Here is a 142,187-nt window from a genome sequence, read left to right on the forward strand (position 1 = left end):
TACATGGGCGGTTTTTTGCATTTAATATAGGAGCATAACTTATGGTGAAATACTGTGTGTATGTCATCTTTTTCACTTAAAACTTTAAAAAGCTCTTGAAATTTTAGTGAAAAAAATCTCCTTCTTTCTTTAATTTAGGATTTTGAGGCTAAACAACCAGAGGCTGTGGTGTCCTTATCTCTCTACATATACCCTAGATTTGTATTTACCTATCTGAGAGGAGCATTCTAAAGTAGCCAAATGGATCAGGTAATCAGCATGGAGATGATAACTCCTATTAGAGAAAATAATAATTATTTATCTGATTTAACAAATTACACACAGATATTTGCAGTTATTTCAGAAGAGAGGATGACAGGATGAAAGGGAAGTTCAAGCAACACGTTTATCTTAGTTCCTATTCTTCTTTTGAAATTTATCCAGTAGGGATGACGGGCCTTAGTGTTCAACCCTCTGGTCTGTATCTGCATGTCCTGCCTTTATTTAATAAATTTTGGGGTCGGTTTAGAGGGATTCAGCCCGCAGCTCCAGGGAGATTGTCCGGAAGACAGGGCCGATCCCAGCCGGGCGCGCGGCCGGCAGGGGCGGGGCCGGGCGGAGGGCGGGAAGGGCCGCACGTGCCGGGGAGGGCGGCGGCGCGGGGCCGCGTGCCGGGGCCTGCCATCCTCCGCCGCCATCCGCCGCCATGCCGCGGAAACTCACCGAGGAGCGGAGCCGGCACTGGTTCACCATCGGCGGCGCCGTCACGGCCGTCGAGCTGCTGGGCGAGGAGGCGCAGGCCGGCCGCCCTGGCGCTTCCCCCCGGCACCCCGCACAGGACCCGCTGATGGCTGCGGGGTGAGTGCGGGGCGCTGGGCCGCTGCCCTTGATGGCCTCCCTGTCTCCTCTCCGCTGTGTGCCCGTGGCCCTGAGTGTGCTGGGCGTTCCCCAGAGTCTGGGCAGCCTCCTCTGGCTCCCCTCTTCTGCTGGGCCCGGTTGTTGTGTTCCATCCTAACATCCCCGGTAGCGATTGTGGCTGATGCGTTTTTTGTGCGTTTAATACTTAATGTTATTTTTTGATTTGCAGCTTAGGTCTATTGTCTCTGTCACTAGATGTGTTGCATGGAGGGTTTGCTTTCTCTGAAGTTCATTCGCAGTGGTGAGCAGCTGTATCTAATCCTGTTGAAAACTGTATAACTGTACTAGGAAAGACTCAGTTTATTCTGGTTCAGGTGCATTAACTTAAAATTTTATCAGTGGCAAGTGATAAATGAGATTCACAAGTTCATTGCTGTTGTGACCTAACAAGCATTTAAGTTACCAGAGTAAAGCATGTCAGAGGTATATTGGCATATTGTTTCTTGTGCATTATTCTCAGATAGCAGAGTTTACAGGCAATCAGAAGTGTATGTGTGTTTGCATAGCAGCCAGGTACATTTGATTTTCACTGGAGTCTAGATACTGAAATCCAAAGAATACTTTCTCCTGGATGCTGCCTAGACTGTGGCAGTGCTTACTAATCTTGGTATTTAGACAAGGTGTGGTAGTGTATCCATGGTTGCCATGAAAAAGTGTTTTGTGTGCACTCCATGTAGTACTTTCTAAGATGAGCTGGGCATACACTCCAGAGCGAGTGTTTTCCCTGTGTGATGCACAGCAATAGAGATTGCTGTATTTCAGGAAGGTGTATTTCTCTTAAAAGGTGTACATCTGAGAGGTTGGCATCTGAGAAAGAAAGAACTTTTTGAGTAACATCTTGCTATTAGGTAGTCTGATATTTCAGCAGAGACTGTTCAGGCTGTCAGTGTTTCTGTCTTTGCTTCAGGTGGAGGACAAAACTGGCACCTCAAAATATCTATTTCTTTTTATCTTTCAGTGTAAAGGTGCTGCCATTACCAAGCTCTGAATCACTGACCAAGAGCTGCTGGGCTTTGTGCAAGTAGTTAAAATTTTCCAGAAGAGACCAGACAAAATTTTACAGTTCCTTTAAGTTATTTCTGTGAATGTGATGCCTCAACCCCGTATGAACAAGATGTTTATTTAGGTGATAGTAAAATTTTCTGTAGTATTTATGAAGTGTTTGATGAGAGATTCTTGAACCCAGCTGAGTACTAAGCCACGAGATCTATTTTGTGCATCTATTTTTGAACATACACTGGAGGAATGAGAGATTCATCAAGCCTTATGTGACTAGGCAGAGGCAAATTTTATTTTTGGTTGGACAGAAAGCTCTTTAACCAGATAACCTAATTGTGAGTTTGACACAATTATGTGTTGTGTTTGCTTCCTTTACCGATGATGTCTCATTTTCCAAGGTTTTTAAGATTCTTTTGCTTCCTGAACTACCTCTGGAATAGCAGTATTAGTAATTGATGTTGTTGGGGAAAGGTTGTAGAAATAGAAACTGCATAAAATGTGGTTGGAATTTCTGTCCTTAAACAGTTCATTGATTAACTTTTTAATTCTTCTTATTATAATTTAATTGAAAGAGAATAAATTTAGACCCTTAAGTTCTTTCTTGTTATCAACACAATTGTGTTCACATTAAGACAGTTAAAGGCTTAAGTTTATAAAAGGTGGTTATTCTCTCTTTTATTTCCTGCATTTCATAGGTGCACCTTTCACCAAGTTAGCATCTTTTCCAAGGTGACTTATTGGCTTATTGCATGCTGTTTGCTTTGCTTGATACTTGTGCAGGTGGGACTTATTGCTGTCCTTGGGAATTACTGCCACTCACCTTTCTGTGGCCAGAGTGGTTTGTGTTGGCTGTCTGCCTGTTGCAGAAATATCTGCTGGCTCAGGGAAGGGACAATGTAGTTTTAGAACACCTCATGCAAATTGTGTAGGGCATAAATAAAAAATACTTAAAGAAGCAGTTGCATAGTTCTTGGACAGTGATCTCCCACAGGGTACGGGGAATGGCCTTCCAGCTATCTTACTCCTGTCTGAGGTAGCTGAATTACAAGGGTAAGCAGAATACTAGAAAATGGCTTGTCTCAGCTGGTGAGCTGAATAACAGATTTTCTTGGCAGCATATTGCTGTAAACACAACAGGATTTCTTCAAAATATGTTTAACATTTTTAGTTTGGCTTTTTATTCTTACACCATTGTTTTTTTCTATTCTTTTCTCTGCTTTTTAACTAGAGACAGTATATAGTAATTTAGTCAGGAGGAAGTGCTTCCATATTACTGGCCTTCCATTTTCCATAAACAAAAATTTGGGAGCTGCATTTTTAGATTTTTTTAAAATTTTTTTTCAGATAGAAAGCTGTGAAGATACCTTTGAAGTGTTCAAATGTGCAAGATTCCCACAATGGCAATTCATGCAAGTTTATGTCTTAAAATGGTATCTGAAACCAGCATTATGGATATTAATTCTCCATGTTCTATGGATAGTAATATTAATCCTGCTAAGGCCTTTTAAGTACTCAGTACCTGTTACCCTCCTTCTGTAGGGAAGGTACTTGGCATTTAATACTTGAAAGAGTTCTATCACTGTGGAAAAACCTTTTTTTGAATCCCTTGCTGCCCTCACACAGGGATGAGATTAGAACTGCAGGAGAAGAATCTCCAACTCCTTGTGCTGCATCAGTAGGGCAGAGTAAGTTTAGAACAGTGATTTTGTTATTAATCCACAAACTGATAACTGATGAGAGCAAAAAGTTTATAGCAGCTCTGAGTGTAGATATAAGAAGTTTGTCCTTGTTAAACTTTGTGTCCTTAGTTTATAGGAGGTGGAAGGGCTAATTACTTTTGGTATCGAGCTGCAGCTTTTATTATTTTAAACCTGTTAGAAATTTTTTGCTCTAGTCCTCCAATGCTTTGTCCTTTAGGTGGATGTAGGAGTTCTCATTTTTTTTATCTTCTGTGTATCTTATGTTTTACTTTTCTACATGAAATGTTCTCTATATCATAAGATTTTCAATGGTTTTGAAAAATAATTTTTGAAAATATTTAAAAGTGTTTAGTTAACGATTGTGCCTTTTGTTAATCCAATTTATGATGTATTATTAGTATTTTTTTTCTGGAATGGGGGATATAGCTAAGGAGCATAAGATGCCTTGAAGTTGTGTTACAGTGAAACACAAGTGAATGAAAATGAAATCTAAATGTCTTCTTTGGTATGTTTAATACCAAAGGAAGCAGTTTTGTTTATGAAGTAGTGTATTCTGTGTATTGAGCCATGTGAGTCTTGCCCATTTTTTCTGATCTGGCAGACAGATCAAAAGGAAACACGGAGAAGAAGATGTTATATAAAGCATGTAAAAACTTGTTACAGTGATGGGAGCAGGAAATATAGCCAGCTGAGTTCTGGCATATGTTTTCATTGATTTTCTGCTCTAATTGCCTGCTACGTATGTGATTAATCTTGTAAAACGTTGTGAACCCGCAGTGATAGATCATGGCGTCTGAGATTGTATTAAATTTGGTTACGTGTAAATTTAAAATGAATACACCTTTTGTGTTGGAAATGATCTGTTGACTCCTTGGCTATTCTAGAGAAGTACCACCTGATTTGATCAAAATGTTAAAGGCTTAATGCAGAATTTGGGTTTCAGAATAGCTTTCAGTACGTCAAATGAAAAATGGGTATTTAAAATTAACTAATTAAGTAATTTTAAAAAATAATAGAGAGCTAGTTGTTAAATGCTGTTCAACATCCTGTGGTTTTGTTTAGCTGTCTGCCTTTGCATGCTTCAGCATGTGCAGAGTATAGTTTAGAAAAAAATACAGAAATAGTGCATGCAGCATAAATTCTGTCAGTGTTTTCATGCAATTTATTCTTGAAGTTAAGAATAAGCGCCAAAAAGTATTTACCGGTTTATTTAACTGATGTTCTATTAAACTGTTTCTTTTACACAGTATAAAGTTCCCATAGAGCCTAAAAGCTATGTGACAAACACTCTGTGGATTGATCCTCTTTCAAAATACACAAAGCAATCTTTTTTTGTTGTTTAAATACTTCTAGCTCTATATGGCTAAAAATTAAAAGGATTTAGTGTTTTTTTCAGAAACATCTAAGTTTTTGATTAAAAGATGGCTTCAAACACAAAAGCTCTAAGAAACTATAAAGGTAAAAGATGAGTTGATACTTAAGTTACTGCATACTAACTATCACAAAGCTTTTTAATTTCTAAACTTGGAATAGAAAGGGGAGTCACATTTCTTACTCCTTTGTGTCTGGATGGCAATTACAAGAAAGGAATGTGGACAGCTACATAACTTTTTAAAAGCAACACAAACCAACTTAACTTGATGGGTAGTAATAGGGTAGATTCCAGATTCTGTGGGAGAAGGTGGGAAACATGCCTTGTGTGTTTTTGTCGACATAACTTGAAACCGTGGGGATTTCATCTTTGTCCGACTTGTTGGAGCTGTCACCACGCGGACTAAAGTGTTCAGAGCAATTTGTATTCCATGCATCTACCAGCTGCTCTGCTTGGTTTTCTCTCTCAGTGGTGGTAAGAAAATCTTTCAAAACTTGCTTGAATATGTAGACTATTTCCCAGGGTAAAACATCATTTTCTGCCAAAACTTCCCGAAATCTAGAAAAAAAACCAAATGTTGGAATCTAATCATCGTCACTGAAAACTTTTCTCTTTCCTCTCTGGTCATTTGGGGGTGGAGGAGGAGGAAATGACATGAGTTCTGGTATCATTTTTTCCTTGCTGCCACATTTCCCCACTCACCTCCCCCAGATGATTGTAAGAGGAAAAGAGCTCTCACAATGCACTGGATGTGCTCCAGCTATTGTGGATTGAAAGCAGTTGTGATTGAGTAGGCTTCTTTTTAATTTTTTTTTTTCTTTGGCCCATCTGGGTAACTTGATTTAAACTGACTTTTGCCCTTAGGTGTATTCTGGGCTTTAAAAGGCAAATGGACTTGGTCTGTACTTAAAATGCAGGCATAGGAGAATTTTTCTTCATAAAATGTGTGGAGGGTTGTTTTTTTTGTTGTTTTTTTTTTTTTTTTAAATTTACAAAATTTTCACATTTTTAGGAGCTTTCTGATTTTGTAGGCAGTAAGGCTGGATTTCTGCATAATAGTGCATTGCTGTAGTCCTGTAATTTGATGTTTAGCTATTGGGTTGCTATTTAATAAATAGTAGGGATAAGTAACAGGAAAAATGGAAAATATCGAAAGGCTGTATGAGATTTCCTTTGTTTGGATTAGACCAGGAAAATCCTGATATAAAACTTCCTTCAAGTGCCGCATATTAAAGTGAAGATGTAATTTCTAACATAACTGTAAAAATGCACTCCAGTTGCTGGTCATTGCTGCCTCTGAAGAGCAGAGCCAGATACAAGCTTTGATTAGGTATAGAAACGTCTTACTTGTGATAGAGAACTCAGAGTCAGGGAAATACGAAACAATTACCTGCTGAGAACAGTTCCTGTTTGGCAAGGCTGGATTTGTGAGCACAGAACTTCAAGCTGCCGTTGCTCAGTAGCTGGAATTGTTGCTTGAGGGTTTTGGTAGTTCTTGAGCCAGTTGTAATCCATGCCAGTTTTCTGGACTTTTTGTTCATTTTCAATCTCTTGCACTAATCTTTCACGCTCTTTCAGGTGCCATTTCAACTCCCTCAATAGAGTTTTTGTAACTACTTCTGATCCAGGACATCTTGTGGATTTGTAGGAATCAGTTTTTGACCATTTCATCCAGCCAAAAAGTGGCATTTTTAACCTGGGGAGAGGAAAAAAAAGAATTTTGCTTGTGTCTGTGTAGCTGATCAGTTATTTTTTTACCTGTCAACTTCCTTCTTAGGAACTGAATGTTTTTAAGGAAACTTTATTAATGATCCTAGAATAGTTTGCTGTACAAAATCACCAGGCCATAATGAACTATGACAAGCCTTGCATCTTATAATATTTCCTGTCTCTTTTCTGAGTGAACATATTTGATGAAATTTACAGTATTTGAAAGTACAAGTCTGTCATCCTAGAAATATTTCATATTTTATCTGTACCTTATCTGTAATATACATGATTAAAAAAAAAAGGGAAGAGACCCCTAAACCCCATCACACAAGCTGACAAAAAGCCCCTCTAATCCCACAAAAAAACCCAACTAAATAAGAACACTCTCTCCTACAAAACACAAACCCCAAACCTCCAAAACTTGAACTTACACATATATTTAAAAATGAAATTAATTAATTAGTAGTTAAGTACTAGAACTCTGCTCGATCTGGTTTTACAACTTATGTATCAATTTTTATTTTAAATATTTTAATTATTGTTCACATAATCTGGAAACAGAAATGTAGTAGAATAGACTTCTGAATTGCAGTTAGTAACAAATCATGCACAAACAAGCATGCAAATTGCAATAAAATAACATAACTTACCTTTTCAGTTGTCTGTGAACAATGTTGTTTCAGGTGAGTTTGCTTGAAGGTCTCTTATTCTAGCATATCCCGTTTGCAGGTTGTTAGTACTGCTGGAAGAAAACAAGGTTTTTTTTCTCTTTTTCCTATTTTCTTTTTTTTTTCATTTACTCAAACTGTGCCCAGAAAAAATTACTTTCTGTACTGAATATGACAGTTTAAGTTTTTCTGCTTTTAAGGTTCTTTTTCATCCTCTGTACTGGAGAGAAGCAGTAATCCATTTAATCTAACATGGTCTCTCAAATACTTTCTACCAAGTCCATTAAGATCTCCTACCTTTGAATTGAGTTTTGCCGATGGCAGCAATTTGAAAAAAGATGGTAACAATTTCAAATGCTTGTTGCTAAATCCATCCAAATGTATTGTTGGTAGTGAGATGAATAATGATAGTCTGAAGCAACTACAGACGTGCTTGTAGCTAAAGTTAAAGCTGTCGTATGATGTGATGCTTGGCTGTGCATAGCTGTAGGTCACAGTTTAGAGCTGTATTTTTATGCCCATGGAGTGCTAAAAATAACTATGTTGCTTTTATCATCAAACTAAACTTTCAGGCCATTGAGATGCTGGAAGACTTATCTCCCATTAGAGGGGGATCAGGCTGTTCTGCTGTCATTTTTAAACAGCTAAGAATAGTTTTTCTCTAGTAAAGATCATCTAAAGCTTTTGTTAAGTGAGTGTTGACAGAAAAGAGGTATTTGACAGTTGCTCAGGATTTTGTCGCTACATTAAATGCTTCTTCCAGATGAATTTCGTCAATCTCATGGTTCTATACTTTTTCATTACTGTGCATAGCTGTTAGCATTTTTAATTAACGTTTCAAATGTATTTAAAGAAGCCAGGCTGTAACACCTACAGTGTGCCATGAAAGACACGTTAATCTAATTAAAGGAATAGAATGATAAGAAGATGCAAATTGAGGTCAAACTGATCTAAAAAGCCCGGAATTGTAAGTCTTACCATAGACATTGCTTCTCTCTCAACTGGCTGTCAGCTGCCTGCTCCCTGTTTCCTGGATGAATATTTTGAGCATGTCCATTTTTAAGGTTCATTCTCGGGGATGGCACTGTGCACACTAAAGGTCGCTGAAGGAGCCATTTTCCGTTCCAGTTATCCGGTCTCTTCCTATTAATCTAAGCAGTAGCCGCGGTCTAAGAAACGCCGCCTTTCTTCTTGCCCTTGTTTTAATGACTGTCTTTGGCCCTCTTAAGTAGTTTTCATTCCTGCTTCTCTCCTTCCACTGGTGTGTTGAACAGTTGGGAGAACAAAGGTTCTCTAAATTTGTTCTAGATGTCATGCAACATAAAGGATGACGTGTATGGCTGTTATTAAAGCTGATACTACTTATACATTGGAAAAATTCAAATGTCAGTATTAATCCTCTTCAGCTGGGAGGTTTTCACATTGCATTGTATGTGGTACTATGAAAAAGGAAGGGAGCTAGGTTTATGATGACAGAACTGTCCTGACAGATTTTCAGATGAAATTAAAATGCTCCTTGCCACCTCCTTTACAGCACAGTTAACATGTCACCACTTTTTTCCACTGTATCAATCTGCAAGTAAACTGCTGTACAGTGTAAAGCCATTATAGCGTCTTTGCAGATTAGAGATGTATACTGGAAGGTGTGCAAAGTAATTAAATGAGAAACCTACAACTTCTGTTTTTCAGTCTAATCTTTGGTTGCATCATTGAAGATTCAAGGCAGGATCCTGAGGATCATGTTTATCTTTCCATTGGTAGGAGAGCATTGAAGCTGAAAATTTGTATTGCTTCTACTTTTGTATGCAGTTCAGCTGTGTGAAGAGGTAGATGACTGTTTGTGTGGGGCTGGCACTGGGAACTGGACCTGAAAGGTAGAGCAGTAGTTCATGCAATTTCTTGCCCATGGTTGATTCTGGAAACTTTGTTAAGAGCCAAATTCTACCCAGCTATCTCTAAATGTATTCATGGTCAACTTTGTGCATCCCCAGTCAGAACAGCAAGCACTCTGGTGTGTGGCAGAACAGCTCCTGTAGTAAAGCCCTGGGTTTATTCTGTTATTCTCTTCTACCCTGACTGTAAATTATACGCAGTTCTATTTGCTTCTTGATTTTTCAAGGTGTATTTAGGGAGTCTGTTATTAGTTCTTATTTGTCTGAGGTGAAAGGATTGTTAGTGTGGGGTTAGTATGTGTCATGTTAAAAGAATTCCTCCTAAGGTAACGTTTGCACCCACGGTCATCAGTGTGTTCTGGGTATCGTTTGTACTGAAGAGCTGCAACCAAACCCAGCATTCTTGGAAGAACCCTCATTTTTGGAGTGGTTTTGTTCTGTGGGTGACTTAGTGTGGAGGAGTGGAAGTATGGTTCATGGCTCTAACTATAAACCTGAAAATACCTGGTCCTCTAAATATAATCTGTTTGGGTACTCTAAGTCTCATCTCTTTTGTCTCCTCCTGATTGACATCAAAAATGTGAGGGGGAACTTGACAGTTAAAATGTATCTTAGAAGTATTGCTTTTAAATTTATTTTAAGAAGAAGGTGGTACTGAAAAGCAGTTGGTTCAAAACCAGCTCAATGTGAGCATCCAGACATGATAATGTCTGTGAGAATGGTTGGAGGAGAAGCTTCTTATTCTTTTCTTTGGAAATTTTATGGTATCTGTACCATCTGAGATGCTGTTGACTCTAGTAGTTGAAAAGGACAAGGAGTACAGCTCTCTTTATGAATGAGACTCAGTGTGTCACTGAGAAATTATTACCCTGATTCTTACTTGACCAAAAGTGCTGATGGCAGATCATAAGCATTGCTACCTAGCTGACATTTCAACACGTTGCTGTAGTGTTGCATGTTCCAAAATTCTTTCTCAGTATTTCTTGATAATAATGTACTGTGATTTGCTGCCATAGATTTTGTGTGAAGGACTGGTGATTGTTGTGGGCTAAGCCCAGTAGACACCTAAGCACCACACAGGCCCTTGCTTACCTGCTATTCCCCCTCAGTGGAAAAGGGAATGAGGAATGGAATAGAGAAAGAAAAAAAAAAACAAACCAAACAACAAACTTAGGTTCAAGTATTAAAAAGGGGAACAAGAGAGAAAGAAAACAATAAAAAGCTGCACATAACCTCTCATGGGCAGACCAATGCCCAGCCAAGTTCTGAACAACAGATGGCAAACTGAACTGAAACCCCTCTCTTCTCCCTCTTTGTTGCTGAGCATGATGCTAAATGTCATCTCTCTGGTCTGTGTTGCCTTCCTGCCTATGCCCCCTCCCAAACCCTTGTGCTCCACCAGCCTTGTTTATGGGGCGTAGGGGAGGATGTAGTGTGAGAAACAGAAAGGTTCTGGATGCTGTGCAGATGCTGTTCAGGAGTATCTGAAATATTTATTTTCAGAAATACTGATTTGGTCACAATTATAAAACAGTATCATAGCACTGCTATGAAGAAAATAACCCTATCCCAGTGAGGTCCAGAACAGTTACAAAGAAAGGTTAACAGTGCTCCCATCATCTGAGCAGAGAGAGATTTAATAAAATAATTTATCCACTGCTAGCAGGTTGGGTTTCCTTTCATTTATAAGTGCAGTGCCACTCTTTGGGTTTAATCAACTTCGTAGTGTATTTTTATTTTGATTTGACAGAGCAGCTCACTCTGGCTCCTTTTGGGAAGTAGACAGATGGTGAGTCTACCTCTTCTGATAACTTCAGACAGCATTTGGCTACTGCTTTTGGTTTTTTAACAATTATGAGCAAAATCAGACATGAGCCTATACAAGAGGCATCTTGGTAAGACTCCTTGTTTGGTCTTTTGCTGTGGCAGTAAAAAACAGAAGAATTTTCTTTTAGCAGCATTAACTGACAGAAGTTTATGTAAGCTATCATTGCAACCTGGTTTTGAGATGAATAAAAACAGGACATGTTTGAAGCTTATTTCTTCCGCTTGGACTGTCTGTAGTGTTCATGTCTCTGGTGTTGATGACACTTCACTAATAGGCAGGGGAGTTACAGGCATCAATTTAAAATTGAGGCAATCCTGCTTTTAATACTAATCTTCATGAGCATTGTTCTAAATTCAGAGCAGTGTCTTGCATTTTATTTTTCTCAGATTTATTTAATCTGGATTCTGACAAATTTGTAACCAAATGCAGGATGAGAAGCTCATCAGCAGCTCATCTCCTAGAAGGGTCCGGTCCTTCGAAGCCCAGCAATTCATCCCACTGACATAAAATCCCAGAGCACAAGACAGTAAAATGGAGGATTTGGGCTGTTTTATCCTAGCATTTGTGTTGTTATGTTTCTTGGATTTTAACTGCAGCTGAGGTGCAGAGCTATTAATTTGACATACATGAAATATCTCTGAATTGTTGAGTTTCCATAGTCTATACAAATCTAAATAATAGCATTTGAGTTTTTCACGATTTCACGAAGTTGTTGTAGTGCTTTCCCTACCTCTTTCCCCCACTCCCCAGCTAGTTAAGGTTTTAAATTAATTACACCTGAGGAACAGCACTGCAAGCCTTTTAAAATGCTTAAATAGTAAGACTTTATCACTAAATCTAGCAAATTACATTTTAGGACAGCTCTCTTACTATTAAAAAAGCATGCACCTAACTGATTCTTAGATTCTTGAAATAATATGTAGTGACTTTGTGAAATCTGTATTTTAGTTCTTAATATGTTACATATACTCTGAATTCTATTAATAGTCTGTTTTTGCAGCTGAAACATGGCTTTTGAATGCCAGTACATGATTTCATCCAAGTTAGTTCATTCTGCAGGTAGGACTAATCATTTGTATAGAAAGACAGCTTCCAGTTAAAAGGAAAGTCATTTTTAGTATGTCCTTCACTAAACCCAGTGGAAGGTTATTTACTGTCATGGCAAATGTTCAGTTATGTAAAGTGTCACATTACTTTAGTTTCAGAAGAGAAGCCTTGCAACAGTCCACTGTATGTATCTTACTAAAATTGTACAGCAAAATACTGCTCTGCATGTTATGAGGCTAAGTGTTTTTTTCAAGTGATTTCCCCCTCCCCAAAGATCTGTAAATAGGTGAATAGTTTGTGTGCGTGACAGAAGCCATGACTTGGGGCAGTCCTTCTCTTGTGATCTGTGAAATGGGTGACACTAGTTTTATGTTCAACTTCTAGTCCCATGTGCACAGGATTTTTTGTGTTAAATGAGGCAGAACATAGATAAGCAGAAAGTACATCTATAAGAATTTTTAAAAACAGAGTCCCAGGAGACTTGGATGTTTCAGTTTTGTCTCTAAGATAGACATGTTATAGAAGTTATATGGTCTTGAATAGAAGCTTCTACCCCAAAATTAAGTAATTATTAGAATTTTTTTTCAAGTTGGATAAGCAGGCATCTTAATTCTTGGAATTTTATTGCATGGTTGCATATTTCTTTATACAGTCAGGTATGCTGCATAAGCAATTTTAAAATTGTTTTCAGGGAATAAGACTGCACGTATCTGTTAGTTTTGGTTATTATGCTTTGGTTATTATTTCAAATGCTCAAATATAAATATTTATGCAGTGTGCTCTGTTATGATGCCTTGTTGACTTATTAGAGGTCATTCTATAGCTTGAAGAAAAGAAAGACCTTTCTCTAGCTCAGTTTGTTTAAAGGAAGGCACCCTCAGTGTATTTGAAAGCATTTACAATTGAATGTGTCAACAATTTTTGGTGTTGAACTGTTTCTCTTCTAGTAATTCTAGTAATTCTCCTAAAGTGTTTGTTTAAAAATACCTTGTTCCAATCAATTGCTCAAAATTAGTTTGACTGGGCAAATGTACCAAGACCACTCACATTTCAGAAAAATATTATAGTAGTTAAACCACATCATATGGAAGGAAGAAAGAATCCTGTTACATCATAAAACAGTGTTAATTCTTTTCTGAGAAGAGGCATGTACCTCATTGCCTTGATGGAGAGAGTCCTGCTGGCCACTGCTTGTCAGGCTTGAAGTCCTGTCTGCTACTTCTCTGAGTGTTTCTGAAAACGTTAGGTCTTGGAATGTACACACCTACATGGGTAGATCTGAGGATGTAGCAAGAGTTATTTTTTGAAGTCACTGACTGATTGTGTTCTCAGCACTTTGTGTGCCTTTTTCCACTTTGGTTGAACAGAATATCACATATTTGCAGGTTCAGCCATAGAAATTTGGCTGATTTTGAGGATTAAATATGCCCTTGATATGAATAAGATCAAATTCATCTACTTTTTAAAATGAAGAGCAAGGAAGAAAACAGAATATTTAAAATCTCCTACATTTCCTTTAGTTGGTGACTTCAAATTTCAGTGATCATGTTAGTCAAAAAAATGCTTTTTACTGCCTCTTAATTTGGTAGAGTTTTGACTGTTTGGGATGTGCAGTTGAAAAGGCTGGAATCTCAAAAGCCTGAGGAGTGTATACTGTAATGTGGCAGATGTACCAAAGGCGGGTTTTGCCTGTCAGGAGGAATAGAAATGGGGAGGAAGTAACTGGTGTATGGGACAGACAGGTGATTCATAAGTGGAACCCAGAAAAGTCCCTTCATTTGTGTTGCTGTTTTTTAGCCTGGAATGGATTTGAATTTCCAAATCTTGTTATTCTTTTGCTGTCAGCAAATTTGTTGAAAATCATTAGATTTCTTGTTTATCCAGGTATATAGGGTGGTACTTCCCACTGATGTCATATTAATGATTACTTAGAAGGATTGTATCATTCTGGTGATTTAGAAGAGCTCCAGAGGGCTTTATAATATTTTTTTTTCCATTTTGCTTAAAACCTCCATTATTTTGTAAGCTTTTAATTTTATTAATGCTGAAAAGTATATCATTAAAACATCAGTAAATGATATAGTAAAGCTTATTTGTTCATTTCATATTCCCATATGTAATTTTCCAGTTGCATATGATTTTCCTGAGGACTGGAGCCTGATTTGATATGTCAAGTGTGCAATGTTTATTCCTAATGACTGGCTATTAAATATTTTGTTTATTCATTGTGTAGCCTGAGGTTCATTTACTGCATGCTGTTATCTGGAGACAGAAAACATAATTCTTGAAATAAAATATTCAGATGTCCAAACAGACAAAAAATTCTTTTCTCACAAATGACTGAGGTCATGCTGTCCTCATTTTCCTCAAACTGTGCAGGCTAAGGTTGAAAGCACATATATATATCTATATCTCTCTATCTATCTATTTGTCTATATGTATATTTATATATGTACATGCACACTTCTGGGAGCCTGTTTTGAAATGCTTAAGACTCTTAAAATTCCAAGATGTATAATTAGTTAATAAGTTTATTTGTTTATTTATTTAGTTATTACTGTTCCTTATCTGGTCCTTAACTGATTTCAGCTACTGCTTAAATACTGATGTATCTGCAGGGTCTTAATTGCAAGCAAGGAGCACAGTCCCACCTTTCCCAACCTTAGCCCCTCAGTGGGATTTTCCTGTTTGTGATTTGCTTGCTGTTGCTCTGAGCTCTGACAGTCAAGCAATACCTTCTCCTTTGTGACAGCACTGACTGCTTGCCCTGGATGGCTTTTCTCCTCATGGAGAAATATCTATGTCCAGTGTACTCTGTGAGGCTGCAGGTTTATGGAAGTGAAAAAAATAAGTGGTTATATCAGTAAAAAATCTGTATAGGATGTGCATACAATGCTACCCAAGTGACATTGTGCAGCCAAGCTTCATTATTTTCAGCTACTGAATGCTTGATTTTGTTACCATCATTGAATTTTTGGGTTTTGTTTGTGTTTAATATGCACTCAGTGGAATAATCACATTGCAAGCAGTCAGGCATCCTGTGTATGAATTTTTCTACATATTTTCTCAGATTCAGGCTTTTTGAGGAGTGTTTTGGAAGGGTTTGAGTGATGGATGTTGGATGTAGGCAGCTGTTGCTCATGTAGCCATTGTGCAGATGCGTGTGATCCTGCTGAACTTTGCATTAAGAAATACTTGAGGTCTGGGGGAAATTGCTGTAGCTCTACACCTGAATTATTGGTAAAACTGGATCAGAAGCTATTTCCTAGTTTGTTTGCAGCAGTAGATGCTAAATACTTTGTATTCTGTTCTGAGCTGGACTGAGTGAATTGTCTGTAGTAGAGCCAAGCTGGCACAGAGTTTGCCTTGGCACAGAAGGTGAGCGCTCTGTGGCACCAAAATCTTGGGACTTTCCCTCTGTTGAGGGCTGTGTGATGTAGTGCCACGTTAAAAATCTCACATAGTGTCACTGTTTTTGGAGTCAGCGTTTCCTATTTTTTTGGGCAAGAAATAAGCACTTTCACAGCACTATCCTTTCATAAAACATAGAAACAGATTTTTCTCTGCCCTAGTGAATTGCTGCATAGGTAAGGCTTGCACAGGGCCCAGGGTTGAAGTTAATATGCAAAACTGCAGTTTTGACCTCTAGTTGTGTTTTGTTTAAAAAAAATCACTTTTGATTTTTTCAAAACTCTTCTATGTTTAAGTTCACCTTTGATTTAATAACCATACAATCATGCTACTTTATTTTCTGGTGAATTTCATGTGATTTTCTTAATATTGTTTATGTAGAAGTAACTTTTTAAAATCTCATTTCATTACGTTTATATCATAATTAACATTTCTTGTATGCAATAGATTTCCACAAAATTCAGTGATCAGATGATCGTGTTAATTTTTTTCCCTGACCACCATCATTTTTTGGCTTACAAGTCAGAATTTTTCTCAAAAGGAACGAGAAGATTGTTTCCTGCTGTCTACTCCCCTGTCTCCAAGGAATCATGCAAGAATTACATACATTTTCCTAATTGCATGTGTTAAGAATTGAAGAAAGAGAGCTATTTCATCTTTGTTTAGAAGAAATTGTAGTCTTTCATTAGAAGAGAAATTCCTAGGTATTGAAGCTTTAAAGGATGATATTTTGGGAGCTCAATCTTCTTGGGTCCGAACAAAAATATGTAATGTGGCGTTTTCCTCAGGCTAACTAAATGCATAGACTAATTTTTTTCCTGAAGTTCATTGAAATAGTTCCTGCATGACATGGGGAGCTTCCTGTATAATGCTGTTATTTCCAGAGATTTCAAAGGCTTGGATTAGGAAGCATTTATTGATTTATCATTTTTTTTCCTCTTCAGACTGCGTATCTCAGAGAACACTGGAAATGAATATGCTAAAAAGTACAGACAAGCAGAGGAACAAGGGCTGAATGTAGCTGGGAATTATCAGCTTGTATATAAACCAGGTAAAAAAAGAAATAAAATTATTTAGTTCCTATTACAAACTCAGATATACCTGTCCTTTTTCTCCTGTTGTCTTCACATTACCTCCCTCTCTAAACTGAATGTGCTTATTTATTTATTGTTGTATGTCCATTAGTTTGTTATATATAAAGCATGGTATTAAAAAGTAAACTCGTTTTCTGGAAACCACAATGTATAATGCTGTTGCATAGATACATCTGTGCATCAACATAGAAATGTGATTAAAACAAATCTGCAAGGAAAAGATACAACTCATTAGATTCATTCTTTTGTTCTGTTTTCCCATTTTCTGTTCATATTTCTCTGTGTACTCGATTGTTGCTTTGAGTTGCCTTTAGAGAGAAATTCGATTGCACTTCTTTTCTAGGAGCTGTGGTAAAAGCTCTGTGAGGCTGTCTCACTTGTCAGGGCAGCTCAGCTTCAAACTCTTACTGTGCCTCTTAATTTCCAGATTTGTTAATGTAGCTGATTTCCTGAGAAAAGGACATTTATGTTTCATCTGTTCCATGTGTCATTCTCTTAATACTTTCTGTGTACCTTTGCTGGCATACTAAAATGTGACAAATGCAGAAATTTTCTAGAAATTACTGTCTTCAGGGCATCTGCAAATTCTCTGGCCTCTGGAACTCAGGCTGATGAAGCCACTAGTGAGATTTGTCATCAGATGAGACACAGTAGGGACACTTGGCCAGTTCACCATGTGCATTGCACCTTGTTCTGTCCTAACGACAAAATATTGTCTCTTGTTCCCTTGACATTACATAAAATTTGTGTGAGAGGGAGGTGGAAATGGTGGGAATGGGGGAATAAGGAGACTGGAAGGAGCTTCCAGCATTGTCATTCAGGAATGACTTTTCCCTAATTCTTCATGTGCTTTACTAGCAAAAGAGAGACAGCAATAAGTTGAGTAAGATTAAGTTCTCTAGATGTTTATTTAATAATACAGTAGTATTGATTAATGCAAGGAAATGCCATAGCTCATTTAGTGTCTTTTACCTATTAAATCAGAATCTTGTGTAAAGTAAACTTTAGCAGCACTAGTGGCCTGCATGATTTTGAATGGAACTGATGCTAGCAGCCCTCCTGTAAAAGAAACAGGATTATAACTTAGGTTTTTTTAGGAAATATTTCTGTGTAGTCATCCTGGTACTTTATTTTATAAATACCTGCTTTCTTTTGGTCTACTCTAAAATATTTGTCCTTGAAATTTTACCTTCTAATACTCTCACCTTCCAGTTGTAACTTACTTAAACAGCATCTAGTAATCAAACAACCATAAAAAAATTACTGAAGTATTGACATATTACATAATTTCTTCTTATTAATCCGTTAGATATTTTCCTCAGTTCCTTTTCCCCCCTTCCCCCTGTTCTGTTCTTTGTCTGTCTCATTGTCTGGACTCTGAGTTGCTTCAGGAGCTGTTCTGTGCAGTGTTGATGCCTGCCTGCTCCCATCAGTGCTCTGCTCCCAGCAGTGTGTGATCCAGTGGCAGACTCCAAGCACTGGATAGTGACAGGACTGGAACATTCCTACGGCATTCTGAGCCTTAGCTGCCAAATCCCACCTAGATGTAGAATAACATAAAAGCTTCAGAAAATCCTGGTTGTTACTGCTCTTAACTTTGATTTACAGGCAGACTCAGGAATACTGTGTTAGGCTAGTGGAATAAAAAAGCTCAGTAAGTGAACATAAGAATTGTACTGTTAATTTTATAGCTTATAAATGTTGTTTTACGTTTGAGACTGCTTTTCTCTAGTGTAGTATACTCATCATTCAAATTTCAACAGCTTCAAGATGTATTTGTAACTTTCAGCTATATTGATCTGAAAGTGTATGTTTTCCTCAAGACCATGTGAATTGTCATATATATTCAAGGATTTATCTACATCAGGACCTATGAGTTGAGCTGTGTTGAATACTAATGTAGTCAAGAAATAACCATCACAACATGGAAATGAGAAATGGATTTTTTCTGGAGGTTCTGAAATCTTACCCCTTTTGTAGCTTCTTTCTCTCAGAGTTGCTGTTCTAACTATAGGCAATATTTTCTGTGCAAATTGATAGGCTGTTTTAAATTTTGCAGTCACTAAAACTGCTTGTGTTTGTGCTGCTTGTGTCTTATTATTTGATGAAATTCTATTGAGTTTAAATCTTGTGCTTTCCTATTTCTTCAAAAGAGCCTATGGGTTTATTCTGAGAGGACAGACAGAAATGCCTGATCTGCTTCTGTGTTGGGGAAACAGATCATCAGGGAGCTGCATTTAGAGTTCTGGCTTCTGCAGAGCATGGTAGAAATGATACTGCTGTGCAGAGGAAGTTAAAATGATGAAATAGAAGTGGAAGAAAATTCTTTGCCATAACTATTATCCAAAATAAGTAGGGCATTAGCAGTTCTTCCCTGTCCCACCAGGCTTGTTTCACATTCATCTAACTGGTACTTCCAAGTATGCTTTGTTTTAAGCATCTCATTTTAATTGTTTAGTGGCAGATAGCAAGATACAGCTGTACAGTCTCTACTCCCAGAACTGGTCAATATAAAAATCTAATCTTATGTTAAAGGATCTCTTCAAATTTAATTCAGTAAACAGGTGCCAGAGGGAGTACATCTGCTGTATGGGCTGTAATAAGTGACATACTGGCTCTTTCCATGGGCACAGGACTATTGTAGTCATTGACATCTCTGTGGGACTTTGATAATAATTGAAAGGGAAATGAGCAAGCAAATTGATCTTTCCCCTGAGTTTTTGGTTTCTTTTTTTCACTGACTCTGAATAGAGAAATTAATAATATTTATTCTGGACTGGCATTAATGCTTCTTATACACTGAAATACTTTGCTTGTCCTAAACCAGCATGGGGGCAGTTGTCTGCTTTCTCAATTTACTATTTTCAGGTTGGAAGCATCCTGCATTCTGTGTCAGAATCCAGGGTGCAGGTTAGAGCACGATGCCTTACAAAGATGTGCACTAGTTGGGTTACACTGTCCCGGTCCTAATAATGTTTTTCAGAAAGTATAAGCAATTGAAAAAGCAAAAGTTTGTGTCTTCTTTGCTGATAAATCTGTAGACCTGTAGCAGATATGTCTGTATTGGCAGGAATGACCAGCTTTTCTGAAGACCAGTTCTCATTGGGGGATTTATTACATATTAGATATGAAAAATAAAAAAGAAAAGCCCCAAGGAAACCCAAACATTTAAAGGTAATTACACTGTGTGGTATGGAGTCCACAGTTGAATGGTTATTTAAATCAGTGGAATAATCTTTCATTGGGGGGTGTACATTTAAATGCTTTCTTCTGCAGCAGGTCTTCATGGTTCAGAACAACTTTTGTGTTTAAAAACAAATGTGAAAGTTTTAACGTCTTTGAAGATAATTTTTCAAGTTCCCCATCTCAATTTAGTTTTGTTTTTTTACTAAAGATCATAATAGATTTCAGATGGACTTTGTCCTCAGTTTGTTAGTTTGGGGCATTTACACTGCTGGTTGGGTCATGTCAGTGTTCATCTCGAGTTGCCATTTTGCTGAGGCCCAAAACTCTTCTGTCTCTGCAGACAGAAGTGTCACAGCTGTCCTGGTATTAGTTCCCCAAGCAAGCTCAGTAACGTTTCTTTCAGTTTAACCACAGAAGACATGTCTTGAAGAGAAAAAACCCAAACCATACAGTCTTTAGTACTTGCAGCATCTGCTAAATGATTGTATGGCTGTCAGTTCTTAAATTCTGTGTGGTTGTGGCTAATCTTAGATCACCATTTACTTCTGATACAATTTTTTTCTGGACTCCTGTGCTTAGGAGAAAGTAAGATGTTGCTGTCCTAGAAATGTTATATAAAAAGCAGTTAAAAAAAAGGTGATACATACAAAGTTAATTAAATTGTTTATCAGCAGGTATATGAATATTGATGGCTGTTTCTTTGCTTCTGGTTTGTTCCTTTGTGTTTTTTAAATAAAGTTCTTAATTGAATTTTAGGCTAATGGTTTCTTACTAATACACTGGGGTTTGTACTGAATTAGTGTTATTATATGAATCTTACCTTTTGAATTTTTGGTGCCTTCTTCCTTATTTATAAGCACTATTAAAAATGACTTTTTTCTTTCACATTTTGACTTTTCAAAATTGCAGTTGTTTCTTTGAAAACCTGATAGAGGTGGGAAGGTTATGTTGCTTCATCAGGAATCTGCTGATACTGGGATCTGTTCCCTAGCAGCTTGAGGTTTCTTCCAGCATTGGTCAAATCACACACAGCTATGGATGTCTCAGTTGTGACATGTTTGTGCCAGAGGGAAGCCAGTCAGCCAGTGCAGTGTTGCTGTGGCAGAATGCTATATATATGAATTTTTTCTGGGGAATATATTTAGAAAGTTGACCAAAAGTATTTTAAAAAGGACAGTTAATATATTTGAAGGTGCTGTCAAGTCTGGTTTTGTTTGGGTTTAGGTGCTGCTAAGCAGATCTTTGTTCAGTGACCACCTTTCACTGTTGTGTTACAGAATCCAGATAAAAGAATTTTTCATGTTGCAGAATGGGGCCTTAGGGAACTCTGTTTTTTAGTGCTTTATTGAACTGTAATAGGGAGCTGTCCAGCTTTGGGGCTTTTTTTAGTGTTAGAAAAACTTCATTTGTATTCCTTGACACTTTCAGACAATTGGGGGGTGTGGAACACACTGAGGTATGGGGGAGCTAAGATGCCATTCTGTCTGCTTCTGTTTCACTGCTGTTTGAGATTGTTACAGCTTTGCCAAAGAAAGGCAGCTGTAACTGCAGTCAAGTATTTTGGCTATAGCCTTTATTTTAAAGTAATTATTGCCTTTGCAAAAAAATAGAATATAGAATAATAGAATTGTTTCACTACTTTATTTCTTAAAGAAATAATGATATAAAAAGAAGTATAGGGTTATTAGTATTAGGTTACTGTATATGAGTAACCCATAACACCTGGTGAAACCAATTTGAAAGGGAAAGCATTTCCATTTTTTATTTTGTTATGCCGTGGGTATTTTAGCTAAATTGTTTAATTGTAACTTGCAGAATTGTTGTTTACCATGGTCTTATCCAGGTTTTTCCCTTCTGCACCTGCAGACCTGTTCTTTTGTTTTCATGGTCAAACTGACTGCAGACCTCTAAGCAGAAACTTAGGCTGGCACTGAAATATTTTTGTCAAGTTACCCAGTGCTAATGGGGACTAACTTCTGCCGAGAGACTGCAGAGTATAGTATTACATTGAAAAGTCATTCATGATGCTTAGCAGATTTTAATGGCCAGGTGGTAGAAATATAATGGTCTTCCTGTCAAATTATGGGTTATTTTGTACTGTGGATCCAGTAGACTTTAAGAGAAACAACACATGTACATGAATAAGGCATATTTTTTTCAGTATTGTAAAAAATTCTTGAGTATACAGGTAGAATTGCAGTTGTAATGCAAACTGCAAAAATCCAGTTTTTTAAATTAAGAGAATAGCATGGAGAGTTGTATATATCTTTTCCACTGATGGTGGTTTACACATACAAGAAGTGTTTTTTTGGAGTTGCTTCCAGTAAAACAGTAGTTGCATAAACATAGAAAATCTCTTCAATCTGCTAATACTAAAAAATACTAATTCTATTAATACTTAAAAGTACATTATTCAACTTTTAGAGAAGTTGGGTTTCCAGATCCTGTTGTCATAACCTCCTGCTGGTGTTTCTCTTTCTCTATTGAAATAAGTGACTCTTGGTTATTTTTGTGTCTAGATTCTTCATTGTCTCAGAGTGAATCAAGTGAATCAACTTCTATACCAATATGGCAGTGTAAAAATTTGGATATGCCTACAGCCAAACACAGGGAAAAGGTAATGGCAGAGTACTTTTCTCGTGTGAAATAAAGCTGAAAATAATGTTTTGTTGTGGCTTTGGGGTGATTTTTTTGTTTGTTTGTTTCTGTTATTGTTGGTTTTTAAAAGGAAACTTCCTTTCCTTCTTGAAACACTGTACAAAATTTTTGTGTTTTTTACAAAACTGTTGCATACAATCTCTTAAGAGGAAAAACGCTGGTGTTACACTTTCTGTTTTTAGGTGTTCATGTAAAATACGTACATGAATGTGTGCCCATGTTCTTTTCTGTGATCTTCTGATGTGCTTTAGGACACTAGTTATCTCCAGATGCCTACAAGGTGATAGAAAAGATGGCACTGTGTTTTATAGAGGTTTGCTTTGTGGCTTGGAAGCTGTCGATATTTCAAATCTGTTGGAAACCTGCTTTGAATTGTTTTGTAGACTTACAAGTTTTCTTGAAAAATTGTTTCAGATAGTATCTCTGATACAAAACAACTCAGTTGTGATTGTAGAAGGAGCGACTGGCAGTGGAAAGAGCACACAGATTCCACAATATATTTTGGATTATTGCATGAGCCACTCTATGCCCTGCAACATTGCTGTTACCCAGCCTAGGAAAATCAGTGCCAGCAGCCTTGCCAGGTGGATTAGCAAGGAGAGATCGTGGACACTAGGTGAATTTGTAGGATACCAGGTATGAGAAAACTTCAAATTATATTTTAAAACATTAAAAGTACTGCATGTTCTTTCTTTATTACTTTTAAGCATATCTAGCGTACTGAAGAAATGTTAAGAGAATCTGCATTTAAAGTGGAATTGGTATTTTTTTATCTGTCTCCTGCTAAATGTTTGTAATTAAATCAACTTGTAAAATCCTGGTGGCACTCCAATAGAAAATATTTGTCTGTATCAGACATGTCTGCATTATTAATCACTGAAATTGTTGCAGAAGATCTATGTTCTGTCATTTTTCCTTTAAGCTCCTTAAGTAATATACTTTATCTGTTTGATTTTACTGCATTTGCTTGTCAGCTCTGTCAAAACTTCAATGCATTTATGACCGGATTCTTTTGTGAACAATCTCTTGCTCCTTTTTAACATGTAAAAAACCTTAAACTAGCTTTTCCTCTTAAATCTATCTCCTCCTTTTGCTTTGTTGAACTCAGCTTCGAGCTCAGTTCTGTCCCTCCATTTATAAACTTGATGGCCACATTCCTCTTTTGACACAGGTCCTGGTGCTTTGATCAGCTCCTTGTCAGTACCACACTAAGCTGCTGTGATGGTGATTGCACTGTTGGTTAGGCCACAGCTCTCTCTGCATGAGCTGCTCTGGTTCTTCAGGCCAGTGGGTTCACACTGGTGTTGACATTGGGAGGGATGTTCTGGACTCCTTTGCTGGGAGGAATATTTGCTGTGTTGTTCTTCCTGTCTGCTTCATTCTATTTCTTGTTGTTTCTTTCTTTCTTCCACTTAGGGTAATACGTATGTATATGTTTGCTAGAATGCATTTAGAGGTTTCTGTTTCTTCATGGGTCTGCAGGTTCAGTTTACTTCCTAGTATGCTATGTTGTGGTGCCATATATGTGTGTTAGGTGTTCTTTGTTACCCTTAAATCTGATTTTGTACCATTTTCAGGTGTGATGGGGTTTGATTTTTAACTGAGAGTGACAGAGTTGTTCATAGCATGGGCTCTGATGTGTCTTCTGCGTCATCTGTTATCCCGTATCTGCTTTCTTCTGTGCCACATCATAAACACGACAGCAATAATCAAAACACAGTGTTGTCAACATTATTCTCATCCTAAATCCCAAAAACACAGCACTGTACCAGCTACTAAGAAGAAATTAAAATCTATTCCAGCCAAAGCCGAGAGTTATGTTGTTTGTGTTTCAGAGTAGTTTATATGTAAATCCTTTGTTATGATTTTTGATACCTTGAATTAATTAGTCATAAAATTGCTAAATTGATTCTTTAGGCTAGTGAGTCTCAAAGACTTGAAATGATATTGTGCTTCCAGACTGTCTTCAGGACAGTGTATGTGCTATGCTTGTTTCACCAGCACTTTTGTGAGCTGAGCAGAAATAGAGGGAAATGGTGGAGTGCAGATATGTCTGCTCTAGCCTGATCCCTTAGCTGCACATGAAAAGATGACCGCAGCTTTGCCTGCCTAGATAGGTTACACCTGAGATAACTAAAGTTACACAAGTATGTTAGAAATCAAAAATATGTTTCATATAGGGCTGTAGAACTTTATCTCAGGAGTAAGTTGCCTGGTCTTGGTGGTAACTTAAACTCTTTCCTTTTCCTGTCCTGTAAGCAAACTACATTTTGGCAAAATATTTTCTTGCTCTTCATATCAGTGGAAAGGCTGGTATATGTATGTACCTTTAGAAGTCTAAAGAATTCTCAGTCTAAAGTCCCCAGCAAGGAATTTTGTTACTTCATAAAACTTCAGAGTTTATTTTTTTTTCAATTTCTTCCTAAGAAAAGACAGTTAATTGATTCTGGTGAGAACACTTCTGTATGGAGACTTGTGCAAGTTTGCATAAATAATTTTGATGGATTTACACTGTGTTTGCTTTTGGAGTTCTTTCACATGCATGCTTCTGTAACTACAATAAATATGTTTCCAGCTAGTATGTATTTTTCTTATTGTTGTTAGTTAAGTTTAGAGAATGTTTCAACAAAGGAGACGAGGTTGCTGTATATGACAACTGGAGTTCTTCTTCAGAAGATAATTTATGCCAAGAGCCTAACTCAGTTCACACACATTTTCATTGATGAGGTAAGTTTCTGGAAGTAAGTTTAATTTTCATATTAATAAAGCCTTTTGTCTCTTACCATGCAAGAAATGAGAAATGCAGACATCTACTTTTAAAGATGTTTTATATAAGTTGTGTAAGGTATGACTTGCTGAAATAGGCTTGTCAGCATTCCTTTGAGCAACAAGTTTAGAACTGAAGGTGTGGGGAGCGTTTTTGTTAATTTTTAATATAGGTGCCTTGAAATGTTTTTTGAAATCCATCTCGTGGAATTCAATAACCTGTCCAGCTAGGCCTGTCAGGGGGAGGCAGCTACTTTCCATTTACTTGGATATTAGAGTCTTTATTCTTCAGGGGTGTCCTGAAAAATACCTCTGTGAAACTTCTGTCTCCTGGTTGTGGGTACAGTTTCACTCATATGGATTCCTTATTTTTGCATGCCTAGGCTCAAAAGGTGTGTGCTCTCTTCTATGAAAATGTGCTGTTATTCCAAGTTACAAAAATAAACCATTAAATTGAGTAGGAAAGTAAGAGATTGTCAAAAGAAGGGGATGAATGAATGAAAATTAAATTGTGGATAATGTCTTCCAGGTGCATGAGCGTACTGAAGAAATTGATTTCTTGCTCTTGGTAACCCGTAAACTGCTGTGGACAAATTCACAGTCTGTAAAGGTGGGTTCAAGCTGAATTCTGCTATATTTGCTTGCAAGGGAATTTTTGCATGTCTTTTACTAAGAAGGCCCTATTTTAAAGAATTTACCACAACTTACTATGTTTTTTCGTTCTACTAAAATATTATTTAGTTTGCCACTCCTCATTAGTAAGCAAGCTGAGGGGCATTCTTTTCCTGACTGCTGTGATGTGTTCTGAGAGACTTCCTTTTTTTTTTCCTCTCATGTTAAAATGCATTAGTTTCTAAAGCCTGCTTAAGGCTAAAAAATGCACGATGGATATTTGACTAGAATTACATCTTGGGTATTGAGGGCAGTGCTTATCCTTGGTTAAAATGGTAGCATTAACTCCTGGAAATACTGAGCGTTTTTGTTTAAGTGGGACCACATATTTGAAGAAATAGCAAAAGACCAGAAATGCTGTACTGTTGTTCCTGGGTAGAACTGGTAGTAAAATGTGGCTGAGGTTTTTCTCTGCATGTTAGGCAATACTGCTTTGTACTAAAGCAGAGTTCATATTTAGCATGATGTGTTTAGTCTTTGGGGTCTCAAAGTAATTAACTATTGAAATGTTAGAAATTAAATACAAGTGATGGCATTAGGCTAACTCAGTGTCTTTCTGTGCAGCTGTTTGGGACTGCAGATACTTTGTGAGATGGCATGTCTCTTAAGTGCTTCAAGCTATTAGTTGAATGTGAATTTTTCAAATTCAAAATAGAATCTAGGTTGGCTGTTTTTGTTGCCACTGGAAGGGAATATGTGTTCTTATGTGCAGTCTATCACATTGATTCAAACTTGGTATTTAGGTCTTCCAAACATGCTGTCACTGAACATGTCCTTTTATTTGGCATAAGACATGGCTGTGCACTTCACATCTTTCACTTTTTATCCCTTTTCATGCTGATTTAGATTTTAGAGAAAACTCTGTCTTTAAATTCAGAGACAGTAATGTGAAACTATAGAGCCTTTTTTGGCACTTGGCTCTGCCTACTGAGAAGAGCAATAATTTGATCAAACTGAGTTTTTGAGAAGTTTGCCCTTTTATTCTGATTATTGAGTTGGTTTCAATGGCAGGAATCCCTACAGGCCCTGTCATCTTTTCTGTTAGAAAACATTTTTCTGTTAGAGGTTCCTGACAAATTTTTCATTTTCCTCTGTAGTTCCGTTTTAGTCTCTTGAAATTGTCACTGAAAAATTTTATTCCCTTTATATCATTCTCTGCAGTTGTTTCTGCAGATGACAGTTTTTTAATATTGTACAAACCTGAGAGAGGCCTATATTTGAGAGAGTGGAGGGATGTCCCTTTGAATTTTTTTAATGTTGAAGAAGGGAAAACTCTTGATCTCATTTGCTGAGTGGAATGGGCCATTCAGCTTGAATGTACTAAGCCCATTGTCTCCTGCTTCATCCCTTTTCAGCTCCTTCTGAAAAACTGAGGAAGGGAGCTCTGATGTGGCAAATTCATTTATAAAATGTGAAATATTCTCCCTGGATTCATGAAACAGAAGGGTGCAAGGATCCCTATTTAAGAGAGGAAACAAAACATTTTTAACTCAGGGTGGTATGAAATGTTTGTTTCCTGTTTTGGAAGTTGCAGACCTCAGAAGTAGTAAGTAATTTAACACTGCATGAACTAACAGGAGTTAGTTGAGTGATTCTGATGAGGACAAGGTCTACCTGCTGAACTATCTAACTTAAATTATGTTGGATTTTCTGGCAGATGGCTGCTGCAGATGATTATTTTTAGATCGTAGAGCAGAAGCTGGATTGTTAAAAGAAAACCTTAGACTAAGAGGGGCTCTATTGGGTCAAACCAAACAGTGCAGTTTCCATAGTGACTGGGAACAGTTCTTGGTATCACCTAGTGGGTCTTTGGACATATCTGTGTTGGACAAGTGGTTTTGGACTGCTTGATCTTGAACTGTCTTCTTTGATTACCCCCTGTTCTGATGTGTTCATCTGCCAGACACAGTTTTTGCTTTAGGAGCACATCAAATCCTTGATTCAGTTTTGTGACTCTTCAGGCACTCTGTTAAGAATCTGTCACTCCTTTCCACTTTGGAAGGATTCCATGGAGATTAGAGTCCAGATTGTCTTGGAGGGCTAGTTTAATATTCATTGCCTGTAACTGCAGATTTAGATTGGATTTTGTTTCCACAGCCTTCAGAGAAGGTTGCATTTAGCCTATTGCCCTGGCATAGGTGAGTCACTGTCTGAGCCATGAGGCAATCCATGCTGTAGTACAGATTTCATATATTTGCAGAATTATGTCCTTTCAGATTTCTCCTTTCAGGATCATGTTGGAAAACCTCCTGGTTTAGCCTGCTCTCTCTGAGTCTTCTTTGTGCCTTTATATGTGCTTTGGAGCTGAGCACAGTGCTACAATGCCCACTTCTTTAGTTTTTACTTCCTGACGTTTTGCAAGGGGGGTGCTTTTGTGTTTTACAGCACTTCTGGTTTGGGTGGTGAGATCTTTATCAAGTGTACTGTATGGGTTTGGTTGAATTTTCACCATGATGTCTGCCCTAGGCATTCTAGCCTGAGCCTTACAGGTGCTTGCCTCTCTCCACATGCTGGTTATGGTATCTTAAGCATTTAGTTTGATTTTCTTAAATGTACTTAGGTTATATACCTCTAGTAACCAGAATTAGGTAATTTAACATGAAGAGGAAATGGGGAGTCCCATGTAGCAGGACAATTTGTGTTAAAATTAATGCTTTACATTTTCTGTACTTTTTTTTTTAACAGATAATATTGATGTCTGCTTCCATCAACTCTAAAGAATTAGCTGATTACTTTGCACTTCCAGTTCATAATGGTTTGAATCCAGTCTGTGTATTTAAGGTGGAAGGCAGACCTTTTGCAATTGAAGAATATTATCTTGATGATTTGAAGGACATTTTTGATTTCCAGGTATTGTAAATATAATTTCATTTCTTTGGGCATAATAAGAAATAAGAATTGTCAATTGAAAACTGTAATAAAATGACATGAAGCTACTTTTATATTGCAAATCTAGGTAAGAATTAATAGATGATGATAGAACAGGAGTCTTCTTATGAGCATCCTAGTTTCCTTCATGAAACAGAAATGTTACAATAGTATGAGGAATTTTGTTAGTTGCATTCAAAATGAACAGTGTAAAATGTGTATGAATATGAAAATCAGGGAATATTTCCTGGGTTAGTTTATGTTGTTGTGTATCAAAGGCAGAGAGTGCTATGAAATTAAAACAAGCATTTTTTATTAGAACTTTGTTGTTATCAAGTTGGCTTCCCTTATCAGCTGAGGCTTTCCTATTTTCCTATTTTTCTTTCCTTTTTTTTTTTTTTTTTTCCTCCTCTCCCAGTGGTGGCAGAGATGTTTTGAAGTAGTTTTTAACCTATTTCTGTTGTAGCCATGTAGGCCACCATGGCAAATGTGTAATTATGAATAATGAAAACATGTTAGAATAACTGATGCCTCTCAGATCCCTGGTGGGCTGTGCTGGAGAGGTGCTTCTCTGATGCCTAAAGAGGGGAGGGTGGGTGCTGGCTTAAGATTTGTTTGCTTTATCAATCTAGCTTTATAAGCTGCACAGAATATATTTTGTATATTTTGTTTTTAGCACTCCTGACATTATAACAAGTATCTCTGTAGACATCAGATAATGAAGAAATTAATGTAAATATGAGTTAATCTGTTTTCTGTGGTTTTATAATAGGAGTTTGTTTTACATTTGAAAAACAGCTGTGCAGGAATTCACTTGAGTGAACTCTTTCAGTATTATGGTTCAAGGCAAAATAAACAGGTTAAAGCAGAGTACAACAAATGCACTCAGGCCTGTATTATGATACCCAGTCTAAAGATAACTGGGACGTGGGTGTAATTACTGGTCAGCTTTGATAATTCAAAACACTATTAAAGTGTTATTACAATGAAGGAGATGGGGAATGCACTTAAAAAGTAGCAGTGGAGGAACACACGGTTATTATTTAGCTTTCATCCATCAGTTCTGCAGAAAATAAAATAGCAAAATAAAATAGGAAGCCCAGAAGAAAATAATTGCTTATGCTGTACACAGCTTAGGCATTGGTTTCCCTCAATACAGGCAAGGTAAAATAAAAGGCTGTCAACAGTTGAAGTTTTAATGCAAACAAAAAAATAAACTCAGTGCTTGTAGCAGTTGGCCCATCAGTATTTATACATTAGTATGGCAGTTTAGACAGATAATAGGGAGGAGATTATGTAACACTTGAGGCTTTATAAAAGATTTTTGATGATGGCAACATGAAGATAGCCAGGAAATTGAGTAAGAAGTTTACTGCAGTCAAGTTGGATTTGTCATAGCTGCCCTTGGAGATAAATGTTGACTTGCACACCTTTCATCTCAGAGATCAACAACAAAGGAACTGCTTTTAGTGCTTAGCCCTTTTCATACTTTATTTTTTCTGTGTTTTTTATTTAATGTTTTCATCTGATTCTTTATCTTGTGTTGTCCTATCTATAGCCATTCTGCTTTTCAGCAGGATGGGGAGAGTTTGTTTGTCCAAGATGCTCCTTGTGACTTAGGGCAACTATAGAAGCACGTAAGTGCTCTTGATTTTTTTTTTTTTTTTTTGTATCTGTATTTGAAAAGGATGAAGTTGAATTCTAAAGGACTGATTCTTGGTCTTGATCTTCTTCCTTATGGTGCTGTGTGAAGATTTTCTCTGACTACTAGTAACAATTAAAAAATTAAAATGTGGAAGGTCTAAGATGATTTGTGTAATATCCTAATAAAATGAAAGTGGAATATTAGTATTAAGACAGTTAATGAGTTAATGCTGCCATATGGAGACTAAGGCACATCTTTCATCATGCTGAAATCTAAATGAGATAACTGCCTGAGGTACAGGCTTCAAGCTTTAATTCTTGATGTTTAATTTTCACCTATAAAAGCCTGTAAAATTTACATAAAGGAACACAGCAGTTAAAAGAAAATGCAGACGTTGCTCTTTAGATAAACAGAATTTTTCTGTGTTTACTTTTGATTTTAATATTAATAACTGTAAAACTACATTGCATAAATCTTCAATCATTTTTTAAAGTATCTCAATCAAAATCAGTTTAGTCCTTTGTAATTGTCTCTTAGCCATGAAATGTGAATCTTCGTCCCTTCTCAAAAAATCTGAAAATAATTGGATGCTACTATATAAATGTAGAATTCTTTTATGAATCCTGTAGAGCTCTTGGCTTTAATACATCACTCATTTCTGCATGTTTTAAAATGTTTTAAAACTGTGCTTGAAAATAAAATTTTTAGGGGTAGTTTTCACTTGAATAATTTGTCAGTTTATTGATGCTGTTGTGATTTGGAAGATGAATAAAAATGCCAGTCATTTTTTTTCTGTGTGTGTTTGCAGTAAACCCTCTGCTGTGACTAGACAGACACCTAGCTGAATCAAAGATAAAGCTTTCTATTTGAATTACTTCATTTGTAGGAAAGAATAAAAATAAGAGAGAAACATTTATCGGTGTATCACTGGCTTACCTTTGCCCAGATACTGGGTCATTTATAGGTGTACTGTTTAATTTGTGAGCATAGGCTTATAAAAAGTAGTTTATTTATCTTTTGGCATAATGGGCTTGGTAAACACATTGTTCTGGATGTATAGCAGAATTGTGATTTTTGTCATACCAGCAACCTCTAAACCCCAAGGAAACACAGCTTTCATGAAAAATGCATGAAGGCTCTATCTATTGGCAGTTTTAAAGCTAGTTGTGTAAATGCATGCCTTTTGTTCTGGATAGTGTTAGAGATATGAAATGCAAATTTAAGAAATGAAGCAAAGTGCAAAAATGCAACCCATTTTTGGCTTGTAAAAGTAAAAACTTGTGTGTGGAACTAAAGTCAGAGTCCTGAAGGTAGTGACCTGCTGTCAAAAACTGTTCTGATGAGATTGTATTATATCAGTCAGGTCTGACTGGGGCTTGGATTTGCTGTTTGTCACATTTCTATCTTTTATTAAGTGTGATGTGGAAGCCTTGTCCTGTTAAAGAATACTAAAGGTCCAATCAGTAGCAAAATTGAAAAGACAAATTTGACAGTTATTTAAGCAGAGATAGTATCAAACAAAAACTCTTATATTTGAGCTGCCCAGAAGAGAAAACTTGCTTAAATTTTCCACATATATTGGGGCAAAAATCACTTTGAAGAAAATAGTCAAGTGTTTTTAAGGTTTCTCATGGGCTAGTCAAGCTGAGGACTGAGGTTGCAGTAGCAAATGCTGACCTAAATCAGTGTTTCCAGATTGGAGCTGTGCTTTTGTGATTGTTGTGAGCTCCTTTACAATGGGAAACTGGTAGAAAAATTAATAATTTCATTTTAATAGCTTTGATAGTTGTTTGTGATTTGAGCTCTCTGAAATAGTTGGTTCAGTAAAGAGTTTACACTAGAGTGAGGAGAAACTCTGAGAATGAAAGGTGAGCAGTGATCAAAAGACATTTTCCCTACAAGAGAAAAATGTGTAATACTGTACAGCCTTTTCATAGCACCTCTAATTCATTAAGCATAAAACTGAAAAGTGATTAAGTTACTGTTTTTGCTCTGAAGACTTGATGGTTTGTGTTCTTAGATACTGAAGCCTTGAATTTGTACAGAATGCTGGAAAACAGGGTAGACAGAATCATTGTGGTTCTGTTGAGTACAACTGAACAGTAATTTTTGACAAAAACCACAAGGAGAAAGAGGTACATGGTTTGTGTGCAGGCAGGTGGAGAGATCTGTGTAGTAGCAGCTATGAGAAGCACTATGCCTACCTTGCACAAATTTCTTCCTTGTCATCCTGTTCCCACGGGTTCTGATCAGTCCCATGTGCTTGACACTTTGGGATAAGGAGCATGTCCTGCAAATGAATGGAAGATGGCCTGGTGATTAAATAGGTAATTATCAGAAGTATTTCTTCAGCATTAAAACTGTAGGGTGCTTGAAGAAAAATGTTTATTTAGAAGGTAATGACTGCATCAGGTGAAGTTGCTTCCTATGTACTGGATCAGTTTTAATTGCAAGCACTTGACAAATTGAAATACATACATGAACTACAGTTTTTTAGTTTTTTATACTGTGTTAACCTCATTACCTTCTTCTGCAACCAGCTCCATCCTCAGAGCTTTGGGCAACCAGCGATAGAACGGAAAATGTATGAAGTAGCAGTGTCTCTGATTCAGTCATTTGATGAGTTCGAAAAGAGGGACAATAGGTAAGATACAGCTCCAAATCTGGAATCAGTGTGTCTTGGGGAAATGAGAAGCTAATTAAGCAACAACAGCAATCCATAGTTATTAGTGGAAACTTAATTTTTGCTTGCATCTCTGCCTTTATTTTACATATTTGTTTGATTTGTACCCAATGTTCCTTAAGTGCACTTCATGCCCTGAAGCATGAGTGGCTATTCAAGGTAGCCATGTCATATGGAAAATAAATTCTTTGCTGTAGACCAGAGCTGAGGAATATTTGTATAAAGAATGAAACCAGAGCTACTGTTTTTATGTTGTAACCTAAAGCAAAAAAAAAAGTAATTATTTCCTGGAAAAAAGGATGAAAACTAGGCATTAATTTTTGCTGGCTTTTTAATGCCTTAATGTCATGTGAAATAAGTAAACACTGGATTTTGCTGCTCTGTGTTTTGTAAATTGATGTTTAGTATCTGAGAATGTAATAAAGTTGCTTCTACAACTTTTGTCTGACACTGAGTGTGTATTAAGTAATCTAATTCAGATTATTTTCATTGTAGAATGAGAATGTTTCTGTCCTGTCACAATTTTGAAGGAAAAAACTAAACATAAAACTCTTGTTCCAGTGTTTATGTATTAGGTTTTTCAGAAAGTGTAGTTGCAAATAATGGTTGAAATTTCATTTCTTCAGGAAGCTTAAATAATGCATGTTAGAAAAAGTGTGCACTTCTGCTTCTTCTTCCAGAATAAAATAATTTGGGGTAATGAAGTAGACTGAGACTGTAAAACTAATGAAGTTGTGTTTTCTTGTTAGGGAGAGAAAGAGCTTGAGTGATACATTGGAACGTGGCAGCGTGCTTGTGTTTTTACCAGGTGAGTATATGTCTTAATAGCTTTCTTTTTTGTTATTTGTCATCTAATGAATTTTCTTCTGGCACTTCTTCCAGGGATTTATTAAACACATACTTAAATGAGGTTCACTTATCTTTTTGGGTGTTTTTTCTTGGAAACTTGTTTAATTGTGGCAATAATTGGAAAAGCTGTGAGTCAGAAATGAATATGCTATGTATTTTGAAAATAATAAAATTAATTCTTTAGTGAATCTACAGAAATGCAGTTGCTCAGTTTTTTAGTGCCATTATTAATTACTGATTCTTCTAGAGATGTTTCCTTTTCTGCATATAGTGTGGTCTCCATTTAGATTGTTGTAAAAGCTCAAATTCACATTTTTCTTTCCACATACATTGGTTGGTGTAGTTGGCATGCTCAAAAGCACACGTGATGACATAGTGATTATTGATCAGAAATCTGTCTATACATGTAGTCTTCTGTGAAGAGTAAAACCTAAGTTCTCTTGCACAGAAATTACTGTAGGTTTTTGTTTTGACTGCCATTCTTATTTGAACTCGTCAGCTTGATTTTGGAGGCAGTATAACTGCAGAGTAGTTTTCCTGCACATCATAAATCTGTTACCAGGTGCTTTCAAGTATTGTTTTACTTGATCAGCTGATTATTCGTTAGTTGAAAACTTTAAAAGATCTGGTTATGTTCAAGTGGAGAGTCACCTTGAAGTCCAGAGCAGGTGTTCCTTGGACACAGTGAAGTCTGTGGACTTCTGACTCTGTAAAATGTTTATGAATGTCATCTCCCTGCTGTGTTGAGCTTAGGAGCATTGCAGAGCTAAGGCTGGAAGCACAGCACACAGCTCAAAGATACACTGCACTTTCAGAGAAGCTTTCCTTGGAGAGTATCCCCAACTAGCTAAAAGGCATTAGAGCTGCCTTTCTTGGAATAACCTTCACTATAAAATTAATGGGTAGAAGGACTTACTTCATTGTGTCAGTGTAAGCCCCATTCCACTTCGTGATTAATTTTAGTTAGGGAGACCATCTCTGTTGCCTTTGACCTCTGATGTTGGTGTGTGTTTGGTGTGTTTTCAGACCTCCTCAGCCCCTCTGAGGCTTCATTTAAGTCTGAAATTACTCCTTAGTACTTTGAAATCCTAAGTCTTAATCTTTCACTTTGAGGGTTTTGTTTTTTCTCATTTGTTTATTGAAATACATTTGGTAAATTTGTGGAAGCCTGTGTGGTAATGCTTTCTGAATGAGCTGGTACACTCAGGTTTGTGTTCTATTTGTTCAGTCTTTGACCTTGTCTGGTTTTCAGCTGGACACTCAAGACTGATCCTGAATGCAGGATTAGCAAACACCCCTTGAAATTTTCCTCCCAAGTGTTTTTATATAGAAGTGGAGAAAAGGGGAGGCGAGCCCTCAATTTACAAGACGGCAGCTGAGACAGAGCTTTGGGTTATTTTTATACATTTAACATCCACATTTAGGATGCTGATTTGAGATGCAGATTTTGAGTGCTAACAATTACATAGCATTTTGAACATTAAAAAGAACACTCCCACTGACTTGTCAAATTGAGTATGCAGCAGCAGCCAGAAAGAGCAGTGCTGTGCTGAGGATGCTGTTAAGTGATTTTTGCCCACTGTCTTTGTGGAATTCAGTGATGGGACAGAATCTGATTCCAAAAGGAGCTGCAGCTGTCTCAAGTCAGATGCCATGTTTTCACTTGTAATTGCCTGTCTTGTTCACTGCTTAATTTTTTTGATAATGCTACCAAATCTGATTCTTTATAGGTGAGTATTCTTCAGTACTTAACTCTCCTTTGGTTCCAGAACTTGTATCAGCTGTTACCTACAGAGAGACAAAGTGCCATGTTAAACTGTAATTTCTTTAACATAGATGCATGAATATGTTCCAAGTGATCTAATTTTATCTCTTCTACTTATGTTGATCTCATTTTTTGTCTGTTTCATATTTTCTTTTGCACTTCTCCTTTCTCCTTTGCCCTGCTCTCCTTACTGTCCTTGTATGTTTGCCAAACAGGTTGTTATTCATTCTGAGACCTTTGTCTCCTGGAGGAATCCTTGTGTTCTGTAGGTGTCATGGTCAATCAGCTCCTGTCATTTCCAAAACTGGTCAGCAGATACTGCCTGCTGTGTCTAGTCAGTAATTACTAGACTGATTAATAATTACTGTGAACAGTGATGATGCAGAGTCTGCTCGGCCAAACATGAATCAAAATTATTTTAATTGTTTTTAATTGTGAAAATAACCTCCAGAGAAGTCCAGTGTTGGACACATTTTTGAAAATGGGGCTTTTGGAATTGAAGTCTCAATAAGAAGTAGACTAAGCTTCTTAGAAAGGTTTATATCTATGGAGGTATTCAGGAAGATAGAAAAAAATCCCATAGTCCTAAGATTTCCCCTGGCAGATGTGAAATGCATGTCCCAGAAAATGGGCACTAGAATGGCCAAAGGTGAGATAGCTAAGACAGAAATAGCTATTTTTTTTCCTCTTGGCCCTGCACTTTGAAATAACTTCTGTTGGCTAGAATGCCTAATTTTAGCCTAAACCAGACAGATATTCAGCATGTGGTGAGTGTTGTCAGTTGTAAGAAACTGAAGCAAGAGTTAATAATGGGATATTGTCAAATGGCCTTTATATCTTTATTAAGTGTAAAATGAATGCCAAATGGTTCTTTAAAAATTGACTCACTGGTTTTCAGAGTCTTATTACTACATTTGCTGTTTAATTCTTTTACCATTTTATTATATGGTGAAAAAGAAGTAATAATGACTGGCAGTTAATAATTGAAATAGATGTTTTCAATTTGTTCCTGATGACTAAAATAAACTCATAATTACTGTTTCTCCAGGTTTAGGTGAGATAAGATACATGCACTCATGCCTCTCAGATAAATATCAAAGGTAAGTTGGACCACATTTGTTTCAGTTTGGTTGAACTTGAATACGAGTCTTTCAGCTGTATAAGTTTTAAGTGCATAAAAGTGCAGGGTTTAGCACAGAAGTGTCATCAACTTCAGTATTCTTGCATCAGTAAATATTTCACTACTATATTTTCTTTAGGTGGCAAGTGTACCCACTTCATGCATGTGCAACATTGGAGGAACAAAGTAAAGTATTTTCAGCTACAGTTCCTGGCTACAGAAAAGTAAATATTTTTAAATTCTGACTTTTCTTAAAGCACGTGAAACCTCTTACTAGAGTAGTAATAGCAAAGAATGATGTATTTAGGTAATATTAGCTGTTCGAATTCAAACCATTTTATGAGGACAAAGCACTTTAATTTTGCAATTTGTGAACTCATGGCTTTTCTTACCAAGCTGTTGTTCTAACTGGGGTTTAGCCCTCAAGAGAAGTGCATTAACCTTAAAGAAGTGATCCTTAAACTATTGCCTGCTGCAGTTTTAATCCTTCAGAATGGTTTCTGCATGTTGATTCTTGCACCTGCACGGGAGGGGAGTGCTGCTGGTGGCAGTGAATAGCAAAGTAGTTCCCCAGTATGGGAGACTCTGACCCACTTTATACCCCCACATTTTCACTGCTGCCTTGGTTTTCTTCATCTGCTATTACTAAGAGAGTATTGGTGCTAATATTGTGATGTTTCCTTATGGCTAAGGCACAAGGAAATAATTCCATTCTTCCTCTATACTGTCCTAATCCTATACTAATTTTTTATGCTTTTTTGAGCTCAGAACAAGAAAGTACCAGAGGTTTTGTATTGTCCTTGTATGGTATTGCTTTTTTTTTAATGCAGGACAGAAATGCTGTGTTGCCATTATGTTTATATTTCTTCATAGCAAGTTGGATTTTTCATGTAGAAGCATTAATGCAAGTAATTTTTTGTTTATGCATTCATTGCTCATTTTTTGCTTTGAAACTCAGGTTATTCTAGCTACCAACGTAGCTGAGAGCTCTGTAACAGTTCCTGATGTTAAGTATGGTAAGTTGTCTAAGTCTTGTAATTCTGTATACACTGTGTTTGTAACATTTTCTATACTTGTGATAAGTTTGGTCTCCAGGATATGTCGCTGTTCAAAGCACTGCTGTTGAAGTGTTAAATTCTTTCTTTCACAAGAGAGAAATCTGAGTATATGAACAAATAGAGCTACTGAGTGGGAGGTTGGCTCAAATCTTCACTAAGGAGTAATTTTAAATGCAGTAACAAGCAGAGCCAGACCTCATGTCACAAGTTAACATTTTTAATCACATTCTGACTATATTTTTAAATAATTGCATCAGTTTAAGCAAATATTGATATGGAGTTTCTAAATGCAGAAATGATTGCCTTTCAATGGTTATCATTGACAACGATTTATTATACTTATGGTAAAATATGTTAGCAGTTTGATTAGTATTCAGAATATCCTGAGTCTGGTTGTTTATAAATCTGATGTTCTTTTTACTGCTATTCAAGTTATTGAGACTTTTCTGATAATGGATATTATTCTTCTGTATTTCTTTCCACTGCCATGAGGAATTTTTTTTTTCTTACTTGCAGTGATAGATTTCTGCTTAACTAAAATTTTGTATTGTGATAAGGAAACTAATTACGAAAGTCTGAGGCTTTGCTGGGCATCTAAAACAAACTGTAATCAAAGAAGAGGTAAGATGACAGTAGGTAATGCAAAGGAATTTTAGAAGCTGACCTTCATGAACCATTTCTTGTTGTTTTTTGTTGTATTAATAGTAAAAAGAACATATTATTTTGGCCATTAATACTCGATAAGTCTTTATCATGTCAGGTAAAAATGGGATTAAAACAACTATGTGTGAATTTTTTTTTTATTTTTTTTTTACTCAATTGTATTTGTAGAGGAGTTTTTTGTAACCTGTTGAAAAATATTAAAATTCACTGACCATGGATTTTTTTTGTTATTTAATAGCAATTCTTTGTGTCACAGGCTGTTTTTAAAAAGGAGAGATAAGTACTGCTAGTTATTTATGAGCTGCTTGTACATTTCAGCAGTAAAAGAAACCTTCATGTGGGTATGTCACTATTAATGGGTTGAGATATCCATAGCAGTGTTTCTAGTTTACACCAATGTTCATAGCACAAGGATGGATAAGATTTTGTCTTGGCTCTTCTAATAAGACAGTCTCTTAAATATCAAAATCTTTTTAGTTTCAGTCAAAAATAGTACTAAATAAATCAATAGCAGTGATGTCTTTAGATCTAAAAATACTGTAATTTTTTAGTATTATGAGGTCTTCACAATTACAGCTGGGTGCCAGGTGCCCACCAAAGCTACTCTATCACTCCCCTCTCCTCAACTGGATGGGAAGAAAAATGGTGACAGAAGGCTCAGGGTTTGACATGAAGACAGGAAAATCTCTTAGCAATTACCATCACAGGCAAAACAGACTCAGCTTGGGGAAATTAGTTTAATGTTATTACCAAACAAATTAGTATTAGGTATGAGAAATAAAGCCAGATCTTACACAGTTTCCTCCACTTTTTCCCAGGCTTGCACTCACTTCCAGTTTCTCTACCTTCTCCTCCCTAGTGGTACACAGGCATGGAAAATGGGGATTGTGGTCAGTTTATGACAAATTGTCTCTGCTGCTGCTGCTTCTTCACACTCTTGCACTGTCAGATATGGGGGAAGTTTCCAGCAGCTTCTCACAGAAGCCACCACAGTATACAGATTCATTTCCATTTGGTTCAGGGTCAGTGTGGGTCACAACAACAATGTACAACCAGTAGAAGTAGCATTTTGTGTAGAAGGCTTAGACTTGTGCATGTGACTTTAAAATGTGGTCTGATTCCCTAGTGGAGTATCCCACACATAGGAGTACCCTTGAGTTGTTTGAAGTGAGTGGTGCTAGAATTTGTGAAGATAGACTTCTGAATCATTGTGTTTTCTGTAAATAGTATATCATAAAGATGTTTTGCTGTTTATCATTGTATCTTAAAAGTTGTTTATATTGAAGATTACTTTCTAACTGTAGAGTCAAATTGGAAATGCCTGTTCAACTGAGAAAAATGGCTGTTGTTTTGAGGGCAGTTATGTGAAAGAGGTATTTGAGTGAAGTACTTACATAATTCTTCTGTTAGTTACCGCTCCTATGAAAGCAAAATGTTTTTATCCTACCCTTATATGCCCACTGGGCCTGTCTCCTGCAAGAGAGCAGAACACTGCTCAGCCTGCAGCATCAGCTGTCATGTGCTGCTCAGCTGCCCAGAGGGTTTGTAGATGGATGGGTTTGGAAAACACTTGTGCACTTACAAATTGGTGATTTGTTCTTTTATGTCAAGGTCGTGCTGGACGTGTTTCCAAAGGCTATTGTTACAGGCTCATATGCAAGGACTTCTGGACAGACTGTATTCCAGAGAAGTTAGAACCTGAGATGCTGGTGAGGCTTTTGGGTTTAGGATTAGGTTTTCTTTAATGCATGTGGTCATAGCAGAGAAGCTTTGCTTTACTTTCTCTGAAGACAACTGCAATAGTTACTAATAAGTAATAGCAATGACTAGAATTCAATGTGATGGCTAATTGACAAAGATCATTCCAGATGGTTTCCTTATAGAAGGAGATACATTATAGCAGTAAAATAGATGTGGATTAGAAATAAGCAATCTACTCAAAAGAAAAAACCCTAGTTGTATGCAATTAATTTCAGATTCTGCTAAATTGTAAACTTACTTTTTTATATGAAACAGTTTGTCATGCTTCCCATGAGGGGAGAGTAACAATAATCTTGTCTTCCCTTCAGCATTGTCCTTTGGGATCTACAGTCTTAAAATTAAAGAAGCTTGATATAGGGGAACCAAGAGCCTTGCTGGCAACAGCTCTTTCTCCACCTAGTGTAGATGACATTGAACGTACAATAGTTCAGCTGAAAGAGGTAGGCTTCCTTCTAATGTTGTCAAAGTCAAGGTAATGTGAATGTACTGCACAAGTGGTTTTCTTTGTATTTAAGGGAGTAGTAGTCTTAATTGGAGCCTCAGATATGAACTGTGTCTAGAGTCCTTCACACCTTGGTCTGTTGAGTTACCATCCTTTTGATCATAATTTCTGTAGTTATATCTTTAAAACAAGATTGTAATTTCATAAGGGAGTAGTGATACTCTTTGAGGACTAGCATCTATGGTGAGAAAGAACAGAGAAATAGACAAAAAATTAACTTCATAAGTGACATCGTTAGTGAGTAAGTAATAAATCACTCTTACACCATATGATTTATAGAGGTCAGACTGAAGATATGTTTCTCACTTGTACAAGGGGGATAGTGATTTTGATTGTGAGTTATAAAGTTGATAAGGGAGAATCTTCATTGCATTAAATTTTTTTGTTTTCCAGAGTGCATAAGAAATAATATTCCTATCACTTGTAGCTTGCTTTTATGTGTAGTACATGTAGTAGCTTTAGTTTCAAAAGTACTAGGCTTTAAGACTTGTCTTAGGTTTATTTAGTTAGCTTTTACAAGCGAATACATTTTAATTTCTCTAGCTTGGAGCACTTACAACCTGTCTGCAAACAGAAGAAAATCTGCATGATGGGGAGCTGACTTTCTTAGGAATGGTATTGACAGAGCTGCCAGTGGACCTGCATCTTGGAAAATTGATAGTCCTTGGGCATGTCTTTGGTTGCTTAGAGGAATGCCTTATTATAGGTAACTGAAAGAACATGAGAACATTTCTCTGAAGTCAGATGATTTGCAGGTTTTAATTTTGATTTGTTTTTGTTGCAGCTGCAGCACTGTCTTTGCGGAATTTTTTTGCAGTACCTTTCAAAAAGCATGTTGATGCATACAGGTAGTACCCCAGATGTTTTAAACTTCTTAACTGCATTTAAGAGCAGAGGGCAAAGTTCATCACTCAATATAATTTTCTGTCTGATGAGTCTAATTTTCTGTTAAAATGCCAAGCAGTGCCAAAAGATTTTCCAGGTAGCTGAACTTGAATTTATTTGATACTTGAATTTATTTGAGAACATAAATCACAGAGTTAACTCACTGTCTTCTGAGCACAAGGCCTGATTGTTCAGCTTTGCCTTTCTCATAAGGCAATGTCTATTAAAATGCTTCTTTAAATAGCAAGGACAATTACTTGCTATTATTCTGCTCATACCGTGCATTTACCTCAGCGAGGAGCTGTGAATAAGAACAAGTAATTACAATAAGTGTATTGATCATGTTTATTAAAGACAGGAGGGGTCTTACTGAGCTGTGCAATACATGCAATATTTGAAAAAAAATTTGTTGCTAATAGTTTTTGTTTGTATTGGCAGGAAAAAAATGGTTTTTGCTGGGAATAGTAGAAGTGACTGTATTGCTATTCTGAATGCATTTAGGGTAAGTGTTTTGTTCCAGTTTAGATTGCTGATAGACCAGCATGGAGACTCTCACCTTTGTAGGATCACTGCAGCATTTTTACTCAGCAGTTCTTAAAAACTTCACATTACTGATAGCTGTATGTTTTTTGCAGTCTTTGTCCAACTGTGTAAAGTTCCAATTGTCTCTAATAGCCAAAAATAAAGTGCCAGAGATGTGGTGATGTTTGTAGATAATTTTTAGCCAAGGACAATTTGGACTGGTAAATTCTAGTATACAGTGAGATTGATGACCTTTCTCCAAACTTCTTAGCTTTGGCTTTGGGATGGTTTTTGTGCAAATGCTGTTTTTTGGTACTCCTGCCTTTTTGGTGGCTCAGTACCATGGACAAGGGTCAGTTCCTCCGGGTAGAGGCAGAGCTGGTGCTGCACAGCAAAGGCTTCTGATAGAGGAACTTGCTATTCAAATTCCAACATTTTATATTATGCATGCTTTGGTGTGTTCTGTAATCTTCTGGAGGGTCCAAAATCTTCAGCTGCTGATTTAATTTATTCAGTTTTTTTCGAACATGTTGCCCTTCAGTCAAAATTGACTTGTTTTTTTCTACTCTGCTGTTAAGAATTTTATTTTACATGGGCATGTATTACACATCTGTCCACCAATCCTGAGGCTCAAAAATAGTATTTTCTGAGTTCCCCTTACACTGTTACATATTTGCCTTGTGTCACCTGATAATTATCACCTGTTCCATCTGAAGATGCTGTTTCCATAAACCAGTATGTTGTCTTGGAGAATAAGCACAAACATTCAGACAGGGCTTCTAGTGAAGTATCTCTGTGTGTGAATGGTGCGAAAACTTTATTTTGAGTGGCTGAGTATCAGAAAAGAACAGGAAAGTTTGTTTCCAAACTCCTTGGTTCAGATTAAATTCTGCAGGCATCTGTCATAGGCTGCCTAATAATTAAGTTATTTTCATTAATATGCTGGGTATCCTGTTTTCTAGGAGGCATTTGCATCAGAACTTGCCTGAATCAGTCAGTTCACTGCTTTTGTCCGAAAGCAAGGAGAAAACAGTTTTGAAAGTAATCTACTTTATTACAGCATCAAATTAAAGCATCCAAATTGTTCTCATAATTTGTGGATGTTTGCATGTGCTTTAACACTCTATCCATTTCCTCTCATAAAGCCAGGTGGACAGCCTGTTGTTAGAAAATCAGCTTCAGTGTTTCTATGAAGAAAAAAGTTTATAGTTTTAGATGTCTCATTAATATTTATTATTATTTATTATAATTATTTATTATTATGATGATGTAATAATTATTACAAAAGCACTACATTTTGTGTCTGAATACTACACTATTTTTTTCTTAGGCATGGCAGGCCTTCAAAGAAAAAGGGAAGCTGAGAAGTCCCATGGTTAGTTTGACTTTCTTTTTTCTTTTCTATTCAAGGTTGATGACTTAAGTGCTGGAATATTTTATTTTCGTAGTATATATGAAAAGTAAGGATTTTTTGCTAACAATGTTTATTTATAATAATTATGACTTTTCGTACATAAATAGGCTAAGCTTTGAGAGAAAATGAGCATTTGAATCCAGTGCAGAGTTATTTGAACACAATCCCTTAAGTTAGTCCCTTTCACAGATGAATCAGCAGTGGCCAGAGGGTTTGAAATCCAACCTAAAAAGGGAAATTGAGCTGTAGTTGAAAGAAATAATTTTATTGTGTTTAAGTATCTCTATTTGTTAAACACAGATTTCTACCCCCTGAGAAAACCCTGAAAGATGTAAGATGTTTATGTGCATTAGTCACAAAAACCAGTAGCATGCCTCCAGTCCTTCTGTGTGTACAAGATAAAACCTTTTTTATTTCCAGTTCTTTTAGAGTATAGTATCTTTTATGATAACCAATGCATAACAGACACTGAGTTATAAGTAGCCAGGATGGCCAGAATCTGTCTGATAAAGATGTGCAGTCAGAGAAAGAAGTTTTGAGTTTTTGTAAGGGTTCCCACATTGCCAAGAAGTACGGTGGCATCCTGGCTTGTTTCAGCAGTAATGTGGCCAGCAGGATCAGGGCAGTGATTTTTTTCCCCCTGTACTTGGCACTGGTGAGGCCACACCTTGAGTCCTGTGTAGAAAATACTGGAAGGCATTGAGGGGCTGGAGCATGTCCAGAAAAGGGCAGTGGAGCTGGTGAAGGGTCTGGAGCACAAGCCTCCAGGGAGAGGAGCTGTTGAGGGAACTGAGAAATTTTAGTCTGGAGAAAAGGGGGCTCAGGGGAGACTTCATTGCTCTACAACTGCCTGAAAAGAGCTTATGTTGAGTTGGGGGTTGGCCCCGTCTGCCAAGTGATGGAAACAGAGAAAATGGCCTCAAGTTGCACCAGGGGAGGTTTAGATTGGAATTATGAAAAATTTCTTCACTGAAAACATTGCAGCTGACTGCCTGGAGGAGTGGTGGAGTCGTTGTCCATGGGTTTCTTCAAATGGTGTGTGGGTGTGGCACTTGGGGACATGGTTTAGTTCTGGACCCAGCAGTATTGAGTTAATGGTTGGACTTGAGGATCTTGGAGGTCTTTTCAAAGCTTTACATTCCTGTAATTCCCTAGGTGTGGATCTTAAAGTAGGTTTTTTTAGTAGCAACACAGAGCAGTTGTGGGTTGATAACGGAAAGTTTAGATGACCCACAGCTGCATTGATAACCAAAGTATAGTTTTAGTCAGATACATAACTACATACATACAAACAAATGTCTTACATTTTCATACATGTCATAATACTTTGAATGAATGCAAAGCTGTGAAACGTGATTAAATTCTTCTGTAGCTATATGTAACTATTGTGTCCACACAGAAGAATGTGAGATACAGTTTACTAGCAGTAGAAGACAAAAGTTCTAACTTTCTTTTTCAGGAAGAGCTTGAGTGGGGTCGATCTAATTGCGTTCATATAAAAAAGATCAAAGAGGTAAGATGAAATAGGTAGTAGTTTTTATAAGCAGAAGGACTTAACTTTCTTCATTCTCTGTAAATATAAAGATCTTGGGTAAACCTGCTGTGTTATGTATCTATCAATATATATAGATGTATTTTTTTAAATTAAGTATGAATTTAGGTGAAAGGAATTTTCCTTTTGTTACGATAAACTGGTTAAATTATTAGCTGTTTACCATATTTTTAATCTTTTTAAGAAACCTGCAGTATTATTAGCTAATTTTATAGGTTACATCACTGGTTTTGATGTGACTGCTGTCTGTTGTTAAATAACTTCTGTCTTCTGGTTGGGGAGAATAAGCAAATACAGTTACATAGTGAGGCCTGCACTTGAGAATTTGTGGGGCTTTGTCGCTAACATTACTGCGGCAATTAGTGAAAAGTCAGTATCACATTGGGCTTCAAGCTTAATTTGATATATTGAGGGGAAAATAAGTAAGATTCCTGCATAATTGATTAGCAGAATGGTCTTGGCCATCATTTCACCAGCTCATACCTTTGGCATGAGCAATATGTTCAAAAAGCACAGGAAATAAAAGTAGAATTTGATAGTGAGAAACCATCTGGATAAGAAATGACAATAGTTTTATGACTTGGATATGTGATAACAGCAACAAAAATAAACAAAAGCAAATTTTGTAAAACAAGGCAATGGAATGATGAGTCTCACGTGGCAGCTTCTCTTGGCTCAGTTTCAGGTAGTGCTGGAAGAGGTTGTGCATGACATATAAGGAGTTTAAAATGGTCACCTTCACTAACAATTAGTAATATTTGGAAGCTTTTATATGCTGCACCTAAACGTCCTAATTTTGTAACCCCTTGTGTGGAAGTTAGTTTGCAGAACTGAGTAAGTTGAGGGGGTTCCTTTCTGGCAATGGTTGTCGTGGTAGTGTGCTAAAACTGCCAGCAGCAGAAAGGAAAGGGGAATGTAGCTACAAAAAGTTGTGTGGACAGTGCTTTGAACATTTGTTCCAGAATCATCTGGGAGAGAGAAGGCATTGATTGTGTGGTTGGAGGACCAGTGGTGGCCTGTGGGAGCTTCTTGGAAATGCTGAAGATGGAAAGCTTAAGTACGTTCTGCTGGAGGGCATAAGTTTGATCTCTCTCACAGTAATCAGAGCTGTCTGCTAAACTGAGGGTGCAGCATGATCACTGCTGTAGTTGGGTGCATATATATATGATAGACTTTGTGACTACAGAGTTGTTCTTTATAAGGATTTTGGGAAAACTGCTTGAGTAACAGTACTGAAATTATTTTCCAACATAGAGACGCTGAGCAATATATTGGTGAAGTGAATACCAGTCACCTGAAAAGGGAAAGGAATTTGACCAAGTATTTCAGACTTCAGCTAACAGATTTTATTTCAATTTGTGGCTGTGTTTGATACATTTTAATGTAACTTAGAGATCAAATTTCAGGTGGCAGAGTTATTTCACAACTTGAAAAGGAGAGTCAGGGCATTTAACATGCATGTTAAAGCTCAGCCATCTGCTGTGGACCAGGAATATGTGTGCAAACAACGCTTCATCTTGCAGGTAATGCTTTATTGTCATAGAGATGCTATTTACAAAAATTGCAGCTGAATTTTCGTATCAATTTTCATAATTTTCAGTTCATAATGTTGAAGAACTGGTATTACACTTGTTTACCAAAATTCTCCGTGGATGTTGCAATTGTGGGTAGAAAAAAAGCAGGGTTTTTTGGCAGTGTATTGGCAATGTAGAAGGATGACTAATGTTAGTTAATTGAAAATTATGTTATCCCTTATTTGAGGTGTTTTATTTTATGGCTTGGTTAGTTAGTGGAGAAGAGGTGCAGGGAATTTTATGCTTTCTGCTATTTTAACTTTGTCTAATTTCCCATTAAATTACTTGTCTTACTTGGACTTATTAGCAGTGATTTTATTATCATTTCAGTGGCAGTTGGTTTAACTGTGTTATCTGTGAGCTTCTTGGAGCTGAATTGTTGAACATTTTAAGATACAGCCTGAAAACTGAACAATTTACCTGCAGCTATTTTGTGTGAATTTATTTAAATGCAGGCTCTTGAAATCAGAACTAATAGTTGCAGTTCTCAACCAATAGAATAGAGCAGGTCTGCTTACCAAAGCATTAAGATGTTGTAGAATTGTTCCAGAAATTGAACTCTTTTCACAAAAATATGTTTTTGAGAATTCGTGTTTATTCTCCTGTTCTGGTAATTCCTGAACAGAAACAAGAAAAAATATTAATATGAAGATCTCTTGGTGTCTCTTTATGTTGCCAGTATATTTCATTTCAAGAAACTGAATATAATCTGCTTTCTGTTTCACAAAACATTTTCTTGATTTCAGGTGGTAATAGCTGGTGCTTTCTATCCGAACTACTGTACTTTTGGAAAATGTAATGAAGAAACTGCCATGAAAGACCTTGCTGGCAAGGATCCAAAAACCACTGTAATGGTATGTTAAGAAGGTTAATAACTTAATTAGGAATCAAGTAACAAAAATAAGAAGTGTTTGGGTGGTATTTTCAAGTTCTGTTCTGACTTGGGCAAGGAGCGAAGTAATTACCTACTGTGATCCTTACCTGGTGAAGTCTGTCCTACCTTCCTTTCTTTCAGTACAATAAATATTGTGTAGGTGGGCAATTTTAGAAGAATTCCTGAGATCTGCCTCTTTGCATTTGATTGCTAGTCTTGCACAGGCAAACAACTTTCATCAAACTAAAAAAATATGTGGAAAAGTAGAACAGGACTATCAAGGGTACTTTTGCTGAGTACTTAAGTAGTGTTGCAACTTCAGTGGTACTTTTTTTGTAATCTCCTGCTTGTTAGTGCATGGCATGCTTGCTTGTTGCTTTAAGATTACTCAGGTGTTGTGCTGGGGTTTTTTTATCTTCTAAAATTGCTTTTCAGCTGATTGCATGTGTGCAAATTTAAAATGGCTGTGTTGATTTTGCAAAATGGTGCAGTCTTAACTAAGAAAATGCTGTGTGTCTGAACTAGGTGTAACACTGTACAAAAGCCATGATCTGTGCTTAAAGAAACCAAATCTACCAAAGATATTCTCAAAGAATAGACTTTACTGTCACAAGAAAAAAAAATAGATAACAAGGAGTGTCAGATTGGTAGATTTAAAGAGCTACTTACTTTTGATGTGTTTAATCTTGATCTGCTCATATATCAAGTACTTGTTATCTTGGAAGAAGTAGCTACTGTGTCTTCATCAGTGTAAATTATCATCTTGGGCACAAGTGCTGTAAGTTCCTCAAGCTTTCACTTGGAGAGATTTTACAGCCATATGCTGCTCCTAATGGTGTGCTAAAGATAAAAAAGACAAATAAACCTCCCACTGGTCTGGTCTCTATAAATTATCTTCCCTTGAGTCAGTTTCTGCAGTCTAACCTACACCATGGTTTTGACCAGCAACCGATCTTAGTGCTGTAACTTCAAGGCATAGGAACATTGTGAAAAAATAATCTGGCTTTTCTTGTGTAAAGTTGTAAGAGCCAATGAAAAGAATAGATACTTACATAGGCTTTGAAAAATAGTTCAAGGTCTCAAAGTTTGAACTTGTTAATTAGACTTCCATATTAAATCAAGATCTCCTATGAGGCATTATTAAGAAAAAGTTAGTGAAATCGACACATGACTATAGTTGCATATGAATAGTTGTGAAAGCTTATACTGGAGTTACACCTCTGCACAGGGAAGACCAGGAGATTGCTCTTTGTCATCCCTAAGAGATGTGTATCCATGTGTCAGAGCTTTCCAGTTGTGCAAGCTGTCCAGCCATAGCTTGGTAATTCAATATGTGATAGTTCTGTCAGGATATTCAGGAGCTGTAGGTCCTTCAGTTTCCCAGACTGTGCAAACTGTACAGGATATAGTTCCCAATTGTGGAAAAAGAATTATAGCATTCCAGTGTTCTGTTACTAGCAAAATTGAGACACTAGACAGCTTTTTGGAATGAATATCAGATTAATATATATAATTGAAAAAATAATTTGCTTCATTTATAGTTTATCTACTGGTTTGAAGTAGTAGGGCATTATTAGGAGCAAGGCAGTGCTTTTCATTGTCCTTTGAGATTCTTGAATGTACTATAGTATTTGGCACCTTTGGAATTTTTCGGAATTCAGATTGTACACAGTTATTGCAGCTCAGGTGAAGGAGAAAGCTACCTATTTAGGTGAATTTGAAAGTGCATTAAAGCAATTGAATGTATCCAGATTGAAAGTATTTTTCTTAACAGCTGAAGAACATGCCTCCCTATGGATACATATACCATAAACAGTTGCAGTCACTGCTTAGACAGTGTGGGCAGGTAAAATCTATTTCCTACAATGGATCAAGGTGAGTGTAAAATTAAGTATCCTGCCTTATATCCTCAGTTACAAGTCCAGTAATCAGTTTCTTTTTCAGTGGTATACTGACAAATTTAATTGATTTCTTCTCTCTTGGGTATCAGTAACTTACTTTTAATCTATTGGTTAGAGTTAGAAAGGTGGTTTCAAAGTCTGATGTAGATTGGTTGGGATAACATTAGATGAGCTAGCTGAGGTAGAGCCTTCTGGTTTGTCTCTTCTGTTCTCTAACAGTGGGCCTTAATTGCAACTCATGTGTCTGTATTTATTTCTTTCTGTTATGCTGAATTTAGCTCGTTTGTACAGTCTGATGGCTTTTTTCAGCTGATAATCTTACTAATTTCAGCCTAAGACTTCCCAAAGTTGAATTCATGTAACCCTTCTTACTCTTTTCCAACCTTTAATGCCTTCCTTATTGACATATATTTTCACATCCTGTTTGCATAAAATTTGGCATGTGCTGGTGACAATGTTATAAAGTTTTCTTACTGCCATCATGATAATTAAAGTTTTAAGGTACATAAAAGCAGAAGGCAGAGCCCGTGAGGAGCCTACCTTTTACTGTTTGCTGGCCTGCTAAGATAAAGACAGGGAGAAAAAAAAATACTTTCTTTTTCATTTGTTTTGGTTTTTTTTATTTGGTTTTTTTTTTAAACAGGGCTTTTGTGGAGTTCTCCCGTAATCCAAAGGAGATCTTTAAAGTTCTTCCTGAAGTGTACCTGGCAGTCAAGATGTCACAGCTGAAGATTCCTTTTGAGCTGTCTGTTCATTATCCACAGGATATCAGGAGACAAGTGCAAGGTGCAGCAGCTGCAGGTTTGGAATTTCTAAGGTAATTGTATTGCATATGTAAAATGTGCTTCTTGCCAGTAAAATGAGGTTTTCTGGATTCTGTGGGAATTTCCTTGGAAGTGTCACCAAGGAAAAAACATTAGGTTGAAAAAACAGATGTGAACTTTGTCTAAGCAGAATGTTCAGGGCTAGAAATAGCAGGGTTGTTTTAAATATTTCTTTATAGTTAAAGGTATTTTTTTGTTCAAGAGAATTCCAAGTATACAGTCATCTTCACCCCAAGGTTCTATTTTATTTTCCTTTAGCTATGAAAATATGGATGTACTGTACACAGTTATTTCTGTGCATGGTAGAGACAGTGTGGAGACTGTGATAACCAAAATAAATGAGGAGTAGCATTTGGGGACAAAAAAGAAAGAGAGACAGAGATTAACAAAAGAAACAATGCAGAAATGTAAGGACATGAAGTGTAACAACATAATAGGAAAGAATTCTGAGAAATGCAATGTACTGAATCTCTTTGGTCCACACCTGCTTTTGCTCGGAAAACCTGGCATGTTTGTTTCAGTGTTATTGTATGCTGTGATTGTGAGCTTCAGATCTTACAAGTAACCTGATAAAATGGCATTCTGCCTAGCTCCTGATTGGTCTGCAGCCATTTCAATAATTTAAAATAAGAAATCTAGAATAGGAAAGCAGGAATGAGCTGAGAAGATTAAAGTACAGGTGAGTATTTTACTTTCAGTGGATGGTACTTAGCTTTTAATAAATTATTTTAGCACCTTCACTCTGCCCAAGACTGCACTTAAAATCTTCATGAAAATTGGTTCTTGAGGAACTCAAGTCTCCTAAGCTAAAAGACTTAAAGTACTTACCTTTTGTCAAATAAAAAGAATATATATATACACATTAAAATTTCTCTATAAAAATTTGCTGAATTTATGTTTGTATTTTTGTATACTTCATTTTTAAAAAATAAGCTTAGAAGAAAATGCCATAATGAAAAGCCTCACTATTTAACCTTATTTTTTTCAATATTTAATTTGTGATGGCAGAGTTGGTCCTGGTGTGTATCTTTCTGCGTTTGGTTATTTTGCAGTTGGAACAGTTACTCTGTAGTAATTTGGTTCTGTGTGGTCATTCTCTTTTCTAATCAAACTAATGTATTTCTAAATAAAAGTCATTAAGTACCTAAATGTGCCCTAGGGATACCTTGGGAAGTAGATGAAAGCAAAAAAATTCATCCTCTTGAGTTTCCCCTTGTGAGTGAAGTACTTAGCATCTCCATTATGTTTTAGAGTAAATGTAGACTGTCAGAAGCAGACAGTGGAGCCAGTGGAAATCTCATTTGGTGATTTACAGATGTCAAAGATGATCCCAAGTCGTTTTCTGTCCATCAGGGTAACAGAGGTAGGAATATTCTGTCTCTGAACTAGGTTTTGTCTAATAATTAGTACCTAGATAGCTTAGCAGAGATTAATATCTGACAAGCTTATGTTAAAAAATTGGGTATTGCTAATGTTTTTAGTGCAGAGGTGTCTAAGAAGTGTGGGGAATATTATTAAGCTTATTTTTAGTAGTTCCTTGTTAAACAGTACTCACATGTTTCCACTTGACAAAATTTGTGGGATTTGCTGGAAGTAGACATAAATGTAAAGAGGATTAATGGAAGAGGTAAAATGTTTGCGTAAACTATAAAAATGAAGATCAGGTATTTGGGCCATTTACCTGTTTATTAACTGCCAGTCTTCTTCAGAAAATGTACATATGAGAAATGAGATGAATTAATGGTAGTATATGCTCATTCAGAAAAAATATTTCATGCATTAGGGAAAAATTCTGTGTATATACAGATATTTCTGAAATCTGAAGCTGAGATTTTTAAATCTTGCACTAGCTATCATCTTCATTAGTTGAGTAATAGCAATATAAATGCTGCTGAAATAGAAATAATAAAAACTTTCAAACCACTGAGCTAGGGGAAATAAGATAAGGTATTAAAACAGCTCTTGTTAGTAGTGGCATAATTTGTAAGTGGAGAAAATAACATTTTCCTTCTTTTAGTTAGCCAAATCTCTTGGATGAAAAATGTTAATGAATTTGATCAGACCCCTTGCAATCACTTTGCTGTCTGGGCTACTTCTGTTCTAATATGTGAGCTTTAAAGATTGTAAATAAAGATTGTTTTTTATCACAAGCATTCAGTATTAAGTCTGAAATGGTTATATGAGTTTAGACATTTTAAAAGATTACTTACTTTATTTAATTGGCTTTAAATAGGTGTTCTCACCAGTTTCCTAAAGTATGATTCATCATAACAGTGACAATGCTGATGTGCTGGCACACGTAGCTGACTGGTATGCTGTCACTATTAAAAAAAGATGCACCCAAATCTGTGCACCTGTCTAGTCAGCTGTCTGCCTTCTATCTTCTGTCTGTTCATGTGGTTTAGGAAAATGGAAGCAGTCTTTTCCTAAATTCCTGTATTTTATTAATGCTTATATTAAAATCTGTTTGGCTGAAAAGTGTGTTGCAGTAGCACAGAAAATAAACATTTAAAAAAAAATACTGAATTATGAGACAGAAATGCTTCAATACATTGGTGCATTGTGTGTGAGGAGTAGGAGTGTTTTCATGTATTTTGCTCACATGTGATTTGTATTTGATGCAGAAGAATAATATGAAATATGTTATTGTCTAATTTTTATACTTGCAGATAGTAGAAGTTGGACACTTCTGGGGTTATAGGATAGATGAAAAAAATAAAGCTGTACTCCAGGCTCTGAGTGCTGAAATTGACTATCAGAACCTGATGGATTTAGCAGTGCCTCCACGTGTAGATGTGCTTTGTCTGGCACCATTCACTTATCTGGGAAAGAGAGGATACTACAGAGCTCATGTTCTGTATATTCATGGGGATAGTGCTGAGGTAATGTGCTATGTCATATTGAATTGCTAACATGTAATTGGGTTAACAATCTTGGAGCTTTGCTGCCTATTTTTTTTTGTTTATTTTTTCTACAAATCACTCCAGCCAGAATAGATTAATTTGTTTCTTTTCCAGAGCACAGAAATTTTTAGTATTAAATTGAGAAGCTCTTGCAGAATGAAGTAAAATAAAGAGTAAAACCTCCAGTGAATCTGAAAATGTGGCTTTTTTTTTGGAACGGTGTTTATGCTGCTGAGTTCTATATCATCAACAAATTCATGACTATTTTGGCTTTGTTTTGAGATGAGTAATGGAAATTAGTGCCACAGTTCAAGTTTGGTATTGATTTTTCAGGCCAATATTTTCAGCAGTTTTAGGGTGGATTTTAAATTTTTTTTTGAGACTGGCCTTTGAATTTCTTTTATTTCTTAACCTGTCTGCATGTCACCACTATAGAGTTAAAATTGGATATTGTCATGAAAAACGACTGAGTAGTAGTGCTAATCTCATCGCTTCTCATTTGAATTTATTAACTCTCACTGAATACATGTTCATGTTTGCTTAGCTGAAAGCAGTTGTTGGTAATACTGCTCACTGAAGAAGTAAGGTTACACAGACCTGAGAGTGGGGAGAGAATTTAGTCTTTCAGAGAAACTTGCCTTTTCTAGATTTAGTGGATTATTTGCATTACAAGCGGATATTTAGGTCTAGGGATCAAATAATAGATGTGATAAAATCTGATGTATTCTTTTTGGCATGACTTTATTTTTATGCTTTCTAGACTTTGAATTTGCTTCCACGTGACTTGATAAGATTTGTGTTGTACTGTAATTTTTAAACTCAAGTTGTGACTTTTCTTGCCACTAAAGGTAGCGCTTTTAATGATGTGGAATCTTTGCAGATACTCTTGATTCTTTTGCCAGGTTTTTTTTGTGGATTATGGCAATAGATCAGAAGTGCCTTTAAATAAATTAAAGGAGATTCCAAGCTGTCTTCAAGGGCTTCCTTTCCAGGTAGGGATGATGCTGTTGGCTGCATCTTACTAGATACTTTTGTGTCTGGCTGGCAAACAGGAGTGAACTCCAAGTCAGGATAATACTTAAATAATAAGTATTTTGCTGATGGAAGTGCCTTCAAATAACCTCCACTAATAGGAAAATGTTTTCCAGAGGTGTGTGTATTCACAGAGCAGAAATTCTTGTGTGTAATTGAACTATGTTGTATTTAATTGTAGAGAAATTCTAGTTTTGTAAAGTTCTGTTTTTTTCATGCTGCTTTACTGTTCTCTGTACTCCTGGCTTTCCTAGGATCTTTTCAGACAGAATTCTCTTGATGATTAAATACAAGTATTATAGATTCAGTGATCTTTTGAGGGATTTTGTAGCCAGCTTTTCAGGAAAATAATAATCTTGAGCTGTATTTCTAAATAAAGTAACTACTTTAGTTGTAATTCAGTTTTTCAGTGCTCACTCAGATATTTTTAAACTAATAGCAACAGTTGTGTCATACTAATTGTATTCTCTGAAGCATTTAATGATGAAAATAAGAAATGAACCAGCAGAAATAATATTTGATCTTGACAGGGCTAATTTTGTTTGGTTTTTTTTATAGTAATTGATGTAAAAAATAATTTTGGCAAGAAGCATCCATTTTTATATTTTCTACACATACTAAATGGAAATGTATTTCTGCCTCAGGCCTGATCTTTTAGTGACCAGTTTTAATGATTAGCTAGAAAAAACCCAGGGTTTCTGCTGTAAATTCATTTGAAGACATTATTACAGATAGTGATTTTGGTAATTGCTCTTGCCTGCCAGGGACAGAAGAGTTGTAGTGATCTTGCCAAGTTTTCTGTTACCTAAGTTGAAAACAGTTGTAGACTGTGAAGTTTTTTCCAAAGGAGACATCTCTGTGCTCCTAAGATTTCATTGTGAATAGTGAATTACTACCAAATTATCCTTTAAGCACTGTTTGCTCTGATTCCTTAGCAACTCTGTACTATATTGAAGTGATATGAGCTGTCATGTGTTGGCAGTGATGGAGTAGGAATTGTGCCAGTAGCTTTGCAGCAGCCCTAGGAGTTAACATAAGCCACCACAATAATTATGAAAGAATTCATAGTTACTAATTCAGACAGTTTGTTGAGAAAGTGAAATATTTCCTCGCTGATTGTCTGGTTGGGCCAAGCTGTTTCCTTTGTTTCTGCTCTAGGCTTTGGAGTTCAAGATCTGCAGGATGTGTCCCTCTGCCCGGTCGCTGGTGTGCGGGGAGCGCTGGAGCTGCAGCGCCAGCCAGAGATTTGCCTCTCTGGTCAGCGGCTGCACTCTGCTGGTGGAGGTTTATTCCCTTGTGCACGGGGTGCTGCACGTGGATGTGTTCCGTCACTCGGGCTGCGGAGGCCTGGTGAGCATTCGGGACGTGCTCGTCGAGGAGTGTCACGCTGAGCTCGCACAGGAGTCCTACAAATCACGGGTATGTACTGACTAAGCTGCTGCTGCTTTTCCTACTCTGATTTACTTCAGCTCTGGCTGTCCTGAGAAGCTGAGCTGCAGCTTGACTAGTGGCAAGGTTAATACTTGAATAGGGCCGTGTATTTTTATGTGTGTGCATAACACATATCGAGCTGTAGGCTGAAAGCATTGCTGATTTGCAATCCCTTCTGGAGGAGGTGTTTCCCAGGAAATTATTTCCTTAATTGAACTGCTCCTTAAAACTCTGAAAAACTGTTAATTGCTTCATGGCTTTAACTCTTCTATATTGATGTTTTATATAAGGCCATTTATATGAAAGGCCATTGAGACATTGTTTTTTGTCTTTGTATGCAAGTATTTCTTTGTGTAGGACTTTCTTTGTATAGTTTCTGAAGGAATAATGGTTCAAGGCTTCTAACACTTAAATTATTGTGTAGCAAAGCCATGATTTGCTCAAGGAATGCTTTTTGGACCAAGCAAAGGAAGAAGAGCAAATGCCCATCGTATCTGCAGGAGAGGAAAAAAAACATCTCATTGAAAGATTATTGAACTCTTTTTCTGAAAAGAAATCTGATGCGCCAACCCATAAGGTAACTTGAGTGGTGGTTTTGGCCTGTCAGCACCACGTGACCCTGCTTCTCACGTTGTTAGTATGGAGATGAGGACTGAAACTACCACAGATAACAAAGCTCTATCTGATGTATTTAGTAGGGCATTCTATTTCCTGTTGGTAGAAAGCCATTGTGTGACCAGTGGTTCAGACTGGTCTGCTGCCAGTTCTGAACAGTTTTGAAGTACAGCCTGAGAGCTAAGTGATCCTGCTCTTCTAATACGTCTAAGGCAGCACTTTGAACTCATGCAGAACAGAGATAAAATTGAACAGCTAAATGCAATGTTTCCATACATGGTAATCTTCATTATATAAGCCACAGCAAAAAAACAACTTTACAACCCTATCAGTTTTTCAGAAAATCTAAACATAGTTTTTACTATACATAGTGTTTCATTCTTCATCAGCTAGTGATAGGTAAGCAGCTGGGATAGGTGAAGCAGTGAATGCTCCAGTAACTGATGGTAATGATGCTTTTCCTCTGCCAGTGCCAAACTCAGAAGTGTGTTTTGAGGTAGCTAGTCACTACTGAGTTCGAATATAAAACAGGAGAATGTGTGTTCTGTTCTGCATTGTGATTACAAGTTAGGCCTCATCTACATTCTGATTATTTTCCCATTTCAGACCTGACAAAATTTCAGGCTTTCAAGCACCTAATCATGCCCCATTGCTCTACAGGAGTAATCCTGTTTAACTTCCTACTTCATAAAGAGATATTTTCAAGATTAAAGACCACATCATGTAAATAAAATTACCTGATTTTCTTCAGTGATTTATGAAGTCTGAATTTGTGTTTTTTAAGCCAGAGGAAAGTCATAAATCTGGAGCACCTGTGAAAATGTATAATTTTAGTTAAGGTGCCTCAACAAGCGAAGTTTACCTTAGATGAGTGAAATGAAAGTGCCATCTTACCAATTTAGCAACTCAGTGTTGTTCAGTACATGCTGAAATGTGTTTGGCTTTAATTTATAAAGCATTTAGATTTGAAGAGAATCCAGGTGCTGGCCAACTACAAAGTCTTTTGTCTCTCTCCTTGTTTTTTGAAGGTAACAGTTTTTGGTCCATATAGTCCTTATCAGCTAAAATGCTATGGTCTGACCAAAATATCCCAATTCAGGTATGAGAAGACTTTATTGTGAAGTATAGTCATGTTTTTATCTGTTGTTTTTGATAAATAGGCAGAAACCACCTAGTTACTCTTACAGATTTTTTCTGAATTTTTATTGATTGAAAAGACTGAAGGAGTCAAGCCTGAATTGCATTAATACACACACTATTATATTTAAAATCTTGGAGTAGTTTTAAGGTGCATTATTGTTCTTACAGAGAGATTATTTGATAACTGTTATTTAGATCTGCTAACAGTAAGCAGCTATTTTGAATTTGTGTTGTGAATTTAAAATGGTTTTTTATTTACATGTTTTTATGAGTTTTAGAGTTTTTTATTGTTGAAAATATTTCTTCCCCAGGAACATTCTCATAAATAAGGACAGCATAAATTCCACTGTTGTCAGTATTGGTGCAGAAGATCCCTTTCAGCAGCTCCTGGTTGCCACTAATATATCAGTAACTGCAGCTGGTAATGCCTAATAAAAATGTTTGGATGGTTTTTCTACACTTCTGGTTTTATATGAGTAGTTCTGTTATGTCACTGTAGTTCTGTGTAACATCTTTTTGAGGTTTCATTTTCATTCAATGCTCCTTAGAGTTATTTGAAATTTTTTTTTTTTTGGTGCCAGGGTCTGTGATTTTAGGGGAAACATCTTTGATGCCTCCTATTCATGGCCTGCTTGCACTTCTCAGTATGCTGTTTGCTCCTGCAATAGAACTCAGGTATTTATGCATTTTAAAGTGGTGGTTCTTTTATTATTTTCTTTGGGATCCTCACAAATTTTCGACATTATTTATTTGATTTTTTTTATATTTTTGATATTTTGATATATTTATATTTTTATATTATTTTATATTATTTGATGAATTTTTATTTATTTGCTTTCAGCATTTTATATATTCTTTTCCTGGTATTTTTGATGAGTTTTAGTATAGCATGTAAGTAAAATAACTGGTTCATATACTTATGAATTGGTTCTGCAGAATCTTCTTTCATGATACGGCATTACAACTCCTGACAGTTGTGCTGGAAGCCTGAGAAGGTGGAATGTAAACTGGGAATGTTAAATCTACATGAGAGGAGGAACTTTTGTAATTTTTTGTAAAAGCTGAGCTCCAGCAGTAGCATTGCTGTTGTGTTTTCTTGAATTTCTGGTATTTGTAGACTGTCGTTTTAAAATAATGAAGCTTGCTTTCCTTTATTATGCTTATATAGGATTTTTTTTTGGTAAGTTGTATGAGAATATGTTTTTATAACCAGAACTTCAGTTTTGTTTCCTCACTGTATATTTTAAAAACCAGTATGACTGAGTGTGAATGCCTCTCAGTTGTTTTAGCTTCTTTCAAACACATGCCTTGCTTTTCATGGCTTAGAAAAATTCATTTAAATCTGTCTTCATAAGAGGTTAGTTTCTTAATCTCTTGGTGAGACTGTTTTCTTTCTTTTTCATGTAGAGTTGATAAAAGTGGGAAGTATTTTACTGGCGTTCTGTGTGGTTTGGGTTCAAATCAGACATCTGGGGCTCCACTGCTTCCAGCAAATGATATGGAGGTGACATTTGATGTGCATTTTGGACTGGAAGACATAACAGAGGTAAAACTTGTGTAAGAATTTTCACTACAGTAGGAATTCAGTAGAAGTCAGTGCATCTGAGCTTGTTAACTCTTAGTGTTAATAGAAAAGCTTGTTTGGATTGTGGAGCTTAGGGTTTTTGTAGTTTTGGTTTTTTGTTGGATTTTTCTTTGGTTTTGTTTGTTTGAGTTTTTTAATGTATTCCTTTTTTATAATCATGGATTTTTATCAGGAGAAGCAGTTACCCCCTCCCTACACTTGGAACAAATAAATTACTATAGAATGTTGCACACTTGTCAAAATATAATCATCAATTTTACACTAAGCAGAAGTCAATATTTACTAGTTTTGTTCTCAGGATGGCTTTACTGACAAGCAGAACACTGCTACTTTGCAGGCTTCGGTTTGATTTTACAGCTCTGATAAGTCATCTGTATTGAGCTACATCTCAGAGCATATCAGCCAAACAAGCAATAAAGCCCCTGCATTCCTCACCACTGCCTTTTGCAGCTCAGAGAGTGAGGTCTGGCAGAGGGAAGCATGTACATAACCTGTGCAGTGCAGGACAGTGACTGTGTTTGACATGTGCCTGGGACAGTGAAGGATTGCCCTGGTTAGGTCTGTGTGGAAGCAGGTGCTTGGGGTGGTCCCTGGAGGCTTTCCAAGGACACAGTGACATGCTGGTGCATGTATCTGTGAGCTGGTTTTTTCTGATTAGCACTGACTTGGTGTGGTGGCTGTGTTCATGATGCCTTAGCCAGAATGGTAACTCCAAACTGCTGTACATTTGAAAAATTATGGACAGAGAGAGAAAATGCTTAAAACTTTCACAGAAGGAATTCTGCATTGGAACAAGTCTGGGAAAGTGGTAGCCTGTAGGTATTATGGCATATCTGAATAACCTTAAAAACTGTGGTACCAGGTGTCTGAAATATTAACATCACTGACCACCAGAGGTGCAACTGCAGGAAGAAGCATTTCTGAAGCTTCAGGTGTTTTTTACTTATGGAAACACTATTCCAGTTGAAGTTCAGTGATGTGGATGCTTTGACCACCTTCTTGTCAGTGTGATATGATACAGACCTTGTGCTGGTTTAAAGTGCTTTATATCTGTCACTGGTGTTTTACAGATAAACAGTCTGAGGACAGCCATGAATAAGCTGCTCTGTGAGCAAGCAGTGTATTCTGGACAAGAGCAAGTGGCAAAGCTGCAGGAGACTATTCGTCAGAAGCTTCTATGGTAATAATTTTGTAGAAATAAGATCTTCTGTTCCACAGTCTCAGCAAAAAGAGAGTGATTGCTTGAAGCATAGCTCAGATTAGGCTTTGGAAAAATAATACATGCTGTCATTTAATGATGCATTTAATTTACTTTGTGTATTTATACTTAACAACCTTAGACTTCTTGTGGAAGCACTGGTTCTTCAGGGAAGCCAAATCACTTAGGAGTCATAAAACCTAGACTGTAAAACCTGTTCTACAGGATATCAGCTCTTATTTATCCTTGTTTGTTGCAGCCAGGACAAATCTAGTGGAGTCCAGTTCAGAAAGATTTAGAATTCTTCTTTCCTGTACATTAAATTTGAATCATGTGTGCTGCCTTTCTTCCCTCAGCACACCTTTGCAGGATAGGTGTTGACCAAATTAATTGGAAGTCCCAGGCAAATTTAGGAAGTAAGGCCACCTTCTTTTTTTCCCAGCAAGCCTCCCTTCTTGTAAGTGAAGCAGTGGTTCTGAAAAGCCCATTGTGATTCAGTGCAGCCAGCCTGAAGAATTTTTCAGCTTGTAGTTTGGGAGGAGTGCAGAAACAGTTCCTGTGTGTCCCTGCTGAGCATAATGTGAAAAATCTTCCCTTGTTTGTACACTCAGCATGAATTTTAGTGCTGTCTGTATCATCAGGAGAATTTTCTCATCCTGATCTGACTCTGTACTAAACTACCTTAAAAAGAGCTCTGGTCCAGAGTCCATAACAAAACTTTTACCAGCCTCATCTCTAAGAAACTGGACCCTTTTTTTTTGCCAGTAGAGCTTTGCTGAAGTAACTGCGTGTTGTCAGAGTTAGGCAGTTCATCGTGCTGATAAAGATCAGAACCCTGCTCTTACCCAGGGCTATCAGGATGATTATCAGAGCAGCTGTTGATGCTGATTTTTCAGGTCTTCCTTGGTTTTGAAATTACCTGCTCTCTTACCTGTGGGGAAAAAACCTATTAAATTGCCTTATGTTAAAAGCAAGCACCCTCACTTTCTATTTCCAAAACTCCAAATAAAATTTGGCTGCATTCCATAGTAAATTAGGAAGTCAGCCTTACCTTTTGAAGCATTAGAAATGAAATTAAAAGAGCACAAGCAATGAAGAAGTCAAGGAACAAGGATAGGCAGAAAGAGGCGAAGCCACAACCCCTGTCTGGAGGTGACTGTGACAGTAACAACTCATGCTGGGACATCAACACTTACATGCTAAATTGAAGGCACTGAAATGTCACTGCTATTCGTTCAGACATGTGAATACTTGCTACAGTTTGGGCACCTATTTTGGGCAGATTGTTCAGACATCTCCAGCCAGCTGGGAGGCGAAGGGTCAGACCTTGGCACAGGTCCTGGGCATTGATGTGTTCCCAGCTCAGTCAGCGCCGGCTGCCTGACTCGGTCACTCTCATCAGCCCCAGGCTTTTTGTCTTCAGAATTTTATGCCTTTCTGTGGGAGCCTTTTCTCTCCTGGAATTTTTTTTACATTTACTAGTTGTCTTCCTATATGATCCTATAGATATTTTTATTTAAACTTTTATTTTATATTATTTTTGTATGTTTTTATTTGGAGGAATAAACTGATTATTGTAATGATTTCTTTTTTTCCCTTGTGTAAAATCTTTCTTGGTTTTGAATATTGTTTTCCAATGGTACTTTCTGTGTTTTGGAAAAAACTGTTTGTTAATTCAAGTACATAGGTAAAAATTTAGCCTGAACAGTCTTTCATAACTGTTTTCCATTTTTCAAAAGCTAATTGTATTTACAACATGTCACCACTACTTAAGACTAAAATCAGTTTTTGAAAAACACATCTAGACAGAATTAATTAATGTCTACTACTGTTGTACTTAGCACAGCTTGAGGAAATAACTGGAGCAGACAGACAATCTATAGTAATTGAGTTGTCATGCAAAACAAAATACCCTAAAAATAGCTGTATTATACATTCTAGTGAGTAAGCATACATAAAATATAAGGAATAAATTACAGTTGCAAATTCTAGTGCTTTGTAAAAAAAGAATCTCATTATTTTGTTTAGAAGAAAATGCATTCTGATGATACATCCCTGTGAAATTTGTATTTTGACTTACTCCAGTGTATGGGCAAAGTCAGAGAAGTGAACAAATCAGACTAGATTAAGAGGAAAATTTAAGATTCCTTTCAGCACAGACACCTCGTAAATACCTGGTTGTATCTCATAAAAAAATCCTTTGTCTTTTTAATTAACCAAATACAAGTGTATTTCTTAAGGCTGTATTTATATAATTTCAGTTTAATCTGTAAATCAAAGCCTCGGGACATCATTGATCCTACCTGGTATGGGAATCCATATGCATGGAATCAGGTAAGGGTATAAATTTAAAAGTTTTTCTGGTTTTTTTTGGGTTTTGCTTGTTTGTTTTTGTTGGGTTGAGTTGGGTTTTTTGAGAAGTTTGAGTACTCCAGTACTTCAGTTAGTTAGGAGGGTTGAAAGGGAGAACTTCTGTGGTTATTGAATTTGAAAATACCAAAAGCACTGTAGGGTTAAACTTAAAGCATAAGAACTTTTATTTATGCAATCAGTTATGCCTGTTGATACCCTGTTTTTGTAGAGTCTGTTTAGTTGTTGGATGACTTGTTTTTTAATTTTGTGTATGTAAGTATTTAGTGTTGTCAAACAGAACTCTCCATGGTTTTCAGGTGAGAGAGATTGTAAAGTCAACTTCACATTTGTTGGAAGTTAAAATTTTCTATTCTTTCTGTTAAGTAGCTGCAGCTACATTTTCCTGAATGCAGTGCATTTTAATTTTGTTTTGGTTGCTGTGGTTTGAGGTGGCTTTTCCTTTCTAGGCAGCTAGAAATATGGCTTGTTTTAGAACAAATGTGGTGGGGTCAGTCAGGAGGGCAGTTTTCTCAAGACCCAGGATGATTTCATAAAAAGGACTCTTCTAGCTTCCTACTCTTTCTGTAAGGGCCTTTGCAAGCTACTGCATTTCCTGAAGAACAAGTAGAGTTTCTTAATTAAAAAGGGAGTGAGGAATTAGTGCAGGAGTAAAAGTGCTACACACACCCTCCCTGTTCTCCCACTCTGCAGTCCATAAAGGAGGAGTCTGGGTCACCCTTGAAAAGAGGGACAACAGAACACTAAGGGCACTAATTTCTAAAAGGCTTTTTTTTAGAGTGTGTTACTGCCTTAAGCCAAGGTGTTTCTATTTTCATATTTCAAATTCAGTTACCCTTGGATTTAGGAAGATAATATACTCAATTTTGCTGGTGTTTATCTTTTATAACAAGCTAATGTGTAGGCCTTGGATCAGGATTTTCCCCACTGCATCTGAAGAATCCCAGGACATCTTAGATCACAAAATACTGCCTGTAATCCTTTGGAATTGATTATGGAATAGTGTTCTGAAATCATGGCAAACCATGAGATAAAGCATTTTGTAGCCCTGGCTCTTTCGTTGCAGTGTGTGGCATGGAACTGAAATTCCTGTATTATTTAAAACTCAGAACTCTTCAAAACTTTTTGTTAGCTGTCTTATATAGGAAAACATTAGGAATGCATTCTGACTTTCATCTTGCTTCTTTTGTTTAGGTGGATTCTCAGCGTATTATTGATGAGTCTGAAGAGCAGCATGAAAGAGGAAATTTTGTTTTTCAGCCCCACAAGCTTGTTTTGTTGAATGATTAAGTAGTTCTAGAAGTCTTTCAGAGGATGAGGTATTACTAGTCTAAAAATTGCTTCTGTCTTGTATGCATGTTTAGCAAGACTGTTCCTTAAGATGAGTACAAGTGTACTGAAATACAGTTTGGAAAATGTTCTTATGTTTATGAAAAAGCTGAGGTTTGCTGGCCTAGAGGAGACAAGTTCAGTCATTAAAGAAACTGATGCAATTTTAATTTTTTAATAATACTTCTAAATAGGTTTATCACAAGGTACATGAAAGATGAAGCAGATCTAGGCTTAGTTGATCATTTTCTGTCTAAAAACTCTTAAATTAAGGGGCATGACTTTTTTATTGTCTGTAATTGCAGGTTGCATTTTCCTGTTTTCTTTTGTATTAGTTCTTAAAAAAAATACGCAGCAAAGGGAGTTGCGGTTTTCCTTTACCGAGGAATAGAAGTCAGAAGAAACTGATGCTCTGAATTATATATCTTCATGTACTTAGTACAATTTTTTCATTACTTTTTTTTGTACAGCAGAACATAACATGATTATTTTCCTGTATGGCAGAAGAATGCTTTTGAATTACTGATTCATGTCACTTGGTTTCATCCTTTCAACTTATTTTTACCTGGGAGATCTTTAGCCCTAAAAATGAGGTCAGTGGTTTCAGAATAAAATGCAGAAATTAAATAAAATGTTTTTGTCTCTTCCTTTGTGTAGTCATGCTTAATAAAAGCTAAATGTAGTTGTTAAAGGTATGTGATTGCATTCATGGAATACATCAATACAGAAACAATATATGGAAGAGTATTCATTTTCACTGTTCACTCTGATTTAATGGTCGTGTAATATCCAGTCATCCTCTGAAGGACAGAGAATCAGTGATCACCATAAAGAAGTGGCAGATTCTTGGAAAATAAGGGGATGCTTAAAATAAGAAATTATTTTAAGCTGTAATTACAGGGATGACTGTGTAACAGGCGATTTCAGTGGTTTATTAGAGCATTACTTTCTTAGACCCATTTTAGTGATCCTTGGGAATTAGAACAGTTAGTGAGAGAGTCTAACAGAAAAATTGCATCTCAAGTGGCTTAGACAAGAGTGTTTCTTAGCCAAGTGTTGTACACCAATTAAGTGTTCCTCTTAAACACCTTCAGGGGCATGTGGAACAAGCAGGATTTCAAATCTTGCTTTGTCCAATTATGATGAGAGTTTCTGCAGGAAAAGGAAACTTGGCAATGCACAAAGCCATGACAAAAATAAAGAAACTAATTCCACATGAGCAACACTTGGGTTTTTTTGTTTGTTTGGGTTTTGTTGTTTTTTTTTTTTTTTTTTTTTTTTTTGGTTTGGTTATTTTTATTGTTCAGCTCTGTTTCTCCCATGTGGGTCTGTGTGTGTGACTGTGCTGCCACCAGGTGGGGGCTGCTATGATACAGAACAGCCCTGGAGGAAACTCAGCATATTTCAAGTCAGCCTTGCCCGGGTGGTTATGTTTATTTGCAGATGAATATATACAGTGCTAACATTTTAAAAGGAGCTGTTATATTTTTTTGTTTGATTTAGGCTATTTTGACTATTGCAAAGTCACTTGAACAAGTTTAAAGTAAGTAGCTTCAGGATTTCCATCTCAAAGGATATGTCGTGGCTGTGAACCTGATCCCACTCAGCCTTGTGGTTTTGGGGGCTATTTCCATAAGAAAAAAGACCATGACTGCTTGTCAAGATTCACTTCATCTCCAGATACTCACCAATATTGAGCAGAAAGAGACGTCACTTACCATAATTTACTCTGTTTCTTCAATGAGCTTAAGGTGGAAGTATTTAAATCTATAAATTATCATATTTAAATTCCTCCAATAGTAATGATAAAGTGTACAGACAAACTGTAGTGACAGGTGCTTCTAGAATCTGAAACAATGTGCATTGACTGTTATTCATAATACCCCCCACAGCTGCAATGACACCTGATAGCAGTTTTAAATCAAAAGATTTTTTTGCCATTCCATGTAATTAATTTTGGGATTTACTGCTGTGGGTTCTCATGGAAATCAAATACATAAACAAATGGAAAAATTAATTGGAACTCCATGGAAGGCAGATCCGTCAATAACTGTTACAATTGAGGAACCTGAACTCCCTACCTTACTGAATTGCAGAACCTTAAAAGATATACTGAAAAAATGTCTATTTTTATCCTTGCCCAGGTTTTTCCTTGTGACAGGTGTATGGGTGGAGAATATTGTTTATGAATCCTTTTACAGAGAAGGTAAGAATCTTAATTGATTCTTGGTAGTGCTGCAGAGCATTTGCTTTCTTCTTTCAGAAGAATCACATTATCAGGATGGAACAGCAAAAGGGAAAAGGATGAAAACATGGGAGTTTCAGTTCCTTCCCCAAAAAGTGTGTGTGTAGGGATTAGGGTGCTTTGAATGAACCCAACTGGGTCCTGCTGAGCCTGTGGCCACTTGCACCATGGCAGCTGTGTTCTCTGCAGGGAGTGCAAGAGGGGAAATGAAGGTGAGAGTGCATGTCAGTGTGAAGTGATCCATTTCCAGAAAAAACAGGACTGTCCTTGTTCAGCTGTGTGGGATTTTAGGAGGTACAGGTGAATGTATGTAGATCCTGTAGCTTTGACCTTTCCTAGCAGTGTTGTGCTGTTGTTGGCATCTATTCTGAAAGCTTGCCCATGGATTTAACAAGAGCTTTTGTTTACAGTGCAAAGAGAGAATTGAGTTAACAGGGAAAAAAGGCCAGAGATGGCATTTGAGTAATGGAGGGATGGTGACTTCATGAGCCACAGTGAGTGCAGTCCCAACAGGTTAAATTTAATGCCAGTCTACATGGAACTGTTAGAAAAACACCCACATGAATTAGGATAAATTATGGAATCATGGTTTAAAGCAGGATACAGGTGTTGGCATAGACTGCAGGAGTACACTGCAGGATTACTCTGGCCTTGCAGAGTCATTAGAATGTTTTTCGAGGACCGGAGTAAACAGAGCAGGGTTTGTCTACTCACAGTAAGGGATAGAACTGAACAGAGAAATAAAAACCCACTATTAGTGTGTAGTTTTATGTGGAGTTTCTTTCTGGAGAAGAACCTTGAGAAAAGCAGATAAAACTCTGATGAGGTTAATAAATGAGAGACCTGAGGCAAAGACTGTATGTCTGAGATGTATATTAATCCTCCAAAGGAGTGTTGAGGGAAACGGCAAGCTCTGAGCTGATCTGGTGAATCTGTAGGAAGATAAATTGCTCTTTTCTTAGTCACTGAGCTACTTGGGTAGGTGTGTTTGTCATCCCTGTCTGATGCTCCTATATTTAACTTTCACTCAAGCTCCAGGAGTGTCTGTCTAATCTCCAGATCTATGACTTAAATGCCTCGGGGAAACAGAGGTTGCTGCTCCCTCTGCTGAGACAGCTCTTCCATCCTGCAAGACAAGGACAGGACCTTCCCAGAGATCCCCCTTCAAGAGAGAGGGGTCTCACCCCCTTTACATCGCTGCGGGTAATGGGGAAATCCTGACAGGTGTTTGTTGGCACATGGATGAGTTAGTGGATGTTTCTTGATCCCAGGGCAAGGGGCCAGAGAGTTGAGCTTGGGTGTTGGTGCTTACTGCTCATTTTGCCATCAGACTGTTGAGAGGGAAATGGGTTGAGGTGAGCTGCACACACCATGAGCCTTCCTGAGGAGTCATGTCCTTCACTCCTTCAACCCAGCAATTCCCTCCTGCACTGGGAGCCACCCTGGGGAAAGAGAGAAGTGGGGTTGCCATGTATTTCAGGGGAAGGAGGGAGGTAAAGAGTATGGTTGAAATGCTGGCATTTATTTCCTTTGTTCCAGAAAGTGCACAGGCTGCTTTTTCCTCTGAAAAACTGCAATTAAAACTTCTTCCCTCATGAGGAGATGAGTTCATGACTTTTTCACGTCACGTGTATGAAACTTGTCTTCTTTTTAGGCCAGTCAGTGATGAGTCCCAGATGCTCCACAAACACACCAGTGTGATGGTTTTCTTTCCCCCTCCTGTATTTGTTCTTTATGCCATGTGGAGAAAACCATGCAGGAGTTTTAATTATTTCACTTCTCTCATTTTGTTTTCTTCCTGAACAGAGCGTACAACACCCAGGGGTACCTTTCTCAGTGTGCTTGAAGAAGGAAGGGTACAGCTGTTGGCAGTATTTCAGCATTTACAAAGCTCTTTGTTCTCTTTTTAGGCTGTTAATAGCAAAAATGTAGAGTGCATAATCAGGCAATGACCAGCACAGAGGATGCATATGTATCTCTGGGGTATTTTCTTCATCTGTCTTTAATAAAGGCAGAAAGGCCACATTTAAAAGACAGGAAAGTAGGTAAGATTGTATTAAAATTCTTGATACAGACAGTATCTTCCACAGCACTTATTTCAAGAGATCACAGAACATAGCTGCAGGGAGTTCCTCTCTAGTTGAAGATGTTAGCTCTGTCTTGAACTGCTTTTACTTGGTCTTGACAGCAGTTGTGCAAACACCCTCCTCCTGCCCAGCTTCCAGGTAAGATGGGAATTGAACAGGCACAGTTTACATTTGATTATTTTATATGTTCTCTAAGGAATAGATATTACTTGAATTTTATATATAAAGGAGAAAGAGGTAGAAAATACACTGGGAAAAGCACGAAGTGATTGCTGCTGATGGCAGTTCCTAAAATTGCAGTAGTTTCTGAAGCTAATACATTTGTAGAGATGCTCCATAGGATGTCAGTGCTGCAGGATGAGCAATCTACCCAGGGAAGTGCAGTCTATGATAACTTGAGAGCTTCCAGAGGATATGTGAGTGCTTCTGGGAGGAATATTTCATACTTTCCAAGTGGATGCTTTCAGCTGAAGGGCAGGAACAACAGCAGAAGTCCATCTAGAGATGGATGTACAGTAACAGTGTTGTAAAGCTGTTGTAAATCATACCCCACACTGGAATCAGAATGGAGAGGACTTCTTTCTTGTATACTTCCTCTGTGCTTATGTGTGAGAAGGCATTCCCTAGTGTCATTATCTTTATTTTCATATTAAAATGCAAATTTTTTTGTCTTAATTTTACTGCTGCCAGTTTTCATGTTACTCTTTTTCAAATTATTTGCATTGAGACAGTTCTTAATTTTTTTCCTCTGTTTCTCTGCTGTAACAATATAGTCTCATGTGATTGTTTGACAGCTGTCAATCCAGTTACATTTAATTTAGATCTTCTAGAGCAGTTTCACACAGCTCCTGTATTTATTTCATGCTAAGTGTTGACCTACAGTCAACTAGAGTTGGCTCCTTTCTGATAAAAGCTTTCCCATGTTGGGATCATTTCAATAAGTAATTTTAATATAATCTGAAGTAGTTTTTGTCTGAAGTAAATGAAAAAGCTACCACAAATTTTTCTGAAACATAGGGAGATAGGAATGATTTCGGGCCACATTATCTGCTCCAGTTAAATGTCTATAGTTGCAATAAAATATTTTTAGTATATAATTTTTTCTTTACAGTCCCTCTAAACATAAGGATTATCTGTGCAATCCCACCATATCCATTACTGCTTGATGCATGTATTGTGATGTGATAGTGGAAGACTTGGCTAGAATAGCTGAGTATTTGAGGTATTGGATATGGTCTTCAGTTTCCTTGTTTTTTTTTATTTAGTGCTGGAGATTAAAAGGAGACATGTTGTATATTTTAGCTCTTTGTGGATTAGTGATTTTTGGGATTAAATTGGGATTTGAATGAAAAGGAATCTTTGGGATGGAGAGGCTGTTGGCACTTGCAAGCATTTACAGAAAAATGACCTTTGACTTATTTGATTTTCTCATAGATATTCAAAGAATGTTAGAGGCTGAGGGAAAATTGTCTAGGACTACAGTACAAAGGTGGCTGATGTGGTTTTCTACCATTTAGTGTCAGGAAAGATTGAAGCGAGGTAGGAGAGAAGTTGAAATTAGCAATTCTGCTTTTATTGCAGTTCAACTGAAGGATCTTATTCCCTTGGATATAGCAGAGAAGCCACATTTGACAATCCACGCCGCCTGTTTCAGAGAATTTCTGAGCTACAAAACACTTGAAAAATTACTTGCTAAACAAGCAAGAAGATCTTAGAGCAGCAAAGCAACTTTCTGTCTCCCTGCCCAGTCCCAGTTCTTAACAACTTGGTGTGATGGTTGTCATATTGATGTAATAATTGTTATTGAAGCTTAAGCTCAAGCAGTACATTGAGTTGTTTAGGTTGGTATTCTGGCTGAGTTTGAACAGGATACAGAATTGATGAGCTAAGAAATTCATGAACCAGCATAATGAACACGTAGGGAAAAATAAAAGGTGTGATTAAGACAGCTATGAATAGAAGAAAAGGAACACTGCCTTCCAGTCTGTTCCTTGGAAGTGATTTCCCCAGAGCAGAGAGGAAGAACATCAGGGTGTGATCACTGTGCCCAGGGGCACAGCAGCCAGGCGTTGTTGGAGTTGATGAGTGAAGCATGAGCTAAGCAGGTTGCAGAACCAAGGAGACAAGCCAGAGGCTACAGCATTTTTATTATTTGGGGGAGTGGTGGTGGATGAAGGACAATCCCAAAAAGCACCCAGGTGGGGTCGGCACAATTGGACCGGTGATGTAGGTCTCAGTAGAGAGAGAGCAGTTTCTTCTCCAAACCACCTCAGTGCAGGTGGGTTTGCTAGAGCAGCTTGGCCAACAGACTGCTAGGAAAACTCCAAGAAATATATTTCTGACCTGCTGTTCAAAATCTATTACAGGTTTCACACATCCAGAGCTTCCTCTTGTGCCAGAAATACTCCAGGTGTACTGTTTTGACAGGTTTCTGTCTCTCCACTTCCTGCTGATAAGCTGATGTGTGGGTCACAGCAATCTCATGTCCTCCCTGAGGCTGATAACAGCACGTACTTTATTAACTCAAACTCCTGGCACTTGTTCCCTTTTCCTCCTTGTGTGTCAGGATGGGTTTTATAAGTTTTGTTTTATTTCCTACAGCATTAAAAAGCATTCCAAGTTTATCTTGCCTGCAGTCTCTGTGTGGCCTGATGCTTGTGCTGCACTTCATTGCTCATTTTATTCTGCCTTCTTCCGCTGGTATTTTCCCTCTTGATGCCAAATCACTTCTCTTACTTTGCCTAAGGCCATTTTCAGCCTGCCTTTGCCAGTGCCTACAGCCCGGTGCCAGACTGTGCTCCCAAGCACCAGGTGCAGGATCTGTTGCCAGCTCACACCCCAGAGGTGAAGGAGAGGTAACTGTGGAAATTTCTCCTTGCTGAGTCACTTCACTGCTGCTCTTGGCTTGCCAGGTCTGGCGTGGCACATTTTGTGTCATGTCATCTGCAGTGGCATGTTTTGTGTCATGGGTGGTTTTTCTAGAGCTATGATTCCATGGCTGACATGGGATCATTTTTTTGGTCAAATGGTCACAAGGCCTTCCCAGTGCCTCCCCAGGCAACTCAGCCAGACTTTGAGATGCGATTCTGTTCCCAGAATGGTCATGGGGGCTGCACAGAGCCCAGCCCTCAGTTTTCTGGCAGAATTAAAAAAGGTAAGGATTAACAGTCTGAAGCATAAAGAAAAGCAGGGATGGTCAGCCTCTCTTGCAAAGTGGTCCAGCTTCTTTCTGCTACCACTTAATGTCGTATCGGGATTTGTCTCAGCATTTGCACTGGTGTTTTAGTGACTGAGTGTTTCTATGAGACTTGACACCTACGTCAGAAATGGTGGATTCACCACCTTTTAACACAGAAATACCTCCATGCTATTGCCATCTCAGTGGGCTCTTGGCTAGACAGAAAAGTTTTGGTCCCATCCACCTCTCTAAGAAAGGAGAGTTAAATTTGTGCAGCCCAGTGTTAAAGTTTAACAGCATCTGCTTCTCATCCTCATATCCCTTGTCACTGTAATCCATGATTCATGGGGCTGTAGACTGAGAACTTGTGGCACAGCATGAGCTCTGACCTTGGTATTCTCTGTCAGCAGATCAAACACAGAAGAATTTAAAAACCTTATAAGATCAAACAAGTACCTAAGTAGTTTTTTAGCTCATGGTCAAATATTGTGAATGCTGGATGTGCACCATGCCTCTCAGAAACTCTGGTTGTTACTATATTATTATTAACCACTAATTACTAAGCTAGTTTGTTGCAACTAGATGTCTGTCTTCTAGATAACAGAATTCAGTAAAAAGAGTAATCTTTTCTCTGAGATATATTATTTGACATGTAACTGCCAAAAAAAAATTACAAATTAGTCATTTAGTTAAGTATTTCAAGTAGAATATTGCTTAGGTATTTTTCCAGTCCAAAGACCCAATATCTTGATTAGATATTAACACTGCTCTCTCCTCATCACTGAGCCAGTTATGTAGTCAGAGAAGGCTGTCAGGTTGATCAAGTGATAAAACTGTGGTGAGTACTGACTGCCTGTTTGACCTTCATATGTCTGGAAATAGCTTCCAGCTCCATTTGCTCCACTACTTCCAGGGACTGAGGTGAGCTCACCAGCCTCTAGTTTTCCATCTCCTTTCTTCCCATTCTTGAAGTTAGAAGTGACATTAGCTTTCTTCCTCTCCTCAAGAACCTTCCCCTGATTGCCATGACCTTTAAAAGGTTATCAAGTGTCCTCAAATTCCATCAACCAGTTCCCTCAGCTTTTGTGAGTGCAACCCCTCAGATTCCAGGGACCTGTCAAGGTCTGGTTTATTTAAATATTCCCTTACCTGATCCTTTTTGAGTTACAGGAAGTCTTCCTTGCCCTGTATCTTATGATGATCTCAAGTGCCTGGGATTCCTAAAGGTAAATCCAGCCAGTGAAGACTGAGACAAAGAGGTGGCATTGTCAGCTTTCCTATGTCCTTTGTCACCAAGTGTCCTGCCTTGGGCTCACCTTTTCCCTAGTCATCTTATGATGATCTCAAGTGCCTGGGATTCCTAAAGGTAAATCCAGCCAGTGAAGACTGAGACAAAGAGGTGGCATTGTCAGCTTTCCTATGTCCTTTGTCACCAAGTGTCCTGCCTTGGGCTCACCTTTTCCCTAGTCACCCTTTGACTTACTATTTACATTAGAAACCTTCTTTGTTGAACCTTCATATCCCTCTGTAAATTCAATTTCAGGTGGGCCTTGCCTTTTATAACAACATACCTGCATATTCTGACAGTATCTCTAAATTCCTCCTGGGACACCTGTTCCTTCTTCCACCTCTTGAACACTTTTTATGCTTAATTCTTACCTGGAGTTCCTTGTTCGTCCATGCAGACCTGCTTCTGCCTCTGCTTGATCCCTTCCTTGTTGGAAGGGACAGTTCTTGAGATCAGAAAAGGTGATCCTCAAAAATAGGTCAAAAATATTTGGAGGTTTCTTGAGAGCTTGATTATTTTTGATGGATGATCTAGCTAGGCAGTCACCTCAGCTGTTGTGAAGCAACATAAATAAAGGTTCACCAGAGCTTCCAGAATGCCTGCAGGAAGACAATGTGTTGGACTTGATTTTCAGACAGTAGTTAGCAGTGAGAGATCTCACACACAAGTCATACACAAGTATTTTCCTTTCTCAGGAACAAACTCCACAAATCTTGGTTTTAGACAAGAGGGTCTCAGCTTTGGTTAGCAAGCTGCAGCTTTGCTGTAGTTTCTCCAAGACAATTCTGTTCACTTGGGCCATTGTCTGTGTGACTCTTTTACAGCCTTTTGTCTCACCCAGTTCTCACTCTGGGCATGTCAAGAGTTTTGCAGCAGAATGTGGTCACTAAATAAACCTGGGACACCTGACCATGGGTCAAGCAAGGCAGAGCCTGTTGGGACTGCACTCATTGTGGCTCATGAAGTCACTATCCATTCATTACTCAAATGCCATCTCTGGCCTTCCTTTCCCTGGTAACTCAATTCTCTCTTTGCACTGTAAACAAAAAGCTCTTGTTAAATCCATGGGCAAGCTTTCAGAATAGATGCCAACAACAGCACAACACTGCTAGGAAAGGTCAAAGCTTCTACAGAATCTAAGTGCACTCACCTGTACCTCCTATAATTCCATATAGCTAAACAATGACAGTCCTGTTTTCCCTGAAAATGGATCACTTCACATTGACATGCACTCTCACCTTGACTTCCCCACTTGCACTCCCTGCAGAGAGCACTTGCTATGGTGCAAGTGGCCACAGGCTCAGTAGGCCCAGTTGGGTTCATTCAAAGCAGCCTAATTCCTACATACACACTTTTTGTGGAAGTAATTGTGAAACTCCCAACTGTGTTACATCCATTTTCCTTTTGCTGTTCATCCTGACAATGTGATTCTCCTGAAAGAAGAGAGCAAGTGCTCTGCAGCACTACCAAGAATCAGTTGAGGAACCAGGGGTGACATTCCTCTCATCTTCTGTCAGCCTCTATGATACTCTGGGGGTATCAGCTGGCACAGCTCACAGATGCAGGGGTGTAGGTCACTGGTCACTTTGAAAAGAAGGAAAGACAGGCTGAAGCTCAGAAGGACTCTGGGCACTCCAGGCACCTCCTGCCTTGGAACAGTCTCCCTGTCCTGAGACCCACAGCAGATTCATTTCTGTTCCCCAGCTCCTCTTCCTGCCTCATCCAAAATGTTTTATGGGTGCTCTTAATTACAAGGCCCAAAACAGAGCTTTGAAACTTTCTTACGTGGTCTGTCTCTGCCCAGTCCTGACCTTCTTCTGCCTTTCACCTGTTTCAAGCACCAGTCCAGGAACAAAGGGATACTTTATTGCTCCTTTCTTTGTTTTTCATTATTTTCCCTGCCTTCGACACTCCTCTGTATCCAAACCTTATCTTCTGCTACCATCTATCCACTCCAGCTCCCAAATCCGCTCCCAGGCAGATGATATTCCCTCCCATCTTGATATATGTGCATGATTTATTATGCTTAAAGGAGAATTATTCTACTTACAGCAGGCAAAGAATTCTCTATGGAAGGCCTAAGCTCATTCAGCAGATATGGAGAGTCCATTGCCTTCATGAACACCAGGTAAATACATCAGAAAGGTCATGCTGACAGACTGTAGGGCTGGTATCCAGCTGCTGGAGACCTGAACAAACTGGCTGTGAAGGCAGAAGCTCTTTCCAACAAGTGCCATCAATATTCCTTCTCATTATGGGATGCTGTGAGGTACAGAATGTTAAATACCACCTTCCTCTGTTAAATGCCACTTTGCTGTTCTGGTTCTTAAACTCCCTGCTTTAAAATTGCAGCAAGCCCAGAATCATATCCCTTAAGTCATCCAAGAGCATCATTCTTCTCTGCTTGCAAGAAAACCACTTATTTTGGACGCAGCTTTGCCAGTTAAGTTTTCAGAGGTACTTTTGTTGCTTCCAAGCTTATGTTCTGAGATGCACAGCCTGGGTCTGCTGTTGAGCTATTAGAAATGCTGCAATCAGTTCTTTCCTGGAAATGAAAGTTCTGAGCTTGTTTTCTCTGCCCTCAGGTAATCTGCTGCCTGTTGCATCATTCCAGGGAGTGATGAGCATCTCCATTGTGTTTCTTTTTCTGTTGTCAATATCTCTTATTGAGGTGTTATTCATATGAATCCTGTTGTTGGTTTCTGTGGAAGTGGTACCATTTGGTCTTCTGTCCTTCACCCTTCTTTTTGTGCAGTGAGTAATTTCTGGACATCATTGTGTAATTTACTTCGGATCATTTAATCCAAAGATGCCATTCAGAATTTGGTATTCCAACGTACAAAGTGATTATCAGGTGTATGCAGTCTACAGCATACAGTTTTGATTTTTTAAAATTAAAAATATTTTTAATTGAAAAAAACAAAATAAATAAACAGTGTGTAAACTAAAAAAAAAAAAAAAAAAAAAAAAAAAAAAAAACAAAACCAAAAACCCGGAAAACCCAACTTTTTATAAAAACATTTTTAAAAGCTGATTATTCTGTGAAAGAAAGAAAGAATTTCTGACCAACTCTGGTAATCCTGCTACAATGGAACTTCAGTTTTGTTCTTTCTGGAGGGAGTCCCACAGAACCTAAAATGACCTTTCTGTTGAGTTTAAAACTCTTCATCACATTCTTTTCATGTGATCTTGATTTTTTTTTTTTACTCTGAGTAGCATAAGGAAAAGAGCACAGTGAATAAAGATGCTTTGAGATCTGTGCCAGAAATATACGAAGGAAGTGGAAAGAGTTTCTTTGATATATAACAGGAATTAGATGCAATTTTTTCATTCTTTTGAAAGAAGTATTTCCCTGCAGTAGATGCACAATGTTTGTTTGTTTACTTAGAAAATGTTGTTGTGGATGTGTTAATACTCACAGTGTACTCCAGCAGCTGGAGTTAATACACAGTTTGTTTCTGCCTTCACACCCTGCTGGGTTTTGTTCAATAGCCTACAGTACAGATAAAAAAATGTACGTAGCAGCTGTGCAAAAAGGGCTTGGGGGTCCGATGGACAATTCATGTATGCGGCAGCAAAGGGTCCTTGCAGTGATGAAAGCGAAGGCTAGGCTGCGCTAGCAGGACAATTACAGCCAGCAGACACAGGGGAGTGAATGGTTACTGCCCTCTGCTCAGCACTTGTGAGAGCACTTCTGGAATTCTGTGCCACGTTTTGGGCCACTCAGACTACGAGGGATTGACAGTTTGGTGGGAGAACATAAAATTTATTTCTGTTGGAAGTACTACGTCATAGAAACTGGAAGTATAAGAAATTGCTTGGGCTATCCCACAGTCCCTATTTTTACCTTGAAATTGAGTTACATTTCAGAGGTGCAGTGCAGGAAACAAGTTCATATGACCAGGAGCTAAAAAAATCCCCAGCATGTTCGTGCAGGAAGTATGTTCTTCCTTTGACGTGCTGAGTAACTCAGGCACTTCAGTGGCATGTTTAGCCTCAAGGTACTTGTGCAGCAGCTACTTCTCAGCTCACGCAGATCATGCCTCTCTGTTACTGTCCCCAGCCGCTGGCTCATTGCGTTTTCGCCAGTTCTTTGCTGATTTCGCTTTACAGTTAGCCAGTAATAACAAGTCTCATGACAACAGACCTAAAGATTTATGAGATTTCCTTGAAAACAACTTCAGCCTCCTCACAGCTGATGTCCTCCCCGATGCTCAGAAGAATCCGTCTGGACGGAAGCTGCGGGTGCAGATTAGGACGCTGGAATGGAGGGGCAGGGCAGCTGCCCGTGTCACGCTGCCGGTTTTGGGAGACGCTGGGCAGGCAGGAGTCGCCTCTGAGGCCAGGTAAGCAGGGGCAGTTCGCACCTTCTTCCCCTGGAGGGGAAAAGAGGACGACGCAGGTGCTGACCCTGAGCCCTGTGTCCCGTCTGCCCTCCCCGGGCCCAGAACGCGCCGCTGCTCTCGTCTTCTCCTTCAAGCATGAAGGGCTCGGAGGTCTGTCCGGGCCGGCGCTGCCCCAGCGCAAAGTGCAGGGGGCGGTGCCGGGGCTGCCCCTCACGGCGCTGCCCCTCACGGGCGGGCGGGCACGGCGGCTCTCCCCGCCCCCGGGGCAGCGGGAAGGGGCGGCCCCGCCGCCGCCCTCCCGCCCCCGTAACTCCCCGTTGTCCGGGCGGCCGGGAGGTAGCGGATCCTGCGGTCCGGGATGGAGGCGGCGGCGGCGGGACAGCCGCGCTCCCTGCTCAGAGCGCTGGCCGGGCCCCGGCCCCAGGAGCGCCCCGGCTGCTCCCCGGCCTCCTCCGCCAAGACCGAGGCGCGGGTGCTGGTCATCAACACGGGCGGCACCATCGGCATGGTGCAGGACGTCAAGGGTGAGGGGCCGGCGCGGGTGTGGGGTGGCCGCGGGGAGCGGGCCCGGCCGCGGGGCTGCGGCCGGCGCTGCCTGGGCACGGCGCGACCCCGGGCACCGGCGCGGTTCGCGGTGCGGCATCGCTGCTGCGAGAGGCTCCCCCTAATCCCCGGCTCCCGTCAGCTGGTTCAGCCGGTAGCTCAGCTGATGGGCATCCTTGTGAGCGTCACAGCAGCAGCGGCGGCTTTGGCAGAGGACAACGTGTTTCCTGCAGCGTGCGTCCTTTCTGCCTTACCTCGCGCGCTGAAAATGAAACCAACGTAATCGCACTAGTCATGCCGGCTGTTCTTAGCCCTAAATGTGCCACTGTCACCGGCCACCCAGGGAGCGTGTGCCGGGCATTCCTGCTGGGAAGGGCGTGGGCCGCTGGAGCTGGTGGCCGTGGCAGGGATTTTCCAGCGGTCACCTGGCAGGCGCAGCGGGTGCGAGGGTGGCAGCTCCAGGTGTCAGGGTGAGCCAGATCGGATGCAGTGTCAGTCACCTGCCTTGGGACAGGTTTCTGCTGCTCTGCCACCAGCTCTTGCCTTCCTTCATGAAGTCAGTGAAGAGTTCTGCCTTGCCTTACCATACCGGGGAGGAGGAGGCTTTGATGAAAAGACTAGATATACCAAACTCTCTCCCAGCAGCTGGAAAATGTTTACATCCAAAACTGAACATTGAGATGTGTCAGTTTAATGCCTGCATTTTATCTGAAGGCTTCTTAGGTACCTGCAGGTATATGCTGTGCACTTTTAGGTGTCCCTAAATATCAGCAGATAGGTGCCCAAACACACCTGACCCTCCACAGGCCCCCAGTCCAGCAGCTGGTTAGAGCTGGCACCTAAGCACCCCTCAGTCATCACTTAGTAGGCACAGATCCCAAGGGGCACTAAAAACATCAACCCGTTATTGTGTCTGGGGAAAAAATGGATTTGGGTCAGGTCTGACTTGCTGAAGGGCTGTGTGCTCGCAGGAGTTGGATTAAAGGGAAACAAGGTAACACAAGGTGTGGGAGTGAGAGGGAAACAGTCCGGTTTTGATGAGTGTCTATTTAGTTTCTTTCCTCCTTTACTTGGAAGGCAGTGAAGCATCCCAGAGCTTCTACGGTATGGCTCTGTCTAGATTCAAAAGCATGAGTACTTGTGATCTTTGCTACAGAGTTTTGTGCCAACGCCTGAAATACCTTCTCTGCTTCTTTTTGTAGGATTAAAATACTTGGGGCTTCACCTTGGAGCTTCCTAGACTTCATTTTTTAAAATATATGTCCTTTCTTCTCAGGAGACAGTGATTGCCTGAACCTTATTATTGTAGTAAAGGTGCTGTAAGGTGTTCTTTGTTTTTTATGGCTGTCATCTTTGTTTTTAATCTGTCAAAGTTGTAAAAAAAAAATGCTGTGTGCTGACTCGCCTTTCTCAGTTTGCGTTGTTTATACTAAAACAATTTCCTACTTTTATTGCCTCAGCTTTCTAAATGCCTCTTTTAAGCAAATAAATTACAATCACGTGTCTCATTCTTTTATGAATGAACTTTATAACCCTTTCTCATCGCGTGTGTTGTTTTTTTTCTCTTTTGCTTAACAAGTGTCAATCATTAAAGCATGTGCAAACAATCTAACAGTTATGATCCAATGATGCTGACTTGCTGCATCCTGGGAGGGATTTTGACCTGCTTTTCATACCCACATCTAGCTGCAGAGCAGCCAGAGTACCTTCTTTCAGAATTTTTGGCAGTCTTTAGTGTTCAGACAGAAGCTAGTGAAAGGGCATGGGAAAGGCAGCATGCTTCAAGGGAAGATACAATACATGCTAATTTCTTTTATTTATCAGTGGATGGAAAGTGCCTGTTTACAACCCTTCCTATTTTGCTTCAAGAATGGTGAAGAGAAGTAGCTCATCTGGCAGCTCCAGCACGTCTTAGAAATTCTTGTTGGAATTTCTGCACACCTACGTTACCTGTGCAGGAGTCATTTTCAGAGGATGAATAGTCTGTTTCAGTTTATGTGACTTGGATGACAACCAGACTCAGGTGCAGACTCTTCCAGTATTTATGTTTTTGCTGTCAAGCCACTCCAGTGCATTTTTCAAGTTTCTTACTCCTACCTATTTCCTCCTACATTTGTTTCTTTTGGCTTTGCAGTAGCTCATTTCAGAAAGAAACTTACTGCACTCCAGAGTGAGGTTACTGTGATACTGATCTTTCCATCAAGTTTGTGCTGGTGCCTTCAGGAAGATCTTTTCCTTGGGTGTGTGGGATAGTTCTCCTTTCTAGCTTTTACCTGTAATAAGGGAAAAAAAACTCCAACAAATCAACAAGTAGAACTAAGATAAATACCCTTAGAAAGATTACCTAACTTGGAATAGTCTACTTAGGTAGCTTAGTTATTTTTGTGTCTTTTTAGACACACTAGATTGCCAAAAGACTGGTTGCTGTAAGTCCAAACCTTTTTCTGTTTAAAATCTGTGTACTTCACTTCTGAAAGCTCCAAGCAGTGTAGCTGCTGCAATTAATATTTTTGCTCCCCGTTCTCTGCAGCAGTACAGGTTGTAGGTTATCTTGTTTGGCAGGTAGCTATAACTGAGTTATCTATAGAACCAGAGTGAAAAAGCAGAGTCCTGGACTGTAGGTGAGACAGAACCATGATTGTACTCCTTGGCCACAGGTGCCTGTTTGCTATTCTGTCTTTGTCCACCTGCTCTGTGATGCCAGGGCTGGCCAGCTAACAAGGGACAGGACAGAAGTTGATGAGAGCTATTTGGACAAGTCACACAGCCTGCCTCTTCTCTGCAGGGATGAAGTTGCTTCAAATACTTGGTCAACAAGCTTGGCTCACAAAAGCTGTTTTCCATGCATAATAAAGTAGAAGTGTTCTTAAAACTGTTGCACTTGAGTTCCCCCGTGTTTGCTTCTTGGAGCTGTAAAGCAGAAATCACTGCTAGAAGTGGATGCATGTGAGGGGCTGTCTAGGTTGTAAGTGGGTCATCTTGGATACATCTGCAGAATGCCTTAAAGAAAGGTTTACATTCAGTGCAAACAATTACAGAAAAATCCTGACAGATTTGTGATTAAGAGATGAGGACCTACTGTTTTTAGAGAAGGGATTAAAGAATGTTAATGTACATTAGCTCTCCAGTTCCTGTGGCAAATACAAAGAATAAGCAATCTAATCCATTGTCAATATTCAGGGCAAGATGAACGCTGGACAAACAGAAGAATAATCAGAAAACACCCAGGAAACGCTTGAAACTGAGCTGCATTTCTGAGCCAAAATGACTCAATGCCCAAGCACGGCAGAAGTGGCCATTTGTGACTAAGCTAGGAACATCCTTAATAGGAAAAACAGGGATTATAGCTGAATGAATGAAATATCCAAGGCTTGAAAGTGTTTTAAGTATATTTTGTAAAACAAAGTATTCTGGCAGTAATCCAAACAAATCCACTCAAATGCTGTTGCTGTCCTGTGAGGAAGTTGGCTATGAAGAGATGTCCTTAATTTAAGGCAAGCCAGGAGGGAGAGCAGGGAGTTAAGGATTTTTCCATCAGCTTGGAAAGTAAATGAAAAAAACTAGAAATACTATTGAAAATATTCTCTGTGTTTTGAACATTTGAAATAAATCTTGGTGTTTGAAGATGAACCAAAAATAATTAGAGGTGCTAGCTTGGATGAGAATCATGTTTATATAAACAGAACTAGGAAATAGGAGAGAATTCCCTGACCTCAAATTAGAAATAGCTAGAACTGAAAGAAGTAGAACAATGAGATAATAGTTTGTTTGCCATGTGAAAGGTGCCTTTCTGGCTAACAGAGAGCAACATGCAGATTCCCTTTGAAATACCCTTTGAAAAACCAGGACACCTGCAGGTCCACTAAACACTAAATGTGTTCTTAAGCTAGTGTAAATAGCAGCTGTTTTAGGGTTCCTGCCACAGACAGACCCCATCACGGGCAGGGAGAAGGAAAGCAGAGTTTGAGATGCATCCACGCTTTCAACTTTTTCTATTCAGAGCTTTATGCACCTGTTTACCTTTTGTCAGTTCAGATGTTCAGTCCTAAACCTGCTAGAGGAAAGTATATATCACAACTTCATAGTACAGAACAATGCTGGGTGCTTTTTAAGTCTTCTATTACTACTACTAAGTAGTAATAGTAGTAATAGTTAATGGCAAATGTGAAAGAGAATGGTAGCTTTCTGCTAGTTGCAAAAATTGGCTTCCTGTCTCTGCAGACAAGCTACAATGAAAAATAGGTAAAAGCATAAATGTTTGATGTGGAGGAAATTTTAAACATTATTTCTCTTAAATAAAGGATTTATGTTTCAAGTCAAGAAGAGAATAACTCCATGAGTATTTATTAGTAGTGTTCATTTCTTATGATTTTAAACTGGCAATAGTTCAATTTGGAAGGATAGGCAAACTCCTGTGCAACTTGTCTTCTTCCCTCCTTACCATGCCACTCGCTTCCTTCCATCCCTGCTCCTTATTTACTTCCTTTATTCTTTGTTTTTAAGGGCTTGCTCCTGAGGCCAATAAATTAGTAAACAGCTTGAAAACGATGCCGATGCTGCACGATGAGGCGTATGCCCGGGAAACAAAACTGAGCAACTCCCATGAATTCCCAGAGAACACCTTGGTACTCCCGTAAGTACAGAAGGGTTAGGAATCTTGTTATTTTTCAGGAAATTACGTCTCTAGACATTTGGCATGAAGAGTCTATAATGAGAATAGCAAAAATGCTTGTATTCATTTAAAAGAAAAAGGTCCACCATGTTTGATATGATAGAAAATATGTGTTTGGATAGATTTGCAATGAAGTGCCTTAGAACTGCTTGAGAAATAGCTTTTAAATTAGGCAACAAGTAATCATTCTGGGCAGTCTATTCCTGGATTTTTTTTTTTAAATATTTGCTGCTGTGCAAACATACAAATATTCTACATAAACTAAGAAAACTGTGTATACAGCTTCATGTGAATTATCTTCAACATATGTCTGAAAAAGTAGCATGTAATTAATGCATCTGTAAATAAGCCTCATGCTTTAATTCTGCAGGCCTTCTGTTTTTAAAAGCCCTAAAAGCTGATTGTTTTTTCCAAATATATGCGACATTATGATAATAAGCAATGGGCTTATAATTAATCTACATTGCTTCTTAACTGTTGGGCAATGATTAATAAGCTTATATGTTTTATTTAATAAGCTTATATGTTTTATTTAGAGGGCAGTATGCTAATTTGAAATATTCCCTAGCTGTGATGAATGACTGTACCCCTGTAAACGTGCTAACTTTGCACAAAGGATGATTTTACACACTTTAAAAATAAATGGGACCAAAGCTGATTCTCTATGCATATTCAGGAATCTTTAAGGAGAAAACCAGGAAATTCAAAGAAAATAAATGGTTTATGATTTCTTTTTTTCTACTTTGTATTGATGTCTCTCTATAAAGCTTTTTAAAGTAACCACTTAAAAGGCAGATAGCAGGAAAATTAATAAAGAAAAAATCTAATGGACACCTGGTACAGTATTATTTATATGAATATACAGTTTCTGTTAAATACAATGCTTACACGAAGAAAAATGATGTGGTGCTTGAATAACTTTTAAATACTTAAGGGATTAGAAAGGTAACAAAACTACACTAATATACTCATATGAGTCCTAAATATACTCATCCTGGTACATCCTTCCATGAAAACCAGAAAAGCTTAAAATAATCATTCATATAAAAAAACCCTGGGGTTTAAAAACTAATCTTGTCTTGTTTTTCTGGCACTGCTGAATGCTGTTTCTGGAGGTTAGTTGTGGCAATTTGCCATCCTGTCTTTTGTGCTAGCCAAGTGATATTTTAACTAGATGGTTGAGAAATATTGTGAGTTTCTGAGGGGAGAAAATTTTGTGAACTTTGTATATTGGTGTGTAACGTCAATAGAAGAGGAATGATAAGACTCTTTTTAGAGAGAGGCATCAGAAGCTGAAGATGGCTGGCTTCTGGTATCAGGATGTCATGTTTTATTTAAACAGCACATTCTCAGGAGAGCTTTCTTCTCACAGGTTTTCAGCTGACTTCTAAAGTTATTCTTAGCATGTGTAAATGTGATATTCAGCACGGCAGTTTTTCATGTGAAGTCTTTTGAGGTACAGGATGTCAGTTTAAACACATTGTTTAAGTGCTGTCTCTACTGTATGCAAGTCCTAGAGGCTTCACAGGGGGAATGAGTCTGCAGATTTTATTAGAAGTCTCAGGTGACTCAAAAAAGGGAAATACTGCACCTAACTTCAAAAAGCATAGAAAGGAAGACCATGGGACCCACTGACTTGTCAGCCTTCCCTCTGTACATTGCAAAGTCACGAAACAAATCTTTCTAGAAGCTCTGCTAAGGCACATGGACGACAGGAAGGTGATTTCAGCTAGCACAGTTTTACCTGGACTTCTGTAAAACTTTTGATGTGGTCCCTTACAACATCCTTCTCTCTAAATTGGAGAGAGATGGATTTGATGGGTGGGCTTCAGGATGAAGAATTGATTGGATGGTTACAGCCAGAAGGTGGTGGTCAATGGCTCAGTCATGGACATCAGTGACAAGTGCTCTCTCTCAGGGGTCTGTATTGGGGCCAGTGTTATTGAGTATCTCTATTAATGATATGGATGGAGGGATCGAGGGCAGCCTCAGCAAACTTGTAGGTGGCACCATGCTGAGTGGTGGTGTTGACACACCTGAAGGGTGGGATGCTATCCAGAGGGACCTGGATAAGCTCAAGAGCTGGGCCCATGTGAATCTCATGAGGTTTAACAAGACCAAGTGCTGGTGCTTTACCTGGGTCAGGACAACCCTGGCATCTGTCTGGGCTGGGGATGAACAGATTGAGAGCAGCCCTGCCCAGAAGGATGTGGGGGTGCTGCTGGGTGAGAGGCTGGACATAACCCAGCAATGTGCATTCACAGCCCAGAAACCACCTGTGTCTGCCTCCCAAATTGTATTTATTATTAAATTAAATTTAGGTATTTGTGCTTTAAACCATATCAAGTCATGAACTTCTAAACTAGGAATTTAATTTCCAGATTTAAGACATTTTTCACCTAGATTTGTGGAATGGGGAGGAAAAGTATGAAAACTATTGTTTTAAAGAAATAATCAGAAGTGATGAGATTATATTAATGCTAAGATATTTTTTTCCAATTCTCTTTCTTCACAGTCTCTCTAAGCAAAACAAGAGAATTTTTTACACAATCCTTGAGCTCTCACCACTGCTTGATTCTTCCAACATGACACCAGATGACTGGGCCAAAATTGCAAAGAAACTTGAGGTACAGTGATGTGGGATAAGAATTCATTTTTCACTTAAATGAAACCAGCAGTATATCTAGTATACTTAAAAAGGTAAAACAATTCAGTAGCCCTATGCATTTGTTTCTTTAAATGTAAAGTACCTTAATTAGTGACTTGCAAGGAAGAAGTACTGTGCTTGCAAAGTTTGCTGAGTTTTTATTTAATTTGAAAATGTTTTAAACTCCTTAAAGTTACATCATTCTTCCAAGGATGAGTCATGCCATAATTCCATACAATAAAATAAATAGAAAAATTGCAGCTGTGATTGAATAAGGTATGTAATATGTAGGTTGATGTGTCCTAAAACATTGACTTGTATCCACTGTCCAAAAACGTTGAATAAAATCCTTAGGTAACTTAGCTGAAGGTTGCTAAGTTACACATTATTTGAGTGTTCAGATAACTTAATAGTTGGCTATTGATATAGAAAATAATTTAATGTCTTTATGCCTTTCTTACTCTGGGCACACATGGACTGGACTAGCTTTGGCTTTGCAACCAGTAGAAAAAATTGCTGCTAGGGTTTGGTTTCCCATAGTGGAAAATGTTTAAAGCTCTAGAAACTTCTGCATATAAACTCATTACATCTTTCTCTAGAATAAAAAAAAAATCAGCATTTCTATGCTCCTGTCCCTTGCCTGAACTTAGCTGTGTGCTTTTAAAGAAAGCAAAACTGCAAAAGACTTCAAATGCTTCACACCAGGAATTCATACATAGCTGACAGAAATAAATAACTGTGGGGCTAGGAAGATACTTCTCTTCCACTGTGTGATAGTGGGCTTTATAGTGTAAATTCCCTTCTTCCACCATGCTGTAGCAATGCATGTGAGCAGTTCAATAATGCAGGGAATGGTGCTGCAGGTTCAGGTAACAGTCTTTTAATTTTAGGCTCTCTCATCCTGAAACCACCAAGCCTGGGAGGTTGCTTGTCCTATCAAATGCATCTTGCCCAGGCAAAGAAGAGATGGAGCTGGTGTGTACATGGAAAGTCTCTAGGATGGAGCAGCTGGGAAAAGCCCAGGGCCAAGAGAAGGCAGCAATCCCATGCTGAACAGGAGAGAATTTACCTTTTTTCCTTACTGGCATATTAGTTTTTATTACAAAAGGAGGTGGTTTCTTTTCTTGTATACAGATTCTCTGTATATCTAGTTTATGTAATCCAAATGAAGGGTTCTGAGAAGAAGACAAAAAAAAGAAATCTTTTCAACTCCCACGGTTGTGTACAGACACTGCCACTTTGTGTTCATCTTGGACATGTGCTTGCTACAGCTGTAACATGCTGATGATTTTCCACACTAAGACATTCCAAGATGTTTCTGTGGGATACCTCCTTAATTGGCAACTTGATCTTTTCCATTCTGAAGCTTAAAACAAACTACATTCTTTTGCATCTAATAAGGCTGAAATAACTTGTGAGTGTGCTGATTTAGAGAGGACAGGTGGTTGTTTCTGTGATCTTGGCCCTTCTTAAAACCTGCTTACCTTGTTGCCTTGGTGAGTAGCTGCAGCATGGTTTTTGCATCACATTGTAGTTTGGCATGCAGAAAGACCTTGCAGCAATGGCAATTGTTGTGTTGGCTCAGTTGTTAGAGATAAGCAGAAATCCCCTGAAACTTCCAGTAGGTAGCAACAGGTGGACATACAGAGTGTAGGTGAAGAAATAGCAAAAGGACAAATAGGAACCTACAAATGAGTTTGGAGGTGACCTTATTTTCAGGAGGTGCCAAGTGTGTGTACCTAGTGTAACATTAGGAGTGTAATTAAAAAGAAATCTTGTTTGAACCTCTTTTATCCTCCCATGCTGGCACTTCCTATATCTGCTTGGAGTTCTGTGTAATCCTTTCCATGTTACCCAGTTACGTCAGAGACATCAGTGTCTCTCCCTGCAGTGTTTGCTATGTCCATCATTCTTAAAGTAGCTGAACCAATTCCTTTTTCTTCCAAAAGCCAGCGGATAACTATTCTCACAGGATGAGTGGTGTGATTCATGGCTTTGCATTAAAAAACCCCCTGCCTCTTATGAGGAATTGAATGCAGGTTAAAATTTTTATAAAATTTATTTTGATATTGCATGTGCCTGACAGTGTAAGGGCCTTCTCAAAAATCAGCAGGTGAGAGTCCATTAATGAAGAAAAAGCCTCTTCCTCAGGTTCTGCTGTGGAAAGGATGGCTTTCCATCAGAAGAGGGCACTCTGACACTGGTGGTTTGCCTGTCTGCCATGGATAATGTATAATATCCCCTGTATAATGATAGCCCTGGTTTGCCTAATCTGTTCCTGTAAATGGTGTAATCCCTAAAGTAAAAGCGGCAACAAGAAATCAGACTATACGACTAATTTGCATATGTTAACATTCCTGTTTAAAGCCATTGCTAAGCTTTTCTTAATTAGGAGTCTTCTGGTTTAAAAACGCTGCATTAATATGTATACACAGAAGAATCCCTTTGACTGTTCCATAATCAGAATTACTGGCTCTCGTGCTTAGTGTCCGATTAACCCTTAATTGTATTTAAACGGGAAACAGGGTAAGTTTAGGAGGAGTTGTGTGTGCAGTACCCTATAAGGCATTGTGCTGTTGCCTGCATCAGTGAAAGTAGTGCTCTGTGTACCTCACCTGCTGGTGCCAGGACATTGCTTTAACAGTGTGAAAACTGTCTCTCCACCTCCAGGAGCACTATGAGAAGTACGATGGCTTTGTGATCCTGCACGGTACTGATACTATGGCGTACACAGCTTCAGCCCTGTCCTTCATGTGTGAGAACCTGGGCAAAACTGTTGTTCTGACAGGATCTCAGGTAATGGAATTAATTTGAAGTTGAAGCAGGAATCCTCATTTTTGGTTTTTATATGCAGAACTTGGCTGTATCCTGATTATCACTATAAACCTTAGTGCAGGCCAGGTCCCTGGCCAGGGTGAATGGTCACAGTGCTGACAGAAATGAGTGAGAAATGATGGGCTCACCAGCTGAGGATCTGCCCCATAATTTTATAATTAATGACTTCACAACTCTGTACCAAATCAGACCAGGAGTTCATTATGGCTGGGGCCAGATGCTTCAGAGAGAAACATAAGAGCTTGTCATTGGCCATTGTGCATTAATCGGTTTATATGAGAAGCATTTCTCCAGCCTCAGGTGGCCACTGGTTGTCAGCTGTCTTCTTTTCTTTCTACTAAGCCCTGAAGCTTAGTATTTTTTACATCAGTTGTTATCTCAACTTATGTTACTCACTGTTGCATTCTTTATAATTAAAAAAAAAAATAAATTAAAGCATTTGATGCACTTTTTATTATTTCTGTTCCACAAAGCATCTAATATGGTCTCTTTCCTTTCCTCTAAAGACTGCATTTATTAATTTTCATTCTCTTAGCTGGAGATCAGCCCTTTGCATATTGTCTGAGGAGGAGGGGTTGTCTTACTAGAATAGCTTGCTTGAGTGTAAAATACTGCTCTAATCACAAAGGAAAGATGAAACATCACATTGTAAAATTCCCCTCCCCAATTCATAACTTCCCTTTCACATGTGGTCTATTTGAAGTCAAAATACAAAAGTCTAGGAAGGAGTAGGCTCCCACTTGCTGTCTTGACTTGGAGCAGCCTAGTCATGATACATTAGTCAAGGTTTTGCTTTCTTTTTGGTTTTATTGCTTGGAGATCTATCTGATATATGATCCAGCAAGGGAGCATGTGATTTTCTTTTTTAATAATTGCTGAAGGAAGAATTCTCTTTTAATAAAGAGGCAGTCTGAAAAGGCATGGAAATCATCACTCAGCAGACTAAATTTCTCTTTTTAATCTTGCCCTTTTCTGTCAGTAATAACCTGCTGGCTCAGTTTTACTATGCTGTGAGGAAAGATGGTGCAAGAGAGCTGTTGTGAAGCCCATAGTGACAGTTCTGTATGTTTTGGGGGTGTTGCTTTTTTTCTCTATCATCACTTCTCCTATGCTCAGTCACTTTTAACTATGCCTACTTGCTAGTTTTTATATTTTCCTTGAACCAGTGTTAATATTCTTAATCACATGAGAAAAATCTCCATATTAGTTTTTAAGTGCTTAAATTACAAAATTCTGTTAAGCAGAGAGAGAAGTCTTGCCATCTGCTGCAGTCTAAAATAGTTTGGGTGAAGAAGGAAAACTTTTTTTGTCATAAATCATTATTACATAAATTACTCATGTATTTGTATTGCATAAGTTGGACTCCTTTTTTCTGCTGTGTAGGCTTTCCATAAGGGCCAGGGTGTAATTCCAGTCTCTGCTCTTCAGGTGCCCATTTATGAGCTGCAGAACGACGGCCGAGACAACCTTCTGGGGGCGCTGCTGATGGCTGGGCAGTTTGTGATTCCTGAGGTCTGTTTGCTGGGGAGACCATCTAAGAAGCTGCATTTCTCCCTCTAGCCAGGACACAAATACACAAATATCCAGTAGGCAGTAAGGCATTGCACTTAAGCAGGAAGATGAATGGATTCCAACTGAGGTAACAGTGCTTGCATGGTAAGGCATGTGCTGTTCTCACAGTGGTCATATTCCATTTGCCCATACACAGTCTAGAAAGACTCTCAAGTGTGAAATGTGCGCTGCAGCAGACTTGAAACTAGAGGTTCTCTTACAAATATGTGGGATCTGAAACACTTGTAAGTCTGTTTTTTAACTGAATGTTACTTTAAACTTCTCCAGTCACAATGGAACTGGTAGAAGTGTCTTCTACCTTTGTTCCTGAAGACTGAAGAGTTGAGAGTGATATACCTCCATAGTCTCAGCACCCTGCTGTTTGTGCTGTGCAGCCCAAAACTCAGAGAGAATATGGGTCAGGTTACATCTTATTTTACTTCGGCTGTACTCCCAAAGCCAGTTCTTAGACAACAGCAGCAGCTGATTCACCAAGATCTTAATAACTGATAACAGCTTTGAGGTATCTCTTTTCCTTCAAGTTGACAAACTTTAATAGACTTGAAAAGGAACATAATTATTTATGTGTGGTAGCTCTTGAAAGTTATCTTCATTTTCACCAGGCTTTTTTTAAATGTTTTGGACTCTGAATTTATACATAACTCATGAATTTATTAAAAAGTTCACACTGTTTCTTTCCTCTATCTCTGAAGTGGACTTAAGCAAATTTGATGTCTCCTAGAGTAAGCCTCATGAGAGGATTATGAAACCAGTTAGCTCTTAACTTGTTTTGTTCTTAAATTCTTAAACCAATGTGTGACAGATGTGCCAACACTTTTTGAAAGGGTTTGACTTGTAAACATCTACTAGCCTCTGAATTGCTTTAAAGATTTAGAAAACACGTTATGAAGGACCGACTACAGTATTTATCTACTGCATCTTTTAATTACTGGCTTATTCATAGACCTGTTTCTTTACTTGTCTTGCAGGTGTGCCTGTATTTTTATAATAAACTGTACAGGGGAAATAGGGTGACTAAGGTGGATGCTGGGAGTTTCAATGCCTTTTCCTCACCTAACCTGCCTCCACTTGCAAATGCTGAGGTTGATATTACAAGTAAGCAACATCATCTCTTAAGCCGTGTAATTTATGCCGCAATAGAACTGTAGCTGAAAAAACCTGTGCTTATGTAGTTGAAACGTCGTTTTTAAAGTCAAATACCTTTGAAAGTCCTGTAGCTTGACTTCATTTCATCTGCTCTGAATCTGTTTAAATATTAGTAAGGCTGAGACTTTGTGACTCAACTTCATTTATCTATTGAATGTAGATGTGAGCTAGGCTGACTTTGACTAAAGATCCAGACTAAGCAGAGGGAATGTTGCCCCTGTGTCAGGAAAAAGCTTGGTCCAAAGATAAAATGAGGGAGTTAGGACTGAAAGAACAAAGAATTTCATCTCATTAATGACCATGCTGGGCTCTGAAATCAGGGAAAAAAGTAATTGCAGAGTACTTGCAGCTTCAACAGATTCTCTGTTGCATGTCATTGTGTAAGATGTTTTACTGGATATTTAGGAGCTGCCTGAACTGCAAATACACAACAGCAGAACTAAAATATGTGAAGTCTTTTTTCTCCAAACTTACTCAGGCTCCCTGTAATTTTTCTGTACCTTTCTCTAAAGAAGGGGAAAAACTACCTGAGGATTTCAGTACCCATTTGCAAAGTCATTAAATGACTGTTCTTGGATAAATGGCACCCTTTCTTTGGAGAGGGGAGAAGAGATACTCATTTGGAATCTAGCCAATTGAGGACCTGCCAGAAAACATACTAAAGGACAATTTTAAAAACCATGCTTTTGTATAGACTAGGCATTAAAAAGGAGTAGGACTTGGTAACAGTCTCCATTATTAGAAAAAAAATGGGAACAGTACCTGAATTCTTCAGCTAAGTGCCATTAGTGGCAGTAGGAGACCTAGCCCTGTGCCATGCAATATGCCATTCTGAACAGATACTACTGCTAGAGAAAGGCACTCTGCAGTCTGGAAAAATAAACTCCTCACTTCCACCTAATGAGTGGGAGTCACTTCACAAAGTTTCAGGATCAAAGTGCTGTGTTTGCAGTAGCCAGATACAAACTGAGGAAGACTGTGAAATACTGTAGTTGTCTCTAAGACATCTCTCAGATAGAGAGTCCTCCACTTGTGCTGTGTCAAATAGGATGTCTCTGAAATCAGCAGAAATGCTGTCAGTTGGTTGTTGCAGTAAATTGGGGAGAGTCTTCTTTCTTGGGTTTTTATGAACTGCATCAAACAGAGTATGAATAAATTCTGTTTACTGACTGATCAATAGTGAAATCAAGCTGCAAATTGCATGCTATCCCTCTCTTGGATTTGAATGAACTGTTTTGTGATTCCTTGTCTAGAGTAGAAAAATGAGCACGTTATTAAGCACTTCCCTTGGCCCATATTGGGACCCATTATCTTTCCAGTAAATGCCTCATTGAGATCAGTGGGCATCTCAGATTTAAAAACTGATGGTGTGATGGGCTCTATTTTTATTTGCTTCAGTTGATTACCCAGTTAGAGTAGCATCATTTATCCAAGATGACGGTGTCACTATTGAAGGATTGTTTCATTTTGAAAGAACATAGTTTACAGTAAGAGCAATCTACTGGTGCTGCTTTATTTTGTCCAAAGTAATTGTTTGAAACATCTCTGTCTCCCTTGAGTTTGCTTGTACAGTCCATGTATGAAGCTTTTATGGAGACAAGGAACCACTTGGTCTTTTAAAAACAAACCAAACAAATATAGTATCTTTTAGTTGTATTTTTTTTCTTTTCCAAATGACTTTATATAATATGTCTTAATCCTCCTGTAGACTGAGCTGACTCTGGTTGATTCAGCATTATGGAGAGCAGCCCAAGGATGCCAAGAGGAGTAGGCCATGTGCAAAACCTCTTCCTCAGGTTCCCTGGTTCTAACAAAGCTGGGAAGGAGAAGGGGAGAAGTGGCAGGATGGAGGAAGTGGGAAGTGGGAGGCATAGTTGGATCATGGGTTGGTGCACAGGAATGAGAAGACATGCTGTTCATGGCTCAGCAGAGCATATCGGAGCATATAAAAGCAACAGTCTGCTTCAGAGCTAGAGAGAGAGAAACTTAGTCCTCTTCCCTCCCTTATCCTTCCAGCTCTCTTCATTTATGATATCCATTTTTTATCCTGTTCCCTTTTCAAATGAGGCTCCCAGAGGATTTCTAATCCCATAACTGGCTATGTTGTCAGCCACATCCTTAGCTGTGCTAGCAATGCCTAGGAGTTGTGTTAACCAGTTCTAGATGAGCAAGTATACCAACTTCCTTAGGCCCTTCAACTTAGCACAAGAAACTCCTGTAAGAAATGAAAAATTCCAGCCCACTCGTGAGCTGAGTAAGAAACCCAGTGCTGATGGGAAATACTTTTGCAGCAGAATCAGACATCTCTGTATTAAATGGGCAGTATAGAAATACTAAGAAATATTTCTAAAATCTCAAAGTTCATCAGATAAAATACTTTACCGATTTCTCCCATATTTAGAAAACAGGAGACAAAGAAGACTATTTCTCTTGAAATCTTTAAACATTCTCAGTATATTTTGTAATTGATTGCTTTATTCTTGATTGTTCTAATGAAGCACACATGAAGCTTACTTTGTTACTGTGGCTAGAATTTCTTCATCACACTTGCATGTAACTTCTGGGAGTGGTGCACATGTACAGGACCTACGATGAGAGACAACCTGTGCAGGGGACAGAGCCCCTGTGACTGTGCATGCAGATGTGGCACAGCAGTAGACAGCTAAAGGCCCCTTTGGGCTCATCTACCCACAGATCTCATTAGAGAGAAGCTATTAGTCACTGGCCAAGTGTGCATCTGGGTTGGTTATTTATGTGGAAAGCCCAGATCATTTATGTATGAAGGCATATACCAGCTCTCTTCACTGGAGTGCTTTTGGTTGCCATCTCCTCTCCCTTCTAGGCAGGCATCTTGCTTGTTAACTGCAATATCAGCCAGTTGAAATATTCATTCCCAAAGATGTGTGTTGATTGTTTTATAACAAAATGCCAAGAAAGGGGGTCTGTGCTTGTTTGCCTACTGCAGGAGTTTGCAGCCATATGTTGGGCTGTGCTCCCCACCCCTTGGCTGCTGCTGTGAATTGCAGTGAAAGCTGAGGCAGTTTATATAATGGTAGGGCTTGCCTGTAGCCCTGCAGAGAAGGATGAGAAGAGAGCACTGCTGTTTGTCTGCAGCTCTGCAATCATGAAAAGCTGTATTTCTTGTTTGATTTCATAACTCGGAATTCAGTCACCACTCCTAAGGGAGGTGTCACTCTGAGTTGCTGCTCTCCTGTTATAAGTTGAAACCTGTACTGTGGCATAGGCTCTGTTTAACAACAGGGGGATTTGCTGCTTTCTGATCTGTCTAGAGTTACTTTTATTTTAAGTTAGATTGTTTTTGTTTTGTGCTAACCAAATCACCGTATTTTTTGTCTGTGTGTGAATAAAACTGCATAAGCTAAGGATGTAATTTTTTGGCAGTAATTTTTTAGGCTATAGTGTTTGGTATGAAGGAGGAGATTGGAAATATCAGACTATTGTTTATGTGATGGTTTGGTTTGGGAGAGTAAACAGAAGGCCTTAATATCTTGAGTGCAGTCTCCTTGAATAGAGCAATCTATCCCAAGCCATTATGAGTATAGTACGTAAATAGCCATTATTTCTTTATTTTATATACGCTGCTTTAGAAACGTTCTTTCTGCTGTGCCACACCAGTAGCTAGCTTGTGTTTGTTCCTCACTTTTGCATCCACATTTACATGATGCTCTATAAGTTAAACTCTTCACAAGCACAGACCACCCAAGTCATGTTTTCCATGATGTGCCAAAACGGAGTATCCCTAACTAATGGCTCTAATCCATAAGATAAAAAAGAGTTTTGAACACCAAGAGGTGCAACTTTTTGTACTTCACTTGCTTGTATATGAATTTCTTACTTAAGAACTGTTAGTTTTTCTGATGTTCTTGGGTTTTTTAACGAAAAAAGAAGATTTCTTTATGGTATGAGACAGAAGACAGCTGGTTTATTCACTACAATAAAGATGCTTGAACTTACCTATGTGACATAAATACTGTTCTTTTTTGGGCATGTAAACTTTGAGATGAAGGATGCAAAGGGTGTGTTCTACTTTCTTTTTTCCCCTGCATGGTGTCCTGCCTCACTTTCAACAGTTCTGAGTAGATCTGAGATGAAGTCAGTTTTCTATGTATATTTGTTTGTCTTTGACTCTTGCATCACATTTGCCTTTTGTTCTACCTTTTAGACTTGTTTGGCACATGGAAAACTGACATCTGTGGAGTCTGCAGCACCAAACATGTTATGTAGGCTGACGAGGTTCATGACCAAGCGAATGTTAACTCAGGGGCAGGGCAGTCTTTATCTTCTTTTTAATATAATTTGGAATTACATCACTATACTATGTCTGCATGCATTAAATTTATCTTAGAGATGTTATTTGGTAGAGCGTACTCCAAGAGTACAGGTATAGGCCTGGTGTAGGTCTGACTTCTAAACCTGTCCTCTGATCTCCTTCCTTGGTCTTCTGCTTTTGGCAGTGTGTTAGTGCTCCATGCCAAGGCAGGTTTCCTCAGTTCATTCTTCAAGTTGGTTACAGGCATCAGGGATGCTCACAGTTGCCAAACGTAGTAGAATGCATTTGTGAAGTTTTGGCAGGGACTCCTACCTTATGGAGGATAAAAGAAAAGCAAGCTGTGATAAAATTTTATTGCCATCCCTTCTTATAGAGGAGGCTGCTTTTAAAGAATTAACCTATTTTTTTAGAAGGCTTAGAGGAATGGATTTATTGCTAAATAGTGCTGCTTCTTAAAGCACAGTGCTTGAATGCAGAACAAAGGCACAGGCTCTGGGTTACTCCTCCTAAATGGCTCTAGAAAGCTTTTGGAGGCCTTTGAGAGCTATTTGGATAACTACTGAGTCCAGCCAGGTAGTTTAAGAATCATGCAGGACAGCTTATCAGAAAGAAAGAAGCTGTAAAAATGGTCTATATTTCTATTCTCCCACTCCCAGGGCAGTAGGAACCCATGTGCTGAAGTGTGACTGGATGGACAAAAAAGTGCCAAGCCAACTGCTTGTGACCTGGTTAATGGTGTGTGGCAGTTTTTAGAAAGAAGGGAGGCTCTAGTTGCTGACAGGGAAGGAAAGTTCATAGAGTCTTATAGGAGAATGCTATTTTCTGTCCTGATTTAATGGATTGTGTAGTTTTTAGTATCTCTGGTAGTGTGACAGTACAGCAGGCTTCAATGGAGGCTTTTAAATTTATTCTTGATTTTTATTTTTAATTTTTGCAAGTGGCTGTCTGCTGATTGCAAGAAATTGCAGCAGTAATTGGTGTGAGTAACTCTCCGCATGGCTGAGAGTAAGTCTGTATTATACACGCAGATCTTTTATCTGTCTTGCTGCTTGGGAGTTTCTCCAAAATCTCAAAAGCTTAACTCATGAAGGAGGAGCAGGCAGCTTTACAGCATGGTCTATTTTCATGGAGGCATAATGCTCTGAGCTGTTGGCTGCTGTTTGTTAAATCTCTTCCACTGCCTTATAGGAGCCATCAGTGTTACCAATGCTGCACTCCTACACTGAAGTAGTAAAATTTTGAAATCAATAATGCATGACTTGGCTTCTAATAATGCAACACAAACAAACTATTAGTTAAACAGCTGGCTTCTGGCTCTAAATGTATAATCGGAGTTAATTGAATCCTTGCTATTTTATTTAATCGTTAATAACTACCTAATGAACTCTGGAGGTGATTAGCAGCAGCAGTAACTGCATTCGTCATCTCTTATGTCTGAGAAGATCAAGGTTTGTTTTCCAAACATGAATCCAGGCTTGTATCAGGCTAACTACATACCAGTGAAGTTCAGGTCAGTGTATGGCAAGTAAATATCTCACCTATGCCAGACCAGCTGTTAATTCTTCTGTCTTAAATGTGCCTTCATTTCCTCTTTAAAAAGTACACTGTCTTTCATGAATCCCCTGCCTAAGAACAATTTTAAAAACAGAGTTGTAAGCATGAAGTACTACAAGTGTACTTAATACCATGTCTTAATATTAAATTTAAAAGGCCATTTCTCTTATTAGTAAACTGGGAAACAGTTTGGAGAGCCAATACCACAAAGAAATTTCGAGTTCACACCAACATGAACAGGAATGTTGGACTTCTGCGGATCTTCCCAGGAATCACTGCTGCCGCTGTAAGTGTCACCACTTCATTTTGGAAATGGGTAAAGTCATGCTCAAATACTTGTAGGAAAGCTGCATTATTTGGAGCACTGGTTGGGGTTTGGAGGGAAGTGAAAGGATCTGTCCTCTTATAAGCTTTTATTTTTTAACTATCAGGGCATTCAAAGACTATTTTCATACGTTATAAATGATAAAAGCTTTTCAGATATATTTTGTATAAACTGCCTGGGCTCTGGAACTTACAATTAATATCTTATCAGGACTCATAAATAGGTCAAGTGTGGTTTTCTAGACAGGTGCAAGCTACAGTGACTAGGGAAATATTATCCTCGTGCATATTGAGGCATATTAATAGATATCTTGTCAAAGAATAGACAATATGGTGGGTGGACTGTGATTATTTCTACAACTCATGTTTTTTTTCAAGGTTCATTTTGTCTCTCACTGATGGTTCACATGACCCTCAGCATTCATACAGAGCTGAAGATGAAAAGTAGTATTTTGCTGCTGAAAATGGGAACTGGGATTTTTTTGCCTTTAGAAATTATTTTGCAGACTGTGATTTTAGGTAAATTAGTCTTTAAGGTTTTGTCTAATACTAGTTCCATTAAATTGACAGATCTTTTGTGACTCTTACCTTTTTAAATTGAATCCAGTAGTTTAAGCAGCACACCCCAATTATATCACTATTCTTTTTAGGTGAATATGAACAGATGGAAAGACACAGGGGTGGTATATTTGCAATAAAACTCCAACTGCATAGTTAGCCTCATGGGGGTTTACAATGTATTGCATTTAGCATATGTGATCAGCAAGGAAATGTCTAGGTTGTTGAAAATATATCTTTCTAGGAAGAGAACTTTGCTAGGCATTCTCTTACAGCATTCTCTTACAGTGAGGCACAATATCTATTTCAATATCAACTGGCCCAGAAGCGTCTCTGAGTTAAATCAGTTTGGTTTGGGATTAAAAACCTTCATGCTTCATTAGAATGTTCTTTCCTGAAAGGTGAAACACTCTGTCTCTTAGGCAGACATTGGTTAAAAAAACTCTTGCTAAAGCAAAAAAATCTGGGCAGGGGTGTGGAGTTCTAACCTCAGTTAATAATTCAACATTTATTTCATAAGTGTAACTGTACCTTTTTGTTGCACCAAACAGTGGTGCAACAGTACAGCCTGTTTATGGCACTTGAACAATAGCATCCTTTTTCACATCAGCTAATGACTGTACAAAACAGTTTATTTTAAAATCTAACCCTCTAGAAATTTTAAAGGAAGGCAGAGAAAGAAAGTCTCATTTTTTAAAGCTTATTCTACAGTCTCAGTTATTGTGAAAGGGAAGCACAGAAGGGTGTAAGAGGACTGTAAGGCATGAGAGCCTGGAAGACCATAGCAGGAATAGACTACTTTTAAAAATGCTGTGCCATACATAAAAATTTTAAGGATGCTTAAACATACTTTATGTCTCTGTTCCCTCTTTTGTTTTTAACCAGGTAAAAGCGTTTCTTCAGCCTCCAATTGAGGGCATAGTACTCGAAACTTATGGAAGTGGCAATGCCCCAGACAAGAGAGAAGATTTGCTGGAAGAACTGAGGAAAGCAGCTGAACGCAAAGTGGTGATTCTGAACTGCACCCAGTGCTTACGTGGGGCTGTTAAAACAGTCTATGCAACAGGACAGGTGAGGACTATGCAACCACTTCATTCCCCACTGCTGTGTAAAAGAAACATCCCACTGATACAAGTTGCTTTAAACTTCCAATAGTCCCAGCGTATAAAACCAGGCTTATTAACTGTAAAGTTGTTGCTCATAAAATAACTACATCCGAAAAATCTTAAGCTGGAATCATTTAGACACATATCTACAAACAAGATCTTGTTCCTCCTGGTCTGAATGGTCAAAACAGGCAGCTCAAATCCCAAATTAGTGATTGCTCACTCCTGTCATGTGCAGCACTCCAGGATATTTTGCATTAGATCCGTAGAATCTCTCTCAGAGGAATTCCATTGAGCTAAAAGCTAGCTTAGGGGTCAGATGATCAAATAAAGTAGTATTTGATAGGATAACAGTTGCTTAGCTACAATGTAGGAGCATGAAGAAAGCCTGTAGATGCAAGCAATATTCCAGATCCCAGTTCTTTATTTGACTGGAAGTACAACTGAATTCATGGTGAGATTGAAGAACAGTATCTAAGGAATTGTCTGTATTGGAGAATGGAAATCAGTTTAGTTTAACGCATGAGGGTTGGCTTAAAGCAGGTTTTGTGTACATCCTATTAATATTCTGGGCATTTTGTACTGTGTTTCTCAGCTGTGTACCAAAACACATCATCACTGGAACTAATAAGAGCACAAAGCCATATTAGAATAAGTGTTGCATGTATTAGTGTGGGGGAAGCTGGTTTAACTGGCCTTTAGAAAAGGACCAGACATTCAATAGCCAAGAAGCACTCCCAGAGGGTGACTCATCCCTCCGCCTTGGACACCTGGTTTTGTTGGAGCAACCACCCATCTGGCAGAGCCAGCTTCTTCTTTGACTGCATGGCAAACCCAAATACCCCATTTTTTCTGGTGCTGAAACCTGCCTCTTTTAGCTTTGGTTTTGACACAGTTTTAGATAGTATTTGCACAGTCTGTTTTGAGGAAAAAGAAAAGGAGATTGTAAGATTTTCCTTATATCCCCTTAGTATCCAAACTTGGTATTTTCTGATATGGGCAATTATTTGGATGTTGGGAAAACTTTTGCATAACTTAATGGAGATGTTTTGAGAATTAGTGATTTTGCAAAGATCCCATGCTTTGTAGCAAATACTGTAGGGATGGGCAGAATATATAGAACAGCTCACTCGGAAGGGAAAAAGCAGTTAAGTCAATAAAAGACACCAAAATTATATTTGAAAAACAACATGAAAATGAACCCTAGGTTGTATGTGATCTAATGCTTGAAATGAAGTGCTAAAATGTGTGAAAAGAAGAAAACCCCTCTCCTAGGCTCTGGTTAAAAGATTTTCCAAATAGACACCAAAAATGGCTTTTTGCACTCTGATCCAGACGGTTGATATACTGAATTGAAAGATTCTGCTCAGGTCTTACTGAACCACTTTAAGGCTGTGTAGAAATGCGTTCCCTTCTGGCTTCCATTTTTTTGTATGGAGTTTGTACTATGTTTCTTCAGCATCAGTTGTTGGAGGTTGCCCTGTTTTCTCGGCATCTTTTGAGGAGAACACTGACCAAGGCAAGTCCTACAAGATTATTTCACACTTGTTCTTTCACTGCCTTCTCCTTTTCATGAGGAGCTGCTCAATGGAGGAAGTATCATGAGTGAATGCTGTAAAGTTGCTGTAACATTAATTTTAATTTGATTTTTCTTTAAATGAAATATTTCAAAGGCCTTTTCACATGGCTGGGCCAGTTTTTACTCATTCAAGCTAGTCAGGTATGTCAGCTGAGTCCCTGGCTTCCCTTGAAGTGTTTGTTTTAATTAACTGAATGTCTGGCCTCTGATCCATCCACACAGTAGAAACTTATAATTGAGGGGACTTTAGGTATAGGAAGGAAGCTGGGAAATCCCTTCCTCCTCCTCCTCTTTCACAAACCCACTGAAAAAGCCCTAACTGTTCTTTGGTTAGCTCTGCAGTACAGAAAGTATTTCTCACCTTCTCTGTATATGGTTTCCCATGGGACTTTAAAAAATGTTACCCTGGGTCTCCCAGAGGTGATTAATAGCTAATTAAGGCTCTGTATCTTGCTGAAAATATTAAGCCACAACAAGTTTTTAAGCTGAAGCTTGTGTACAAGGTAATTAAAAGTAAAATGCAGTGCAAAGAACCTAGTTCAAGATGCTTTATTGTGAGGCATCACATTATGGCAAAGAAGACAATCTGTAATTTGCCCAGGTACAGTTTAATGACAAGAGATCTGAAATCTCCTTTGTGTTTTGTGTCTTGCACACTTACAAGGCTTGCTGATCATAGCAAAGATCCTTCTTTTTGCTTTTGTTCAGACATTTCATTTTTTTAACTACCAGAAAGATAAGTTAAAAAGGTCATCTTTTTCAGTTGTTCTTGTCAGAACTGTGTAAATTACATATTTTAGTTGTATCTTCTAAATCATACACTGCTAGTGCAGCCTGCAAGGATCTGAAAGCACTCCCACTGTGAGCACGCTGTAGTGCTGGAATTCATCCAAAGTAATGCCCCATAAAAGAATGGTAAATATGTCTGTGTGAGAACAGCCTACTTGGCAGTGTTCAAAATGCCACTGGGTTAAAACAGAGTAACTGCAGCTTTTCAATAAAGGGAATCTGACAACTCTGCAGATAGCTGATACGGACCTGTAACCTTTCCCTTTCAGCATAGTAAGCGACCATGGCAAGCATTTGGTGGAATTCTTCAGTGTTATTGCAGGAAAAGGATTTTAAAGTAAAAGTCAACTTATTCATATTGCTGTAGTATTTGCTTGGCATTTGATAACTGAAAGTACAAAAATTGCAGTGGCAGTAGGAGGAGCAAGAGAGTGGAGGCTTGGCTGCACACTGCATTCTGTGTAGCTACTCATCTTCCAAACATCTTTTGTGTATGTGCAGGTATTTCTGAATGCTATGCTAATTAGAATCATTATTCCTTTTTATTCAGACTCTCGCTGATGCTGGAGTAATTCCTGGAGGTGATATGACACCAGAGGCAGCCCTAACTAAACTGTCATACACGCTCAGCAAGAGAAACCTTAGCTGGGAGGAGAAGAGGAAGGTAAATATTTAAGTGTGACCTTGAAAGCCTTTAAGTTTCACATCTACTGTGCTAACTTCTGCTTAGCTTCATGCCTTGAGCTTTTCTCTTGCATTTAAAAGCAGTTGGTTCCAGAACCATAATGTGAACAGCCTGTGCTTTTTTCTTAGGGAAAGTACTATTAAGCAAACAAATGTATGAAGATAGGGAGAGAAAAGAATTCTGTACATGAGTCAGGTGAGGACCATGACTGAGCCATAAAAATGCCATCTTTAAATGGTAGTAGTCTAGCTTGGACACTTCTGTACTGAAAACTCTATGTGGAAATTCTTATGAGAGACAGAATCCCAGCCCTGCTGAAGTCAGCAAAGATCTTGTCACTGATCTTAATGTGGTGAAGATTTAATCCCAGATTCATTCACACAAAGCTTATTTTGAAAATAAATTTTGCCTACAGCCTCTTCCTTTACAGCATTACTCATAACAGTATTAGATTTTCTTTCTCTAAAAGGAGATACACTTTATAATACATAAAATGTAGAAAATTATTCTAGAACTAGTTGTAACTCTTTTTAAAATCAGGGTTCCTTTAACAATGTTCTTACTGTTCATTGGTTGCTTCATCAAGGTTCTTTTTTCCTGCAGGTTACATAGCTGTTTATCATGTTCCTGTTATACAAGGAATATATAGCTATGAATTAGATAAGGGAGCAGGAGTCTGCAGGAATGCATGAATTTCTGTGCTTGTATGTAGTGAAATCGTAATCCTGACACTTTGGGAGATGACATCATGATGAGTCACTCTCCAGACTTAACACTGTAGGCACATGTATATCTCAGGATGGTGCTTTGTTTTTTTATTAAAACCATAACAAACCTGATAATTATTTTATGCTCCACATCTTCCAACCAGCAGCAGCTCTTGAGACAAGCATATTTGGATACCTGTGATGCTAAGTGTAGTGGCTGGAAGTACTACTTGACTGTACTTAGACACAGTTTCAGCCTCTGAGTTTGCAGTTGTTTGCTAAAGCTGAGAAATGGAAGGAGGAGGAGCTGTGTGTGTGAGGATGCCCAGAACATGCTCTGTGTAAGGACATGCCTAGTGGATGACACAGTGCTGTGAGAAGCAGGGGTATTGGATGGGTTTGCACTTCAGAAACCCCAGCTCTTCACTGATACCCCTTTGGCATACTCACTGACCCTGGAACATACATGCAGTAGCTTGTTTTTTTTTTTTATCCAGACTTTAATCTTCTTGCACAGTGGATTATTTGACCTGGGACAGGAGAAACCTTCCCAGCTGGCATCTTGCCTGGGTGTGTGAGTTAAAATGTAATTTGAGATCCAGTTTGCTGAGGTGAGATAGCTGACTTACTCAGGTGAGGATTTAATGATAAGGTGCTTTAGGTACCATGTCACAAAATAATTCTGCATTTTCATGTTCTGCCCTTTGGATTGTCCTACACAGTGTTTGTGTGGTGGCATGCTGGACCTCCTTTATATGGTTTGAAAAACAAAGTAATTTTGCAATTTCTTTGAGTTATGCAGGATTGGTTTCCTCATTTGACTCATTGTACAGACTCACAAACAACCATGCTGGCACAACTAAGGGAACACCATGCTGCATTGCCTGGGCAGGAATGAGTTACAGAGACCAGGAGAAGCAGAAAGCCTGGAAATATGTTGTCTGTGGCAATATCTTCAGCTAAACATATCACCAAACAATAGTCTCCCAAGAGACAGAAGCTCTCCTGAAGCTGGCGTGGTTATTTTAGGATTCTTTTTCAACATGAAGAGTGAGGAATGTGCCCCTAGACACATACAAAAGTCTGAAGAGCTGGTAGGATTCAATAAGGCACACAGGGTTTTGCACTGGGTGCATTTAGCACAGGTGTCAATTGCTAAGGTTACCTGTGTAAAGCAATGATCTCAACCTGTCAAATTCTAAAAGTGTGCCAAAGCAGTTGGTATCCTCTGAGTTACATGTATATGGGACTCTTCCAGCAGACAGCTATGGTGTTGTCAGCTCTTGGAAGGTTTTTTTAATAAAGGGCATGCCTAGACATAAGTAAACCTGGGGCATTCCTCCTGCCAACATCACATCTGTTTCTTGCAAACTTTCACAATCCTGCTTTTTAAAATTCTAATTGAAATAACTATGTGCTTTATAGCTGCATCAGCAACCTTTCCTGAAAGAGTGCCAGTGTGTAAGATTGTCAGAATTGAGGAAACTAGTTGCTTTTTCTTGATGACTGGCTTCTATCTGTGTTCTCCAAGTTTTCCAGAATCTGTTGTTTAGAGTATTTTCATTTCTTTATTTCCCTATTCAAGTACTTTCTACACATGAATTGGCTGACCTTTTTACATTTTGATTTGGTCTTTTTTCCCAGTTATGTTGGAGGCACCCATCCTGCAAACTGTTACATGGCTGTTTGGATACTTAGTTACTGGTACTACTGTAGATTTTCTGCATTCAAAGCTGGATCTATGTCCAGATTTTAACAAAATCAGGGATAATGGAGCTGTTTGAAAACCCATGGAAATACATGACTGTCTACAGGCAGCACTGGGCTTTGTTTTGAGGTCTATGTGCACAGTCTGTGTAGGAGTCCTGAGGTTTGTGAATGCTGGCAAAAAGCATTTCAGAATATTCTGGTCTTAAGCCTCACTCTGCTCATTACTCATTATCTTTGTGTTTTTAAGTAGGCTGCCCCACTAAGTAGCTTACCCCACTAGGGAACTTTTGTAAGCATATTCTAAAATTTGGGGTGTTTTGTTATGTGTTTATTTTGGTTTTCTTTGCTTTGGAAGAAAGTTTTGTTTGCCTGTCTCTCTCCCTCCTTTGTCTTTTTAAACGTGCAGTCTGCATGGGACAGTAACTATTTCTTTAATCTTTTGTCTGCATTCAATTAGTTTCCATAATTCCTCCAAACAATTTTCTAACTTGATTCTAAGGCTTTTTTATTAGACTACCACCATATTTTTCCTCTGCTAACAAAGGGTTTGATTGCTTGCTTTTCAGATGCTGAGTGAGAATCTAAGAGGAGAAATGACTGTTGTACCCACAGGAGCCAAGATCTCTTTGAGAGATAGCAAGTTTATTCAAGTGATTGCCAAATCTCTAAGTATCAGCAGCAAGGAGGTATATACTTAAATATTTAAAATTAATATCATGCAAAGCTGTAAACTGAGTTAAATGAACTTACATTTAAGATGAACAGCAAAGCTGAAAGAAAATTGGAATATGGAGTTAGGGAGAAAGGACACAATGAAAATTCTATAACTAAAATGTTTTTCATTAAAAACATATTAACTTTTTTCCCCCCTCTTTGTAGCCTTATCTTGGGATTATTTTTTTGACTGGCTGGTTGCAATAACAAGCCTCAGACAGATGCTCTAATTCAGGGTATTGATGATATGAAGAGTGCTTTATATTTTTGTGGTCAAATGTATTGACAGTTCAGAACAATCCAAATAATAATGGGTAAAACAGCTTAACTGTACATGCAGTCAGAGAAGGCTGATACTAAGGAAGTATTGCACAAGAGTAATTTGTGGTGTCTAGTCCCTCCCAATTATAAAATATAATATAAATATAAATTAGATAATGTAGTGCTGGTTGTACAAATACTCACTTTTCTCTTGACTTGGGTTCAGGGAAGATGAGTTTTTTATTAACTAATGAATACAGAATGTATTCTTTAGTTCTTTAGTAAGCATGAGAAATGGGAGAATATTTAGGGAGCCTAGGAGGCTTATCAGTATAGGTTTGAATGTACAGATTATACAAATATCTGAGGAATAACAATAATAAAATTGATTCAGTCTTGAGGGTATGGTCTTTTCCAACTCCCACCAGCACTGTTTCTCTTACTATACTGATGTGTAGCTATGGCAGTAGAGAGATGGCAATTAGTGTGTGCACCTTAAATGGTTTATAAAGACATCAGGTACTTGTAGTGTTGCCAGGAAGGAATATAAATCTTATGGATGTGAGACTGACAAAATGTAAAATAAACATGAGACTTCTTTCCGTCCAAGAACTGAATGCTACCATTTCTAAATATCCAGATGACTAATTTGGAAACTTTACATGAATGCTAGGGCAGTGTTTTAACAATTTGGGTGTCAATCACATTAGAGGCAAGGCTGATATTAAGTATTTAATTTTATTTGTTTTTCAGGAGTTAGAAGCTGTACGAGATGCATTAATTCCACCTTTGGCTTGTGCTGCAGCTAAACTGGGTGACATAGATGCACTAAGAGCCATAGCAGAAATGGTAATGTAAAATGAGCAGTGTGTACAAAACCTTAATTTTAAAATAGAACTGTAATTGATGATAGGAAGCCATGCTCATGGAAAGTAACAACCTAAGTTTTAGAGTCAAGGTGCTATGACGATTACAAGTGGTTTCTAGACTTCTTGGTCTTTGCCTTTCAGAACTGGTATGTTCTTGTCCCTCTCTGGTTTTCAGCTGTTTACATTTTCTTTTGAACTGTGAAAATATAGGTAGATTAAAATGCAAGTTCTTATCTGCTAACTTTGGAACATTTTAAAATGATTTGTGCTGCTTTCTTTTCGTTTAACTTTCTTTATGCATATTCATAGTATCCACCCTTTGGATGTAAATCTGTCAGGAATAAAAATAAAAAACTTGAAAATTTTATTTAAGCAAAACACAGTGCACTTCTAATTCAGGATTTCTGGCTCTCCCCAAAGCTCTGGCTTGGGTTATACCCAAAGAAGAAACAGGCATTTCCCTGAAATCTCTCTTCTTTCCCCCCCCGCTTGGTTTACCCTACTATTGATTTTGGTAATGGGCCTCAAGAAATGATAAATATATCTTGAAAGTAGGAATTAACTAAGACAAGAACAATTAACAGTCTATGGGCTAGTCTACAAAGCTGCTGTATGGTGTGCTGTAATAAAGAACATATCTCAGCAGGAAACATGCAGGAGGTGGAATAAATATCTTTATTGGCACTAAAACAATGCTGCAAGATAAACTAAGTTTGACAGGCTTAACAATTTGGTGTCAGAATTAAAATGTGATGTATACTGTGTGACGTTTGCAACAGCTTAATGTGCAGCCATTATCTTTTTGGCATCCTTTTGTAGGGTGGAAACCTGAGCTGTGGAGACTACGACGGCCGAACTCCACTCCACATTGCAGCCTCTGAAGGGCACCTGCCCTTAGTTGAGTATTTGTTGACGTCTGGCGCGACTGTTTATGCCAGAGACAGATATGGATCTACCCCGCTGATGAATGCGATCAAGTTCAGGTAACAATTTATCTACTGCTCTATATAAAGTATATCAACCTTTTGTCACTTTGGATTTCAGCTCCATCCATACTGTGTTCTGGCCTTGTCTGGTCTCAGTAGTCATGTGTAAATGACAGCAGTTAAAATTAAACATATCAGCTTATTTCAAAGGATGTGATTAGCCTAAATGATTTTTTTTTAAATAATGTGGAATGAAAGCAAACAACTTGGTATGCATGCAGAATTTTAGCATAAGGTATTATTGCTATCCTCCTGCCAAGACTTTGTCCATAATTTCAGGGCTCCACTCTTTATTCTGAAGCTTCCTTATAAAACAGAGCCAAACTGATCACTCCTTTTGATTGTCAGAAGTGAGAGTGCAGGACCATGGGCTGTCTGTTCTCTTTCTGCCCTTCCCTTTCTCATCAAGACCAGACTGTTTCAGTTGGCACAAAATATACCGGTAGGTTGACATGTTTTAATCTTCCTCTTCCACCAGTGCTTTCCTGAGTCTCTTGCTGAATGACTGGTTTTTTGATTTTTCCCTTCCACCCACTCATAATTATATGGGATGGTTGCATGGCTCTGCCTGCTTTGTGGATTTCCTCTTCCTGCTGTTATGAATGTCAGCAGTTCTTGAATGGTAGTCACGGACTTGCACTTCATTGTCTCTTTCATGTTGTATAGTCCTAAGGAATGGCCATAACACAGAATATAAAAGTTATCAGTAATCAGAATTTAATTTTCTAAGATTTAGTTTGTATAGCCTGGGGATTCATAGAGCCATTGGTCTTCCAGCATGTTAGAAGCTGCACACCATAATCTCTCCTTGTCTTTGATCCACTTTCAGCTCCTTATCTTATGTTCAGTCTGTATCATAGCAGGAGAAAAGCCATTTTTTCTTGTAAAAGAGCTCGGAGTAATTGAATTTTCATGGTCTTCTTGGGTGAATGTCCCCATATATTCCTACAGCTTTCTAATGTTGACAGGTTCACCTAGTCTGTCAAGCTGGAGTTAGCTCCCTGGGAGGTCTGACAGTCCTGGATTACCATGGGCTGCAGGAATAACTTGAAGGCTTCTTCTGTTTCGAAGACCAGATGTGGAAAACTCAGCAGGCTCTGTGACCGTGAGAGCTGGAGTCTGGCCTGGCTGTGCTGTGCTATTGCCATTCCTCCTGCATGGTCTCCAGCAGCTTTGTGGCTGTTGCTTTACCTCATGAATATATAAGCTCTGCAGTCTTAAAGCAAAAACAAGCCCAACAGCAAATCAAACAAATAACCTCGGAGTTGAATAGAGGTGGCTCTGGTCCAATGTGAGAAAATGCTAAAGCATTAGATACTATTAGATGTTCCTGCAAATCAGGCACCTACTTTTGTTACCACACCCATCTACCGCCTGAGGAATTTCACATGAGCTTGTTGTTTGGATTCCTTAGAATTGCCACTCCTATATTAGACTCCTACTATGACTCTAAAGCTCTTTAAAACTGCACACCCATTTTGATGCAGGGAATTTTAAAAGGAAACAGCACCATAACCATTTTCAGTTTCTCTTTTTGTTTCTACTGTTGGAATGAGAGGAAGAGTTGACTTAGAACTAACCTCATAAATCTGTATTTATGATCTGCTGTGTACTCACACTGCATTTCACACTGGTAAGCATATAAAGGAGAGTGCTAAAGAGCAGACAGCTGTATATGTGTGTAATTAGATACCCACTAAAAAGATTTATGCTACAGAAGTATTTAAATTCTATTTATTAAACACTTGCAAGCTGAAAGTAAAGATATTATCCTGATAGAAAGTGGCAGAGAGGGAAGGGGTGAGGGGGGAAAACTGATGATAATGAGTAGTAAATGCTTTAAACTGTTTAATATTGTAACTTTCTCAATTTTACTGAACATTGCATCAGCTTAATCCCATTTTCTGAGAATTAATATCTGTTTAATTGGCATTTAACTGCAATACAGTATCCACTAATCTTAAAAATAGCTTTCTTCCAGTCTTTTATGTAATATTTCTCAGTGGCTTGCCTTTTAACCAGTATGCAAACCTGTATAATGATGACTGATTTCTCTCTTCCATTTATTAATTTGTAAAGATGATCAGGAGTTATGTCTCTTCTTAAAAGCTTCTTAACTTAGCACTATCAGTGCTATAGACCAGTGACTTGATTTATGCCAATGACAGTCTCTTAAATTTTTTGACTTTAAGTGACTCTTTGTTTCTTTCTAAAAAAGACTGCATTTCCGCTTTTTCATTTGTAACTCTGCAGGTTGCCTGTAGTCTCACTCACTTTATGCATGAAGCTAAACAGACCACTGTTAATTTAGGCCAGTTGCTTGACATATCAAAATAAGTAGCATTCCTTTAATTTCTTACAGCACCCTCGAGGGATAATTCATTTTCAAAACAATAGAATAATATTTTTTTAATAACAGAAACTCTCTAAGCAGAAAAATGTCTTGAATAAAAATTGTGTATATTTTAAGTAGTAAAAGTGCTTCCATTTACTTGTAGAGCAGCGGTAAAAGGTTGAAAATGGGGAGTTGCTCATACAGTGCTGTGAGAACATCAGATTAGAGGTAGTAAAATTACCTCCCACGTAAATATGAATTTAAATACTTGATATTTTGCAAGGTTACATTTACATTACTTCAGGAAATCTAAGGCAGAGAGAAAATCTAACCACCACTGCCTCCAAGAAGCGCACTGAAGCCTGTCCTCACAGTGAGTACAAAATTCCCACTGATACCATGCAGAAAACTGAACAAGTGAAACGAAGCTGATCCTGCCATAACCATTCTGGTTGCTAGGGGAGCAAACATGAAAAAGAATGAAGCCAGTCAAGTTTGGATATACATTACACCTGCATTTCTTTAACGAGAGTTGGTGGAAGGTGTGCACCCTAAGGCCCCAATCCTGCAAACTCTTACATGTGTGTTAATTTCACATGTATGATTCATCCCTTTTGAAGTTGATTCACTTTTAATAAGTGTCTGCCAGGTGAGGGCCTGGGATGATAGGTACTGTACAAACCTAGTTTCCTGTGAATCCAGAGCCCTCATGAACTGGTAGGAGTGTGGATGGTTTTACCTGGAACTCAAACTTTGCTCATAGTGCTGAATGTTGAAGACTGCACCAAATCAGATATTCTGTTATTAATATATTAAAATATTAGTATGCACTCGAGTTTTAATGTCCAGCATTATCAACAATGGAACCTAGCAGGCATGAGAGACTAGAAATACCTTTTGACTATTTGTTTTTTCCTTCAGAGAAGGATGAATAACTGATACTACTAAAAAGCTATCTCAAGTAACATATGCAGAATAACATTGTTTCTACAGGCTGTGTCTGACCAAGAGCTGTGGTTTGGTGACAGAACACAGTAGGAAAAGGGAAAGTCAGAACAGCTCACAGGTGGGGCTAAAATGAGCTGTGCAAGCCAGGGCTGACATGGGCATATTGCCATCCCTCTCTGCCTTGAGCTTTGGCTGTCTAGAAGTTCTTCTGCTCTTGGTTTTGTGCTGTCATCTTAGAACAGGAATTGCATTTGACCCGTTCTCAGGAAGTTCATGGCTCGTGACATCACCTGAACTTCAGTCAGCTCAGCTCAGCTGTGGCCCTTGTGAGGCTTTTGTAAAGCCACAGGAGAACAGCACTTAAAGAAACAATTTCTAAAGACAAATACATCTCATGTGCCCAAGACATAACAGTATCAGAAAATTCACAGCCAGCCTCTTGAGATATGAATAATACCCTTGTGGTAGGTGCAAGACAGCAGAAGTGGTGCTCTGGAGAGGGCTTAAGTGTGTTCAGAATGTAGATAGCATTGGGGTGCAAGTAGGAACAAGCTGCAGTGCCTTGCCTCCTGCATAGTTTTCATGTTGAGTGGTGGGAATGTCAGAGGTGGCCTGCTTGCTTTCTTGGACAGATCTGCACTTCACAGCCACAGTACTAAATCTGACACTTTTAAACTTTGCATTACTATTTGCTTCTATTCTTCCTCTCCCTTGCCCTGTCTTTAACAAGCAGTAGTGCATTTCTTCCCACATCACCAAGAAATGTGACTTTGAATGACTCATCAGGACATTGTATTTCTGTTTAGAAATGCTTTATTGTAAGTGTATAATAAACACTATCAGTTACAATGCCTGCAAATTTAATTTATTTCAAGCAACATTTTTTTCTTGCTTAAATTTGCTGTATTAAATGAATGGGGTAAATGATCCCAAATCTGTCTGTTGCAAATATTTCGAGTCCCACTCAGAGTAGTAATGGCTGTGTGGTGTGAGTGGGATGTGAAGGGCTTTCTGGAGAGATTCTTCCTGCCAATAAGGAGTAAATAGTTACAACAGGAAGAGAAAATATGTCTTTTTGCTGGTATCCAGAGATACAGACCTCATAGGTGGAGCACATATAGAGAAGATAGCACACAACATTACAACATGCTTTGCAGCCTTTTATCTTGTAGTGCTGTCCTGTAGCAAAGCTTTTGTTTTAAAAAAATGCTCATTTCATGCTGAGTGAACAGACGTGTTCTACTTTAATCTATTTCAGGCCAAATTTCATTTCAGCTAATTACTGTTTGGATTAAGATTAAAAACTAAAAACTTCATACGTGTAGAATTCATGCTTCACCATGGATTGAAAGGAGACCATGCCATTATTTGCTGGCTCAAGGAGATGCTTGTGGATGACGAGCCATGTCGTAAGGGACCACCTGAGAAAATATTTTAGATAACTGAACAAACTTGAGGCATGTGCTGTCCCAGCAATGCTTTGCTATGAAGCAAAGGAAGATTTTTTTTTTGTTCCTGTCAATTGGAACAAAGTATAATTTACAATAAATAAAATCTCTCTCTTAGGGTCAATAACCTGTGTTTGAAAAAGCAAGGTGATTCCTATAGGACACATACAGTTCTTTGGTTAGTTTAGAAACTAAAGATTTTATATCAAAATAAGTAGCATTCCTTTAATTTCTTACTGTACCCTCAAGGGATAATTCATTTTCAAGCTTATATAGGCTTTATGTGGATAACTGCAAAGTAACTTCTAATTGAAGATGGAGTTTCATAAAAACAGGCAGAGGGATTAGATAAGTAATTTAGTCCAATTCAAAAATGGAAAGGCCTATGGCTACCACCAAGTGATTAAGCAGAAAGTCTATTTTTCTACTTTTAATTGCTACAGATGATCTTTTAGGTAATTGGTTGGAAAAACTCATGTTTTTCCTATTAAATGATAAGCCTACCTCTTTATTTTGAAGTGTTATATTTAGCAACTTATAGGAACTATGAAACTATTTCTGATCTACTGGGTCATCATGCTCTTTCTGGAGAAAAAAAACAGTGTTTTGATTTGTAAACTAGTTCAGTTATTTAACAGAGAAGCATTCTGTCATCTCCTTTTCAAATCTTGTTCTAAACCTTCCACTAGGTTAGTTATGAAAAATGTATTTTGCAGATTTTTTGTCATGTTATTTTCCACCAACAGTACCTTTAGAGAGCAGCCTTTGCACAGAGTTTCTTAAGCACCTGACTAAGGTGTAGATGTTGGCTGGTAGTGCCACTTGATCCTTTATCTCAAAGGAAAGGACAAGGAAGACCTCCTAAAGCCTCCAGGTAGAGATCAATAATAAAGGTATTGGGAGGAGGAAGTTAGGAAAATATGTGCTTTTGACAGAGGTTCACAAGAATACTTACCATCATTTTAAAGCCCTAAAAATCCGATTAGCTTCTCCATTAACCTACGGATTCCTTGCTTATCTGCAAGACACAATGTTTTATTTACAACTGGTATGTATGGGCATTGTATTCTTTAAAATACAGGAATGATGCTATGTAATAAATAGTCTTACCTGTTTGCATGTATTTCAGTTACTAATACTTCTGCTGTTAAACTAGCACTAAGTTTAAGATACTAAGAATTTTTGGAAGAGAAGAGTATGCATCCTTTTCCTTTTTAGAGCTGAACTTAACACTTCCTTGAGCTTAGTGTATGAATGAGTTTTTGAGAGGGAGGAAAACTCTGTTTACTGCATCTGTCACCTTGGAAAAGATTCTTTATTCTGTGATTGTGGAAAAGAGAATGTGAGAACTTTCACTGACTGTTGGTGTATATGACAATGTTGGATTCAGGGGGAAAAAAGCCCCTCCAGGTCAAGTCACTTTCTCATTTTTTTCTATTCCTCTCATAAAGGCACATACCAGTGATTAACTTGTTACGAGAAACAGGAGCACACCTCTCAAACCATGACTTGGAGGACATTGGAACAATACTCTGCAGGTAAATGTGATATATGAGGCGGCCCTAAATTGGGTGTGGAGTGGGATGGTTTTTCAGAGGAGACTCGAAAATGGAGCACTTTCAATAAACAGTTGGATCCCTGGCACACGAGGGGACTCTTTCTGTGATGAATAATAAGGCAACAAGTGAAGTGATGAAATTAAGAATCAATTCTGTTTCAAAGGACCAATAACTCAAGAGAGTTCTAAAGGAGAGAAGACTGTGGGGATAAGTGAGCTGGAAGTAAATATTCAATTTCCCCCCAAGGTCTCTTATTGAGGAATAGTGAAAAGAAGCTGTTCAAGGTGTGATTTTGTAACATCTCTTTTTAAAAATAAAGCTGCACAAAATGTATAATTTTTATTACATCAAAGTCCACTTTTCACTTATATTGGAATGGCTTATTTTCCAATGAGTATATAGTATTGTTCTTAGAAATAACTAAATCAAATAGACAAATAGGTTTAACCACAAAACTTGTGAACTGCTGCTCACCATCATTATATTTAAGAGGATGTAATTCTCTTAGAGCTGGCTTTCTATACACTTACTTTCAATATATAACAATGTGGATATGTGTTGTAAAAAGAAATAGATTTAATTTTTTCCAGTACTGGTCCTGAATTACAAATTACTCTGAAAATTGTGAGAAGGTTCCATGTATTTCCAAAAATTACTTGTAGTTTTTACTTCATTTCCTCTTCTCTCTTCTTCCGAAAAACAAACATAGAACCCCTGAGCACTGGCCTTTATATCAGGACTTGGCAGGAAATCAGGGACCAGCCAGTGCTATATAATATCTACAAAACAAGGTCAAGGTAAAGCTTATGTTCTGTATAGAGACTGGACTCTGTCCTTTGAGTAATTCTGGAATTGAGGAAAACTGTCTGGAGTGCTTCCATTGTCACAGCATGCTCAGAGGAGACTGGGTAATAAGGCTTTTACCATGGAGTCAAAATATGCACTTCCCAGGGCACTGCAAGTGATAGGACAAAACTAAACCCTTGGTTTCTGCAGTTTGCCTCTGCCATAAGGTTTAGGGAATGACATTCCTCTGCAAATAAATTCGTCACCTTGCTTAGTCCTGGTGGCATGTGCAGAACCTGTTTGGCTAGCTGACCTGGCAGTAATATGTCCAAAACAAACCAAAAAACCCAAAAATCCTCCAAAAAACAAACCAAGAAGAGGGAAAGGGTTCTTCACACAAAATAACAAAATGGGGTTCTCATGCAGTTTGTCACAGCTTTTTAGAGATCATTGTGCACCTGGATCTTTGTGGCAGGAGCAGAGCCAGGCAGTGGTTGCTCCTACCCTGATCCTGCAGAGCTGAAGCTCTTCATTTGCTCTGCTGTTTTAGAGGGCCTGGCATACTCATTTCTAACAAAGTGGACTTTTTCCAGAATGTTACTCAGCTACCTGTAAGTTACTAAATCTGAGGTGCTGGTGTTTGTCCTCTTGCCAAAATGTCTCTGACACCTCTACAGTGTCCTCAGATGACCTTACTGATACACTCATTTTTCCAGCATGCTCTGGCTCACTTCTCTTCCTCTCTCTCGTTTTAAGCCCCCTCTTTGAAGGCACTGGCACCTTCATGGCAGTCAACATGGTCACATGGTCAAGCTGCTTAAAGGAACAGCTGCTTATCTCCCCTCTTTCCAATTTGAATTTTCCTACATTTCCTACATTTTCCTACATTTTTTCTATCTTGTAATGTGCCTTAAACTGCAATTTCTACCAGTCTGAATTTGTCACTAAGGCAATATGTCAAGTTCTTGGGGTTTCAAAGGATAAAGCTGCTTGCTTTCTGATAAGCTCTGTGTTTCTGCACTTAGCTAACTTAACTTTTTCCCCCGTGCAGCTCTCTCTGAATTAAACTATGTTTTTCCTCTGCTACCTACCAATCCTCAAACTGTTAGGAAAGACCATGAATAGAGATTTTGGTGTTTTAATAGTCTTCTCAGCCTCCTTCTGTTTAGAGTCAATAGAATAGAATAGAATAGAATAGAATAGAATAGAATAGAATAGAATAGAATAGAATAGAATAGAATAGAATAGAATAGAATAGAATAGAATAGAATAGAATAGAATAGAATAGAATAGTTCACTTGGAAGATCATGGAGATAAAATAAATGTGTTCCTTTGGCATTGGTGATGTTTGAGAGGGAAAGGAGTACAAGCCAGAACTGAGGGTTGGACAGTATCAGTGGGAACTTTTGTGTAGGAAGTGGAGATGCACATAGTTATTAAATCTTTCATGGTTTCATTTGCTGATGTCTTTTTTAAAGTGAGAGGTGTTAGTCTGGTTTTAGAATCACTTTGTTGATGTTTGGTATCTGGTTCATGGCTTTGTTTCGAAATGAGGTCTCAGTGTTAGTAATCTGTTAAAAATGTCAGAATATCTTCTCATATTGCAGTAGTATTGTCATCTGTCTGAAAAACCAAACCATGGTGAGATAAATTTGGACACTCAGACTTATTCTGAAAGCTTCTGGACCTCTGGAATTGGTAAACAGTTGATTTGTGTTTGTTTTTTAAAGGGAAAAAAGCTTGTGTAGAATTGAGGTACTTCAGGTCTGTACTTCCCAAAATCAAACAGGGACATAAAGTCAAACCAGCTTCCTCTTAGATTCCTTTCTTATACTTCTAAAATGATATGAAATGGTATGATATATTCAAGGATGCAGCCTTTCAAAATCATCACCCTTCAGAATAAGATGCCTCTTCAATGTCACATAAAGAGGGGGTAAGGCTGGGGAAGGAAGGGTAAATATGCCTCTTCAGGAATAAGTACTAAGCTTCTAGTTCTTGCTGTCTTTCAAAGAAGTCTGAGCTGAGAGAGATATGGAGACAAGCTAAGAGCAGCGCTCCCAAATGTGTTCAGAAGAGAGCAATCCATGCCTTGTGCTGGACTGCTGGACCACTGGCCTTTTTTTTTTTTTCCTTTGGATCTTCATCTTAAAAAAAATAAGAAGAATTTTTTTTTTTTTCTCTTCTGTCAGGGTGCTGACACACCTGAAAAAAAAAAGTCCTGATTACTGTCCTGATTACTTTATATAGACACGGAAAAAGGAGACTTGCTGATAAAGCACAGCTTTGTGTCCCAGGGAAAGATGAAATCCTAGTACATGAAGAGACAGGAGGAAACCCCAAGATTTCATTTCACTGTACTTTTTGCAGTCCAAATCTACAACTGTATTGGCCCTTTTCCTTATAAACCCTCTGGGACCTGGCAAGTTTCGTTCCTGGTTCCCTGGCAGTAACAGAGCACCCCTTAAATTGCAGCTTGATCTTGGTGTGATTGAAGGCACAGAGAGCACTGTCACTGTTCTTGATATCTTAGCTCTGGCATCATGATGACTACATTAGCCCTGCTGTAACTGTGAACTGGATATATCATAATTTTTCTGAATGCAGGAGCATTGATAGGCAGGACACCTGGGATTACTGGCTGTCAAAGGTATCAGTCAGAGTTGAGTAAACTGTGGTAGATAATTTTTTTTTATCAACAAAGCAGGTTTTAAACATCCTGGTAGGTGCATATTGAAGATATCTTTATTCCATTTCATTATATAATAGTGATGGACTTGCTGCTTTGGGGTTGCACTTGTAGTTGAAATTACTGGCATAAATATCTTTGAGACAAATACAGAACCAAGGTTTCTATAGTGTAAATTGACAGGTTATCTGTATATATTTTAGTATATGAAGTACACTTACTGTGTGTAAAGGAAATCCAGATGTGTATGGCTTGACTATGGAAATCTGGATTTGGAGAAAATGTTTTGTGGTGCTCCTGATGATAATCAATCTAGTAGGTATCTTCTCTTTAGACTGGTATCTAAATTTTCTCCCAAGCTACATCATCTTTTATTCTCTGGTCACAGTCCCCATAGAATAAGGTTCTCAATTGAAGATACTTCTATGTGTTTGGATTACTCTGATCTCATGGAAGAAGATCACGGTTTTGACCTCTACAATGAGGATTAAATTGCTCTATCCGAATAAGTGGTGTTAATAGGCAGTTAATTTTCAAGTAAGTGCAGCCATCCTTGTTTGTTGCTTACAGAGATGTAGCTGTGGTGCCCTGGGTATGTAGGTTGGTAATATTTCTGAAAGTCTTTGACCAAAGTGGTTTCTGCTTTGCACATGGCTGAACAATGTGATCCTATTTGGCAAATACAATGTGCTCTCCTGTCCAGTGTTGGTGATGCTCGTAACTCTGTAGGCAGGCTTTTTGTTTCTTCCTTAGCCTGTGGCCTTACAATGTTAACAGCCAGAGACTAGTCTCTGTAAATAAAGATAATTCATGTGTTCCAGAAGTGGCTGCTAAGAGATTTCTTTGCTTTACTAATGCTTACACTTTCTCTGTACTAATGCTCACCTCTTTTCTGCAGTTTCCTTACTAACCTCCCACTGAGCTTCCTGTTGGGCCTCTTTGCTTTCCTCTGTTTCCTCATTGCTTCTGAGGGGCCTTTTCTTTTGTGATGGCAGTTTTCATTAATGATTTATTGATCCTTTCCTTCATGATGCCAGGCTGAAGCATTGTTAAACCTCTTTGTACCCCACTACCACTTCCATGTCCCCAATGGCCTTGGCTATAGGTCCCCTGGGAGTTACATGGAGGAGCACAGACAGAGACCATTTGCTTTCCCTTTTTGTGCCCAGCCTCTGGGACTGCTGCAATTAGAGGTCTCCACTCCCGTGAAAACATATTTTCAAGTACTTAAGTGATTTAATCAACAACAGAAGTGATTTCAACCTAGCAGAGAAGTGAATGTTGCAGCCCTGCTTTCGTGGTTTCTTCCATGACTGCCCCTTGCATCTTGAGCCTTCTCCACTCTTCACCAAGTCTGCCTGGCTTGGTCATCACTCCCAAGAGCTCATCACCATCTCCATCCCTGCTGCCAGCACAGTGCTTTGTGTGCCACCCACAGCAAGCTCTGGCTAAGGCAGCAAATTCTGAACTTAATAATGTTGAGGAGGTTTCCCCTCTCTTAATGAGATTCAACCTCACTTGATGATTACCAGAGGGTTCTGCTGAAACAATCTGCAAGCTTATGGCAAGCTCAGGTCTGAAGCCTCACAGATGCTGGTATCCTGAAAAGACTGAAGGTCATCCTCCCAACCTTCCCATCAGTTCAGCCTGTCTTCAGGCTTGGTACAGACTGGCATGATTTTGCATATGTACATGCTCTTAGCCATTTTATCAAAATGAGAGTTAAAAATAAACTTTGTGGATGGGACTATCAGTAGATGTGCAAAGAAATAACCCAGTGTGCATTCCTCTGAAAACTTTAACTTAGAATGTGATTCATTCTGATCCTTTCTATTGCTTGTTATATCAGGCATCTTTGAAGAGCTTTTTTCTTTTGTTTGTTTGCTACCCATTTAAATTCTGCAAATTGTTTCTTTAAACTCAAATATAGCTGTGTTACTGTCCAAATAATATCACAATAATGTACTTAATATCATAACTACTGATAGCAAACACAGTTATGCAAACTTGTGAAGGGGGTTTCTTAGGGGTTTTAAATAAGTCCTGTAGATTGCTGGCACATCTGCTTGTGCTCTCACTTAGCTGCATCTTGATTTAGCCATTGCCCTCCCTCCAACTCCTTTCAGGAGATAAATATTGTGTTGTGAAATATGAAACTGTGTGACTTTTTTTCCCCCTTTGGTCATAGTCACACCCACTATGTGAAACTAGCCTGTTGTAAGTACTTATAGCACAGCCCTAATAATTTAAGGAACTGATTCATCAAGCTGTGTTGCTTGCTCAGCTATTCAAAGCTGTTGTAATAGTGTTCCTTACCTCTGTACCCTGGAAGCCATGTTGAGCCTGGTTCAGCCTTCACCTGCTGAGCTCATTGACAGGACCCAGGAGCTCACTGAAATTAGCGGAAAGATTTATAACCAATATTAATTATTATTTTCCAGCCTTGCAGCTAAAGGTGATGTGGATGGGCTGTATGCCTGGTACCTGGCTGGTGCAGACCTGGAGCAAACTGGTTATGATGGCAGGAATCCTCTACAAGTAGTAAGTGTCCATACAGCTGTGCTCCCTTGGTGTGCTACCTGAGCTCTCAGATAATATCAATTTGGGAAAAATATATGTTGGACTATAAACTGGATTAGAATTTGTTACAATGTCAAATCTGGTGCTGTTGTGAAGTAATAAATAGTTGGAGCAAGAATTTTCTCATCTATGTCAGAGAAATTAAAATTTAAATTGGATTTTAATTATTTTGTGGTAACATAATCTTAATTCTCACAAGTGAGTATTTGCATGTTCTGGTGAACAGGATTACAGGATTTAATCATGTTTCTACTTACAGGCAGAGGCTACAGGACAGAAGGAGGTTCTTGACTTCCTTAGACAAAAGCAATAAGAAAGGTAAGATTTTGTTCTCAAGTGCTGGAGTTCTGAAATGTATCATCAGCATGAGTATGAAGAGAGATCATGTACTTAAGTCCTTGTACACCCTGGAACATCTGGATTCATCGGCTGCCCCTGTCTTGATTTCTGATTTGACTCTGAATACTTAAATCCTTCTTTGTAGAGTGGGGATAATGTTTATTATTCTTTCTGCCTGAACCTGGAAATGCTTTTTTGTGTATTCCACAGTGTAAGTTCTGAACTTGGTTGGAAAAGTTAAAAAAAAAAAAAAAAATTGGTAGTAAAAGCTACTAAAATAAAACCATTGAGGGCAACAATGTGATGTTCCATCAGCCTGTTGCAATGAAAGGCTCCTCTGTCTCACCTGCATTGGAGGGGAAATACCTTTTATCAGGCACCTTGGCCAGGTCCAGCTCTCAGGGTGCCATACCCCAGCACAGGAGTGTTCCCTTCCCCAGGACAGCTGCATGGCCAGCACAGCCATTCAGGAGGGGCCACTGGGCCACCTGCTGCATCTCCACCTGCCCTCTCCTTCCGGCTTTCAATGCAGCACCCTAAACCAGACAATCTCCTGGTGTAACGTGGAAATGCCTGCCAGATTTGTCAGAGACCAGAGTTAGTTGTACTCCACACGTGGGCTGCAGAAAGCTCTGTCACAGAGAGCTGTGCCCAGGGGCTGCTCCTGCTCTGGCACAGGACAGGACAGGGCAGTGCCACGGCCTCTTCCTCAGGCTGCAGAGGCAGCTGCCTGGTTGTCCCTGACATGAATTCCCTCTGTGCTGCCATCATCCAAGGTGTGTTTCCCTGTCCCTGTGTGTGTGTGCCTCATGTTCAGACCATCACATCTGACAAGTCTCTCTATAGAGAACTTGTTGGGGCATTTGACCTACTCTGGTGCTTTGTTGTTACTGGATACATTTAGAGCACTCGCCTCACATTTCTCAGAGCCCCTTTCTGATGCAATACATTTTTTATTTAGGTTTCTCCAATATATTGGCAAGTCTAATCCCAATTTAAATATTGGGAGGAGATGATCTCCTTTATTTATTAAAATTAGCACAAAATGTAATGAAAGGTTTTGCTGCATCGATGGTTATCTGGCCACTTGCGCGTCCCATTTGAGAGATGTTAGTGGGGACTGCAACTGGAATTTTTGATTTTCTCCATACTGGTTTATATTAACGAAGGACACAATCAGGCAGATTTCTTTGCTTTCCTTTAAAGTTTTGGGTTTTCTTTGGTTCTACCCAATATAGAAGGATAGATACAATTAGATACAATTAGATACAATCTTGAGCATTTAAATGCTCAAGTTTTCCAGCAGTCAGGATGGCAATGCTAAAATACCTTTAGAATACGAGTTATGCTGCAAAGGGATTTCTATATTCATTGAAATAGGTCTGCAAAAATCCCTTTTCTTTTGTAAGTGAGGAGTGAATGTGTTAATCCTCAACTCCTCCATGGATCACCTCATAATTCCTTTGGACTGAGCCATCAGTAGTGTAGGCGGTCTGAAGGAAGTCCTCAGCACTGCGTGAGAACTGGCTTGGCAGGCTACAGGGTAATCTGTTCTCGGGGAGGCTTTGGACACTGCCTATTCTAAACATCCATTCTCTCTTTCTCCAGGGACTCTAGAAGATGGTCACTCCTCAACAGGAATACCAGCTTGAAGCATTAATGACGCTAAGCTGTTATGGGAGGAAAAGAGAAAAGGAACAATGGTAGTGCTGCTTGGAATGTACAGGAAAGCTACATCTTAGAAAGATTCTTTATTTAGGATCACACTGATTGTCTAAAAATCATTTGCTGCCTTTATATTTTAATCACTTTTCTGGAAAGAAATTCTTTTAAGCAAGTGATGCTGGAATGCATGGCTGTTCCTGTTACAAGTTCTGATTTTAAAGAGGCTTTTTGAATGTTCTTATGTTAAAACCACTGAGGACAGTATTGCAGGCATAGCAAATGGAAATGCTGTGGTGAATTCATACCAAGGAAAAACAGTGGATTGTGCATTTCTGGGTTTCAGCTAATAAAATCTCTGAGGAACAATGTTGATTTCGCTTTGTCTGTTTTTTTGCAATGACTTTTATCACTCCAGCTGCAATTACAGCAATTGTGAGTGTCAGTGCAAACAATTGAATCAGTCATGGGCATCTGCCTGCAGTTGTGTACTAATCTTCACCAATGTGTCACTATAAACCCTCACTTGAAATGAGTAGGAGGCAGATGCCATAAAGCATGTTTGTGGGACTGCCTGAGTGAATTGATTGTTTTGTTTCTAATAGCATCTTTCCCACATCCTGACCGGAATATAATCAAGATTGCTACACACTGGACACATAATTCTTTGGACTGTAAATGGGATCTCAGTATTAACAGACCCCAAGTTTAAAGTCCCAACACTTTCAGACAAAATAAAGAAGGCAATATGTATGTTTACAGCTGTGTCTGCCCTAGAATATGTAAACGTAGAGAATACTTCAGGCAAATGCATATATTGGAGATGGCAACTTTTAATTTCACCTACAGCTTCTGCAGTAATCTGTGTGGATTTTCTATCTGCTACATCTGAAGGAAATCTTTGAAGTGCAGATAGTTTTTTCTTTTTCCTCTTTATACTACTCAACCTTCCCACAGCTATTCTTATCATAGAGAAAAGCTGCAATGACTACTTGCTGAGCCTGCCAGTATTAAAAGATTCCCAAGGTATGCTGCATGTCAGATCTCACCAAAACAAGGGAACTGTGCATGCAGTCTGAGAAAATGCTGTATACACTCCAGTTTAAAAAAAAAAAAACAACATAAAAATACTTGATTAATGTGAAAAGTAGTGCACATCTTCACTATGGTCACAAAAACTAAGCTGTCTCATTATTAAATAACTGATACTGCATACCAATGAACATGCTTGAGATTGAATAAAATGAATAAATAATTAAATGAGATCTAACATCAAAAATCAGGCATCAAATTTGTCGTATTTTTGGTGTCTTATCTGTAAATACATAAAGTTGATGATGTATGGAGCAAAGTAATGTTTATGAAAATTTTTATAATCAGAAGTAAAATGCACAGACTCTTCTTCCTATGGTGTTCACAACAATTATCTTGCCTCATCAATAGTCTTAAGTGTTGATGCACTGAACCAGGCAATTAGAATATTTTCTATTTTTAAATTATTCTCAGATGCCATCATTTGTTCACAACAGCATCCATTCTTTATTTCTGTACCAAATGACTGACTGCAGCATAGACAGAAGCATCAATATGTTCTTCATACTTTTCAATAAAGGCTCATCTGATCTACAAGAAACTTTCTAAACTATAATGTCTTATATTTCTAAAATACCCATCTATAGTAAAAAAACCAAAACCTTTTTCTTTTGAACAAAAAGTTATATTCTGGTGTGAACTGCTGAAATAATAGGTCTCAACAGTAAAACTGAAGGAGAGAGGGAAGAAAACAGCCAACCATTTTGCTCCTGCATATAAGCCAGGTAAAGATACTAAGTACAACATTTTGAGATGTGATCCATTAAGAAGACTTTTAGTTAGAAGTTCATAAAGCAAAAATGAAATGGTTTGGGGTCATGTTTAAAGTAAGAATAAAACAGTATTAGCTACTTTCTGACAAATCTTTATGGAAATATGTATCCTATTAATATGTCATCTTGCCCAAGAGTTCCTGAAATTTTCTAGAAAATTCATGATTTGCCTTATAAATAAACCAGTGTGTTTTAATGGCAGATATGAATGCAAATTTAATGTTTATCTGAGATAGAACTAGATCTCTTTTATATATGTCAGAATTTCATTCAGGAACTGTTAACAGTCTTCAAGTGTTAAGAGACACTTATCATAAATGTATAGGGTGCTGTGGCAAGAATCACCCAACCCAGGCCAGAAACTTCAGCTCTTCACTCAATGTTGGAGATGAACTTCAGTAAACTTTGGAGATCCTGTGTTGTCTTGTTCGTCTACTACATCTTTGCTTCATGCTGGTGATTTAATAATCATAATTATACTCTCTGTGATAACTCCCAGTCTTATGATGAATCTATTTGTGTGTAGTAACCCTTAAGTTTTGCATAGTTATTGCTCAAAAGTAAAATCTAAATATTAGTAAGGAATAAAATTGTTCCTACCTATTTGTTTCAGTTACTGTATGCAGCAGAATGTCTTTCATTAGTTAAAGTATGCTAGACATCCCAGAGGCAGCTTAGTTTTTTTTAAACATCCTAATTTTTCTCCTTCAGATCATTCCTGAAAAGATCCAATACACTTTTCTTTTTATCCAGCAATCTGCTCAGTAAAGAGTTGCAGATTAAGCAGCCATACAGGGCTATGGGTACTGCAAACACACTCATTCCATTGCCAAGACTAACTGTGGGTCCATTTCCTAACTCCTCAAACAGCTTTAGCTCCAGACATCCATGATGTGCACGCACCTTCCACAGATACATCCAGCTGCAGTTTGGGAGATCTGGCACTGTGAGGATCATCTGCAGATCTGTGCTTGGTATTTTACACACAGTACACTTTGAAATGGCATGGTGGAAGCTGGATAAAGTTACTTTTGGGTTCTAGGTTGGGCTTTGTTTTGGTGGTTTTTGTTTGTTTGTTTTTGTGCAGAAAAGGTTGTGATATTATTTACTATCAGTCTTTAATTGGAATACAAAGTGGCATTTTAGTTTCTGATAGAAAATGGCAGTGGCTCCCATTCTTTTTCAGCCTCAGTGTAATTATGCAAGTGGTCAGGCTGTAGTTTTCCTTGCCCTGCAGAATCAGCACTGGGTCAAATGCCACACTAGGAAAGTGCAGAGAAGCTCCCAACCTGCACTTGTGTGAGGGTCAGAAAGGCTCCTGAGGGTTTGAACCATCCTGTTGTAAAAAGTTCCAGCAGTGACTATAGAACAGCATAAAGGCATAATCAACAATGTGACACTTGTAACTGCTGCACAAATGTTGGGCTTATTTCTAGTGTTGAATGTTTTAAGTTGCAGTGATGTTCTGGGAATGAATGCTGGTGCTGGAACTTCTGCTGTCTCTCCACGGAGGAGACGCTATGAATGCCTCCTCTAGAAGTCAAACATTACATCAATTCTACAGCTTTCTTCACTTGAAAGACAACACCCAGCTTCCACTTTGTTTCTTTTTCCTAATGATCCTGCTAATACTGCCAAGGGATAGGGACTACTTGGCCTATGTCAGCACTTCTCTTAACACTGCAGAAGGCAGAGATTTGTACAACGAACATGTCCAAGTTCCTGTCTGATTTGAGCTACAGCTTTTCTTTCCTGAATGCAACCACTTTCTTTTCTACTGATGGCTGAAAATATTAAGATTTTGTTTGGAGATTCTTTTATAAACTTTTGTCATGGATGGGAACTCTTAATTATTTGAAAAATCAGCATGTGCTTGCTCTCCTATTGAATGTTGACATTGTAAACTGTTGACACCTGACAAGGTTGGCTGATTCCTGGACAGACTGACTGTGTCTGATCAGTTCTTGCTGAACTAAATCATGTTCAGCAAGGCTTCAGTATCTTCAGTTTTGTACGTTTTAACTTAGAATTACTATACCGCAGCATGTCTCAGTCGTCTCATACAAGGATTTTACTGTTCAGCAGTTAGCGATAATGAAATCTCTCATCTGGAACTAAACCCCTCCTTGAATCAGAGTTTCTTTATCTGCAGTCTTCTGAATAGGGTGATCAACTGGAATTCTTCCAAAAGGATTGTGATCTAGTTGGAAGATTCCTCCATTTTTAAGGCTTCTTCAAGTAGTGAGATGAATAAGGAGGGAAGTGTGTCCCTTGTGCCAAGAAGACAAAGTGAGCCCAGTTCCACTTACACAAAGCACTAAGGGACCCAAAGAGTGATCAAATGCAGGCATGGAGGTAATCCCCTTCTCCAAGTACCTATGCTCATCCCTCCACAGGGCCTATTACAGCAGTTAAGAAACAAAATCCTTTTAGTTACCAGCAACACTATTTGTTAGATTGTTGAGATAAACCTGAAATAATTTCATGGTGGGTGAAAACAAGAAATTTATAAAGGACTGATCAAATACTTGCAGCATATATTATCAGAAGCACAGCTGATATGTTTGTGTCTCTTCCAAGTGAACTCTATCAGCAGCATAATTGTCTTCTAGACTAGTAAGACTAGTCTTCCCATGATTCTTTAACAATGTTTTATGACACAGTGGTGTTTGACTGCATGTTTCTAACAGCACTTCAATTTTGGTGACTCTTTCAGAAAAGCCACTTATGTAGAAAGCTTATAAGATATGTAAAGTACTCTACTGAGCCATACAAATGAATCTGTGGGACTCAAATGTTGCCATCTTAGATAGTCCATGAGTCAGAATAAAATCTTGTACTACCAGATTTATTATTTTGCTAAGTGTCTATCTGAAATTACTTTAGAGACTTCATTACACATACATTTGTTTACCTGTGATCAGCTGAATGGGAAGAGGCAGAAGCCTGTGTCTTGAAAGTGTAGCTGAGACAGGAATCCTGAATCATGGCAGCAAAATGTCTAGTGTGAACCACACTAAACAGCACTACTTAATGTGGCTCCATTTGGGAAGAGTTGACTCAAATCTCAGGGTCAAAAGATTTGGTTCTTGTCCTGGTGTAGCAGGAGGTTCCAAGAAGTGGGGCCCACGCTCCTCACAGGCTGGCAGGGCAGCGGCTGTGCCCCTTTCCCCCTCAGCCTGCCCTGCCAGGGCTCTCCTGTTGGGACACGCTCAGCAAATGTATATCATGCGCACTCCCACTGGCGTTCTGAGCTCCACACCAGCACCTCCCTCCCACTCCAGGATGCTGCACATCACAGGGAATCCATGGGAAGGTGCCAACCAACAACATCCTGCAGCTTTGCTCGGCAGCCTCCTCCGTACGCAGGCCCTGCCAGGCCTCGGCATTGCGCGACCTGATGCGTGGCACGTTGCACAACGAGGCAGGAAAAGGCTGAGATATCATTCCCTGTCTTGCAGCAGCACTAAATACCACAGCAATAAATAACCACTCTCTCAAGCCACAGTATTCCTTCACAACTCCTCAGCTTCCACATGGGATCAGAAGAATGGTGGCCAGGGGAAATATTGCCTGGCCAAAGCTGCCTGCTAAGTATCCTCTGCAGCACTTCTGAGTACAGATAAGCCTCATTATTACATGTTTATGTGCATAATTAATGTGTTTCTTCTCTAGTGCCACTGTTGTAGATCCCATTAGGCTCTTGTGCTTGGTGTTCGACAGCCCCAAATCCTGGTTTTAAGGGCTTAAAAGTGAAATTAGATGAGACTCCACACTGCAAAAGGTGCTAAGAAAGGGGCAAGAGAATGACAGTTATGTTTGTTTACACCAGCTGATTATTTCTACATGAAATGACAATACTGGCAATTCAGTAGAAAGAAAAGAATTTCAGGGTGAAAAAAAAAGAATCTTAATGGCAATCGTTTGCTGAGAGATATGAAGTTATGACAATTAGAACAGACAGTTGTCAATTAATCCTGTCTCATGCAAGAAGCTGCTGTGCTGGGGAGATTCTCTGATGCTGATTGTCTGTGCATGAATAATTACACTTGCACCTTCAAGGAGGTGTGGCTTCCTTCCTGAGAATGTTTTGCTGTGTATCTTTGTGACCAGGGCCCAGTAAAGTTGGGATTTTAATGCATCAAAATTCTTTCTGTGGCACATTCAAATTTCTTACTCCTACCGAAGGGTCAGATTGGGATGACACAATTCCAGCACCCTTGAGACATCCAAAGATCTTTGTTGAATCCTGTAGAGCTCCAAAGCTTCAGGGCAAAGACAACTGGCCTATTATCTCTACTGTCTGACAAGAGTGTGATGTGAAATAAGTCAGTTTATTTACTTGGACCACTTTAACCAAGATCTCTGCCCACAACTATGTCACCATTCACCACTGTTGTTTGGAAAGTTCTATATTCCAAGGACCAGAAATACGAGATGTTGCTAAAAATTGCCACACTACGTCAGTGCAAAGTCACACTCTGACTCTGTATGTTCAATAGCTTGAACCAGCAAAAGCCTTAGAAATCTTGATAGATGGTTAAATAATTAGTAATTACTTCCTTTCTCATGGTTTTATGGGACAGGACATGTAATCCTGCCAACTCTAAAAAAACAGCTGGCTGGTGAGCATGAAAAATCAAGTTGCTACAAGGTTTGTGATGGCTATCACAATTAAGCATTGCAATCAATTACAAAGTTATTGAAGCAGACTTAATGCATAGCAACTAACCTTAAATATTAATTGCTTGGTTTAAATGTTCAGAAAAAGTGAGTGATTTCAAGTGTTAGCTTCCAGGGTTTAGCCTGAAACTTCATGGTAGAGTAGAAGTTGGCTGGCATTTAATGAAAGTCAGCTCTTCTTATGGTCTATAGAGTCAGGCATCTGGAAGTGAGGCATTCAAAACTGGTCATGTCAGAATTGTGTTCACTGGCTATTTAATTTGTATTTTTATTTCAATTTTAAAAAAATGAAGGAGAGGGAGAAACGAGAATTGCTTGTGAGGAGATAAAAAAGTAACGATGAGACCATGCTTTCCTGAAATCTGAAATACTACAGGGAGAGCTGATTACAAAAGAGGACTCTGTGGATTCCTTTCTCATGTGCACATCTCTTCTGGACTCTGCAGTACAAGACAGACAAGGAGCTACTGCAGAAGGTCCAGCAGAGGCCACATCAGAAGAGTGGAGAATCTCTTTTTATGAGGACACGGAGGAAGCTGGGCCTGTTTAGTCTAGAGAAAACTCAGAGGAGTCTCATTAACCCATACCAATGTCTCAGATGTGGGTGTCAGAGGATGGTGCCAGACTCTCTTCAGTGGTACCCAGCAACAAGAGCAAGGGTCATAAACTAAAACACAAAAATTTTCACCTCAACATGAGGAAGAATTTCTTTATATTGAGGGTGGCAGAGCACTGGAATGGCTGCCAAGAGAGGGCTCCCTCTCTGGAGACATTCCAAACCCACCTGGCTGTGTTCCTGTGTCACCTGCTCCAGGTGACCCTGCCTTGGCAGGGGGGTTGGGCTGGATGATCTCCAGATGTCCCTTCCAACCCTGACTATTCTGTGCTTTTGTGATCTCCAGCTGTCATCTCAACACACTGCTGGGGCTCCTGACCTTACAGTGAAAGTCATGGTGAAGTATAATCTACATCAGGGCTGCAGAAGTACCTCATTGTTTGCAATGTGCTTTTCCTAATGTTTTTTAAGGCCAGAGCTGAAGCTTCTCCTTACTCTCAGGATCTCAGTGCAGGGATGGCTGGATCTCCCAGGACACATCTGCTTGACAGCTCACACACCATCTCTGCAGCACAAGCTTTGCTCTTCACACATTTCTCTTTTTGCAGCTGTTGATGCACAGGAAATTGTACCCACTGAACCAGCCTGTAAGTGTGCAAAGCCTTGAGGTGTCCTTATTCTAGACTTGTTATTAGAAGAACTGATGTGTTTCACAATTAAACTGAAAATTTGAAATAGAAGCCAGAAAATTCGTAATCTGCTGCTTGCTATTGTGCTACTAAATACAGACAGAGCTTGACTTGAAAAATTCTCCCAAAAAGGGAAAAACTACATTAATCTGTATAATGTAATTTACACAGTTAGCTTCTGGAATGAACAAGATATTAAGCCAGGACAAGGAAAATGGTGAAAAGCACTATTACACATTAAATTGGTATGTAACCTCTGTAGTGCTCAGGGACACTGAACTGTATGCTTAGATAAAGCATTTGGAACACAAATATCTCTCCCGCTAGATTCATAATTTTGGATTTAATCAAAATTTTGTGCACACAATAGTAGAATTTCCAAGAAAATGTGAATTCTTGGCTTCATAAGAAGCTGCTAGCTATATTAATTTCTAGCACTTCTATATTAATCTATCTACTGAATGGCAAAACCACAATCTTTCTAAAAGTTCTTGGCTGGAAAAACATCCCACCTCATCCATTTATCTATAAATCACTCCATGTTATTTAGGCAGTAATCTCAAAAGGCTTCCTATTTATATGAGGAAGCATTAGGCCATCTCTCAGGGTGTTTATTACTGCAAATCAAGTTAGTATCAAGCTATTATTATGCTCACATGTGACACATAGTGGGCTGCTGTATTGACAAATGAGTTTAAACCAACTAAAGTAAACATGAAGTTGCCCCATCACTGTTTGCTATGAACATATGGAATGCTGATTTTCCAGGGAGGTAGAAAATCCACTTGCAGAGATTATTTTTTTTTCTGTTTATTAGACCCAAGAATACTAAAAGTACTCTACAGGACATGTCAGATTCTGGGTCTTTCTTTAAGAAACTTCCAAGCCTAATTTTAGGTGAGCATTAATGAGCAAGAGTAGGAAATCAGTAGGGAAATAATGAGGAATGTAAAAACTATAAGCAGAGAAATGGTAAATTCCACGTCCATGCTTAGCTCGAGTGCTGGATTTAAGTCCAAAATTGTCAGATAAACCATGTCATACAAGGAATAGTTCTTTGGGTTGTCCTACGCCCTTCCATAATGTTACCTGTGGAATAAGGAATTAGCAGGAAAGTACTGGGAATTTTTGCCAAAGTGTGGGGATATTGATTGGCAATAATTATAGCACCTCCCAGGCATTTTTCATAACTCCACTTTTTCAAAGCAGAACCTCCCTGAAATATAATCCTCCTCTCATTACTAAGCATTCATGATCTTCCATATTCTGCCATGCAAACAGCACAGACTTTTATGTCCTCCCACAACCTTACCCTTCATCTTCACTTCCTCCCAGACCAGCTCTTTGTCTCCTACAACCACCTCTGGCATTATGTCTCCTTTTGTGCTGCCCTCTTTGTCTGACACTATCAGGTGACTGGTACTTGCTTTCTCCAGCCAAGAAAACTCTGCCTGCTGTACAAGGGGCTCAAGCCATCATGTTCCACATTACAGTGTGCTGTTCCTCCAGGTTTCAGGACTGAAGATGCAGTCAGAGCTGTCAGCATCCAGTGTGGCAAGGCCATGCTGGGGGTACCACAGTCCTTTTCATTTGGGTCCCACTGACATAAACAATACTCAGTTTAACCATGAGTAGAAACAATGGAGTAATTACTATTCCTTCTAATATTCCTCATTTCCCCCCCTATATTATTTCAGAAATGATCCTATTATTTTAATGCTTCAATCACCTTTCATACTTTCACAGAGGAACAATACATTGTTCATCCCTTGGCTAGTGCTGCATGTCCATTTCCACTTTTGGCCACCTCTACTCTTCTACCTTTCAAAGCCTTCAGCTTGTTTTCTGAGACTCTACCTAGTGAAGGGAGGAAACAGAATGCTAACTTTCTTACTTTCATAATTGAGAGTATATGGGTGAGAAACAGAACCTACTAAATACTTACATAATTAAATGAAAGGTGTGTTTACCCATTCACTGTAAAACCACTGACACTTATTAAAAAGAAGTCCAAAGCAGGAGATGGTTCATCCTGTCTAAACACCATACAGGTTCTGGTACCTCAGAGAGCCCTGGCTGTCTCAGGCAGGTCCCCCCTTAGTGCTCAGAGTCCTTTAGGGGCCACGTGCCATGTGGGTCTGACCCAGGACCAGAACAGCAATGGGATCCCTGGGGATTATATATCTCTCCAGTGCAGCAGCAGGTTCTGACTGGTTTGGCTGGAAAAGACTCTGGAACCCAGTTAGTATGGACAGTCAGGTTATTATTTAGCTGGGTGGTATTCTGGAGCTGTGGGTGTGGGTGTGAGTTCGTGTTTGTCAGAGGCAGGTGAGAGTTGCCAGTGTAGTCAGTGAAGGATTATATATAAAATACAGCCCATGCAGTCATGCAGCACATGCTGTACACATCACTGGCAGGAGTGGACGACCTAGAACACTGTGTCATAGCACAAATGCCTCTTCTTACAGGGTCTAAATAGCAGTCCTGCTTCCACAGATTTCCAGGGATGCCAAGGACAGAGATGTCCTTTGAGTGAACTCACAAACAGTGCACCCTCCTCTATCCAAGGCAAGTGAATATCCTTTTGGGACAATGTGAAGGTCCAGAAACCCCCTATGGCTTGGGCTATCTGGAAGAAGGCAAAAAATTAAGCTCTGAGTTTGAGTTGTGAGAGGGCAGAGCAGAAGAGCAGGAGCTGGCTTTACCAAAGCACACTGAAACGCCTCCAGCCTAGATCCAGGGAGCTTCCTCAGCATCAGGTTTGCATAGTCTCCTAGAGCAACCTGTTCTGGTTCCAGCACTCCAGCTTCTGGTGCAGCACCATGTTCACATGAGCTGTGCACAGCCACAAGGCCTTCTGCCTGCTCTGCTGCTCTGTATGGGCATTTCCTCTGGGACTGCTTGAGTCTCCTGTATATTTTTAAAGGGCCAAAGATCATAGGATCTGGAACACCAAAATGCATAAACAGCACTCAGTTCTTTAAACATTCAAAGCACTATATAAACATTAGTGAAGCCTCATAAGATGAGGCAGGTAAGCATTATCTCCCTCTCAAGGTGTGGTAAAGCGACTTGGCTGAGGCCAGAGGCTGAGTCACTGGCAGAGGCAGGTTTACCATCCTCATCTATTTGAAATGGTGTCTCCTGGGCTGGCTGCATGTGGTCAGGCAGTGCAGGCAGCCTGGCACCACCACCAACCAGCATCCCCACTGCCACCACGGGGAAGCCGACGGTGGGGTTGCCATAATCCCCACTCTAATGTTACGGGGCGGGAGGACCTTGCAGCACAACACGGCTCGGAAACCTCCGTCAATTAGATTTCATTGCTACTCTGTCAAAGTTCAGGGTGTCTTCCCCCTCCCTGTTGGCTGTCTAACACCTCTGAGTATCAGAACCTTCTTCACACTTTTCAGCTGTGGCCTCTTAGTCTTTCCTTTCTGAAACGAAGGCTGGGAATATTCAGGAGCAGAAAGCGACCTCTGGAAAGGTCTGGAGCGCCCCAAGGGCGGCTCCTCAGGGCACCTGAGGAAACAGCAGCAGGGCTGAGGGGATACAGGGGGAAGAGAGGGGGAAACCCAGTCCCTCATGGCACAGCAGGTAGTTTCTCGTGTCATTTACAAAAAAAGACCCCTGAAACTACACTCAAGACAGTCAATCTGACAATGAACACTTCCAGATCAGGAGGGCTGGGCAGCACATGGCAGCGCTGCCAGCTCACCCAGGGATGTCAGAGGGCTTTCACAGATTGCCTTCCCATCTCAGGGAACACTGGCCGGTGGGGCAGGAGGAGAAGCCGGCTCTGGGTGCCGCGGAGGGCAGGCGGGACAGCGGAGGCCAGGCCTGCCGCCGAGCCGGCCACGCTCGCCAGGCGCGACGCCACAAGCGCGGAGCCCGCGCCAGGCCGCGCGTTCACACTGCGGCGGTGAAATCCCCCGGAGAACGTGACGTGCCGGTTTAAGGCTTTTTTGTTTTGTTTTGTTGTTTTGTTTTTCAGGGCTGCCAGCCAGACGAGGGGGGCCGGCAAGGGTGCGAGGCCAGGCGGCCCGTCAGCGGCAGCGCCTGTCGGGAGGGCGCAGGGTGGAGTCTCTTACTCACCCCCCGGAGCCACCTCCAGCTTCGGCGAAACCTGTCGAGCAGTTTCCCCCGGTAGCAGGGCGGAGGGCAGGAGGGCGGCGGGAGGAGAGAGGGAGGGAGGAAACGCGCCGCCTCGGAACAGGTTTGTCCTTCTCTACCTGCTGACGTTCGGCCGCCCCAGATGATGGCTGGAAACAAAACCGCCCCGTCAGTGCGAAGGCAGCCTGGAAAAACTGGTCGTGTGAGGGGCGAGGGCAGCATTCCTGGCTGCCGCGCAGGGGACGGCTCATCACCGCGAGGTACCGCGCGTGTATAAAGGGGCCCCGCACGGCCAGGCGCGGCAGAGCGGCGGCCGCGGCACATGGGCGGCGGGGAGCGGCTGCGGGCGCCTGGCCCGGGCTGCCGCCGAGCCGCGGCCCCTCAGCAGAACGGCTGGTTTTGTTTCGCTTGTTCTTTTTAAACTTTTTCTCCTTTTTTTGTTTGCTTTTTTTTTCTTCTTTTTTTTTTTTTTTTTTCTTTTTTTTTTTTTTTTTTTTTTTTTTTCCCGCTTTGCAAAGAGAGCGTGTTGCCGTCAAGCTCTCCCAGCCCCACGCCAGGCGGGATGCTCGCGGGACGGGGGCCATCAGTAAGTGGCGGCGCTGAGCGAGGAGCGCGGGGCGGGCGTGCGGCGCCGGGCCGGGCCGGGCGCTGTCCCCGGGCGCTGTCGCCGCCCGCCGCCAGTCCCGTGTGTTCTGTCTCGTCACCAGGTCCGCCGCGGCAAAGAAAGGAAGAGCCAAGCCCGGGGCAGCAGCGGGCGGGAAGCGCGCCCCCGCCCCGCCGCGCTCCCCGCGGACCCTCAGCCTCCTTGGTGCAGTGGTTCTTAACAGTTCAACAGTTCTCTAGCATAATTGTGAAATGTTTAGGACCACTTGACCAGCGAGGCCCGGTCATCGGCCGGCAGCGGCGGAGACCTGCGGGGGAGCCTTGGGGCGGCCCGGAGGAGGAGCCGCAGCCGGGGCCCAGAGGAGCGGCCCGGCCCGGCCCGGCCCGGCCCCGCAGCCCCTGGGACGGGCCGGGCCCAGCGCCCGCCGCCGGCCGCGGGTCCCGCTCCGGGGATGGCGGAAAGAGCAAAGACAGTGCAAGTGCTTAAAAAAAAAAAAAAGGTTATTGCGTGTCCTGCGAGAATCGAGGAGTTTAAAAACTTAAAAGGAACAGGTAGGATAAATCCTGTTGCTGCAGCTGCTGTCATCTGGCTGTGCTAGAGGCAGGCTGAGCCACTTACTGCATAACCATCTGTTCTCTCCATACACTCAGATGCACAGATTAAAATAAAAAAAAATCAGATAGACTCTCTAGGCTGCGTTCTCCAGAGGCTTCCTACCTTTCCACTGGTAATAATACGCAGGATGTATTCAGTGATAGCACTTCTTTTGTCTTTGATTGCCCTTTTACCTAGGGTAACATAGCCTTTGTATTGTGCTGTTTTATGCTGTATTTTCTCTATGTACACTTGCTCCAGACAGCTAAAGGACATCTGGACTTTCTGTCCTAACTTGGTTGAATTACTTCAGAGGATGTCTGCTGATAGAGCTGTGGCATTGATGGCCTGGCTTGAAGGTCTGTGGACTTAATCAAATGGACCTTAGTGAGAATCCTGGATCTTTGAAAATACAGCTGAAGAATTTTAATTTCTTTAAGAGAGGAGGGAAGAAAGTCTGAAAACTGAAATTCTGCCAACAGTTTATTTTTCTTAAGTGTAGCTTTGTAAATGAGAGGTTCTTCCTACCTTGTGCTCATTCTTCTCACCCATATCCCAAGTACTGAATTGAAACGTAGAAATGTAACAGGTTTCTTGTTATTTTTCTTAACTTGCATTTAAATAAAAAAAGGCAATAGACTAATTTATAAAATTGAATTTTACTGCTTTTGACCAAGAAAACTTAGAGGCCTGCCTATGTGTATGTTTTAAAACTTTAAATCTAACAATTTGTATACATGTATTTTTGCCATCGCTTCTGTGGAACTGCATTTGCCCCAAAAATTTGCCATTTGGCAAATGAGGTGCACGAGTAAATTTGCAGGGGATTCTGCCCTCAGTGAAGTCAAGAAGATGTCTGCAGTTGAGCTGTAATCTTCAGGAGAAGAGCTTCCAAGAATAACTGGAAATATTTGAAGAGCAGACAAGTCTGATACGTAAAAATGCTGCTTGGGTACAGCCTAGGAAAAGCATGATTTTTACCTGCTGTAACTCAGAACAAGTTAGGCAAGGTTAATTACAGCATAATAGGGTTTAATTTAGCTGGGAATGAGGGTATGGTGGCTGCTAGCAGTGTTTCTCAAACTGCAAGACTGGCCTCCTTAGGCAAGCTTACACAAGCCCAAGGCAAATGGAAAAACACACTTTGTCTGGGACTTGGCAAATGTAGAACCCCCACATCTATTAATGATGAATTCTTATTTGCCAAGGCAAAAATTGAAATTCTCTCCCAAGGAAAAGATTAATGACCTGTCCCAACTTAAGGGTCTGATGATTCAATACCATTCTGTCTGGGTTCTAATATATGGTGCTCATTATCACAGTGTCTGAGCACCTCCCAAATAGTTAAAAAGTAATACTAGTGCTCTGCACACACAGTTCTCATTAATTTCAGTGGGTGTTGTGGATGTTTAAACAGAGCAGAGTCCTGAAGAGTTGAAAATAGACTTGCAAAACACACTGTGAGTTAGATCCACAGCTGGGTTGAATCGGCACAGCCCTCTTAACTTCCGTGGAGTTACACTGATTGTCACTAGCTGAGATTTGACCCAGTGCTTTTCTCTCCTGCCTATCTGCAGTTGATAGGTCTGATCCTCTCAGCTGGCTCTATCCAAGTTGTCCACTGGAATACTAGAAGTAGGATTTCCTGTTTTGAGGGAATCCTCTTCGCTCTTCTTAGTACAGCTCAACATGATTCAAGTTTGTTTTTTTTTTTTCCTGTGTCTGAATGCAATGTGCCCTGAAAAAGTTTGGAAGAAACTTGTTTGACAGGGGGTAAGGAAAGAGTTTTGTTTTTTTAAGGATAATGTTAATCATGCAAACCTGTGGGGGAGGCTTTGCTTACACAAATACAGGATCTTAATGTCTTGTCCTGGGTTGTCCATGTCAAGACAAAGCTCTCCTGATTGCTTACACAAACTGATGTTTCATTGCAGTCCATTGCTGAAACTGGGAAGTGTCACAACAGTACTGAGATATCTCTTTTTATGTGGTTTATTCTGTGACATTTTTAAGGTATGGTATCAGGTTGACTTCTAACCATTGTTTTTCCTCTCAGACTGGGTGAGCTCCTGATGACAAGCTTGTAGTTTTCATAAGCTGGCAATAAGCCATGTGCATGAACAAACAAACAAACAAAAATCCTCAACAAATTCGCAATGAAAACCTCTGGGCAAACAGCCCTTCCTTGTGATATTGTCTAAGCTAAGCAGAAGCCTGAGGGGATGAAGGGAGGAGACTTTTCAGCCAAACTTAGTAAAATGTTGCCCCGCAGTTGCAGAGCATGCTTTTAGCTCTTACTGTTAAAGTCCCAGACTATATTTCAGTTGCTTATCACTGGAATCTTGGCCTTTGGATAATAACATTTAATTTTTTTTACTCCTTTTTAAAATGAATAGCAAAGGTATTATGGCCAGACTGGAAGGATAGGTGGATTAAACCTGGTTTTAGGACAACCTCTGGACTAAGGAGGTCCTTCTTACTGTCTGCTCTGCCCAAGAAGAGGAAGTAGAAGCACATTCCTCCCTCCCCACCCTTTTCTGTAGGCTGCTTAATGCTTTGGCAGCATCAGGAGTTTCATTGCACATACAAATACTGGTGGGATGCTGATTGGTCAGAGATTCAGGTAGCAACACTGAGTAAAGTATGCATTCAAATCAAATGCACATTTGAATTTAGAAAGAGCAACTCTGAACACACCTTTCTTGGTAATCTGCTGAATAACACCCCTCTGCACAGAGGCAATGTAGATACTGGTGCCATTGAGTAATGCTGTAATCAGGGCGTCCTAGGCACCATACTTTGGCATCATGCTTATATTCTTGAGCAAGACAAGTTGCATCTCTGAAAAAGGTAGTTGCATTTCTGGAACTCTAAAAATAACAGTAGAAGTTATTTTATGAAAAACTAATACCAAATAAACAGTATATATGGATATCAGTAGTAAGCATTCACGGGGGAGGGGAGGTTATGCTTAACTTCTGGGATTGGACTTGCAATGCTGTTCACACAATTTTCATGCTGAGAGACCACACATCTACCACTTTCAAGTATCGAAAATTCTTGGGCCTTATGTGACCATTTGCTTTATTGACCTGGGGGACACAGAAGACTCACTCACTGCTGGAAGCTTCCAATCCTCTGGGCATGAATTAATGACCATTTTTTCAGCTTGTATAATTGGTGTATGATCTTCTGTGTAGTTGTAACAGCTTACCCCAGCTCAAGTGCAGGTTTTGAAATTATTTCTCCTTGCAAGTAATTTTCTGCTCAAAACTGATGATGGAAAATGCAGATAATTTTTGAAAAATGTATTTTCCAAATACAGTTAATTGCCCATATCAACAGTAATAGCATCTCCATAAGATAAATGGGGTGACAAAGTCTGTGTTTGGTAACAATGAAAGCACGATTTCTCTGCTAACTGGTTTGGTTTTGGTTCTCTTCTTTAACTAAAAAAACTGACAACCTCTGATTTAGAATTTGCATGATGCTCATTTTAAGGGTATTCATGGTATCCAGCAATTTCTGAGAATAAAATTATTCAGTTGCTACCGTGTTTGTGGGAGTCTGGGGTGAGAGAGGTGGTTCTGACTTAACAGCTGGACTTTATGGCCTCAAAGTCTTTTCCAGCCTAAACAATTCTGTGATGTTGTGAGTGCTGGTGATCATCTCACTAACAGAGCCCAGTGAGATGGTCTCCCTTTACATCTCCCTTTAGCTTACATGGCTTTGTGTCACCTTTGTTATGTTCTTAGTTAGATCCAGCTCATAGATAATGGTTTTTGGGTTTTTTTTAATGGTATTTGAGAATACCAGTAAAGGAAGTGGCTTTTGGAAGCACTAATTTCTGCAGTGTAATATGTACTGTTTGAGCTTTTTTTCTTCCCCTCCTTTTTTTGTGACATATTTGAGTCGCATGAGGTGGAGGCGTAGCTGTATTTGTAGGTGGAGTAGCATTCTGCCAATTTACCTTTTATTGGACACTTGGATAATACTCACCTGAAAAAAAAAAAAAAAAAAAAAAAAAAAATTTCTAGTTGCACAAACTAATTATATGGTTAGTGCAAATGAATGGCTATGCTCAGGTGTGATTCAACTCAACATCTTAAGCTGGGTGGCTGAACTAAGGGAGTCTAATTCTGCCTGAAAAGTACCTGACTCTATTAGTTTGCGAGAAAGTGTGGCAGCATCAGTACATCGGTTATGAGACTTTGACATTGTGGACCATGGCAACTTAATCCCCCTGAGAGTCCTTCCTCAGCCTTAGTCCAGTGCACACCCTGTAGCTGCTCTGCTCCACCAGTTATGTCCATCTAGCTGTCTAGGTTTATGTGAATCACCTTTTTTCTTGCTTCTTGGAGTGCAGCAGGAAGCAATTTTTAGAACAACGGGCACTAAAATTAGAAATAATTCAGTGACACTTTTATAGTAGCCGCATGCAGGAGTACTTGTTCTGTAGTAGTTTAACCTTCACAGTATCATAAAACAGCTGTAGAGCTGGCTTTCCTGTCAAGATGAAATAAATTTATAATAATGTTTAGTTATCACATTTTGAGAGTCTTACACAGAGCTATCCCTGCCAGTAGCTTTACTCCTGACTCCATAAGATACTTGGACTGGGAGAGCTGGCATAAAAACAAAGCTCCAGCTGTTTTTTTAGGGGGTGGGTTTTGTTTGATTTTTTTTTTTTTTTCCTAAGAACATTGTGCATAGTTGATCTGGGTTAATACTCAAAATGTAGTATGTTGGCCCTTTTTTCACTTCAGGCACTTTAAATCTGTTCTAGCAAATGTCTGGGTTTTGCAACACAACCAACCTTATGAACCTGTACAGTGTTGATGGTTCATTAATTGCTCTGGTATTTCATCCCAACTATCTTCCTAGCTTGTTTTGTTAGATGTTTTTTCCCCAAAGGCTGCAGCTTCAGGATTTGTGTGATTTAAAGACAATGAGAATCTTTATTTAAGACAGTTCCTAGCTCCCATTGTGGCTGAAGAGTCTGAAATAGTAATCTGACGACACAGAAATGCTCAGAAACTGGTAAACAAATGGAATTAAAGCCATTTTTACTCTCGTGATTTTTGTTGAAGGGTGGGGATGAATGATTCATTATGTTCTCTTTTTTTCTTTCATTTTCCTAACACTTGGAATCGGCAATATTGCATTGTAATAAGCCTCTAAAGATGTTCTTTATTAATATTATGACATCCAAACAGAAAGCCAAATCTTTTCTCTTTCACATGGGCTTAAACCCAAAAAAACACCAGATATTTGTGTACACGGATGGAACAGAATAAACAGACAGAAGATGCTAAAACTGCTACAGTGATCTCCAGATTTGTCATTTCAGGTAAAGCCAGGGATTCCCAATTCCAAATTCTGTTTTGCCAGTCTGTGCTTTGCTAAACTGTTACCAGGTCAGAAGGCTTGTGAAGCTCAATTGACACATGGAAAAGTTATTTTTGGTGAGCTATTGAGAAAGGCAGTTTAAATTCTGGCAGCAAGAAATACGAAAAGAGATTCCCTTGATGACTGTTGCCGGGGACAGAGTTCATAAGCACCTGGCTCCAGGCAAAGGTGGATTTGTGCACCATAGCCTTTTTCTTTATAATGTCTAGAGCTTCATTCTGGGCTTTTCTTCCCTGAAGATCAGCTTCCTCAGGAGTATGATGACTTTTGTAGATCATGTTCTCTTTAATCTCCCCAATAGATGGATAAAAGGTGGTTTAGAATTAAAAGGAGGTCAGACAGGATTTTTATTTCAGTTTGATCCTTCTCCCCTCATTGCAGCCTGTGTGTAAACTTGCCTCATCAGGCCATACTTTATTGTACCACATTTACACAGCTTAGTGTGGACTCAGCAGAGCTGTGCAGGTTTCTTTGGGACCACTTTTGGCTTTGTACCTGAGCAGCACAGTGCCAAGTACTAAAGGTCAAAGTGGTGGCATCCCAGGGTCCCTCTAACCAGATTCAGATGCACAATCATAAAAGGCTGTTTTGTGTTCATGTCAAATTAAAGAATAGTGTTTTATTGTTTTCATAGACTCGAATTTTGTAAGGCCAGAAGAGGATATTCACATGACACCAATTTTAGATGGCATGTGTGAGAGGCTTATCTTCCCAGACATTTCCAAGGGAGGACAGAGGGCTGTAGGAAGGCTCCTGGACAGAATCTCCTGCTATGGAGGGAGTGTAGAAGACCTGCTTACCTCAAATTTAATGCAGGGCGGGAGGCAGTGTGAACACCTTCCATTGGGATAACCTAGTTCCTTCTCTTTCATAACACTGCTAATAGGATGTCCTTGGAATATTTATGATGTGGAGGGGAACACATCTTTAAAAAAACCACGTGGTCCAATTGAAAAAATAAGGCAACTTCCAGACTCTCTAAAATAAACAGGAGATTCATCACATATAATAATGTTGTTCACGTCTTCCCTCTATTTTTCTTTCCCTAGTAAATACAAACATATTTTTCCTGGCTCTTCTTATGCATTCCATTTGGTAATGAGGGTTTAAAGAAAAAAAACAGTGACCACACTACTTTGAAAACAAGCACTGGATTTTTATGTTTGTACACACTGTGTATTAAGGACCTAATATTCCAGGGGAGGCCAGCCTCCTGCAAAGTCATGCCTTTCCAGACTCAAAGACTAAACCTAGCTCCAAAATTCGTATTTAGACTTAATTTTAAGTGGTCTAGAAAGTCAACATGGAAGATACTTCATCTTTCAGCCTGTCAGCATCCAGGAGCATAGGCATTTCCAGTATTCATGGTCTGCCCAATACTCATCACATCTGGGCTCATGTCAGTCTGAACCCTTACAATTGTGACTTTTGATACTATTTAGTGATGCTATAGTGATCAGTGAACAGTGTTTCTATGACAGAGCCTGTGGATATGGCTCCATTAAGTTATTTGTTACTATTACTTATTATTTATTGATAGAAACAAATAGAACAATAGAAACAAATAAAAACAAATCCAGAATGTGTGTGCATAGAACTGTATTTTTTTGACAGAAAGAGAGAACTAACCTGGCTTCAGGTGGCTTTCTACTGAGAGCATTTTCCAATAGTCTTCCTTCCACAAGTTCCAGAAAAAGCAGAACGATTATAGTCAGCTTTTAATATAATGTCTCTTGAGAAACTTTCTGAATATAATGGTAATAATAATGAGTTGCTGCCCATCTTCCTTTAAGAGCTGACTTTTCAGTGTGGCTGAGCATTGTGCAAGAGATACCCTTTGCTGCTGGTAGAAGCTGCTCTGTCCTGGGACAGAAGTTCACTCAGACACAAGAGGAGACACCTGTGGGCCCTGTGTCCCTGGAGCTGCTTTGCCACATTTAGCTGTACCAGCAGTCATATAATGAAGTAGTTAAGGAACAAAAATAGACTATGAGCTGACCTAATTGTAATGGCAAACCATCCACTCCTGTGCCTCTCCTTCTCACATGAGGGTTGTTAAAAAAACAAAGTAGAAAGGGCCATTTGGTGGGAGCGTGTGCTGTGTCACCCTATTTGTCCAACCTGGAGAGAAGATGGAACCACTGAAGTCCCAATTCTGTAGGTTCTAATCTAGTTGCCTTAGGTCTTTCATTTGAATGCTTTCAGTCATGACTTTTGGGTCAGTGATGTTGATAAAATGGAAACTATCATCATCTTTGCCAGGGTAAATCAGCAGTATAACCAAAGACTTTGCTGTTGTCACCATCCTGACAGGTGTCAACGATTTCTGAGTGGTTGGGAGTCTGGGGAGAGTACGTGCAACCTTGTATAAACTGGGGTTGTTCCTGACTGTGTACTGGAAATTGAGCAAGATCTATTTAGGAGCTGAAAATAATAGGTTATTGTGGGGCCAGGAGAGCTGCTGTGTTGCCAGAGGAGCTGGAAGCTCTTGCTGTTTGTGGAGCAGATAATGGTGGCCTGGCAGTGGGTGGATGGGTATCTCACTGCAGGACTGGTGTGGGGAGGTGCTGGCCTAGGAAAGCAGCCAGGAAATGTGTTTATTGTGCTGTACTCAGCTCGTGCTTGTGTCTGCTTGATAATAGAGTTGAAAGGAAGGCAAGAAGGAGGTGGAT

General features: G+C 39.0%; 3 protein-coding genes across 5 annotated transcripts; 2 read left to right on the forward strand and 1 right to left on the reverse strand.

Annotated features, from left to right (window-relative positions):
• The first annotated feature begins 638 nt into the window (after positions 1-638).
• Positions 639-64,610, forward strand: TDRD9 (tudor domain containing 9). Its single transcript, XM_056492885.1, has 37 exons — positions 639-837; positions 16,469-16,575; positions 22,324-22,421; positions 22,877-23,098; positions 25,067-25,189; positions 25,758-25,838; positions 28,586-28,750; positions 32,954-33,057; positions 33,846-33,904; positions 36,759-36,810; positions 36,970-37,054; positions 37,789-37,846; positions 38,405-38,509; positions 40,163-40,260; positions 40,621-40,752; positions 41,358-41,520; positions 41,599-41,662; positions 42,138-42,201; positions 43,552-43,596; positions 45,095-45,148; positions 46,594-46,710; positions 47,508-47,615; positions 49,410-49,510; positions 50,180-50,353; positions 51,612-51,723; positions 53,030-53,242; positions 54,166-54,255; positions 55,454-55,714; positions 56,151-56,303; positions 57,370-57,440; positions 57,793-57,902; positions 58,063-58,156; positions 58,889-59,027; positions 60,137-60,246; positions 62,526-62,598; positions 63,829-63,953; positions 64,434-64,610. The coding sequence occupies exons 1-36, from the start codon at positions 686-688 to the stop codon at positions 63,922-63,924; spliced, it is 4,053 nt and encodes a 1,350-aa protein (XP_056348860.1). The 5' UTR covers positions 639-685; the 3' UTR covers positions 63,925-63,953; positions 64,434-64,610.
• RD3L (RD3 like) lies at positions 4,734-7,832 on the reverse strand. Of its 2 annotated transcripts, none has more exons than XM_056492887.1 (4): positions 7,644-7,832; positions 7,329-7,420; positions 6,359-6,664; positions 4,734-5,526 (listed from the first exon to the last, which is right to left on the reverse strand). In XM_056492887.1, exons 3-4 carry the CDS (start codon positions 6,655-6,657, stop codon positions 5,229-5,231), a joined length of 597 nt encoding a protein of 198 aa, XP_056348862.1. In that variant the 5' UTR covers positions 6,658-6,664; positions 7,329-7,420; positions 7,644-7,832; the 3' UTR covers positions 4,734-5,228. The 2 variants fall into 2 exon arrangements, with proteins under 2 accessions (XP_056348862.1, XP_056348863.1); XM_056492888.1 differs by having other exon boundaries at positions 4,740-5,526; positions 7,329-7,417.
• A 12,767-nt stretch (positions 64,611-77,377) lies between the features above and the next one.
• ASPG (asparaginase) lies at positions 77,378-121,375 on the forward strand. Of its 2 annotated transcripts, XM_056493357.1 has the most exons (16): positions 77,380-77,631; positions 82,154-82,283; positions 84,838-84,949; positions 87,640-87,765; positions 89,233-89,316; positions 90,345-90,471; positions 96,541-96,653; positions 98,135-98,320; positions 101,274-101,387; positions 104,392-104,511; positions 105,554-105,649; positions 106,489-106,652; positions 112,838-112,924; positions 118,863-118,962; positions 119,261-119,319; positions 120,949-121,375. In XM_056493357.1, the coding sequence occupies exons 1-15, from the start codon at positions 77,466-77,468 to the stop codon at positions 119,312-119,314; spliced, it is 1,779 nt and encodes a 592-aa protein (XP_056349332.1). In that variant the 5' UTR covers positions 77,380-77,465; the 3' UTR covers positions 119,315-119,319; positions 120,949-121,375. The 2 variants fall into 2 exon arrangements, with proteins under 2 accessions (XP_056349333.1, XP_056349332.1); XM_056493358.1 differs by lacking the exons at positions 112,838-112,924; positions 118,863-118,962; positions 119,261-119,319; positions 120,949-121,375 and adding exons at positions 107,004-107,097; positions 107,624-108,406 and having other exon boundaries at positions 77,378-77,631.
• Positions 121,376-142,187: the final 20,812 nt, after the last annotated feature.

This window comes from Oenanthe melanoleuca, chromosome 5 (assembly GCF_029582105.1).
Source record: "Oenanthe melanoleuca isolate GR-GAL-2019-014 chromosome 5, OMel1.0, whole genome shotgun sequence".
NCBI lineage: Eukaryota > Metazoa > Chordata > Aves > Passeriformes > Muscicapidae > Oenanthe > Oenanthe melanoleuca.

Bases quoted from the DNA above. Each gene is read 5' to 3' on its own strand.
- TDRD9 (XM_056492885.1), top strand. From the start codon at position 686: ATGCCGCGGAAACTCACCGAGGAGCGGAGCCGGCACTGGTTCACCATC. The intron at 25,839-28,585 runs GTGGGTTCAAGC...TTTTTTTAACAG, and splicing joins CAAATTCACAGTCTGTAAAG to ATAATATTGATGTCTGCTTC. The intron at 54,256-55,453 runs GTAGGGATGATG...TTTCTGCTCTAG, and splicing joins TTCAAGGGCTTCCTTTCCAG to GCTTTGGAGTTCAAGATCTG.
- RD3L (XM_056492887.1), bottom strand. From the start codon at position 6,657: ATGCCACTTTTTGGCTGGATGAAATGGTCAAAAACTGATTCCTACAAA. The intron at 5,527-6,358 runs GTAATTGTTTCG...TTTTTTTTCTAG, and splicing joins ACAGGAACTGTTCTCAGCAG to ATTTCGGGAAGTTTTGGCAG.
- ASPG (XM_056493357.1), top strand. From the start codon at position 77,466: ATGGAGGCGGCGGCGGCGGGACAGCCGCGCTCCCTGCTCAGAGCGCTG. The intron at 87,766-89,232 runs GTAATGGAATTA...TCTGCTCTTCAG, and splicing joins TTGTTCTGACAGGATCTCAG to GTGCCCATTTATGAGCTGCA. The intron at 90,472-96,540 runs GTAAGCAACATC...TTCTCTTATTAG, and splicing joins TGCTGAGGTTGATATTACAA to TAAACTGGGAAACAGTTTGG.